The sequence below is a fragment of the Scyliorhinus canicula genome, chromosome 7 (genome assembly GCF_902713615.1).
Source record: "Scyliorhinus canicula chromosome 7, sScyCan1.1, whole genome shotgun sequence".
NCBI classification, from domain to species: Eukaryota; Metazoa; Chordata; class Chondrichthyes; order Carcharhiniformes; family Scyliorhinidae; genus Scyliorhinus; species Scyliorhinus canicula.
Genome location: NC_052152.1, coordinates 190,535,278 through 190,653,825, shown reverse-complemented (window position 1 = coordinate 190,653,825; position 118,548 = coordinate 190,535,278). Strand labels below are relative to the sequence as shown.

The 118,548-nt window shown below is 44.1% G+C and overlaps 2 protein-coding genes across 6 annotated transcripts; both read left to right on the top strand.

Moving 5' to 3' along the window:
- The first annotated feature begins 4,880 nt into the window (after positions 1-4,880).
- Positions 4,881-54,231, top strand: ift52 (intraflagellar transport 52 homolog (Chlamydomonas)). Of its 5 annotated transcripts, XM_038803549.1 has the most exons (15): positions 4,885-4,965; positions 22,995-23,056; positions 24,057-24,181; positions 28,364-28,451; positions 31,206-31,335; positions 31,432-31,507; positions 32,725-32,796; positions 36,774-36,900; positions 39,966-40,052; positions 42,646-42,714; positions 43,784-43,938; positions 46,021-46,108; positions 47,063-47,171; positions 53,511-53,650; positions 53,776-54,231. In XM_038803549.1, exons 3-15 carry the CDS (start codon positions 24,063-24,065, stop codon positions 53,827-53,829), a joined length of 1,314 nt encoding a protein of 437 aa, XP_038659477.1. In that variant the 5' UTR covers positions 4,885-4,965; positions 22,995-23,056; positions 24,057-24,062; the 3' UTR covers positions 53,830-54,231. The 5 variants fall into 5 exon arrangements, with proteins under 5 accessions (XP_038659479.1, XP_038659477.1, XP_038659478.1 ...); XM_038803550.1 differs by lacking the exons at positions 28,364-28,451; positions 31,206-31,335 and having other exon boundaries at positions 4,888-4,965; XM_038803551.1 differs by lacking the exons at positions 22,995-23,056; positions 28,364-28,451; positions 31,206-31,335 and having other exon boundaries at positions 4,881-4,965.
- An 8,179-nt stretch (positions 54,232-62,410) lies between these two features.
- On the top strand, positions 62,411-106,005 carry mybl2b (v-myb avian myeloblastosis viral oncogene homolog-like 2b). The gene is made up of 15 exons (XM_038803548.1): positions 62,411-62,682; positions 68,563-68,656; positions 71,429-71,500; positions 73,289-73,381; positions 73,864-74,084; positions 83,627-83,783; positions 88,221-88,289; positions 90,094-90,333; positions 97,309-97,668; positions 98,853-98,995; positions 100,051-100,153; positions 100,253-100,348; positions 101,204-101,308; positions 103,167-103,307; positions 104,058-106,005. Exons 1-15 carry the CDS (start codon positions 62,663-62,665, stop codon positions 104,181-104,183), a joined length of 2,040 nt encoding a protein of 679 aa, XP_038659476.1. The 5' UTR covers positions 62,411-62,662; the 3' UTR covers positions 104,184-106,005.
- Positions 106,006-118,548: the final 12,543 nt, after the last annotated feature.

Below are 118,548 nucleotides of genomic sequence, written 5' to 3'. Positions count from 1 at the left end.
TCGATCCCGACCCCCTACCCAAACTCTCCGCCATTCTGACCCAGCTCCGTACCTTCTCCACATTTGCCACCCAGTAATAATACATCAGGTTTAGAAGACCCAAACCCCCTGCCTGCCTTCCTCTCTGTAGTAGCACCTTTTTGACTCCTCAGATATTTTAATTCCCACATTTTTCTCTGCCCATATGCAGCAAGACCTGCACAACATTCAATCTTGGGCTAATTGCAAGTAACATTCACCCACAGTTCACCAGGCAATGACCACTTCCAACAAGAGAGAATCAGACCATTTATCTTTGACAGTCAATGCTGTTACCATCACTAAACACCTCCGCTGTTGAATTTCTGGGGGTGACTTCGGTGGCAGTCTTGAGGTCATCCTCGCCCACGGAGGCTCCTGCTTGAAGGCTTCAGTTTTGGCCCTTACTGCCCGGTTAATGGGCACTTTGCTTGCAAAAAGTGCAGAATAAGTGGAGGGAGTTGGTTTCTCCCCCAAAGTGGAAATCCGGCAGTCTACAACACCCGGCAAACGTTGAGTAAAGCCTTGGCTCAGGAGGTGGAGGGTCTGCATGGTTCAGTAAATGAAAGAATGGCAGAGTTGGGCACGGTCATCATCGCCTACCACACCGCCTGTGGAGGAGTTGATGGGTTTTATCAAGGGGACTTTTGGCATCATCAGAAAGAAATGCATGAGGACTGGTCCAGGGCGATTGAGGGTGCAGTAGCCCCTCTTCGTGGGACTTTGGAGCAGGTGGACAAGTGCCTGGAGTTGCAAAGTGCAATGATCCGAAAGGTGAAAAGTGCAGGGTCGGACCAGAGTGACCAGATTGTGTCGGTGGAGACGATGCTGGAAGAGACCTGCATGTGCTGAGGGCGAAGGTGGATGGCCAGGAGAATCGCTCCAGGCAGTAGAATCTACAAATCGTAGGGCTGCTGGAGGGGCGGAGGGAACGAGTGCCACAGACTATGCCGAGAAAATATTCATGAAGCTGGTCGAGGAGAGCATCTTCGATAAGGCCCCGGAGATGGATCGTGCCCACCGGTCACTATGTCATAGGCTGATAACTGGGGAGCCGACGTGCGCGGTGATCGTCCAGATGCACAAGTTTCAGGAGGAGAGCATTCTGAGGTAGCTGGGAGGGCAATCAGATCTGAATTTACCAAGACATTGGAGCCGACCTGGCCAAATGGTGGGCGGGTTTTAACAAGGCCAAGGCGGCGCCCTTTCGGAGCAAAGTCAGGTTCAGGGTGTTGCACCCGGCCAAACCCTGGGTGACTTTCAAGGGCAAAGAATGTTATTTTACGACGCCGGAGGACGCAAATGGCTTTGTCAAGGAGCATGGGTTGAGGAAGGGCTGATGGTGGGAACTTTTCTGTTTTGGTCTTGATATGCATATGCAAGTGTTATGCTGTTTTATTTTGCACTTTTGGTCTTGCTTTTGCTTTGGTCGATGAGAGGATGGTTCCAAGTTTTGAGTTTCTTTCTCCTGCTGGAGCAAGGAGGGGGGGGGGGGATCTGGTGGGGAGAGGGGGCCTGGTAAGGGTTTCCAAAGGATGGAGGTGGGGGAATCAGAGTGGGGGGGGGGGGGGGTGGGTTCTTCGTGATCTCCAGATGGCAGTTGCCATGCTAGCAGTAGATGCTAGTAAATGGAAGCAGTGTAAGGGAGGAGGCTGCAGCGTGGAACCAGACGTGGGTGGGGGGGAAGTGATTAAGTAACAGGGTGGAGGAGTGGACTTAAGGGGAGAGGGGGTGGTGTTTGCAGGGTGGGGGTAGGGCAGGGGGTTGCGGGGTGGGGAATGCGCTGGTGATGCAGGAGAGGATGGAGGGGGTGGCCATTTGCGGTGGGCCCAGACTAGAGGGAAGTTTGGTGGCAGGGAGAGATTTGAGTTAGGTGGGGGTCCCGATGAGGATAGTGACGTGGAACGTGTGGGAGCTGAATGGTCCGGTTAAATGGTCTCAGGTATTCACACATTTAATATGCTTGAGGGCAGATATGGTCTTCCTACAGGAGACATACCTGCGGGTGAAGGACCAAACGCGGCTAAGAAAGGGATAGGTGGGACAGATGTTCCACTCGGAGTTTGACTCCATGTCCAGGGGGATTGCAATCGTAAAAGGGTGATATTTGTAGTGGTCAGGGAGGTGCAGGACCAAGAGGGAGGTTCATAATGGTGAGCGGTGTCTTGTCGGGGGCGGCGGTTGTTTTAATAAGTGTATACACCCAATTGGGACAACGTGGACTTCGTTAAGAAGATGTCAGCATCCATCCCGGACTTGGATTCATAACAGCTGTTATGGGGGGGAATTTCAATTGGGTGATAGACCCCAGGTCAGATAGCTGGAGCCCCAGGTCAGTGGCCAGGTCGAGTATGGCGAAGGAACTGGGGGTATTTATGGACCAGATTTTGGGTGGATGGGGGGGGGGGAGGGGGGTAGGGTGGGTGGATTCATGGAGGTTTAGGCATCCGGTTTGGGCCAACGACTATTTCACAGGTGCGGTTGCTGTATGCCGCTCCCATGGCAAGTGTGAGGATGAATATGATGAATTTGGGATATTCATCTATTCACTGATGAATAAAGAAGGGGTAGAGCGGGTAAGAGACTTGATCATAGAGGGGAGGTTCACGATGCAGGGGAAGTTCCAACTGCAAAGGGGAATGAATTCAGGTAGATGCAGGTGTGTGACTTTGTATGGAAGGAGCTCCCCTGGTTTCCTGAGCTGCCAAAGTATATGCTATTGGATAAATTCCTAACTCAGGATGAGCTGGGGGAAGGGAATATTGCAAAAGTTTAAGGGTGGTTGTTGGAAACATAGAAGGCGCCATCAGAGGAGATAAGACGGAAATGGGAGGAGGAATGGGGATAGAACTGGAAGGGGGGGGCTGGAGTGAAATTATGCACCGGGTTAATTCAACATCACCCCGTGCCAGGATGAACCTGATAGTTTAAGGTGATGCACAGGGCCCATATGACTTGGCTTGTATGAGTAGTTTCTTCCCTGAGGTTGAGGACAAATGTGAGAGGTGCGGAAGGAAGCCTACGAATCATGTTCATATGTTTTGGTCGTGCCCAAAGTTGGAGAGATTCTGGGCATCGACCTTTGAGGCCCTGACAGAGATTGCGTGGGTGAGGATGACGCCATGCCATTTGATGGCAATTGTCAGTGTTTCAGAGCTGCTGGAGGGGAAAGGGGCCGATGTCATGGCCTTCGCGACTCTAATTGCCCGGCGGCAAATCTTACAGAGTTGGAGGTCGGCCGTGCTGCCAAAGGTATCGGCATGGTTAGAGGATATGGCTGAATTTCTACAAGTGGTGAATAATCGTGGAACTCCCTCCCTCACAACACTATGGGTGGACTGGAGCAGTTCAAGAAGGCAGCTCACCCCCACCTTTTCAAAGACAATTAGGGATGGGCAATAAATGGTGGCCTAGCCAATGATACCCATATTCCATGAAATAATAAGAAAAAAAATTACTTTAATCAAAAAATAACAACACCTCTGTGCTCTTTTTTAGAATGTTATGTACTTTTATTTATTATGATACTTTGGGTCTTTTCAGTTTTACATTATCTGCACACAACCTACACTGCTGATACTTGTTCAACTCGGCACGTAATTCATATGAATTTGGTTTCTATTAATTTTTAGAACCACTGTAGGGCTGGAGATTGTTTTTAATGTTGTAAATCCGTGTACAAAGAATTTGCATTTAGGTAGCACATTACATGTTGGTTCAAGGATAACTTTTGGCCAGGACACCAAGATAACTTTCCACAATAGTATCGTCACAGAACCACGCTGCAGAAAGAGGTTTTTTGCCCATTGTGTTTGCACAGGCACTCCAAACATGCATCAAGATTGAGGCAGCAGTGTTAACCACCGCACCACACTCCTTAAATTCAAAGATGAGAATGCTTCCATTGGGCACAGAAATATATCTGCCTGGCATCAACCTTGACATCAACTAATATTTTTAAGCAGTCTCTAAGTAAGACAATAAACCATGTAGGTAATATTTAAATTTGAGATGTATTACATAGAGTTTCACAGCACTGAACCAGACAATTCACCTCAACCAAAACAGGGTCTGATGTTCCACATGTGCCTTTTCTGAGCTTAATACATTTTTCGTTCATTCATGAGGCGAGGTCATCACTAGCAATGCCAGCATTTATTGCCCAACCCTCACTTCCCTTGAGAAGGGAGTGGTGAGCTGCCTTCTCCAACCACTGAAGTACAAATGATGCAGGTACACCCACAGTGCTGTTCGAGTTCCAGGGTATTGACCCAACGACAGTAAAGGTGCAGCAGGATGGTGTGTAACTTGAAGGACGTCCCTTTGTGACTACTGCCCTTGTTCTTCTAGGTGGCAGAGGCCACGGGTTTGGAATGAGCCTTGGTGAATTGCTGTAGTGCATCTTGCAGAGGTACACACTGCTACCACTTTGTGTCAATGGGGATACTGATGGTGGTGGCTGGGGCACTTGATCAATCATGCTTCTTTATCCTCGGCCATTCCATCCTATCAATATATCCTTCAATCCTTGTCTCCTTTATGTACTCTTCTAGCTGTCCTTCTGAATATTGGTTCTCCAGGGAATCAATTCTATTGCTCTATCAGAGACCACATATCTTTCAGGTCTCATCAATTCTGAAATATATTTACTCGTACCATATATACGGAAGAAAATTTCGCACATTTGATAATTCCCACATTTGCTCCACGTCCTCACGCAGCTCCGACCGATTCCTGTCCGGCGATGGGCTTCACCTTCTTAACAACCGGAGCAGCAGCTCCTAGTTACCAACCTAAGATGCCGCGCGGCAGCCTGGTTACCGGCCCAGAATGACGCACGGCGCCCTGGTTACCGGCCCAGGATGCCGCGCGGCGCCCTGGTTACCGGCCCAGGGTGCAGCGCGGCTCCCACCAATGAAGGGGAGGAAGATGGTGGCGAGTTTACAGGTAAGAAGCTGTAGGCGGGCTGGGATCTTGGCTTTTTAATTGCGGCGACGCAGGACCACCTTTGTTGACATGGGCTGTGGACTTATTACCTATCCAGATCCCGAGAGAGACTATCTGCTTACGAAGTCTGCATCTGCATTTGCATTGAGCATCCGTTGGTGAATAGTAACCATAGAGATTATGGTGGTTTATAAACCATTTCCAACATTACTTCATCAACTCATTCAGTTCGCTCTTAGTTACCAGAATGAGTCACTTCACACTGGGATTGCCCCCTAACGTTGACAAATTTGGAGGGGTAACATTTTCAGTGCCATGTTGTAAAGTTGTCTTGGAATGTTGATGATGCTATGTAAATTCAAGTTGTCAATCATTTTAAGAGGAATTTCACCAAGGCAGATACAGTCTTTTTATTACTGAAAGTGTGAATTGTCAAACACAGTCTCACCAATTTATGGTGCAGATTGTATTGTCTTGGGTTATATTAACATAATTCTCTGCAAACAGTTGCCTACCATTTATGCATTGATTTTTCACAGATGGGAGAAGAATTCATAATTGCTACTCACAAATGAATGAAAGTTTGTCCTCGATGTATTGTTCACAGCTGCAATATTATGTAATTCTTTTAAAGTAGCCAGCTATTTCCAATCTATATAAAGTACCTATTAATTTAGCATAACCCATCCTGCTAGAGCCCGTAAGACTAAACCCCTTCAATATCACCCACCTAGCTTTCTGTTCATAGTCTTTTACCTAATACCAAAATCTTCTTGCCATGCAATGAATTATGATTTTCACGAGCCACTGTCTGTACAAGTAGAAGAGGGACATGATTATATTCAGTTCACAACTGTTTCCAGTCTGCAGTGTTGTTTTTACAGACTATTTGATCCAAAAGAATGTCATTTTTATCTTCCCCTGTCAGTTGGTCTTATTGTAATCCCAGTTGATGTTTGAACTGGATGGGAAGATCCCAGATTCAAACTCTGACTCCCAAGACTGTTATTTAAAAAAATAAAATGTGGAGAAACAGATTAGTTTTAGCAAGAAAAAAATGATTAAACATGAAAAATTGAATTATGCTAGTGTGCTGTTACTTCTTTTTAGCTTCACAATTACACATAGATTTTAGGATTAACACTGATTACAAAGTACATCTTAAGCTACAGTGATGTCATTAACACAAAAACACCTTTAAGCACACAAGATGACTGTGACCTCATGTCTTTCTTACATTTGGAGAAGGTTAAGTACACCATCAGGGGGTCAGTAGAAGGGTTCTACCTAAGATGGCAGCCATTCATTTCCTTTTTTAAACTAGTCACTGTCAGTTAAAGGACTTAGTTACGTTCTGTGGGGTTAAGTTAATGTGTGGGGCAGCGTGGTGGCACAGTGGGTTAGCCCTGCTGTCTCACAGCGCCGAGGTCCCAGGTTCCATCCCGGCTCTGGGTCACTGTCCGTGTGGAGTTTGCACATTCTCCCCGTGTTTGTGTTGGGTTCACACTCTCCACTCTGAACCCCAAGAGTGAAATGTTTGTGTCTGTCCTCTTAGACTCTCCCCGATGATTGTTATGTCAGTATTTCTGATCTCCACTCCTGAGAACACGCTTTAAAATCTTCCCCCATAATTCTGCTTTCTCTCATCAGTTTGCATTCTGAAATCCAGACCAGTTTTTCCAAATGCCTTTTTTTTTATCCAAGCCTCTGCTCCACTTTTAACGGTGAATCCAGCCCAGAATGTTGGAACAACTACTTTAGGATTTAATTGTCTTGACTGCTGTGCAAACTGCTCACAATACTTTAACACTCAATCCCAAACTGTATTAACAATGGCAAAAGTTTAATTTCCCTCTGAAATCTGCTGTCCCATTTTATTTTTTTTAGAATGTTTTATTTCCCCAATTAAGGGGCAATTTAGCAAGACCTTACCTGCATATCGTTTTGGGTTGTGGGGGTGAGACCCACGCAGACACGGGGAGAAAGTGCAAACTCCCCACGGATAGGGATCATCGAACCCGGGTCCTCAATGGCGTGAGGCAGCAGTGCTAACCACTGCACCAATGTGCTGCCCCTTTTAAATATGTTTATTAAAATTTTTTCAGTATAAACAAAATAATATAAAACAATTAATCAAAGTTACCCGTATCTGCGTGGGTTTCCCAGGTGCTCCGGTTTCCTTCCACCGTCCAAAGAAGTGCAGGTTAGGTGGATTGGCCACCCTAAATTGCCCCTTAGTGTCCAAAAGGTTATGTGGTTACTGGGTTATGCGGTTAGGGTGGAGATGTGGACTTAAGTAGGGTGCTCTTTCAGAGGGCCGGTGCAGACTCGATGGGCCGAATCGCCTCCTTCTGCACTGTAAATTCTATGAACAATATTAAAGAACAAGACAAACAACAAAAGCACAAAGTAACTTTTTTTTTGTTTTTTTAATAAATTTAGAGTACCCAAATCATTTTTCCAATTAAGGGGCAATTTAACGTGGCCAATTCACCTAGCCTGCACATATTTTGGGTTATGGGGAAGAACCCCACACAAACACGGGGAGAATGTGCAAACTCCACACGGACAGTGACCCAGAGCCGGGATGAAACCTGGGACCTCGGCGCTGTGAGACAGCAGGGCTAACCCACTGTGCCACCACGCTGCCCCACACATTAACTTAACCCCATAGAACGTAACTAAGTCCTTTAACAACTGACAGTGGCTAGTTTAAAAAAGGAAATGAATGGCTGCCATCTTAGGTAGAACCCTTCTACTGACTCCCGAAGGTGTACTTAACCTTCTCCAAATGTAAGAAAGACATGAGGTTACCCAACCAAGCTGCGGCACTGGGCGGAGTAGAATGCCTCCACTCAAGCACACCTGGCTCCGGGCTATTAACGAGGTTCAATTCCTGTACAGGCCTCCCCGAACAGGCGGCGGAATGTGGCAACTAGGGGCTTTTCACGGTAACTTAATTGAAGCCTACTCGTGACAATAAGCGATTTTCATTTCATTTCATTTCAAATTCTGTCAAACAGAAGGCTTGAACCAACATCTTTGCCTGAGTAATATACGTTTTATTCTTATAAAAATTCTTACCTAATTAACTGCGGCTAGCTATAGGAAATTCACAAGTATATTTAGTTCGTGAAATAGAATTTGAAGCTTAGTTAAATTTAAAAAGGACATGACTGTTAATTTATGTGTCGGCGGATCAAGCGGAAGAGACCTGATGGGTTCAACAACCACAAAGGTAATTCAGCAAGGTGACTTCTACATCTCCAGGTGTTGGCTCAAGCACCAAGAAATTAATGGCTTGAAGCCCATCTTTGGGCAAATAATCACCCTATCTTGAGAACAGGCTGTTAAACGAATGGCTAGAAGAAGGACACTCACAATATAACATTTAAATCTTTGTGCGTACTGCAGATGTCTCAGCCGGCTGAGCTGCTGTAGAGAAAAACTGCGCCTGAAGAATGGGATTAGCCAGTGAGTTGATTTTCACTTTAGAAAGACTTAATGCAGATGGGAAGAAAACAGAAAATAGGAGCAGCAGGAGGTCATTGGCCCTTCAAGCGTGTTCCGCCAATGAGTATGATCATGGCTGTTCCTCTATCTCAATGCCATATTCCTGCGCTCTCCCCATGCCCATTTACACCTTTGGACCCCAGAAATCTATTTATTTATTTATTTCTTAAACTTATTCCGCGGCCTTCTGTGATAGACAATTCCATAGGTTCCCCACCCTCTAGTGAAGAAGTTTCTCCTCATCCCAATCCTAAATGGCCAACTCCATATCCTGAGACTGTGACCTCTTGTCCTAGACCCACTTCCCTAGCCAGAAGAAACATCATCCCTGCACCCAGTGTGTTCAGCCCATGTTTCAATGAGATCCCCTTAATATTCTAAACTCCAGTGAAAACAGGCCTAGTCAACCTAATCTCTCCTCATATGAGAATCCTGCCATCCCAGGATTCAGTCTGGTGAACCTCAGCACTCCCTGTATGGCAAGTATATCCTTTCTTCGGTAAGTCAACCAAAACTACACACATACTCCAGATGTGGTCTCAGACATCCTTGCTTTGGCACTCCAGTCCTCTTGCAATGAAAGCCAAAATACCATTTGCCTTCTTAACCGTTTGCTGTACCTGCATGCTTGCTTACAGTGTGCAAGGACACCCAGGTACCTTTGCACAGCAACATTCTCCAATATATCACGATTTAAATAATATTTGCCATTCTGCGTTTTCCACCAAAGTGGATAACTTCACACTCATCACATTATACTGCATCTGCCATGTATTTGCAAACTCACTTGTCTAAATCACCTTGAACCTCTTAACATCTGCCTCACCACTCACATTCCCACACTTTATGTCATCAGCACACTTGGATATATTACATTTGGTTCCCTCATCCAAATCATTGATGTATATTGTGAATAGCTGGGCCCTAAGCAGTGATCCCTGCAGGAACTTAGTAGTCACCGCCTGTCACTCCTAAAAAGACCTGTCTGCTTAACAATTCTCAATCCATGCCACTGCATTACCCCCAATTCCTTGTGCTTTAATTTTTCATAATGACCTCTTGTTTGGGATTTTATCAAAAGCTTTCTGAAAATCCAAGTGCACCGTCCACTGTTTCGCCCTTATCTATTCTACTAGTTCCATCCTCAAAGTACACCATTAGGTTTGTCAAACATGATTTCCTTTTCATACATCCAGGTTGTCTTGTCTCACCAGCAGGACATGCCCAACAGAGGTGGTGGCACACTGGAATACAATCGGGGGGTGGGGAGGGTGGTTAGGCTGGGTGTCCTTAACATCGACTCTGGGCCCCACAAGGTCTTGTGGCTTCAGGTTAAACATGGACAAGGAAACCTCCTGATCATACTATATACTGGCCACAATCAGCTGATGAACCACTACTTCTCCATGTTGAACCCCACTTGAAGGAAGCATTAAGGGTGGCAAGGATGCCAAATATACTCTGGTTGGGGGCCATCCATGTCCATCACCAAGAGTGGCCCGATAGCACCACCACAGACCGAGCTGACTGGGTCCTAAAGGACATAGCTGCTAGACTGGGTCTGCAGCAGATGTTGAGGGAACCAACAAGAAGGAAAAGCATACTTGGCCTCATCCTCACCAACCTGCCTAACCCACAGATGCATCTGCCCATAATAGTATCGGTAAAAGTGACAACCGCTCAGGCCTTGTGGAGACAAAGTCCCATATTCATATTAAGGATATCCTCCATAGATCTTAGAACTTACAATGCAGAAGGAGGCCATTCGGCCCATCGAGTCTGCACCGACCCTTGGAAAGAGCAACCCGCATCTCCACCCTATCCCCGTAACCCCACCGAACATTGTTTGGACACTAAGGGCAATTTAGCATGGCCAGTCCACCTAACCTGCACATCTTTGGACTGTGGGAGGAAACCGGAGCACCCGGAGGAAACCCACGCAGACAGGGGAGAACATACAGACTCCGCACAGACAGTGACCCAAGCTGGGAATTGAACCTTGGGCGCTGGAGCTGTGAAGCAACTGTGCTAACCACTGTGCTACCATGATGTCCATCTTGTTGTGCACTACCACTGTGCTAAATGGGATAGACTTTGAACAGGTGTAGCAACTGTGTATCTATGAGGTGCTGTGAGCCATCAGCAGCATCCGAATTGAACTCAACCACAATTTGTAACCTCATGGTACAGCATATCTCCCACTCTGCCATTACGACCAAGTCAGGGGATCAACTTTGGTTCAATGAAGACTGTAGGACAGCATGCCAGGAGCAACACCAGACATACATAAAAACGAGGTGTCAATTTGATGAAACTACAACACAGGACTATTTGTGTGCCAAACAGCATAAGTAACAAGTAATAAACAGAGCTAAGTGATTCCACAATGAACACATCAGATCTAAATACTGTTGTCCTGCTGCATACAATCGTGAATGGTGGTGGACAATTAAACAACTCACTGGAGGAGGAGGCTCCACAAATATCCCCATCCTCAATGATGGAGGAGCCCAGCACATCTGCACAAAAGACACAGCTCAAGCATTCACAACAATCCAGCCAGAAGTGCCGAGTTGATGATCCACCTCAGTCTCCTCCAGAGGTCCCTAGTATCACAGATTTCCTTTAGCCAATACCATTCACTCCATATGATATCAAGAAATGGCTGGATACTGCAAAGGTACTGGATACTGCAAAGGCTTTGGGCCTGACAATATTTTGCCAATAGTACTGAAGACTTATGCTCCAGAACTTGCCGCACCCCTAGCCAAGCTGTTCCAGTACAGCTACAACACTGACATCTACCCACCAATGTGGAAAATTGCCCAGGTGTGTCCTGTACACCAGAAGCAGGACAAATCCAATCCAGCCAATTACAGTTCTATCAGTCTATTCTCCATCATCAGCAAAGTGATGGAAGGAGTCATCAACGGAGCTATCAAGCAGCACTTACTCAGTAATAACTTGCTGACGGATGGTCAATTTGTGTTCCGCCAGGGTCACTCAGCTCCTGACCTCATTACTACCTTGGTTCAAACATGGACAAAAGAACTGAATGCCAAAGGTGAGGTGAGAGTGATGTCAAGGCAGCATTTGACTAAGTATGGTATCAAGGAGCCCTAGCAAAACTGGAGTCAATGGGAAGCGGGGCGGGGGGAACACTCCACTGCTTGGAGTCATACCAGGCTCAAAGGAAGATGGTTATGGTGGTTGGAAGTCAATCATCCTAGCTCCAGGACATCACTGAGTTCGTCAGGGTATTGTCCTAGGACCAACCATCTTCAGCTGCTTCATTAATGTCCTCCCATCATAAGGTCAGATGTTCGTAGATGACTGCAGAATGTTCGGCACCATTCGTGACTCCTCAGATAATGAAGCAGTCCATGTCCAAATGCAGCAAGATCTGGACAATATCCAGGCTTGGGCTGACAAGTGGCAAGTTTACATTTGCGCCACACAAATGCCAGGCAATGACCATCTCCCAAAAAAGGATCTAACGATCGCCCCATGAATTTAATGGCTGAATCCCCGACAATCAACATCCTGGGGGGTTACCGTTGATCAGAAAAATGAACTGGACTAGTCATCCAGGGCAAAGCAGCCCGCTTGATTGCTATCCCTTCTACAAACATTCAATCCTTCCACCACCAATGAACAGTGGCAGCTGTGTGTACCACCTACAAGATACACTGTAGTAACGCGCCAAGGTTCCGTAGGCAGCACCTTCCAGACCCACAATCACTACCATCTAGAAGGACAAGAGCAGCAGATACCTGGAACCCCACCACCTGGAGGTTCCCCTCCAAGTCACTCATCACCCTGACGAGGAAATATATCGCACTTCCTTCACTGTCACTGGGTCAAAATCCTGGCACTCCCTCCCTAACAGCACTGTGGGAGTACCTATGCCTCAGGGACTGCAGCAGTTCAAGAAGACAGCTCACCACTGCCTTCTGAAGAGCAACTAGGGATGGGCAATAAATGCTGGCGTAGCCAGCGATGCCCACATCCGTAATGATTTTTTAAAAAAGTCAGGCCTAGAAAAAGCCCAAACATTTTTTGTCTCAACTCACCGGGTTTGATTGCCACAGCCTAGTTTGTTTACCACAGCCAACAGGCATCTCACATCTCCTACGCTGCTACAAAACAACAAAGTAACAATAAAAAAAAGGAGAAGAAACATATGGAACCTAGCTAGCTGGAAGGTTCACCCAATGTCAGATTCCGATGACAGCAGATACCCTGAAAATTCTTTCTGCACTAGTAGGCAGGGAGCTCACCCGGCTTGACATACGTGAATGTCTCGGTGATGTCTTCTGTAAAAAAAGGAATTGATGACGAATTATGGAATAGGTAATACAGGGAAAGGTAAAAATGAAAAGATGCCTCTCAAATGTTGGGATTTATGATTAAGAACTCCATTGCCAACAAACTTCATCCTCCCCATTTGTCTTTTTGATTGACTCATACCCTTACAACTATTAATCCAGGATAATCCATTTTAATAATTAACAGTATATTTCTTCCAAGTCAATATTGAAGCCAAAGAAGGCTTCTACCATGACATGCCCAACCTACTACTGAAGGTTGACTCCTAGGATAAGCTCATCAGACAAGGAGATTTCAACGCAAGAGTTGGGAGTGACCAAGGGGAAGATGTCTTGGGCTGGCATAACATTGGTAACTAGTCATAATGGTTGATTTTGTTGGAATTCTGCACGGATCATGAACTCAACATGACTAACCCTCTACTCCAGGTGAAAACTACATATACGACCACCTGGAGGCATTTACGATCAAAAGCACTGGACCCTTTTGGAATGTATTCTGATGTGCTAACTTGATATAAGGGGCATGCTGCACACCAGATTTCTACCCAGTGTTACCTGTTGTACTGACCACTAGCTGGCTCAAGCTTACGCTGCATTCAGAATCAAACCATCAAAAGGAAAGGCTAACAAACAAGGAAATTATAAGAGGTCATCGATTTAATCTACCACAAGTAAAAGCAGTTTTCCAGAGCAGGCTTTAAGACAAATTCCACAGTGACCTGCAACCGGATAGTAATATTAATCCAGTACAGCAGCCGAAACGGTTGTAATTTGTTCTACAAGAAACAACCGCAGAAGCAATCAGATTCTCTACCAGAAGAAATCAAGATTAACTACAATGGCTCCTTATAGGGAAGCCTGCAGTTCTAATCTCTGAGGGATCCAAAATAACTGGTGGACAGGTGTTGCTCGTTATGCTTTCCCTTAATTTGCTCTGTTTTAATTACCTTTGCTCAAGAGTCGCCGGGTATCTTTCTGATACCACCACAGGGTTCAAAGCCACGTACTGATCAATGACTCGATACACCAGTTAGTAAGTTTGAAATCAATACACATTTATTTACACACACAGTCAATTATTACTCATGCATAAACTCTATTCGCTAAACTACAACTACTACTAGAAGCCTATACTTAGCTTCGAGTGGCCCACTCAGTCAGAGGAACAATGGCCGTTGTCCGGTTCTGATACTGCTGGCTTTGAAGTAATACGGAATAATAGCTAGGAGCGTCTATCTCGTAGCGTGCGTTGACCTTAGATTTACTTGGTTGGTGCTTGGCGGCCTCTCGTCGCTGAGAGCCAAATGCCAAGTTGAAGATGGAGAGGAGTCGGGGTAAGAGAAAAGAGCGAACTGACCTTGGGGACTCTGTTTTATAGTCCCCAGGGGTTTTGCGCCCTTCTGGGTAGACCCCGGACTTGGTCCCAATTAATTGGACCATGTCCCAATTGTTCGTATTGATTTTCTCCAATACCGGAGTTGTTCCCTGATCGTTGGGCGGGCCCTATGTGACCGTTGGCCTGCCTTTGTTTTAGCTCCCACTGGCACCGGGGAGTTTGTCCTGGTCTCGGTTGTTTCAGTGTTTCCTTTTGTCCCCGGAGATAGCTCATTAATATGCTAATGGCTATTGGTTTCAGTTTTGTCTGGGTTCTGCAAATCTTAATACACAGGAAACCTTGCACCTGCTTGTTTTCTCTAGTGTTGTCCGTTTTTCCCTGCACTCCTTGCGAGTGTCCATTTTGGAATCGGGAAGTGGCCACCCCAGGTGGCTACACTGGACTCACTGAGATAATTCAAATGTATGCAGATATGGGAGGTACAAGATCCTTCTACGAAGCCTTAAGATCTCTATACGGACCTTCCTACCAGCTACAGGCTCCAGTAAAATATTTGGATAGTACAACCCTGCATCCATCTTGCACCGATGGTCAGAACAGTTCGAGAAACTATTTGATGACCAGTGATTGGTACAAGAGATGCTCATTACAAAATCTCACAGAAGGAAGTGGCGCCTGAGCTGGCTGAACCACCAGCTCCATGAAAAGATCAAGATCGCTACAGCACAACTAAAATCACACAGCCCCTGGAACAGTAGGACTTCCTACTGTGGTCTTTCAACAGGGAAGACATATAATCCTTGTTTACACACTCCTGGCAGAAAGGGACAATTCCTCATGACCGTTGAGATTTATTGACTCCCTCTTCAAAAAAACAAGAGAGAGTGAGTCTGACTGCATCAGCTTGCTCTCCATTGCAGGCAAATTCTTGGCCATGGTCCTTTTAAAAATACATGTTCCAAAAATTGCTGAGGAAAACCTCCCTTAAAGTCGGCACAGATTCAAACCCAATATGGGAACTACAGACGTGATCTTTTTGCTGGGATAGATTCAGGAGAAGTGTAGAGAACAAACAGAGGCCTGCACACTATTTTTCTAGTTCTCATCAAGCATTTGATAGAACCCTCTGGGACAGTCTTTGGAAGATACATTTGAAATAAGGCTGCTCTCCAAGGTTTCTCACCATTCTCCATCAACTTCACAAAGAATATAAAGGTCAAGTCAAACAGAAAGCCAGCGTAACAGTTTCCCCATCTCCAGTGGTTTTCTGGCACCAACCCTTTTCTCTCTTTTCTTCACTATAATGCTTCAAGCCAAAGGCAGAGTTGACAGAGGGTATGCATGCGATGCTGAAGAATTATTTTCAACCTGCAACGACGACTGGCACATACTAAAACTAGAGAAGAGCTTATTGTGGAGCTTCTGTTTGTTGACAATTGCACCCTTCTGGCACCGCGTCTAGACAGATTCCCGGTGGACTTCTATTAAAGTTTGTGGCAGCACTGGCCCTACACTTGTGGGAGATGTTCCACAACTCGCTATCGAGAGGAACCCTGCAACCTATTCTGGCACAGGCCTCAATATTGTTGATCCCTAAAAAACACAAAGATCCAACGGAGTGCGGGTCATAGAAACCCCTCTCACTCCTAAACACTGATTCCAAAGTCCTAGCGAAGGCCCTGGTGAGGTGACTGGAGAGTTGCTTGCTAGAGGTAGTCACAGAGGATCAGACGGGCCTTGTCAAGGGCAGACAGCTAAGGGTGAACATCAGACGCCTGCTGAATGTGATCATTACCCCACCCTGGGAGGAGACACCGTGAAGTGAAGATCTCCCTGGACACAGAGAAGGCCTTAGACAGAGTCACATGGAGGTAGTGGAACGGTTTGGGTTTGGGCCAGGGTTCGCCTCGTGGGTGAAAGTACTGTACAATGCTCCTATGTCGAGCATACAGACGAACACCACCAGTTCTGAATACTTCCGGCTGCACAGAGGCATGAGGCAGGGACGCCCTTTGTCCCCGCTGCTATTAGCCCTGACAATCAAGCCACATCAGTGAAGGGAGCAGGGAGGCATCCCGAAGGGAGACCAAGAACACAAAAGTCTCACTCGATGAGGATGACCTGCTCCTCTACGTCTCAAACCCCCTGGCCAGCATGGGAGAAATAATGGAACTACTAGGGGAGATCGGAGCCTTCTCCGGTTACAAACTCAACCTGAGCAAGAGCAAAATATTCTCCGTGCACCCGCGATGTGGGGGAAACAGATCTGGTGCTGTTCAAGCTGGCCCAAATCAGATTCTGATATTTGGGGATACAAATAGACCACTACTGGACAAAGATTTTCAAAAGGAACCTGTCTAGCCTCCTGATGAAAGAGGGAACTACAGAGGTGGGACTCACTCCTGCTCTCCCTGGCAAGGAGAGTGCAGACAATTAAGATGAACGTGCTATCCAGGTTCCTCTCCTTATTCTGATCACTCCCGAACTTCATCCCCAAAGCCAATTGGCTTTGGGGGGTGGGGGCAAGGAACGTTCCCCCCAGCTACCAGAGCATCCCCTACGGACAAACTACCTACCTTGGATGAACTGGGAGATGGTAACTGCGCTGACATGTACGGGCGGCTACGAGAAGAGGGACTCCCAGTCACCTCTGGACGTGACGAGGGAGAAATGGGAGGAAGAGCTAGGCATAGAAATGGGGGAGTACTCTGGAGCGATGCATTGCAGAGGGCCAGCTCCTCATGTGTGGCTGAAAGTAGTGCACAGAACACATTTGACAAGACCACGCATGAATGGGTTCTTCCGGGATGTGGAGGACAAACGTGAACGGTGCCATGGGGGCCTGGCCGACCACACCCATATGTTCTGGCCTTGCCCCAGACTTGTCAGCTACTGAACTGCCTTTTTCACGGCCAGGTCCAAGGTTGTGGGGGTGAGAGTGGAGCCGTGCCCACTAGTGGCGGCCTTTGGGATATCGGAACAGCCAAAACTCTTTCTGAGGAGAGGGGCAGGTGCCGTAGCCTGCACCTCCTTGATCGCCCACCGGAGACTCCTGCTCGGCGGGAGATCAGCAGCATTACCCAAGGCTGGCTGTCCCACCTAGCAGAATTTCTCAAAAATGAAAAAATAAAATTCTCCATGTGGGGATTGGAGGAAAGCTTCCACAACACATGGAAGCAATTTACCAACCTGTTCCAAGACCTGTTTGTAACCAACAACCAATGAGGGGGGGAAGAGAGACCAGAACTGGAACGGATAAATGGAACAAAGGAAGGGAGGATGCGGGGAGAGTGGGGTGGGGGCAGAAGAGTTGGGGGGAGGGGGGGCACCAATCAGGATGCAGGGCGAGCGAAGCAGAAGAGACCAAGGGCAAGGGAATACATGAGCGCAACTACACCAAAAGTACACCCAGGTAGCGCCAAACACCCCCCACCCCGGTATGTTTTTAATACCAGGAGGTGACACACACAACGTAAGTCCGATACAAAAGGGGTAACCCGAAGCCAGGGCCCCCCGTGTCTGCATCTATACACACACTACCCTTTATACATACCTGTGTATGTTCCTATAGTTGTGTTTTTTTATTTTTATTTCTTTGCTCGAGTGTGTGTAAGAATATATATATATATTGCTAATGTGTAATATATATATTATATACCCATTCTGTAGATATCGCTACATTACAAATGTTCCTTACAATGTTACTATAAATGCAAACCAATCAAACAACTTTTTAAAAAAAAGATGGTCTTTTATTTATATAATTTCATTCACCATACATTCTCAGGATGTGAGCGTTGCTGGGAAGTGTGAAAAAAAATTAGCATTTGACAATTTAAAATAATTTTTTTTTAGAATACCCTTGGGGATTGACATTTTTATTTTTGGTAGCTGGAAATTTTTCTTGAATTGATAGTGTTAAATATCACCATGAGAACACATTTTTCCAAATGCAAGACATGGAGAAAAGAATTCAACAGGACAATGTAGGTACATTCGTGAATACAGGGATTGCTTATCGATATTTCCTTAATTTCATTATGCCACTTCATGAACCCCTTGTTCTTTGATGCAATCGCGCCCTTTAAGATGACACAAGTATCAATTTCGCGCCTTCCCTCTGATAATTGAGGTCAAAAATGTCTAACTTGACCAAATAAACCTTGCTGTGACCTAATTGTATTTACCCAGGCAGGCATAAAACCCTCCACATCACTGCAATTCTGTAGATTGGGCTGGGAGAGGGACCCATCTCTTTTGTTTTGGCGTCAGGAGATAAACAATATACTTAAATAGTCAAGAGATATTTCCACTAGTCAGGTCACAGCAGAAATACGTTAGCCCGTATTTGAACTAATTATACCAGAAATTCTCATTTTATGACAAATTAATGTATACCATTTTGCCAACCAGTGAGAGAACTTATTTTTGAAAACATTTTATTGGTGGCATTTTCAAATATATATAATATATATAAACAAAGGGTGGTATGGTAGCACAGTGGTTAGCATTGCTGCCTCTCAGCTCCAGGGACCCAGGTAGAATTCTGGCCTCGGGTGACTGCGTGGAATTGCACTTTCTCCCCGTGTCTGCGTGGGTTTCCTCCAGGTGCTCTGGCTTCCTCCCACAGTCCAAAGAAGCGCAGGTTAGGTGGATTAACCATGCTAAATTGCCCTTAGTGTCCAAAGCGTTAGATGGGGTTACTGAGTTATAGGGATAGGGTGTTGGGGTGGACTTAAGTGGGGTGTTCTTCCTAAGGGCGGGTGCAGACTCGATGGGCTCAATGGCTTCCTGCATTATAAATTCAATGATTCTAAGAAGAAATAACACAAAACCCAACAACAAACAACCTAAATATTCTTACATACGCCCCCAACCATCTCTTTCCCCCCCCCCCCCCCCCCACCTGCTGCCACGTTGGCCCCCCCTTTTTTAACCTTTAACCCAACCTAAACTGAAAAATTAAACCACCATCCCAGCTGATGATCTAATACTCCTTAAAGAAGTCGATGAACAGCTTCCACCTCAAGATGAACCCCTCCTCTGCCCCCCTAATGACAAATTTGATCTTCCCCTAAGTGCAGCAACTCTGCCAAATTGATCACCCACACCCCTACGCTTGGCGGCTCCGAGTTTGTCAGCCCAATAAAATCCGTCTCCGGGCTATCAGGAAGGCAAAGGCCAATAGATCGGCCTCACTCTCTGCCTGCACTCTCGGATCCTTGCACACTCCAAATATTGCACCTCTGGACTCGGAGCTACCGTGACCAGTGAGAAACCTTAATTGACTTTGGTGTTGATGCTCCATACCACTGGTTTTCCAATGGATCTAGGATGGACAAGGCAGAACAAGGTGTTGTCCGTTTGTCACTTCTCTGCAGCAGAGTTCAGATGGTCTGTTTCCCAATGTGTTGAAGCTTGTTGGATGAGGCACCACCACGAGGTACGTTGGAGGCTAGCTCTTACCATGCACCAATGTCAGTTTGTTCCTTTTTCAGTGAGGCCTTCAGAGTATCGTTTATATGTTTTCTCTGTCCTCCTTGAGGTCGGATGCTATCCTTAAGTTTTGAAGAGGACCTACTTTGGAAGCCAATTGTTTGAATTGAGAATGCTGTCCCAGACCAGCAGTGTTGAATTTGTATAATCATAGTTGTCATGCTGGAAGAATTGGCTTCAGTAAGGTTGTTCACCTGTCTTCACATACTCTGTGCAGACACTGCTGGTGAAAATTCATCAGTCTTTTTTAAGCAACGCTATATTGTTAATAGTCCACCAGCACCACACCTGTAGACAGAGACGATTGAAAAATAATGGCCAGAGGCTCCATTATCTTCCCCTCAGAACCTGGGATGCATTTCATCTGGGCCTGGCAATTTATCCACTTTTAAAGATGCAAAATCGTATCATATTTCCTCTTTTGCTATGTTTATTCCATATATTTCACACTCCTCCTCCTTAGCTATAACATCAGCATCTTGTCCTCTTTTGTCAAGACATCCACAAATTATTAATTTAAAACCATACCCTTGTCTTTCACCTCCACATACAAGTTGTCTTTTTGTTCTCTAATCAGTCCTATCCTTTTCTTAGTTATTACCTATTTATAAAACACCTATAGGTTTTTTGTGATTTTACTTTCCAATATTCTTTCCCGCCTTGTCTTTCCTTTCCTAATTTCACTCCTGCATTTTGTATACACTTCTAGGCTTCCTGCATATTGAGTTCTCAGTATCTGACCTAAGCTTCCCAGTTTTCTCATATCCTACCTTTTATGGTCTTTGGCATGAAATTAAATGAATCAAAGCTGGATAGCAAGGGATACTCCTGACTTGAAAGTCCTACTCCTCTTCCTTTCTGGAAACCTATTTGCTTTGTACCCTCCCACTTTCCTCCTGAATGATCCCCACTGGTCCATATATTTTGAAAGGGCATTTAATCTTGATTTAATTTAGTTGCATTCAGCCTAATTTCTGGAACCCCAATTACTATTTTAAACTTATTTAATTCTACAGAGTTAAAACAATCAGGCAATGATTCAAACACTGAATTAGGGAATAAGTTATTCTTTCATGGGATATGGGTGTTGTTGGCTAGGCTAGCACTTATTGCCCATCCATAATTACCCTTGAAAAGGTGGTGATGAACTGCCTTCTTGAACCGCTGCAGTCCATGTGGTGTAGGTGCACCCAATGTGCTGTCAGGAGGGAGTTCCAGGATTTTGATTGAGCGACGATATCTTTCCAAGTTACGATGGTGAGTGACTTGGAGGGAAACTTCCAGGTGGTGGTGTTTCCATGAATCTGCTGTCCTTATCCTTCTTGGCAGTAGAACGTCCTTCTTGGCAGTAGAGGTTGCACAATGTTTATTGATTATAAGCAAAATTTAAAAAAATACAATAATACAATCATAAAAGACTTATCAATCAACTAGAAATGAATTATCAATTTATTCAATGAAATAAAAGATCAACTAGCTAATAAAGGTAAAGTATACTTACCAACTAAACTCTACTGACTTCATGCTTTCAAATGGGTGATCAATCCAAAAGAAGTAGACAACAATCTCTGCTCTCTGTGCTGACAGGATATCTCTCAACTGCTTCTGAAGAGCACTGCATCTTCCTTGGGATCCACATTGGCAATATAACTCCAAATTGTCCAGTGCTATAAAGGCACACTGTTCTGAGAGGGAAACTCCACTGTCCCTGAAGTCCTGCAAACATGTTGACAAGGATTCTCACTTTTGTCCCCAAAGGTCAGATTGGTTTCCCTTACACACAAGATTTTTCCAGTACCCTTTTTTATACCTAAAAGGTGTAACGCCACCTTGGCCAATGTTGGAGATTGTTCACTGGCCAATTATGTCAAGTTTAATTTAATTGTTTCTAGCTCATTGTGCAAATTGCCGTAAACCGTAAGATAATACCTTTTTTCAACTATGTTTCTTATCTTAATGTCTTTACAAGCACCCAATTCATTCAGATCAGAATCTCGACAGCCAGTGACAGTGTGTTCCTGATAGGGTGGGTCCCAAAGCTTCAGGCTCTCGCTCTTTCCCAGACTTGACAGCACTTGAAATTCTTTTTTTTTAAATAATTTTTATTGAAAAATTTTGAATTTATACAACAACAACAAACCATAATAAAAAAACAAAAAAACAATAATATTAGCAATCATAAACATTCGCCCCACCTCCATGAACAACACAGCATTTTAACAACAACGCAAATTAACAGAATCTTAAGTTACATAATAGAAACTACAATAAGGAACACACACACCCCCCCCCGGTTGCTGCTGCTATTGACCAAGATACCTATCTTTGAGCCAGGAAGTCCAGAAAAGGCTGCCATCGTTTATAGAACCCTTGTATTAATCCTCTCAGGGCAAATTTGACCCTTTCCAATTTTATTAATCCCGCCATGTCACTGATCCAGGTCTCCACACTTGGGGGCCTCGCATCCTTCCACTGTAGCAAGATCCTTCGTCGGGCTACTAGGGACACAAAGGCCAGTACACTGGCCTCTTTCGCCTCCTGCACTCCTGGCTCTACCGCAACTCCAAAAATCGCGAGTCCCCACCCTGGTTTGACCCTGGATCCAACCACCCTCGACACCGTCCCCGCCACGCCCTTCCAGAATTCTTCCAGTGCTGGGCATGCCCAGAACATATGGGCGTGGTTTGCTGGACTCCCCGAACATCTGGTGCACCTGTCCTCACCCCCAAAGAACCTACTCATCCTAGTCCCGGACATGTGGGCCCGATGCAGCACTTTAAATTGGATGAGACTAAGCCTCGCACATGAGGAGGAAGAGTTGACTCTCCAAGGCATCAGCCCAAGTTCCGTCCTCTATCTGCTCCCCGAGTTCGTCCTCCCATTTAGCCTTCAGATGTCAGACACCTTCCCCTCTCCGACCCACACCCCCGAAAGCACTCTGTCCATCGTCCCCCATGAGGGCAGCAAAGGGAATCCCTCTACCTGTCGTCTAGCAAATGCCTTTACCTGCAAGTATCTGAACATGTTCCCTTGGGGAAGCCCAAATTTATCTTCCAGTTCCCCCAGGCCCGCAAACCTCCCGCCAATAAACAGGTCCCACAATTTACTGATGCCCACCCTTTGCCACCCCCTAAATCCCCCATCCCTGTTCCCTGGGATGAACCGATGATTGCCACCCAATGGAGCCTCCCTGTTTCCCCCCTATGCCGTCTCCACTGTCCCCAGATTCTTAGGGTCGCCGCCACCACCGAGCTACAGCACTTGAAATTCTTTCATACAGATGTTAGTCGAAAAATACAGAATTACAGATATCTAACTTAATTGATTATTAACTACTTATCCTTCAATTACAGGGTAATTGAGGTATTTGCTTCTAATACAATCATCTATTGCTTGTCGGTGAATACTACATCAGGTTAGTTTCTGAGGTATAATTGTTGGCAGTATCGACTTGGCATCTTTTTATATTCATAAAATGACGACTTGACCAAATTGGTTCTTTGCAGGTTATATGATTAAAAAAATAAGCTCATAATAATAAGTTTGAGCAAGCACACTAAATTCTACTAAAATAAAATCTAAGCCAGGTTACAACTCAGTCACACTGATTTACCTTCAAGTAAATATTTCCACTCTACTTTTGCCAAATCAGCCTGATAAAACTGGCCTTTACCCAATGTAAACCTTTCACTCTTTGTCTATCTTTGTCCTTTTCTATAACTACATGAAATGTAACTGAATTATAATCACGACCACCAGAAAACTCTCACGCTGATTCCCTTCTTCCTGCTCAACTTCATTCCGTAAAAGACAGAGCCCAGTCTGCTCTTTTCTCTTGTTGGGCTTGTTACATGCTGTTACATTTCTACTGAATGCATTTTGATAATTCTGTGCCCGCCTCATTGTTTCTGCACTTCTTAGAAATTATCCTACCTATTTGTTCTTCCAAAAGGTGGTATTGTATCAAGATCTCAACCTTGTTTGATTTTACAAAATCAGGGGCACTCTGGCCATTGTGGCATCTCAACGTAGTCTCATCTGAATGCTACAATTGCATGGTACTTCATGATAGACATGCAACCTTCCTAATCTGTACAATGCAGCTACTCTCTGGTTAAATTTATTAAAGCATGAGATGTAGAGACAGCACTTTAATACAGAACATGTACAGTACGTTGCACTTAACTATACAGTGGTAGTAATGATTGTCAGATGTGTATGTTAAATAACAGTAACAATTTTGTACAAACTGAACCATGGCCAAGTTCTCAGAAGTACTGTTGCTTGTATTTGAAAGTACACGTGTTCATCAGTTTTACCTGTCTTTGGTATGTGGTTATGTTTCATTTCAAATTCTTGCTTGCATTTTTAGCATTGTGGAAATATATCATCACAAATTAGTTGTCTTTTTTTAGGAAACCATGGAGAAGGATCAACGAAATACAATAGTATTTAATGCATCGAAGAAAGAACTCTTTACTGTCAGTAGTGGGTACAAGTCATTGCAGAAGAAACTTCGGACCAACTGGAAGATACAAAGGCAGGTGTTTATTTGCATTTCTAAATTTTGCTTGCTTTATTTGAGACCCACTTTAGATATTCAAATATTTAAGTCAAAGCACCTTCCCTGCATTTTAAATACTTTCCCAAGTTGTAGACAAAACTCAGATTGTACTATTTGACTGTATATTGGGAATACACTAGGCTCTAGATTACACCAGCTGATAACAAATGCTACATTGACAAAACATGTGACTGAAACTGAAATAGATCAAGTTTACCAAACAAAGAAAATCCAAAATAGATTTAGTTACATTGCGCTACTTAGTTTTGCTTCAAAACATTTAACACTATTAATATAACTATTTACAGCATCGGGCCATGATAATTTTTTTAAAGTCAGCGATGTCCATAGAAATTACTGACTAGCCACATTGTTTTCATCACATGCTTTACTTTTCATAAAATACCTTGCATAAATTCACAGGTAAATATGTTTCACGTAGAATTCATAGAATTTCATAGAATTTACAGTGCAGAAGGAGGCCATTCGGCCCATCGAGTCTGTACTGGCCCTTGGAAACGGCACCCTACCCAAGCCCAGACATCCACCCTATCCCCATAACCCAATAACCCCACCCAACCTTTTTTGGACATGAAGAGTAATTTAGCAAGGCCAATCCACCTAACCTGCTCATCTTTGGACATGTTCATATACCTAATAGGAAGTAAAGCCCTCAACAATTAAAAATAAAACACTTTCCCATTCATTTTCTGGTAATATCGTTTTGCCAGTGACCTTTTAAAAATTTAATCCGCACATGCTTATTTGCGAAGAATATTGAGATTGCATACCCAATGACAGTGTCTATTCATTTTATTTACAAATCAAATGCAGTTTGCTACATCTGCATTCCAAATCAATCACATGTAGCTAATGGCTAACGTATTTGACAACAATAGTTTTATCTGATATATTTATATATATATATAGCAAAACAATGAAGTAGGAACATACTGAACACTGTCATCCCCCAGAGAAAAAATGCTGGAAAATTTCAGCAGGTCGGGCAGCATCTGTAGGGAGAGAAAAGAGCTAACGTTTAGAGTCCAGGTGACCTTTTGTCAAAGTATTGAAGATTCAGAAGAGACTGAAGATCCTTTTTGATGTCAGGCTGGTACAAAAGGATAGGCAAAAATGTACTGACACGATTATTTAAAAATAGGTTTCAAAGACACCTCTACTCTACCACCGATTGACTCGATCCACTCATCTCCTATCCAATTAATGATATGACAAAGCAGGAGCAGATAAGCCAATAAGATGCCTAGCTGGCTGGCTTGCCAAATGATGCAGTTGTTCAGCATCTTGCACACAGCATGACTCCAGCATCTTGTGAATAATAGGAAAACCAAACTTCCTTTAGCATAGTTAGTTCACAGACACACAATATCTCATTTAATTACAGCTATCAGAGAACCATTATCATTTTAAAAGTTATTTTCGAGATTGAGTTAGGGAAGCTAGACAACTATTTATAAATATCTAATCCTTTCATATTTTAAGCTCTTAATAATGGAAAGCTATAAATTCCTAAAAATAATATACATACAATGTAGAATTTTTTACGATCTGAGACAAGATTGGTATGTCCATACTGATGTTCCTGAGACACCGGGCCATGACATTGAAAATAGTTAAACCTGTGACGTGTTGGTTTGGAATTCATGTATATTTCTTTTTTTTAAAAAACATTTTATTATGGCGTTTATGGTTTTATAATAACAAAAGATACAAGTACAGATAAAAACATATTTCAACATGTAACACACCCCTCCATCTCCCACAGTTCTCACCTAAGCTAGACCAACGTAGTCTCACTCCCTCCCCTTTGAATTCCTATATATTTCGATGGCCCATGTACTTCTGGGGAAATACCTATGTTTTATGTTGCGATGATGGTCCCTGTAAGAAATAGGTTTCTCTGAAAGATTTCTTGTAAGAAAAACAACTGGCTGTCAGTAATTGATCATGTGTTTAAGCAGTTTCGTTTAGTTGAAGCTGGCTAGAGAGGATGTTCCTTTCAGACAGGATTCAGTTGAAATTCAGACTGTTGGCGAAAAGAGATTTTGAAAAATCCTGGATAATGGAAGGATACTAACAATAAGTTGGATTTCTGGGATAGCCAAGCTGAGAAGAGAGAGTGTTAAGTAACTTTATAACAAGGAAATGAAAATCGCTTATTGTCACGAGTAAGCTTCAATGAAGTTCCTATGAAAAGCCCCTAGTCGCCACATTCCGGCGCCTGTCCGGGGAGGCTGGTATGGGAATCGAACCGTGCTGTTGGTCTGCTTTAAAAGCCAGCGATTTAGCCCAGTGAGCTAAACCAGCTCCTGGAGAGTTCTGACCTGAGATGGCCGTGCTTGAGAGGTTAGCAAAGCTTATGTTGAATGGAGAGTCTACATTCCTGGGATAGGTGGAACAGATTTGAAGGGTCAACCTTGCCAGAGTAAGTGGAAGGGCCATAAAATCTTAGCCCTTCTGTGAACCTTTGGAACAGTACTCCGACCAAGTGGTTGGTCTTTCAATTTTGGATAAGTATTTGACCTGACTAATTTGGAGTGCAAGTCATATGGGTGTGGAAGAAAAGTTGAGTTAAGAAGCTCAGTTTCGGTATAAGTATCTGTGTTCATTGTACTTTAATATCTTTAACGTAACTAACTATTTAATATAGTGTAGCTATTAACATTCATGTTCTATGAATTTTGTGTGTAGTAAAATTATTTTGATTTAAATTGTGAACCTCGTCACTTCATTCTTTTACTAAATACCTGGGTTTGTGAATTCATAAAAAAATTAAATAAACAAATATACCTATTGTTACGATCTGGTTAGAGACTATTAACATTTAAAGAGAAATCTGAACATTTTCTTTAACCAACAGAACTACACCAAAAGATTTCATTTTTTAAACAGAATGCAAACTTTATTGCATTTAAAAGACTTAAACAAAGGAAGTGCTGTTAACTTAGCAAAATGGCTAATAAAGACATATGCACTCGGGTTTAATTCTTACTTTTCCCCAAGAATTCTCTTATACTTTATGATATCTTAGAGTTATTTATTTCAGTTGGGGCAACCTATAAGTATGCCATAGTCCTGGAGAATTCTCCTTGTCTGCAGCTATTCTCGGACATAAAACTTTCATTTACCATCTCTTGACTGTGAATGTATCAGTCCCTTGTGCTGATTACCATCTTATTACTTCCAAATTAATCTGTTGTTGCTTTCTTTGCCATAATACTGTAGATTCGCTGTAGATTCTTCTGCCAGCTTCTGTTCCAACATTCAAACTGAGATCAAGCCTCTCACACATTCCATCGGTCTAATGATAAAGTTAGTTTTTTTCACTCCACAGGTCTATCTATCATTTACTTTAGCTTCTTCTCTCAGCGAGCTGCAAATCACACAAGGTCCTAACTGCAACTAACTCTCTCAGCAAAAATACCCAGATAAATTGAAACCAGAAACTTTCCTAAACTCCACTAATTTCCAAGGTGTTGCAGCATGCTCTGGGCTGTCCTCAAAACGAACCTTTAGTTTAATTATCCCTCATTTACAATTTATTTTCTGATATGATGAAGTAAATGGGTTTTACAACCTTTCAGGGTTTACTAAAGTTAAACCAACTTGGCTCTAATTTCAAAAACAAAATCATCTCTTTGGACTGCTATTCCTACAAGTATTGTAGACATCATGTCTCCAGTTCTTTAGCTAAAGTAAGCCCACATGCTGTTTTTAAAAAAAAAATAGACATTCAGTCTTTTAATCAATGATAACATTAGGGATATGGACCAGAGGATACCAAAGCATGGCCTCCCTCTACCGAAGCAGGGGGAGCCTCCACCACCTCCCCAGTCCAAAAATTCTAATAGCAATAATAGCTATACTGAATGTAAGACATATCGCACATGCTGTTTTATGATCTGACCTTCTCTAGCTGTTAACTGCAAGCTTGTCTTAATTTCATTTATCCCATTTTCTACAGTAAAACTTAAATTCCTAAGACAAACAAATATACAAAATTCATGACCCATGAACAAAATATACCCAACAGTATCTATGGTTAAGTTTAGTGTTACTGCTAAAGACCACCAAGCTTGTATTGGATATGTTTTTGAGAACATAATTTTCGACTTGCTTCATTTTTGTGTTTCACAGTTTTAAAGATGAAATCACAGAGGAAAAGATGATAGGTGTGAAACTGTGGATCACAGCAGGACCCAGAGAAAAATTTACTGCTGCTGAAGTAAGAAAGCACATAAATTCTGGAAATGGGTTGACTGTGTTAAATTGATTTTGCGAGTATATTTGACAGTTTATGATAGTGGAATCATAAACCAAAGTAACCAAATTTGCTGAATAACCCCCAAATGATGAAATTACCAACAAGATTCCACTTTTTGTAGCTTTTACTTTAACATAGAACCAATGCAAAATAAACATGAATTAACAGGCAAACTATATGTCAAATAAGGTATATTTCACAGTTAATAGTTGATACAACAAATATATATCTTGCACAAGCATTCGCATCACTTCTTGCACAAATGTGGCACTATGTTGATACTAAAGTTCCACAATATAGTGTTCTTTATTCATGCAGTATCGACCAGGAGTCCTACCTGACACCAGTTTTACCTCCGGGTTTCATGGTACAATTATCATCACCAAGGCACACTTCAGTGACCTCTCTCCCTCGGATCAGGACAGTTCTGATGATGTTGCTTTCCAGAGTTCCATTTCAACTGACTAAACTATATATTTTTTAATGTATTTTATGCCAAACATATTTCATCATCCCCCCCCCGGTGCTGAACAGTTCCTCGAACATGGTCATGAACAGTCCCAATCGTGTCTCGAAGCCCTCCGCTGATCTCTTCAATTCAAACGTAATCTTTTCCAGCCAGAGAAAGTCGTACAGGTCCCTCAGCCAGGCCACCACCCCTGGTGGTGTTGACGAAAGGTCTCCCTTCCTGCCAAACAGAAAACTGATCTCTGAGAGTGATATCCTTCTTCTCCTCATAAAAACTCTGTCTGTTCCTTTTTCTGATTCTATCTGCTTTCTCTTTGTGTCTGGACCTGGACATTCACCTTTCAACTCCTCTGCATCTAGCTTTCCCTTGTGTGTGACCACGCACTATGTATCTTAACTTTCTTTCTGTTAGTATTGCTTCCAGGTCATGGGGTACCAGGATACATGGACCAATATTTTTTATTATCCCTATAATCGATCCCTTTATAATGATGCAAACTCTGAAAAGTCTTTTTCAAATATTCTTAAGCATAATTGTAGGTTCCACAGGCATTTTAAAGAAATTCTAAATTTCCCTTGATTCTTGATTTATAAGGGAGTAAAAAGTTATCAGGGCAGGCAGGAATGTGGGATTGAAGTTACAGTCGGATCAGCCATGATCTTATTGAATGACAGAGGAGCTGAGTGGCCTACTCCTGCTCCTAATTGGTATGTTCATGTGACCTTAATGTACTGCTTCAGGATAAAAGGTCGTCACAAAAATAAATGACCTGTTAACTTAAGCTCCAGAATTCTATATAACATCTTAATTTAGATTTTAAAATGTTAATTTTTTTTTAATTATAGGAAACCAGCTATTTCTGATACAATTCTTGGTACATATCGCTTACAAAATAGACACTTCTTTAATTCATACAACTAAACCTCCTTGGGAACAGAAGTAGTCTATTCAGTCTCTTAAGCCTGTTCTGTCATTCATTTAGATCATTGATGATCTGTACTTCAACTCTGCTTACCCATCTTTGCTCCATATTCCTTGAAAGTCTCAACGATCAAAATCCATTAATTTCAGTCTTTCAACTGGCCCAGTATCCTCAACTTTTGGGGAGTTCCAAATTTTCACTAACTTTTGTGTGAGAAATCCTTCCTGATTTCACTCCTAAATGTCCTCGCTCTAAATTTAAGATTGTGTCATCATATTCTAAATTTTAAACGAGTCAATTTATATTTATTTTATTTGTATATATTAGGAGTTGTATCTAGCAAAATTAAATTTTGCAATGCACATCAGAAGACTATTAAACAAATGTCACCATAAGCCCCTTTAGATTTGAAAATTCCACTATCCAGCAAATTTTATGACTACGTTTTATTTCCTCTTCTGTTTGCCATGGTTTTTCCCTAATTTTTAAAATAATTAATACTTGCACAACTCAATAGTTAAATAAAATACGTTCAATTGCATAAATAATATTAGTTTGGGAACTGATGAACGTGAATGAAATATGCACGTCCGTGTGTATCTCATTGAGTACATTTCTTACAAGTCATTTCCCAATGGTTTCTGTTTAGGTGGTGCAATGGAAAGGCATATGTTTGTGTAAATTATAATGGGCATGCAATTATGCTGTGCGGACATTAATAAGTCTTTAATAATGTACAAGAAAATTTCTTCACATTTGTAGCTGATTTTGGTGGCCTAGTGCTTCAGCATTACACCAGTTAAAATAAAGAAATATGGGCTAATTTTCTGGACCCTGCCAAAAAAGCTCAAAGAACAATGTCCTCAGTTGAGCTTTCACTGCTACATTATTGATTTCAGTGCTACTGGATTCCATTAAACAGGACCATAAGATTTTTACTGATGCAGTGCATTAAGTAACAGGTCAGTGACTGAGGATGTGACTGCTCTGATAGACGAATAACGACTTTCTAGCACAAACACATCAAACATATGCAGGCTTGTTCCAAATTATTTCCTATTAAACACAAATCCTCCCTTCAATGAAAAGCTAATGATTATCTTTTTCTCGCTAACTAATGCCAATTAGAACATTTTCTAGTCAAAAATTGTACATTTCAAATTTTTCAAACTATAGGCTTATAATTTCTGTATTCTAATGTACTTGCTATGTAATTGTGAATCTTATTTTCAGACTATTATTGGGGCAAAGTTTTATTTTGAAGAATACTCTGTATTTGCAGAATATAGAATTGATCGTTGTAATTTTTTCTTCTACTTTTTAGCTTGAAATATTGAAAAAGTACCTAGAAAGTGGAGGGCGTATTCTTGTGATGCTAGGGGAAGGTGGAGAATCTAAATATGACACAAATATAAACTTTTTGTTAGAGGAGTATGGAATTATGGTAAATAATGGTGAGCATTGTAAAATTTCTTTAAGTTCTATTTTTCCATTTGTACCTTTTCTATATAAGGGTTTAAATCATAATTTTAAATATCTTTGTCTTCAAGATGCTGTTGTGAGAAATATGTACTACAAATATTTCCACCCTAAAGAAGCATTAATATCAAATGGAATTTTGAACAGGTAATCTTATGTTTCATCTACAGCTTAATCTAATCATTTTCATTCTACCTATGTGATACTACTTGTAAAGTACTTAGAGATACTTTACACAATTAGTTGATAAATTATTTTGTTTGGAGGGGGGTCGACAAATTACTATTCCAATGATTCAGTTGATGCTCCAGAAAATACATTCTGGTGTTAACACATTAATCATTCTGTGCACAGAGAATGTGTTCTGGCTGTTTTTTTTAACCATTCAGATTATTGATATGAATTTTAAGGAGGAAAGAAGGGCGGTACGGTGGTGTAGCGGTTAGCACTGCTGCCTCATGGCGCCGAGGACCCGGGTTTGATCCCGACCCCGGGTCACTGTCCATGTGGAATTTGCACATTCTCCCCGTGTCTGCATGGGTCTTAACCCCCTATAATCCAAAAATGTGCAGGGTAGGGGGATTAGCCACGCTAAATTGCCCCTGAATTAAAAAAACTAACTTGAGGAGAGAAAACCCTTTCAATTGTAGCTACTGAGCTTCTCTTGAGACCATGCTCTGTTGGCCCATCTATGTTTTCTGCCTTGGCAAATGCTCTCAAATTATAATGGAGCTTTCTTTCAAACAGAAAAGTGATAACCTGAAGAAGAGTGTGGAGGCAATAAGAATGTTGAAACAGTAAAAATGTAGTTGTTAATGATTAAAAATAGGGTTCCACTTCTCCAGTGTCTCTCGCATTTTGGAAAATTTCTTGCTTTCTCATTGGCAAGGTACTTATCTTTTCTGTTCTGTTTTAACTAGTGAATTCCCATTATTAAAATTACTGTGGACTATAGAACGGACCACAGATTGACAAATGTCCCTACTCCCAGCTGAAAAAGCTTTTTAGACAATTTTTTTAAAATCAGAAAGTGTTTCACTTTGATCAGTCTTTTCAATAACTTGCCCTTGCAAGAAGTAATATATTGTTGGGGAATTTTTAAACCATTTAATGCCACAAGTTTATAGCACTTGATGCAGAACTTCATTTAATCCTGCAATCGGAATCTGAAAGGTTAGAATTGTGTGGGACCGTGAAGAGGAGACAGAATTTTTTATGGGTGGCAAATTTTGTTTACTAAAGTGTATAATGGAATTTCATCTTCTGTATATTGATTATAAATGGAATCAGTTGCTTGAGAGTTTGCTTTGTTAAAGGTGCTTCCTCTCCAAATTATATTATGGAAAATTAATTGTCCTCCACAGAGAAATTAGTCGAGCTGCTGGGAAATCTGTACCTGGTGTAATGGACGAAGACAACAATGGCAACGACTTGCAGTAGGTTTTTTAAAAAGTCATCAAATAGAAGCATGTTTTCTGACAACAGAATTGTAATCTACTACTTGCTGTTTGTGTGGCAGTCTTGCCTGATAATTGCTTATGATTTGAATACAGAAATTGACCACTTAAAAATGGTTTTGCAGAGTGACATTTTAATAAGCAAAACTACAGTCCAACAGAATGCAGGTAGCCGCATTGAAAACAGAGGCAAAAGAATTTGTTTTAATATCCTTGATGGCCTAAGTGTATCCTAAAACAATGAATTGCTTCCAAAGTGCAGTCACTATATTGCATAAGCAAAATAATGCATTTAGTAGCAAAGAATTTAAAAGATCGATTTACCAAAATTCAAAAGATAACTCTCCCTGAGTAATGCTGTTTATTAGCGGAACATTTCTATGATAAGCCGTCATTGCTGCCTCCCAAACTGATCTTTTATTCATTCTGCCATGTGTTTATACATGTGCTGTTACAATTGCTGAATTTTTAGTGGTGAAGTAGATTACGGCTGTGTATTAGTATTGTGCCATAAAGTAATAGGTATAAGTTGGTGATTGCTAATTCCATATTAGTTCCAGTGCAAAAAAAAAGAAAATATGAAATGGGGGGGGAATGTTTTTTAAGGTGCATTTTGGAAATTGAAATGTGTCATATAAATCACACTGATTTAGATTTAAAACAAAACTATAGCGTTATGCTACCCATCAATAACAAATGAGTAGCCATTGTTTGAAATTGTAGGATTTAATATATTTCTGGAAAATGTCTTCATTACATTATGGATTTCTGAGACATTGGAACCATTTTTGAGGACAGTGGGACCTGTACAAGGCGGACGGATTGCATCTGAAGCAAAATGGAACCAGCGTCCTTGCAGGGAGGTTTGCTAGTGCTGTTGGGCAGGGCTTAAACTAAGTTGACAGGAGGGTGGGATCCTGAGAGAAGGTTCAGCAAGGAAGATGCACAGTCAAAATTAGAAGAGACAGCAAGTGAGTCAGGAAGGCATAGAAATTATAGGCCAGTTAAGTCACTAGGGAGATGGGCAAGATTGGATTATAATTATTTTAATGAAATCAGTCTGACGAACAATGCAGATGAGTTGTGGGCACAAATTAAAATTTGGCAGTGTTATGTCATTGCTGTCACTAAGAGGGGTTGAGAGAGGGCAGGATTGGCATCTCAATATTCCAGGATATAGGATCTTCAGACGTGACAGGGAAGGAGTTAAAGTGGAGGGGATGTTGCAATTTTGATCAAGGATCAATTACAGTAATAAGGAGAGATGACATCTTAGAAGACTCTTCAAATTAAGCCGTATGGGTAGGACTTAAAATCAAAAAAGGGTGGCAGCACAGTGGCGCAGTGGTTAGCATTGCTGCCTATGGCACTGAGGACCTGGGTTCGAATCCCGGCCCTGGGTCACTGTCTGTGAGGAGTTTGCACATTCTCCCCGTGTCTGCTTGGGTTAGAACATAGAACAGTACAGCACAGAACAGGCCCTTCGGCCCTCAATGTTGTGCCGAGCAATGATCACCCTACTCAAACCCACGTATCCACCCTATACCTGTAACCCAACAACCCCCCCCCCTTAACCTTACTTTTTAGGACACTACGGGCAATTTAGCATGGCCAATCCACCTAACCCGCACATCTTTGGACTGTGGGAGGAAACCGGAGCACCCGGAGGAAACCCACGCACACACAGGGAGGACGTGCAGACTCCGCACAGACAGTGACCCACCCGGGAATCGAACCTGGGACCCTGGAGCTGTGAAGCATTTATGCTAACCACCATGCTACCGTGCTGCCTCAACGTTGTGCCCCCACAACCCAAAGATGTCAGGTTAGGTGGATTGGCCACGTTAAATTGCCCCTTAATTGGAAAAAATAATTGGGTACTCTAAATTTTTTTATTTTTTTTTTAAATCAAAAAAGGAGCAAGAACATTGCTGGGAGTGTTCTGTAGGGCCCCTTACAGTCCAAGCAAAAATGAAGAGCAGACATGAATGCAACTTTCAGAGAAGTGTAAAAGTACTAGGGAGTGATAGTGGAGGATTACAACTTCCCCAACATTATCTGGGATAATCATAGTGTGAAAGTTAGAGAGAGTGGAATTCTTAAAATGCATCTGGGAGAACTTTTTAAGCCAGTACGTAGAAGCCCTAAAAGAGAGGGAGGTGGTCCTGGGTTTAATTTTAGGTAACAAAACCAGACAAGTGGCTGAAGTATCAGTGGGGGAAGCTATAAACAGCGATCATAACTCGGTTAGATTCAAGATTGATATAGAAAAGGACAAGGATGTACTTGAAATCAAAGTTCTAAATTGGAGAAGGACAATTTTAATTTTAATAGGATCAGATATGATTTGACCAGTGTGGACTGGGTGCAGACACTTTTAGGTAAAGCTGTGACAGAACAGTGGGACAGATTCAAGAAGGAAATAGAAATAGAGAGGAGGTTTTGAGTAGTCTGGCATGCTTAAAAGTAGATAAATCTCCAGGGCCGGATAAAATGTATCCCAGGCTGTCGAATGAGGCAAGGGAGGAAATAGCAAGGGTGCTGGCAATAACTTTAGATTCCTCCCTGGCCACAGGAGAGGTGCTGGAGGATAGCCAATGTGGTACCATTATTCAAGAAGGGAGGAAGAGATAAACCAGGAAACTACAGGCCAGACAGTCCAACCTCAGTCGTGACAAAACTAATGGAATTAATTCTGAGAGACAGAATTAGTTTGCATTTGGATTCACATAAATTAATCAAGAACAGTCAGCATGGTTTTGTTAAGGGGAGGTCATGTCTGACCAATTTGATCGAGTGTTATGAAGAGGTGACCAGGTGTGTAGATGAGGGTAATGCATTTGACATAGTCTTCTTGGACTTAGCAATCCTTTTTTATAAGGTCCGACATAGGAGACTGATAGTGAAGATAAGAACCCACGAGACCCAAGGAAATTTGACAAATTGAATCCAGAATTGGCTGAGTGGCAGAAAGCAGAGGATGAGCTTTAGAGGGGATGTGAGCAATGGGGGGTGGGATGCTGGAAGTCACTGCCTGGAAGGGTGGTGGAGGCAGAGACCCTCATGACAGTTGAGAAGTATTTAGATGTGCACTTCGGATGCCAAGGCATACAAGGCTATGGGCCAAGTTCGGGAAAATGGGTTTAGAATAGTTAGGTGGTTGTTTTTGACTGACACAGATATGATGGGCCGAACGGCCTTTTCTGTGCCTTATGGCGGTCAGTTGCAGCGTATAGGATGACCCCATTTTTATTGGTCTCAGCCTCCGCCTTTCACCTCACAAATGGATGTTTTAGGGTACCTTATACTGGGTGCAAGAAATAAGGGTGAAGATATGCACGGTTTAAGACATTCCCACACAAAGCAAACCTTGCATGGCAAATGACAAAGATGGAGACACACCAGTGGTTCATTTTTTTACTGACATATAAGTCTAATATGACTTCAGAATAAATCCTGGCCCAGCTGTCTCCCATTCTCTAACTCTGCCACCCTTGTCTTGACTGCTCATATGCAATGCCAATGGAGATGAAGTAGTACGTTGAAAGGTTTTGCATTTTTAACTACTCTGCCCATTTCTAGAAGAGCAGTAATTAAAGGCACAATGTTGGACGTAATTGATGCTACTCAATGAACTAGCAATATTTCAAGCATCATTTGAACCATTTTCGACCAATCCATTGCTTACTTTTTTCTCTTTGAAAATACTGGGAGTTATTTTTGTTAATGTTTTTATCATTGTTTACAGTTTATATTACATTTGTGAAACTGAGCAAATCAAGTACTTTTAGTATTTTATTTATTTTTGTAACTTGTAATGTTTTTGCGTGGATTCTTTTAGGCATCACTGATTTATATGCTAACATCTATGGTATTTGATTTTGAAAAATACATAATTTAGTGACAGGTCGACTGTTTTCTTGTACTTTTAACTTTATTGTTGTTATGTGCTGTAGAGCCCTAACGTTTGTATATCCATTTGGCGCTACACTAAGTGTAATGAAGCCAGCCGCTGCAGTGCTGTCGACAGGTTCTGTGTGCTTTCCTCTCAACAGGCCAATTTTGGCATTCTACTACTCCAAGGTACTGTTACAAATAATGTATGCGCTAAATGTTTGAAACTCTTGCAACAGTACATATTTTATTCTACAAGACCGTACTTTTGTGTCAACCCTTTTTCATTAGAAATTCCTATGTTTAGTTTATAATGGAAACTGCAGTTGAAAACATGTTGTACTCTAATGTAACTCTCTGGCCAGTCGTAGCACTTCAATTTTCCAATTCCTTAACCTTCTGCCAAGATACTCTATGCTTCAAATAACTTTACTTCTCTGTTTTCAAAATTGTGAAAGTCTTGATATTTAACTGTAATTAATTAATATAAAATTAATTTATTGTACAACAATAAGCACCATATGGCTTCAGAATGAATCCTAGTGCAGTTGTTGCCCATCCGCTAACTCAACCACTTCAACGCTATATTTTGTTTTGACTCTTCAGGAGTAACGGCATAGGATATTTTTGTAAATGTTTTTCTCATTGTTTACAATGTTTCTGAGAAAAAAGCCTTTCTATCAAAAGCCCAATTTCAAATTGTTAAAATAAAATTTTCCAGTTTTGCAATAACTAGAGGTGTTTTTCCATTCAATTGTTATGTTTGAGAAACAATTATGGCAATTTGTGTAATTGATCAAGTCACATACTTTCAGTATTTTATTTCTATTGGACTAACTGCCTTTGTGTAACTTGAACTGTTTTGCTTGGGGAACACCATAGAGATTATTGAGAACAGTAACAGCTGCCGACCTTTGGGACCTGCCCCGGCCGTCCGGTCGGCCCTTGGGACCTACGCCAGCCAGCAGACCTTTGCGACCCACTATTTTTGCTTACCTTTAATGTGACACGTAAGCCTGCTTGGCCCTGACGATCTTCCTTGTTTTGTCATTCAATGTAGCATTTCTGCTAGAGCAGAATGATTTAAGAGCTGATGATTTAAGTTCTCGCTGCATCCTTTGAAAAAAATCAAGATATTTGTGCTCGAGTCACCATGCTTAGTCTTCAAAATGCCTTTGAACTTTTGAGTGTTTTTAAACTCATTTGTCAGTACTTCCCTGCATATAACACACATGGGCTTTGCATCCTGATTTTCATTGGCACAATGAACAAAGCCATACCTCAAGAAATTATCTTCATACTTCTTTGTTACTAATTACATTTTTTTTCTTTGTTAAAAATGATCTATCTTCAGTTCTTCACAGTCCTGTTGCCTTGCTTGCTCACAGCTAGGAAATGGAAGAATCACTTTTCCATGATTTTGCACCAAAAGCATGGATGTACAGGACGAGTGATGTCAGTGTACACGCTGTGCGCGTGACCTGCTCTCTGCCGCCACTTCTGGCCAGAAGACTGCATCGTTCCATTTAAAAGCCAGTCATGGCCGACATTCTCAATTTAAAAGCCTGTCGCAGCCGTTGGGCGTTTCTCCCACGATTGGGAACGTTGCGACCGATTGCTCCGCAACCCTTCCAGCACACAGTTTGAAAAACCCTGCTGTAGTGGATCCGAAACCTTTAAAGTTGGCATGTCCCGATGTTTTAACATTTAAAGCGCTAGTTATGAATGAAAACATTACTGCTTCTTTTCAAAATAGTTTTCAAGGATAAAATATAAGACATGACTAACAATTGATAGTGTCCAGAATGTAGAAGCACTGCCATTTACTTTAAAATTTCACTTGAGGAACTGTAAAATAATTTGATTATATCTATATATTATTAAATTTCTGCACTGGACTTACCTTTCCTGTCTGTAAACTTACTTTTGTCACAATTGTTTGTACAGACTCTACACCAACACATCTTTCAATTTTGTCATGTCAGCTGTCTGGATTTTAATAACTACTCTCACCTTTATTTCCAACTAAATCGGATATCAACTTCTGGCATCTTCTAATGCGCGATTAGAAGTGGCAACCACTGAGAAGTGGCTGTCCGACTTGTCTTCCTCCAGAAACGGCACTACCCCAATACTTTGTGATGTGCTAGATTTGTCAGCAAAGTTGTGGTGTTTAGCCGCAAACACACACGTTTTTTCTGAAGTGTTTAGTGTCAGTTTTTAACAATGTGCTAAATCTTAATTATTGTGAAACAACATCTCTAATACTAAAAATAACTGGCATTTCTTGGTTTATACTCTGAGCATCTCAGTAAGAATTCTTCATTCTGACTGGTTAAGGGGATACACAATTGATTGCCCCGTTCACATATGTCCAGGTCCCCTGTTAAGGGGGTCCTGAGCTGTTTTCGAGTTCTAAGTTCCAATGTAGAAATGCACAGAAAGTCTGTGGCTAAGTGTAATAAACAGCTAGCTCTGTTAATTTGCCGCTAAATCTGAGTCATTAGTACAAGTTCGGGCAGCCAGATTGGTCTGCAGAGCCAATTTCTGAAGTCTCTCCCTACTCTGCCATCATCTTGTATTTTTTTTTAACAAAAGCTTTTATTTGTTGCATACTGTGGATAGACGATGCTGTGGAAAATTTGGTAGTTTGTAATTAACTTTTTTGAAATAAAACAGAAGACATTTCCTGGGAACAAAACCTTGCTGCCTCTCCTATTCTTGAATGTTTATTGTGTACAGGTAGTTCAATACCAAAGTACCTTACTAGCAATATCTTAATAACAATAACAGATGCACACACCCTTTCATCCAATAACAGTTGAGAACACTGTATGTACCTATTTAGGCTTCAGATAAGGTGGTAGCAACTTTCTGAAAGAACCTATGTTTTTTTTCACTAGATGTGCCTTTGCAAATAGCCTACTTTTAGGAACAGTGATAATATAATCAGATAGATCTATTTTTTTCTACTTTAATTTTTAGACAATTGTTAAGCAACTGAGAATAGGAAAGTGTCCTACAAATTTTCCTACATTTACAGCTTAGAGAAAGGTTAGGCATCTGCTGCCATATACTGTATGATGTTTTCTTATCGTCTTTCCTGCTAGGGGAAAGACATCACCACTTTTAGGGAAAATGTATGAAACATGTTCACACTTAAAGAGAAGCATTAAGAATGGAATCATAAATGCTCACCAAATATTGGAGTAATGATTGTCCTAATAACTGAAAAATGTGAAATTTGTCAACAGCTCCAGGGTGGAAAATTGGCTGTGCTGGGATCATGTCACATGATTAGTGATCAGTACCTTGACAAAGAAGAAAATGGCAAAATCATGGTATGCTGTTTTGGGACAATTTTATTAATTATTGGATTGATAAATGTTGACATTGTGCACATAATTTCTCTTCTTTGTGATTTAAAATGTTCAGTTTTACGAGTGAAGGAGTGATGTAGCAAAAAGATAAAAGTGAAACCAATTAACTCAGTAATCAGAATTGTTTAGTGAATGAAGAATGAGTGGATTTTCACCTGCTTGTATTTATTTTCAACAAAAGCTGTGTACGCAAGATGGTTGGCAATGATTGATTACATGTTTCTGTTTGAGAAATGTTTGATAGCTCTGCCATTTCTATTATTTGTTAAATACTCATACACTCAATTTTATTAAGATTTCATTTCCTAGACACCTGTAGTTTTTTCCTTTGCAGATGAAGAGTAATCTAACAAGGATCCAGCAGAGTATAATAGCTGAAATTCAGTAACTCATTTTCCTTATAAAGATAATTTAGGAATGCAATGTTCATCTAAGATACGTTTGAAGTCCTTTACTGACATCATAGTGCTGATTCTCTGCACAAATACAGCTGGTAGGGTCATTGCTGGTCTTCCTCTCACCATCTACCCAAATGTAGCCCCCCCCCAACCATCCACCCCACACTCGCACGCTCCTCCCCTTTACACACACACACTCTACCCTCTCACAACCGCATGCTCTACCCTCTCTCTTGCACTCTCTACCCCTCTCTCTCACACACTCTACCCCCTCACTCTCTCGCATGCTCTATCCCCTCTCTCTTGCACACGCTCTACCCCCTTCTCTCTCACAAGCTCTGCCCCCCCCCATCTGAAATGGATGTGTTGGTGTCCAAAGGGACCCGGGTGCCCTTGTCTATGAGTCACTAAAAGGTAGCCTGCGGGTACGGCAATAATAACAAGGAAATATAATATGTTGGCCTTTTTTGCCAGGGGATTTGAGTATAGGAACATAGAACATAGAACAGTACAGCACAGAACAGGCCCTTCGGCCCTCAATGTTGTGCCGAGCCATGATCACCCTACTCAAACCCACGTATCCACCCTATACCCGTAACCCAACAACCCCCCCCTTAACTTTACTTTTTATTAGGACACTACGGGCAATTTAGCATGGCCAATCCACCTAACCCGCACATCTTTGGACTGTGGGAGGAAACCGGAGCACCCGGAGGAAACCCACGCACACTGGGGGAGGACGTGCAGACTCCACACAGACAGTGACCCAGCCGGGAATCGAACCTGGGACCCTGGAGCTGTGAAGCATTTATGCTAACCACCATGCTACCCTGCTGCCCCCAAAGGAACAAAGGTGTCTTTTTACAATTGTACAGTGCCTTGTTGGGACTGCACTGGAGCATTGTGTACTGTTTTAGTCTCCTTATCTAATGAAGGATGTACTTGCCGTAGAGGGAGTGCAACAAAGGTTCACCAGACAAAACCCGAGGATTGTTTTACAAGGAGAAATTGAAGAAATTGGGTCTGTGGGTGTAACTAGTAGAGTTGATGAGGGGGAGCCAGTGGATGTGGTTTATTTGGACTTTCAGAAGGCTTTTCCAAAGTCCCACAAAAGAGATTGGCATTTAAAATTAAAGCACATGCGATTAGGGTTAGTGTATTGAGATAGATAGAAATCTGACTGGAAGACAGGAAACAGAGATATGGAACTATCGGGTCTTTTTACTAAAAGACAGACAGTGACTAGTGGGGTATCACAGGACAAGTGTTGGGACCCCAGCTATTTACAATATATATTAATGATTAAGATGAGGGAACAAAATGTAATATCTCCAAATTTACAGATGACGCAAAGTTGGGTGGAAGTGTGAACTGTGAGGAGGATGCAGAGATCCTTCAGTGTGATTTGGACAGGTTGAGTGAATGGGGAAATCAATGGCAGATGCAGTATAATTTGAATAAATACAAGGTTATCTACTTTGGTGGCAAAACTGGGAAGGTAGACTATTATCTGAATGCCCATAAATTAGGAGAGGGGAATGTGCAACGAGATCTGGTGTCCTCTTACATTAGTCGCTGAAGGTAAGCCTGTAAAGAAGGCAAATGGTATGTTGGCCTTCATAGTGAGAGGATTCTGGTATAGGGGTAGGGATGACTTGCTGCAGTAATACAGGGCCTTGGTGAGGCCACACCTGGAATATTCCTACAACATATGAATCATGAAGTGATTTTCACAACACTGTTTAGGATCTTGAAAACCTGAGACTGCTTTCTCCAATTCCCAACTTCTGCAGTCTCTCCTAATAAATCAGACACCAAATTCCAAATATTAAATCAGTGCACCCTCCCCTGTGCCAGGATGTCTTTGTTATAGTAGGAAGACCAGCATCGTAAAATGCTTCAAGTGGAGCTCTATGTCACCTTGTGCAAACTCATCACTTTTTGAGATGTTTCCTATATTCCTCTGGCCATCTAAATTTCTTTTATTGCTGTATAACATGCTGATAGCTTAACTGATCTTCCAGCTGTGCCTGCACGTTTTTGAAATTTCCTGATCAGATGCAGTCAGAAAAACAGTCTATGGACTCCCGACGATAATTTCAGAAAGTTTGTGCTGTGCTTTGCTGATCCTCCATCTCTTGTTCCTTTTGTCTCAGGACGTTGTTTTTCAGTGGCTGACGACAAATGAAATCCAGTTGAACCAAATTGATGCAGAAGATCCGGAGGTAAACTAGATTTAGAGTAAATAGTGGGAAAAGTTAGGGGCAGCACGGTGCGCGGTGGTTAGCATTGCTGCCTCACGGTGCTGAGGTCCCAGGTTCGATCCCGGCTCTGGCTCACTGTCTATGTGGAGTTTGCACATTCTCCCCGTGTTTGCGTGGGTTTCGCCTACACAACACAATGTGCAGGGTAGGTGGATTGAAAATGCTAAATTGCCCCTTAATTGGAAAAAATGAATTGGGCACTCTAAATTTTAAAAAAATAATGGGAAAAGCTGAAATCCTTTTTACAAATTGGTTAACTATTCACTTGACACAGTACAAAGAGAGTTGTCCTGAAAATGCACAGGCATTATTGCTATAGAAAAAATAAGAAAACTTGCATTTTTGAAGCATTTTTCACATCAGGACAGCAATGTAGCTCAGCTATATTCTACTTTAACTACATTATGGCAGAACCCAGTTGACATCAAAACAAAAATAGAAATTGAAAATACAATTGTTTTTGTTTTCTTTATTGTTTCAAGGGATTTGGGCATCACTGGCCAGCATTTGTTGCCAATCCCTAATTGCCCTTGAACTGAGTGGCTTTTTTTTTAAAGGGTCAATCGTTTTGCTGTGGATCGGAAGTCACATGTAGGCCAGTCCGGGTAAGGACAGCAGATTTCCTCCACTGAAGGTCATTAGTGAGCCAGATGGATTTCTACGACAATTGACAATGGATTTCATGGTCATCATTGGACTGCTGATTCCAGATTTTATTTATTGAATTCAAATTTCACCATCTGCAGGATTTGAACTCGGGTCGCCAGAGCATTACACTGAGTCTCTGGATTACTAGTCCAGTGACAATACCATTGCGCCACTGCTTCTCCTGGATAGAATGGGTTTAGGAGGATCTGCTTGTCACACTGAAATGTATCTGCTGCTGAAACAGAATGTACTCCCATATCAGGAACCATTTGTTATTAAACCATAAAGATTGGTGTTATTTAAGTGAATGTAAAAACATTAAATTATTTTGATTTGCATTGCTACTCTTCCTGTATTATTGACGAAAAATCTTTATTACAAGATTTCAGATTACACCATGCTTCCAGATACAGCGAAACTCTCTGACAGACTGAGAGTGTGTTTGCAAGAAGGGGATGAAAATCCAAGAGATTTTACCACTCTATTTGATATGTCGGTCTTTAAACTGGACACAATGGCTCTTCCAAAAGTTATCACGTCAGTATCAGATGAAAATTCATTGTATATGAAATAAACTGTGCGTTTTGAGATACAAATTTTAAGTAGGAGAAAAGAGGGAGTAGAATTTAAAATCGACAATTAATGTTTAAAAACTTATTGCTGAAAGAGGCATGCTGTTGAGGCTTTTTGTCTCATCAAGGTAAGAAACAACATTTTATATTGCATGAGAAAAGGTAAGTTGGCACTGATTAGTTGAGATGTTGTCATGGCAAATGCACCTGGGAGCTGTTGTCCCAATCCTTTGCTTATTCGTAAAAGGTGCAATATCCAGACATATTCCTTTTGCCTGCAGTGGCAAGATCCCTGCATATGAATATATGGAGCTTATAGCAAGCATAAGCGAGCTACATTGCGAGGCCAACTGATCATCTTAAATTGGTTGTTTGTGTAATTCTTGGCACGTTCAGGCTTGTCCAGCAATTATGACTAAGATAAAATTATTTTGCAAACCAGAAGGAGGTAAATAAACTGATGAAAATTAGCAAACGTGACACCACTGTTTAAAAAAGGAGGTAGGCAGAGAGCGGGAAATTATAGGCCAGTGAGCTTAACTTCGGTAGTAGGGAAGATGCTGGAATCTATCATCAAGGAAGAAATAATGAGGCATCTGGATAGAAATAGTCCCATTGGGCAGACGCAGCATGGGTTCATAAAGGGCAGGTCGTGCCTAACTAATTTAGTGGAATTTTTTGAGGAAATTACCAGTGCAGTAGATAACGGGGAGCCAATGGATGTGGTATATCTGGATTTCCAGAAAGCCTTTGACAAGGTGCCACACAAAAGGTTGCTGCATAAGATAAAGATGCATGGCATTAAGGGTAAAGTAGTAGCATGGATAGAGGATTGGTTAATTAATAGAAAGCAAAGAGTGGGGATTAATGGGTGCTTGTCTGGTTGGCAATCAGTAGCTAGTAGTGTCCCTCAGGAATCCGTGTTCGGCCCACAATTGTTCACAATTTACATAGATGATTTGGAGTTGGGGACCAAGGGCAATGTGTCCAAGTTTGCAGATGACACTAAGATGAGTGGTAAAGCGAAAAGTACAGAGGATACTGGAAGTCTGCAGAGGGATTTGGATAGGTTAAGTGAATGGGCTAGAGTCTGGCAGATGGAATACAATGTTGACAAATGTGAGGTTCTCCATTTTGGTAGGAATAACAGCAAACGTGATTATTATTTAAACGATAAAATATTAAGCATGCTGCTGTGCAGAGAGACCTGGGTGTGCTAGTGCATGAGTCACAGAGAGTTGGTTTACAGGTGCAACAGGTGATTAAGAAGGCAAATGGAATTTTGTCCTTCATTGCTAGAGGGATGGAGTTTAAGATGAGGGAGGTTATGCTGCAATTGTATAAGGTGTTAGTGAAGCCACGCCTGGAGTATTGTGTTCAGTTTTGGTCTCCTTACTTGAGAAAGGACATACTGGCACTGGAGGGTGTGCAGAGGAGATTCACTAGGTTAATCCCAGAGCTGAAGGGGTTGGATTACGAGGAGAGGTTGAGTAGACTGGGACTGTACTCGTTGGAATTTAGAAGGATGAGGGGGGATCTTATGGAAACATATAAAATTATGAAGGGAATAGATAGGATAGATGCGGGCAGGTTGTTTCCACTGGCGGGTGAAAGCAGAACTGGGGGCATAGCCTCAAAATAAGGGGAAGTAGATTTAGGACTGAGTTTAGGAGGAACTTTTCACCCAAAGGGTTGTGAATCTATGGAATTCCTTGCCCAGTGAAGCAGTTGAGGCTCCTTCATTAAATGTTTTTAAGGTAAAGATAGATAGTTTTTTGAAGAATAAAGGGATTAAGGGTTATGGTGTTCGGGCCGGAAAGTGGAGCTGAGTCCACAAAAGATCAACCATGATCTCATTGAATGGTGGAGCAGGCTCGAGGGGCCAGATGGCCTACTCCTGCTCCTAGTTCTTATGTTCTTATGATGAAATGTAGATAATTAAACACTTTGTGTGATAGGTAAATCACTTTATTTCATAAAATCTGCCTTGTTTGTACTGAAACCACCATTTCAATCTTATCAGATTTTAAATGTTTTATGTTTTCAGGGCATATGAACAATTGAATGTGAAACATGAATCACTCCAACTAATACAACCTCAGTTTGAAACACCGCTCCCTACACTGCAGCCAGCTGTAAGTATAAATTCTCAGCCAATGTTACAGAATATCTGAAACAGCTATAATGGCACCATCAAGTGTAATGACCTAATCTTTATTATGCTCCAATTGGAGTGTGTTCTTTATATGGTCATTTACTTATCACCTTCGGTGAGATCTTCTTAAAAATGTGCAATGTAAGAAAAACTATGCCTGGTTATCTTGTCGGCACAGAGGTGATGGTGAAAATGTAAGTACGTGAATATTATTTATTCTAAGGATGGTTGTGTTGTAACACATGTCCTGGTGCAGTATTGCCATTTTGATAGTTATCCAACCCTCTTGTGATAATTAGACTCTCATGGTGGCGGCAAGTCTACTGTTGGGTCTTTCAGTCTCAATATAATGGACTTGGATTATGATGACCATGAAGGACATGAGGGATCGTCAATAGATCTCCCCGTGGGATTCGTGGAATACGAATTGCTCTATTGAAAAATGAATGAAAATGAAAATCGCTTATTGTCACGGGTAGGCTTCAATGAAGTTACTGTGAAAAGCCCCTAGTGACCACATTCCGGCGCCTGTTCGGGGAGGCTGTTACAGGAATCGAACCGTGCTGCTGGCCTGCCTTGGTCTGCTTTCAAAGCCAGCGATTTAGTCCTGTGCTAAACAGCCCCTTGAGCAGGTGGAGGCTCACCCAATAGGGGATGCATGGCGGGAGTTTAGTAGTTCGACCCATAGTTGCATCTCCATAGGTCCCCGGGCTGGAATGCAAGTATTGTATGCCACGATAGCGGCCCTTTTCATTGCGGCAAGGGAGTTATTGTTAATAGACTGGCCTTGTCAAAGTTATTACAACCTACGTTCTATGTAAAAAACAAAGTATTGACAGTTACAAAATAAAATTGCACAATTTAAATTTTATTGGTGTGCCTATTGTAAAGAAGTATATGAATATGGAAATATACTTTAATTATTATTCAACAGGTCTTTCCTCCCTCTTTTCGAGAGTTACCAGCACCGACTTTGGACCTCTTTGATCTTGATGAAACATTTTCATCTGAGAAAGTCAGACTTGCTCAGCTGACTAACAAATGTGAGCAAATAATTTATTTAGTAATTAGAACATAGAACATTACAGCGCAGTACAGGCCCTTCGGCCCACGATGTTGCACCGTCCTGTGAAACCCTTCTAAAGTCCCTCTACACTATTCCCTTATCGTCCTTATGCCTATCCAATGACCATTTGAATGCGTTTAGTGTTGGCGAGTCCACTACTGTTGCAGGCAGGGCATTCCACGCCCTTACTACTCTCTGAGTAAAGAACCTACCTCTGACATCTGTCCTATATCTATCTCCCCTCAATTTAAAGCTATGTCCCCTCGTGCTGGACATCACCATCCGAGGAAAAAGGCTCTCGATGTCCACCTTATCTAATCCTCTGATCATCTTGTATGCCTCAATTAAGTCCCCTCTTAACCTTCTCTCTAACGAAAACAACCTCAAGTCCTTCAGCCTTTCCTCATATGATCTTCCCTCCATACCAGGCAACATTCTTGTAAATCTCCTCTGTACCCTTTCCAATGCTTCCACATCCTTCCTATAATGTGGCGACCAGAACTGCACACAATACTCCAAATGCGGCCGCACCAGAGTTTTGTACAACTGCAACATGACCTCACGGCTCCGAAACTCAATTCCTCTACCAATAAAAGCTAACACACCGTACGCCTTCTTAACAACCCTCTCAACCTGGGTGGCAACTTTCAGGGATCAATGGACATGGACACCGAGATCTCTCTGCTCGTCCACACTACCAAGAATCTTACCATTAGCCCAGTACTCTGCCTTCCTGTTATTCCTTCCAAAATGAATCACCTCACACTTTTCTGCATTAAACTCCATTTGCCACCTGTCAGCCCAGCTCTGCAGCTTATCTATGTCCCTCTGTAACTTGTAACATCCTTCTGCACTGTCCACAACTCCACCGACTTTAGTGTCATCTGCAAATTTACTCACCCATCCTTCTACGCCCTCCTCCAGGTCATTTATAAAAATGACAAACAGCAACGGCCCCAAATCAGATCCTTGTGGCACACTACTAGTAACTAGACACCAGTCAGAGCATTTTCCATCAACCACCACTCTTTGTCTTCTATCAGCTAGCCAATTTCTGATCCAAACTGCTAAATCACCCTGAATCCCATGCCTCTGTATTTTCTGCAATAGCCTACCGTGGGGAACCTTATCAAATGCTTTACTGAAATCCATATACACCACATCAACTGCTTTACCCTCATCCACCTGTTTGGTCACCTTCTCGAAGAACTCAATGAGGTTTGTGAGGCACGACCTACCCTTCACAAAACCATGTTGACTATCTCTAATCAAATTATTCCTTTCCAGATGATTATACATCCTATCTCTTATAAACCTTTCCAAGACTTTTCCCACAACAGAAGTAAGGCTCACTGGTCTATAGTTACCGGGGTTATCTCTACTCCCCTTCTTGTACAAGGGGACAACATTTGCTATCCTCCAGTCCTCTGGCACTATTCCTGTAGACAAAGATGACTTAAAGATCAAAGCCAAAGGCTCAGCAATCTCCTCCCTAACTTCCCAGAGAATCCTAGGATAAATCCCATCCGGCCCAGGGGACTTATCTATTTTCACACTTTCCAGAATCGCTAACACCTCCTCCTTATGAACCTCAAGCCCTTCTAGTCTAGTAGCCTGTATCTCAGTATTCTCCTCAACAACTTTGTCTTTTTCCTGTGTGAATACTGATGAAAAATACTCATTTAGCACCTCTCCTATCTCCTTGGACTCTACGCACAACTTTCCACTACTGTCCTTGACTGGCCCTACTCTTACCTTAGTCATTCTTTTATTCCTGACATACCTATAGAAAGCTTTAGGGTTATCCTTGATCCTACCTGCCAAAGACTTCTCATGTCCTCGCTTGGCTCTTCTTAGCTCTCTCTTTAGAGCCTTCCTAGCTAACTTGTAACTCTCAAGCGACCCAACTGAACCATCACGTCTCATCTTCACATAAGCCTCCTTCTTCCTCTTGACAAATGTTTCAACTGCTTTAGTAACCCATGGTTCCCTCACTCGACCACTTCCTCCCTGCCTAACAGGTACATACTTATCAAGGACACGCAGTAGCTGTTCCTTGAACATGCTCCACATTTCTATTGTGTCCATCCCCTGCAGTTTTCCTCTCCAGGCGATGCATCCTAAGTCTTGCCCCATCGCATCATAATTGCCTTTCCCCCCAGCAATAACTCTTGCCCTGCGGTTTATACCTATCCCTTTCCATCGCTAAAGTAAACGTAATCGAATTGTGGTCACTATCACCAAAATGCTCACCTACCTCCAAATCTAACACCTGTCCTGGTTCATTACCAAGTACCAAATCCAATACGGCCTCGCCTCTTGTTGGCCTATCTACATACTGCATCAGGAAACCCTCCTGCACACATTGGACAAAAACGGATCCATCTAAAGTACTCGAACTATAGTGTTTCCAGTCAATATTTGGAAAGTTAAAGTCCCCCATAACAACTACCCTGTTATTTTCGCTCCTATCCAGAAACATCTTTGCAATCCTTTCCTCTACATCTCTGGAACTTTTTGGAATCCTATAGAAAAGCCCTAACAGGGTGACCTCTCCTTTCCTGTTTCTTAACTCAGCCCATACTACCTCAGTATTCGAGTCCTCATCAAATGTCCTCTCAGCCACCGTAATACTGTCCTTGACTAACAATGCCACCCCTCCCCCTCTCTTACCACCTTCCCTGAACTTACTGAAATATCTAAACCCCGGCACCTGCAACAACCATTCCTTGCCCTGCTCTATCCATGTCTCCGAAATGGCCACAACATCGAAGTCCCAGGTACTAACCCATGCCGCAAGCTCATCCACCTTATTCCGGATGCTCCTGGCATTGAAGTAGATGCACTTTAGACCACCTTCCTTCCTGCCGGTACACTCCTGCAACTTTGAAACCTTACTCATGACCTCATTACTCTCAGCTTCTTGTGTACTGGAGCTACAATTCAGGTTCCCAATCCCCTGCTGAACTAGTTTAAACCATCCCGAAGAGCATTAGCAAACCTCCCCCCGAGGATATTAGTACCCCTCTGGTCCAGGTGTAGACCATCCCGTTTGTAGAGGTTCCACCTACCCCAGAATGAGCCCCAATTGTCCAGGAATCTGAAACCCTCCCTCCTGCACCATCCCTGCAGCCACGTGTTCAACTGCTCTCTCTCCCTATTCCTCGACTCGCTAGCACATGGCACGGGTAACAACCCAGAGATAATAACTCTGTTTGTTCTAGCTCTAAGTTTCCATCCTAGCTCCCTGAATTCCTGCCTTACATCCCTATCCTTTTTCCTACCTATGTCGTTGGTACCTATGTGGACCACGACTTGGGGCTGCTCCCCCTCCTCCCCTCAAGGATTCCTAATTTCTAAGTCACTGTTCTCAAGTATATGTTTTACTCTTTGAGCATTGATCATTTAAAAAAGATTTTAAGGATCGCACTGATTATTTTGCTTATGTTTATCACCTATAAGTGTCGTATGGATTGACTTCAAGCAAACATGGATTTAAAAAAAATATTGGTTTAAAAATAAAATTCTGTTTGAGTTTCATAATTTTCTCCAATAACATTTGGGTGTGCCTGCCTCTGAAATCATCAACCAGGCACAAGTTTAGTCTCAATTGTGATGTTCTACATGGTCAAGTAGCTGCCTGCAAGTGTTCCTGCATTCAGGAAGGGAGACGTATATGTTGTCTACTCTAGTGGAGTTAATGTAGTAAATAGATAATCCTGGACAAATTGAAGTATAAACTCTTGACATACAATGTGCTGTCAATTTTAAATCAGAATTGCTATGACCATAATAAACTACCCTTCCTCATCCCTCTCAACAGTCTTGCAATTGACTGCACCATCCTCCTTCCATTGTCCAGCTGTCCAGCCAACTGAGATAAACCGGCTAACTTCTCTAAGCACAATAGAATCACAGTTGGAATTGAAACCAACCCCCACACAGACAAACAACTTTGTCCAGCAGGAATCTACTCAAGGTTTTACAGAGATCTGCTGGAGTTCAGTCAGTTTTATGAAGTTACTGAAAGGTTAGAACATAGAACAGCACAGCACAGAACAGGCCCTTCAGCCCTCGTTGTTGTGCCGAGCAATGATCACCCTACTCAAACCCACGTATCCACCCTATACCCGTAACCCAACAACCCCCCCTTAACCTTACTTTTTAGGACACTACGGGCAATTTAGCATGGCCAATCCACCTAACCCGCACATCTTTGGACTGTGGGAGGAAACCGGAGCACCCGGAGGAAACCCACGCACTAACGGGGAGGACGTGCAGACTCCACACAGACAGTGACCCAGCCGGGAACCTGAACCTGGGACCCTGGAGCTGTGAAGCATTTATGCTAACCACCATGCTACCGTGCTTCCCAAATTGGGGTTGAGAGTACAAACCCAACAAGACAAGTTGTGAAATTCTGTCCAGAAATCTGATTTTTTTGTGCTGGCAGCAGCAATAATTGGCCATGCAAGCTGTTGGATTGCCATAAAACCCCAGCTAGCTAACCAATACTCTTTTTAAGGGAGAAGTCCTGGTATACTGCCTTCAAGTTTGTGTGGTTGACTCTGGAAACAAATGTGGATCTAATAATAAGTTCATAGGACTTTGGACAGTAGTAGGCCATTCAGCCTTTCAAGTGTGCGCTCCCATTTCATAAAAGCATGGATGATCTGGTTGTGGTCGCAACTCCACTCTCCTCCCCCCCGCGTAACCTTGACGCTTTTGTCTATCTCAGATTGACCCAAATCAACCTTGAATAAATTCCTTCACCTAGCCACCACCGCTTTCTGGGGAAAAGAATTCCACAGAAAAATCCACAGATTTTTCCTCATCTCTTTCGTAAAAGGAAGATACTATTAAACAGTATCCTCCTGTTAAGCCTTCTCAGGATTTTATATGTTTCAATAGGACTTCTCTCATTCTTCTAAACTTTAATGGATATAGGCCCAACCTGTTCAATCTTTCATAAGGTAAGCCTTAATCAGAGGAATGAGTCGAGTGAATCATCATGGGGGCAGCACGGTAGCACAAGTGGATAGTACTGTGGCTTCACAGCACCAGGGTTACGGGGATAGACATAGAACATACAGTGCAGAAGGAGGCCATTTAGCCCATCGAGTCTGCACTGACCCATTTAAGCCCTCACTTCCACCCTATCCCCGTAACCCAATATACCCCATCTAACCTTTTTTGGTCACTAAGGTCAATTTAACATGGCCAATCCACCTAACCTGCATGTCTTTGGACTGTGGGAGGAAAACAGAGCACCCGGAGGAAACCCACGCAGACATGGGGAGAACGTGCAACCTCCGCACAGAGTGACCCAGCGGGGAATTGAACCTGGGACCCTGGCTCTGTGAAGCAACAGTGCTATCCACTTGAGCTACCGTGCCGCCCACTAGGGTGGAAGTGAGGGCTTAAGCGAGTCGGCGCAGACTCGATGGGCCGAATGGCCTTCTGCGCTGTATGTTCTATCTCTGAACTGCTTCACACTTTTTTTATTACTCATCACTGGTTAAGCCAGGATTTATTGCCCATCCCTAGTTTCCCTTCAGAAGGTGGTGGGGAGTTGCATTTTTGAACTGCTGCAGCCCCTGAGGTGAAGGTACAGCAAAAGTGCTGTTAGGGAGGGAGTCTCAGGATTTTGACCCAGCGGCAGTGAAGGAACAGTGGCCCATTTCCAAGACCGGGTGGTGAGTGACTTGGAGGGCAACCTCCAGGTGCTGGGTTCCCAGGTATGGATGTTAGTGGTCGTGGGTTTGGAAGGTGCTGTCTAAGCAAACTTGGAGAGTTCCTGCAGTGCATCTTGTTGATGGAAAACACAGCTGCTACTGTTCGTCGGTGGTGGACGGATTGAATGTTTGTGGAAGGGGGAAGTAGTCGAGTAATCTGCTTTCTCCTAGATGGTGTTGAGCTTAGAATGTTGTTGGCGCTGCACTCATCCAGGCAATTATATCAGTTCTCAAATAAGGAAACCAAAATTGTACACACTACTCAGTTGTGGTCGCACCGAAGCTTCCTCTTCAGGAAGAAAAACTAGCAAATTCAGGATCAATCTACTTGAGGGGTTTTAGTTTAACTCTGAGCTTCCATAATGAGCCAGGTTAATTAGTTAATGAAAAATTATTTGAAGTGCATAGTGGACCTACAGTAGATTACAATAACTGTCTGAGCAGCTCTGATTTTCCAGTGCTGGGCAGAATAATTGAGTAATCCCTTCTACATATTAATTATTCCAGCTGCTGCAATAGAAATGTTGCTACATTAAAATTACACTGTTTTGATGAAATGCAACTCGTTGATTTGTTTCTAGGTACTGATGATGATCTTGAATTTTACATTCGTAAGTGTGGTGACATTCTTGGTGTATCAAATAGACAAGACAGTCGCAGTGCAAAAGACATTTTAGAGCACATCTTTTTCCAGGTGGTGGAGTTTAAAAAGCTGAATCAGGTATGTGTTTTTTTAATTTAAAACTTCAATGGCATTTTAAAATAATGATCCATAAATATATTCAGTATGTCCAAAACCCTGCCACTGCACTGCAATATTCTAATGATTACACTTTCCCTTTACAGGAGCATTACCTAGATACAGATGAAGCAGGCATAATTACTTTGCCAAATAATTGAAATCGAAGCTGTACCATCACAGATGTAACATATATCCTTGTAATGGTGATATCAGCAGGACTTGGTTCTTATAATTTGTGACTTTCCTTATTCAAAAATGTATATTTTTGTATTGAAAGGGTTAATCATTATTTGTCTGTATACAACTTAAAAGGCATTTTGTACACTTACATTGATGATGGTAAATGTATCCTATTACAAAACTTATGCTTGTAAATACCTTCAGTTACTGATTAGTACTTTAGATTTAAGTCCACTGTTCCATAGCATTTGATTTTAATAAGTGACTAGTATCTCGGTGAGAATTATCATTTTCAAATTACATTTTCTTGAACATTACTGCTTTTGTTAATTTTCTTGTTTGTACTTTAATTTGTAAATAAAAGTTTTTTATTACATTCATGTTTGATATTAATACTGGAGAAATCACTTGTATGGCAGCAAGTGAAGAGTTTGCTTAACTTCTACAATTACACAAGAGGCACTACAGAAATTCAATAATTGATTTCAGGACATTGATTCACGAAGCTTGCAAGGAATTCAATGGCTGCATTTTTACTGACAGTTAACGTATTAACATCTTAATTCTAAAGGAACCGATTCCCTCAAATCCTCATTTCAATGTGAGAATTAAGCAGTTTCATGGAAATCTTTTAGATGAGCCACAAACCCCAGCCAATTTTCCCCATCCTGTTAAATCCAGAGTTCAACAACAGTTTGCCCATTTTCTTTTCTCTACCATAATGCTGGGCGATGGAATTATGTTGCTTTAATTAGGAGCTGCTTGGGCTGAAACCCCAGGACTAACCCAAGTAATTAGCCAGTGCATTAAAGTCCACAACAAAAATGTAATTATAGCAGCCTAATCTTATTACTTAATGAATCAGTAGAAGAACCTGTGCAGTAGAATTAAGTGAATTGGGATATCTACTTAAAATTGAGGGCTATTAGAGAAAGCAGTGGTGGAGTAGATTGTATATCTGGCATAGAAGTGGTCATGTCCACTAACTAAATTATTAGGATCTAGATGTTGACAACTTGTACATTGAACAAGCAAATATCAATTGGATTGGGGGGGGGGGGGGCAGGGTGAACATTTTAAATTGTGCTGGCTGGGGATAATTTAGACTGGCTGCTGAAAGGTGTTGGTCAAGTGGCAAAGCATTTTTCAGAGATATTTCAATCCAATTGATTATTGAGCTACAACATGGTCATGTAACCATAACCACATTATCTGCATCTGGCCCCTTGGGAGTGTCGAATTTCTGCACTACATCATAGGGATCAGGCTGTACAAGGAAATAAAAGCAAGCACTAGGTTGGTCATCAGTCATTGGCGAAAGCAAAGGCAGGATGCTCGACTAAAAATTAAACAAAGCCTAGTTTGCACTCGAATACAATTTACGTATGTACCAGGAAAGTGAGCCAGGGAGAGATATTAGGACTAGCACTGGAAGTTAAGGTCAACATTAAGTCAACATTTCCTGGGACTCGGGGAACAGGAGCCACTTTGTTCTGGTACAAGTTAATCCCCATTGTAGAGGTACTAAACCCAGAGGAGTTTTCTGGGGGTGGGGGTGGAAGAGAGAGAGAGAGAAAGAGACATTTGATGAACCGCATGATAATGAGAGAAAACACTTCAACTTTTATTTATCTACACAAAATTTTGGATTACAAAGGCATACATTAAAAACAACGTACGATTATTTGATCGTTTGCATCATTCGGCTGGGGAGTGTCCCATTTGTAGGGGGTCTTGTCCGTCCCACCCGGCCTCCGATAGTAATGGAAGAGAGGCAGCTTCCAAATCCACAGGGAGTTCAACGTTGCCGCGCGATTTCACACATCCTCTAAAGCCAAGGCGACATCTATGCTGGAGAGGTCACTCGGGATTGCCGCAGCCTGCTGGAATTCTGCAAACCCCTTGCTATCTTCATCCCAGAGGGGAGTGGAAGATGCAGTGCCCAGCACATCCGCGGAGAAACTCTTCGATTCCGAAGGGGAAGGACAAGGGCGGTGTTCCTGGGCCAGGAGGCTCGATTCGGTGTTCGGCGGGGTCCCGGGTGATCGGCTCAGCAAGGTGGAGTCCGCCAGCGGTTCAGAAGGACCCTCCGGCCAGTTGGTCTTTCCCGGATTGGGTGCCGAGACTTCCTTCCTAGAGGGCGCAATGGGGGTCTGGGGTTTGCAAAAAAAGTCCTCAGCTTTCTGACAACTGGCATCATCGTCAGCTCCACCGCTCTTTGAGGGGGTTAGTCTTCGCTCAGCATGCGCGAGTTGGCTTCCATCAGTTATAGCCGAGATATTGGCTAACTGGTCAGAGATAGACAAAGTTCCAAAGCCATCAGCCATAAAACCCCTGTCAAGTGTCGAACTCATACTTGTCTCAGTCGAATGGAAAATAGCCTTTTCATTTGGAGGTGTTTTATACTGACGCTGTTGGGCACATGTCCATGCATATAACGTGCAATTAATGGAAATCCATGGATCACTTGATTTGTTTGCGTTTGGTTGTGGAAATTAAGAATATTAATCATCATCTAATTAGCTTAGGTCCCAGTCGTGTGTGATTGATTATTGAAGCAGGTCACCACTGCACATTGAGCAGGAGAGGAGATAGTAATAGTTTTTAAAAATGCTGGGATTCATAGGATTTACAGTGCAGAAGGAGGCCATTCGGCCCATCAAGTCTGCACCGACCCTTGGAAAGAGCACCCTACCCAAGCCCACAGCTCCACCCTATCCAGTAACCCCACCCCACCTTTTTGGAGACATAGGGCAATTTAGCATAGCCAGTCACCTGACCTGCACGTCTTTGGACTGTGGGAGGAAACCGGAGCACCCGGAGGAAATCCATGCGGACACAGGGAGTACATGCAGACTCCACACAGACAGTGACCCAAGCCGGGAATTAAGCCTGGGACCCTGGAGCTGTGAAGCAACTGTGCTAACTACTGTGCTGCCCCCTGAGCAATATTCATGAGCAATAGTTGTGTGTCTCAGCCTGCCTCTCACTGGTGCTACCATTCTTTCTCTCGCCTGTTTTGTCCATCCACTGGTAGTGTTTTATTGTACATCAAGTTAATAGAACAAAATTCAACTCGGACAAATTAAAAGGGTGCCGCTCCTAATAGGAGAGCAGCACCCATCCCCCCCCCCCCAAAAATAATAACAAAGAGAAACGGAAACTTAAGAAGAAACATCAAATCAAAATGTGGGAAGAGGAGTCGATAAAACAATCTAACCTCTGCGGTGCCCACCGAGCACGGAAGGCTATCCATCCATCCATCCACTGGTCATTGGTGACACCATTGCAAGGTGGCCTGGCATATAAATTATAGATCAGCCAGGCAGAAAAAGAGAGCTATGCAGGCAGTGCAGGAATCTCTGTGGCCATGGCCATTCTCTTGCAAAACAGATACATCGCTTTGGATACTGTCGAGGGGAATGACCTCTCGGGGGGAAAGCAGCAGCAGCCAAACTCATTGCGCCATAGTTCGCTCTGCTGCAGAGGGGAGGAGTAAAAAATGTGGGAATGTAATAGTTATAGACTATTCAATTGTATGGGGAATCAGTAGGCATTTCTGTGGCTGCAAATGAGACTCCAGGATGGTATGTTGCCTCTATGGTGCTAAGGTCAAAGATGTCTCCAGAGCGGTTTCAAGTCATTCTGGAGGGGGAGGGTGAACAGCCAGTAGTCATGGTACACCTCAGAACCAACGACATGGGTAAAAAAAAGGGATGAGATTCTCAAAGCAGAATACAGGGAGTTAGGAAGAAAGTTGAAAAGTCGGTACTGATCTCAGGATCACTACCTGTGCCACATGCTAGTCAGAGTAAAAATAGCAGGATACATCTGATTAATACATGGCTGAATAGGTGGTGTGAGGGGGAGGTTTTCAGATTCCTGGGGCATTGGGACCGGTTCTGGGGAGGTGGGACCAGTACAAACTGGACGGGTTACACCTGGGCACGACCAGGCCTGATGTTCTAGGGGGAGTATTTGTTAAGAGTGGTTGGGGAGGGTTTAAACTAAAATGGCAGGGAACCTAGGCAAGGAGTCAGAGGAGGAAGAAATAGGGACAAAAACAAAAAGACAGAAAGGGGAATAAGAAAAGTGATAGGCAGAGCAACCAAGGGCCCGATTCAAACAGGGCCAGAGTGAAAAATATTGGGAGTGAGACAGGTTTAATAGCAGAGTACTTGGAAAATAGTGACAGGATTGGACAGACTCAGCATGGATTTATGAAGGTATGAAAAGGAAATCATGCTTGACTAATCTACGGGAATTCTAGTAGAGTTGACGAGCAGGAGCCAGTGTATTTGGTATATTTGGACTTTCAGAAGGCTTTTGACAAAGTCCTGCGTAAGAGATTAGTGTGTCAAATGAAAGCCCATGGGATTGGGATAATGTATTGAGATGGATAGAAAAATGGTTGGCAGACAGGAAACAAAGAGTAGGAATAAACAGGTCTTTTTTCAAATTGGCAGGCGGTGATTAGTGGGGTGTCGCAGGATTCAATGCTAGGAGTCCAGCTATTCACCATATATATTAATGATATAGGGGGGGGGGAGGGGGAGAAGGGGGGGGGGAGGGAGGGGGAGAAGGGGAGGGGGAGGGAGGGGGAGAAGGGGAGGGGGAGAAGGGGAGGGGGAGGGGGAGAAGGGGAGGGGGAGAAGGGGAGGGGGGAGAAGGGGAGGGGGAGGGGGGAGAAGGGGAGGGGGAGGGGGGGAGAAGGGGAGGGGGGGAGAAGGGGAGGGGGAGGGGGGAGAAGGGGAGGGGGGGAGAAGGGGAGGGGGGGAGAAGGGGGGGGGGAGAAGGGGAGGGGGAGGTGGGGAGGGGGAGGTGGGGATGGGGAAAGGGGAGGGAGGGAGGGGAAGGGGAGGGAGGGAGGGGAAGGGGAGGGAGGGAGGGGAAGGGAGGGAGGGAGGGGAAGGGGAGGGAGGGAGGGGAAGGGGAGGGAGGGAGGGGAAGGGGAGGGAGGGAGGGGAGGGGAGGGGGAAGGGAGGGGAGGGGGAAGGGGAGGGGGGAAGGGGAAGGGGAGGGGAGGGGGGAAGGGGAGGGGGAAGGGGAAGGGGAGGGGAGGGGGGGAAGGGGAGGGGAGGGGGGAAGGGGAGGGGGAAGGGGAGGGGAGGGGGGAAGGGGAGGGGAGGGGGGGAGGGGAGGGGGGAAGGGGAGGGGAGGGGGGAAGGGGAGGGGAGGGGGGAAGGGGAGGGGGGGAAGGGGAAGGGGAGGGGGGAAGGGGAGGGGGGAAGGGGAGGGGGGAAGGGGAGGGGGAAGGGGAGGGGAGGGGGGAAGGGAAGGGGAGGGGAGGGGGGAAGGGGAGGAAGGGGAGGGGGAGGGAGGGGGAAGGGGAGGGAGGGGGAAGGGGAGGGAGGGGGAAGGGGAGGGAGGGGGGGGAGGGGAGGGGGGGGGGAGGGGGAGGGAGGGGGAGGGGGGGGAGGGGGAGGGGAGGGAGGGGGGAAGGGGAGGGAGGGGAAGGGGAGGGAGGGGAAGGGGAAGGGGGGAGGGGAAGGGGAGGGAGAGGAAGGGGAGGGGGGAAGGGGAGGGAGGGGGAAGGGGAGGGAGGGGGAAGGGGAGGGGAGGGGGAAGGGGAGGGGAGGGAGGGGGAAGGGGAGGGAGGGGGAAGGGGGAGGGAGGGGAGGGGGGGGGGAGGGGGGGGGAGGGAGGGGGGGGGAGGGGGGGGAGGGGGGGGAGGGAGGGGGGGGGAGGGAGGGGAGGGGGGGGGGAGGGAGGGGAGGGGGGGAGGGAGGGGAGGGGAGGGGGGGAGGGAGGGGAGGGGGGGAGGGAGGGGAGGGGGGGAGGGAGGGGAGGGGGGGAGGGAGGGGAGGGAGGGGAGGGGGGGAGGGAGGGGAGGGAGGGGAGGGGGGGAGGGAGGGGAGGGGGGGGAGGGGGGGAGGGAAGGGGGGGAGGGAGGGGGAAGGGGGGAGGGAGGGGGAAGGGGGGAGGGAGGGGGAAGGGGGAGGGAGGGGGAAGGGGGAGGGAGGGGGAAGGGGGAGGGAGGAAGGGGAGGGGGGAGGGGGAGGGGGGAAAGGAAGGGGGGAAGGGGAGGGGGGAAGGGGAGAGGGGAAGAAGGGGAGTGGGAAGGGGAGGAGGGGAAGGGGGGAGGGGAGGGGGAAGGGGGAGGGGAAGGGGAGGGGGGAAAGGAGGGGGTGGAGGAGTGGAGGGAGGGGGTGGGAGGAGGGGAGTGGATGGAGGGGAGTGAAGGGAGGGGAGTGGAGGGAGGGGTTGGAAGGAGGAGAGTGGAGGAGGGGAGTGGGTGGAATGAGGAGGGGAGTGGAAGGAGGAGGGGAGTGGAGGGAGGGGGTGGAAGGAGGAGAGGAGTGGAGGGAGGGGGAGGTGGAGGAGGAGGGAAGTGGTGGGGAGGAGGGATGGGGAAAGGGTAGTGGGAGGGGGGGTGTAAGGCAAGCTGGGGAGTGGAAGGATGAGGAGCGGGAGGGTAGAATGTGGGAAGAGGGTGAGGGGTGAGGAGTGGAGGGGACGAGGAGTGGAGTGGAGGGGTGTGGTTGGGAGGGGAAGGGAGCGGAGTGGTGGGGAGGGGAGTGGAGCGGAGTGGCGGGGAGGGGAGGGGCTGGGAGCGGAGTGGCAGGGTGGGGAGTGGTGGGGAGGGGCGAGGAGGGGAAGGGAGCAGAGTGGAGGGGAGGGGTGTGGTGGGGAGGGGAGGGGATGGGAGCGGAGTGGCAGGGAGGGGAGGGGTGTGGTGGGGAGGGGCGGGGAGGGGAAGGGAGCAGAGTGGCGTGGAGGGGAGGAGTGTGGTGGGGAGAGGAGGGGAGCGGTGTGGCGGGGAGGGGAGGGGATGGGAGCGGAGGGGCGAGGAGTGGAGTGGCGGGGAGGGGATGGGAGCGAAGTGGCAGGGAGGGGAGGGGTATGGTAGGGAGGGGCGTGGAGGGGATGGGAGCGGAGTGGCAGGGAGGGGATGGGAGCGGAGGGGAGGGGAGTGGAGAGGTGTGGTGGGGAGGGGCGGGGATGGGAGCAGAGTGGCGGGGAGGGGAGTGGAGAGGTGTGGTGGGGAGGGGAGGGGTAGGGAGCGGAGTGGCGGTGAGGGAGTGGAGAGGTGTGGTGGGGAGGGGAGGGGATGGGAGCGGAGTGGCGGTGAGGGGAGGGGTGTGGTTGGGAGGGCCGGTAGGGGATGGGAGCGGAGGGGAGGGGTGTGGTGGGGAGGGGCGGGGAGGGGAGTGGGGAGGTGTGGTGGGGAGGGGTTGGAGCGGAGTGGCGGTGAGGGGAGTGGAGAGGTGTGGTGGGGAGGGGCGGGGAGGGGATGGGAGCGGAGTGGCGGTGAGGGGAGGGGTGTGGTTGGGAGGGGCGGGTAGGGGATGGGAGCGGAGGGGAGGGGTGTGGTGGGGAGGGGCGGGGAGGGGAGGGGTGGGGATGGGAGCGGAGTGGAGGGGATTGGAGGGGAGGGGAGCTGATTGGAGGTGCGGTGAGGGGAGCGGAGGGGAGGGACGGGGAGCGGAGTGGAGGGGAGGGGGAGTGGAGAGGTGTGGTGGGGAGGGGCGGGGAGGGGTTGGAGTGGCGGTGAGGGGAGTGGAGAGGTGTGGTGGGGAGGGGCGGGGAGGGGATGGGAGCGGAGTGGCAGTGAGGGGAGGTGTGTGGTTGGGAGGGGCGGGTTGGGGGTGGGAAGGGAGGGGAAGGGTGTGGTGGGGAGGGGCGGGGATGGGAGCGGAGTGGAGGGGAGGGGATGGGAGCGGAGGGGAGGGGAGTGGATGGGAGCGGAGTGGCGGGGATGGGGAGTTGATGGGAGCGGAGTGGCGGGGATTGTGAGTGGATGGGGGCGGAGTGGCGGGGAGGGGAGCGGAGTGGCGGGGAGGGGATGGGAGCGGAGGGGCTGGGAGTGGTGGGGAGCGGAGGGGCTGGGAGTGGTGGGGAGCGGAGTGGCGGGGAGGGGATGGGAGCGGAGTGGCGGGGAGGGGATGGGAGCGGAGGGGCGGGGAGTGGATGGGAGCGGAGGGGCGGGGAGTGGATGGGGGCGGAGGGGCGGGGAGTGGATGGGGGCGGAATTGCGGGGAGGGGAGCGAAGTGGATGGGAGCGGAGTGGCGGGGAGGGGATGGGGCGGAGTGGATGGGAGCGGAGTGGCGGGGAGGGGATGGGGGCGGGGAGTGGCGGGGAGGGGATGGGGGCGGAGTGGCGGGGAGGGGATGGGGGCGGAGTGGCGGGGAGTGGATGGGGCGGAGTGGTGGGGAGGGGAGCGAAGTGGATGGGAGCGGAGTGGCGGGGAGGGGATGGGGCGGAGTGGATGGGAGCGGAGTGGCGGGGAGGGGATGGGAGCGGAGGGGCTGGGAGTGGTGGGGAGCGGAGGGGCGGGGAGTGGATGGGGCAGAGTGGCTGGGAGGGGAGGGGTGTGGTTGGGAGGGGCGGGGATGGGAGCGGAGTGGAGTGGCGGGGAGGGGATGGGAGTGGAGGGGCTGGGAGTGGTGGGGAGCGGAGGGGCGGGGAGTGGATGGGGCGGAGTGGCTGGGAGGGGAGGGGTGTGGTTGGGAGGGACAGGATGGGAGCGGAGTGGAGTGGCGGGGAGTGGATGGGGGCGGAGTGGCGGGGAGTGGCTGGGAGGGTTTGGGGTGAGTGACAGGGAGCGTGTGCGCAGGCGCGGTAGCCGCCAGCCAGGAGCGGCGCATTTGGCGGGTTTTTGGAAAGTGTTTCCCGGAGCTCGAGCGGGAGATAAAAGGCCAACGGCCCCGAGACACAACAGAGCAACGGATCTTCGGGGAACACCGTGCAGTGTGGCTTTGGCGGCTTCTGTCACCTTTAAATTAATCCAGGTTGATGGTGGTGATTGTTTGCCAGGCCGCAGTTACTCTGAGACAGCTGAGCTTTCACCTGGCCTCCCTCCCCTCCCTATGGCTCAGCAAAGCCTCTGGTAAGTCACTGACTGGGTTGAAGAAAACAACATAAAGCTGTTTTTCATTTCCACCATCTCTCTCGCTTTCAATCATCCTGGTAGTGGGGATGTTGGGAGGCTAAAACAAGGCTGGTTTGAGGGGATCTCAATAGGCTTTTAAAATGGGGGGGGGGGGGGGGGAAGAAATCCTCTGAGGATAAGCTGGGATGTGATTGTTTCTTGTCATTTGTGAATCAATAACATTCGTGTGTTAGATTCCGATTGATCCCGGGAGGAGAAAGGGACAAGTGGAGTCCTTAATACACAAAGGGTTATTAGGACAAGGGATGCTTTTAAGTGTGGAGTATTATTGAAATAGAGACTGTATAAGTTTTTGCAAAATTTAAAATGTATATTGAAAAGGGCAGTCATTTGGCCTTAATGTTTTATGATGTGGGGTGAGCTGGGTGTTGTGAATGTAGAAAGGAGTGTACACCTATAATCGAACCTTTTTTTCCCCCATGTCCATTTGCATTAATGAGTGGCACCTTTTTAATAGGTTTCCTTAGCCTTGCCTCAATGTATAGTCCTCTAGCCCCAAGATATAAGATTGTGGGTTCAAATCCCACTTGAGGCACTTGCCCATGTAATCACTAAGGGTGGCATGTTAGCACAGTGGTTAGCATTGTTGCTTCACAGCTCCAGTGTCCCATGTTCATTTCCCGGCTTGGGTCACTGTCTGTGCAGAGTCTGCGTGTTCTCCCTGTTTCTGCGTGGGTTTTCTCTGAGTGCTCTTTCCAAGGGTTGGTGCAGACTTGATGGGCTGAATGGCCTCCTTCTGCACTGTGGATTCTATGAGTCAAAGCTGACACTCCAGTGCAGTACTGGGGGGGGCATTCTGTTTTCCGGTGTGACGTTCCTCTGCTGGCAATGGTATTTTCCGCTCCTGCAGTCGGCCAATGGGGTTCCCCATTGTGGCTTACTCGCGCTGTCGGGAAACCCATGGGTGTGCTGCTGGTGGACCGGAGGATCCAGCCGACGGAGAATTACGCTGGCTGTGTTTCTGATGAGATGTCTTCCCTCTTGGATGGACATGAAAGTTCCTTTGTTTTCTGGCTAATTTTTAATCCCTGGACTACTAATTTAAAAAAAAGAGAAAATATCTGGTCATTATTACAATGCTCGATTCGCTGCCTGAAAGTGAGCACACTTCATGGCTGGGATTCTCCGACCCGGCACAGGGTCGGAGAATCCTCAGGGGAGCGTGAAAATTGCACCTACCTGCCCCGACTCCGGATTGCTGATTTTTGGGCACCTGCGGGATCGGCGCCGCGCAGGTCGGGGGCCATTGAAAGCGGACCCCGGCGATTCTCTGGGCCTTGACTGGCTGAGTGCCCTCTGAGTCCTGCTGGCATGGGTTGCGTATGGTCCCACCTGGTGGGACCGTGGAGTTCTGTCTGGGTGGGGAGATCTGACCCTGGGGGAGGGGGGGGGGGGAAGAGAGAGAGCGAGCCTCCACGGGGGCCTGGCCTGTGATCGGGGCCTACCGATTGGCGGTGGGCTGGTTCTGTGGGGGGCCTATGTTCCTCCGGGCCCCTGTAGGGCTCCGCCATATTCCGCGGAGACGGGAACCCATGAGCAAACTTGCGCCGGCCGTGACCTGCAGGTGCAAACCTGTGCTGGCCGTGGCGCACATGTGCAAACCCGTGGTGCGCCAGCTTTCAGGTGCTGGAGCTGCGGAAACCGTACTAGCCCCCTGGGAACGGATGGAAAGCTGCCTGGTGAGGCCCGTTGACTCCGGAGTGGCTCGCGCTATTTGTCACGACGGCGTCTGAACTTGGCCGTAGGATGGGAGAATCCCGGCCCATGTATTAGCTGTGAACTGCTTTGGAACATCCTGAAGTTGTGAAAGGCACCATACAAATTGAATATGTAGAACCAAGAACATATGCACCAATTTAAAAAGTTAGCATGGACACACGGGTGTTCTTTATTAGTATGTTTTTTGTTTGAAAACAATGGAAATGCTGGCAATGCCTAGAGAACTATTCTTTGGTTGTGAGCCTTCCATCGGCGAGGTTTCTAATTATCCCTTCAGTCCTCAAATAATTTAACATTTCAGTGTTAAACCGCTTTAATAGTTTGAAATATTTTGTGTGTTTGGTTAAATTGCCTACGGAAAAGATAATTTTGTGAAAAATGTTTTGACAAGTAGCTAGTTGTTTGGAAGGCCAAAAGCATTTTGAATTGATCGCTACTAGGCAGTTTTCTTTTCCCCAAAATATATTCGAAAAAGTAAATTTTGCCTTGAGCAAGTACTGCCCATAACAGGAGCTTGGTTTTCCTTCTGTCCATTTCTAAATATTTGAAGTTGACCTACAGCGTTCGGATAACATCACAGATAGTTTTGTTGGGCTTGCAATCTATTACCGGATTAGACACCTATTCTTGTCATAAGTGCCTATGCTTGCTTTGGGGGAGCTGCTTCTGCATCAGTATTAAGATTCCTGTTCAACAACAGCTATTGACATAGACAGTTATTTGTGAAGCCTCATTGCTGGCAGTATTTGGAAGTAGGTCCTGCAGTGCATATGCTAGTACTTGTCTCCCTTGTGCTGCACTTCCAAGTTCAGCTCAGGTGGGCAAATACCAATACACACCCACACAATAAATAACATTGGAAAGCAGAATAGCTTCAAATGTTCCACACCTGATCTTTACCATCTGTTGCGTTTTGGCCTCTGTGTAGTTTGTTTGAACCAATAGAATGGCATTGGGTCTCCCAATCATGAGTACCAATTTCTCCTTCCGCAGATTTATCCAGAATTGTTTCAAACAAACTATGCATGAGTTATAATGTAGTTTTATCCTGACTTGTCAAAATTCCATGTGAACTGTGGTGCCCACGGGAGGTTTGAAGTAAGCCAATGGACACTGATTCCTCTTTGAGGTCACGTGGGCATAGACAAAATATTGGCCGCTCTTCAAATTTATCTCTGCTGCTCTGAATGTGCCTATGGTTGCTCTTGGCAATATTCCCTGGTGATAAGAGTTCAGCGCCCTTTGTTTTCTCCCAGATTTGCATCCATCCTATTGAATCTTTATATTACAAATTTACAATTATTGTTGATCTGCTTGTTTACAGAAAATATTGTAATCTATCTATTCATTACTGACCATCATTTCCCACAGATCTGATTCTTCTTGTGACAATTGATTCATTGTCACTAGTAATCAGACCTCAGTGCTTCCGTTTCTGGCTTAACTGCCATAGAGTAGCTAATCACTGCCTTCTAGCTCTCTTTAAGCCCAAGTCCTAGCCTCTTGCTACTTTCTGTAGTATACAATTAATGTGGAACTGCGTACAGTACTGCCCACACAGTGACGTAAGAAGACACATGATCATAGATCTGGGGTTAGTGTAGTGTTGACCTATATGTGGACTATAAACATCTCTCTTGCAGACATATTCTGTAACCAACACCATCCCAATTTGGTGGCAGCTCAGGATCAAAAAAACCTCAACCTCACAGAAATGGTTTCTGAACTTAAGTAGCACCAAACTGAAGCTACAGACACAGAGAAAATGCTACAGACAGAAGAGCCTGGAAGCTGTAGGAGAGGCTTTGCTGCAACAGAAAACTTTAATCGAATCTTCTTACGACCCCAGACCAGACCCCAACACAGGCTAAGATATTGGACCGAAATCCAATATTTTAGTTTATTTCTAAGACTGTGCAGAAAGAATGATTCGCTCCAGGAGTGATTGCATGAAGAAATAGGGCTCGGATATTCTTACATCAAAACTTTATTATGGTGAAAACATTATTAAACTTCGCACCTGAAAAAAACAGCTTCCAATTACCCCTTAACCACGACTACTCAATTTCCCATTGAACAACAAGAAAATGAAAATCAGCATGGCATAGAGTAATACTTGCATCACACAAGATTTGGACTCCTCTTGGACCCCCTTTAGATTCTGGCTGAATATCTTCAAAATGTCCTCACCTAGCTTGTTTCAGCTTCTTCCTTGTCCCCAGACAAGACTGCTCTGCTTTACATATTACTGTTCTGTAATTATTGTACTGTGGAAGAATTGTGGGCTCATTGTCAGGCGGATCAGAATTCAACTCTCAAGCTTTTCAAAATGTCGCTAGCCTTCCTTGGCTCCACCCAGCAATGACCTCATCTGCCCAAGCTGAAAAACAAATCATCTCCTCAGGCTGTAAAGCACATTAGCTCCCCAGAGACTTTCCCAGTCAAACCACAGTCTATTAGTCCAGACTGAAAAACACGTTCCTTTGTCAATTCCACATTCTGGCTGCTAAAAGAACCTAGCCGCTGCGAAACAGAATTATTAAAAAAAAATAATAATGACCACTGCAGTCAAACACACTCGAATCCCAGGCTTTTAACCCTTAAATTTCCCAATACTTCGAATCCAGTATTCCTAAAGACTTCTAATTGTCACAATCTCCCGAGGCAATTTGGCTTCAGCAGGCAGAGTCTAGAGCCTACAATCCTTTGAACTTCCAATACTACTTACAATACTATATCACTGAATAAATCAAGTCAGCACACAGCCATCGTTCAAAGTTCTTCTTCCAGAGGTGCTTCCGCTATTTAGCAAAGTGCAAAATATTTTGCAGCGAATGGTGACAGTATATTAGAAGTCTGTAAGCTCTTAAAGCTGTACCCACACTTTTAAAATCTTCAACGTGATCACCATTTCAAACTACAAACTCCACCATTGGATTTGTCCAAACCTGTCACAAAATTAACACTGTATTGCTTCAGGGTCACTGTCTGTGCGGAGTCTGCACGTTCTCCCTGTATTTGCATGGGTTTCCTCCCACAGTCCAAAGATGTGCAGGTTAGGAGGATTGGTCACGCTAAATTGCCCCGGTGTCCAAAAAAGGTAAGGTGGGGTTACTGGGTTACAGGGATAGGGTAAAGGTGTGGGCTTGAGTAGGTGCTCTTTCCAGGGGCAGGTGCAGACTCTGGGGCCGAATGGCCTCCTTCTGCACTGTAAATTCTATGAAAATTGCGGTCTTTGGAGGAAAGGATTTTTTGAGACCCTGCATTGGTGCCAAAATGGGCGGCACTGTTGCATCACAGCACCAGGGTCCCAGGTTCAATTCTGGTTTGCGGAATCTGCACATTCTCCCCGTGTCTGTGTGGATTTCCTCCGGGTGCTACAGTTTTCTCCCACAAGTCCCAAAAGAAGTGCTGTTGGGTAAATTGGACATTCTGAATTCTCCCTCCGTGTACCGAAACAGATGCTGAAATGTGGCGACTAGGGGCTTTTCACAGTACCTTCATTGCATTGTCAGCCTACTTGTGACAATAAAGATTATTATATTATTATAAAGTAAACTGTGCCTGCTTGCATCATGCTGGGACAACAGACCAAGAAATAGGAGACTTCAAAATTCCAAAGTGCTGTTTCCAGGGGGGAAACAAGGATCACCATTTAAAGAACAGCCTCAATCATGAGCAACAGTGAAGGACTCTCAGTCAGTGAACTCCCTATCTATCGCAGTGTCTGGGTTTTTTTTCAGAAACCCTGTTACAACCACTGGAAGAGTGTGGAAGTCCTGGCACCCATCCTCACCTGGTTGTAACATGATATGGCCAGAATGGGGGGTTGGTTTATGCAATTCAGAATTGCTAGACAAACAAGAGGGTACTTGCAACCGTGGTCATTTATTTTTGATAAAGTTATTGACGGTAGCAGGTTGATCATGGAGGTGCCCAAAAGAGATTCAAACTTGCTTGATCCTACTTGTTACACTAATTATGTTGATCCTACCAATTGCAGTTTCAGCTCCATGTCAAATGATCTGTATGCTTGCATGAATTATCTTCTCCCTCATGGAATATGCTTTCTTTTTATATATGTGTCTGTATATATAGTGAAGAATGGGATGAACCCTTGCAGGATTTGGATTGCGATGTCCCGGACCACAAAGATGCAAAGTTTTTTAAAATCAAATGGTCTTCGGAAGAGGTACCTGCTTTAAAACCAAATTGATTTTTAAAAACAAAATACACTTTGAATTGTGCAATGGATATGATTTTAATGTTGGCAATGGTGTTATCATTATCAACTGAAACATGATATGAAAATCACTTATTGTCACGAGTAGGCTTCAATGAAGTTACTGTGAAAAGCCCCTAGTCGCCACATTCCGGCGCCTGTCCGGGGAGGCTGGTACGGGAATCGAACCGTGCTGTTGGTCTGCTTTAAAAGCCAGCGATTAGCCCTGTGAGCTAAACCAACCCCTATGATATGCCACCTTGGGGTTAGGACTTAAAATGTGAAATACAGTAGATATGCAGAGCTCCAGAGCATCATGTTAGTATCCTGCCTGTTATGAAAAAAATTTAATTCTTGTATCGTATTGGACCAATATTATTAAAAACACTCAATTAAAACATACAGTGCAGTAGGAGGTCATCCGGCCCATCGTGTCTGCACCAACCCACTTAAGTCCTCACTTCCACCCTATCCCCATAGCCCAATTACCCCTCCTAACCTTTTTGGTCACTAAGGGCAATTTATCATAGCCAATCTACCTAACCTGCGCATCTTTGGACTGTGGGAGGAAACCGGAGCACCCGGAGGAAACCCACGCAGACACCGGGAGAAAGTGCCGACTCTGCACAGACAGTGACCCAATGGGGAATCGAACCAGGGACTCTGGCGCTGTGAAGCCACAGTGCTATCCACTTGTGCTACCTTGTTCCTCTCTGAGGAACACAGAAAATAGGAGCAGGAATTTGGCCCCTCGAGCCTGCTCTGCCATTCAACTAAATCATGGCTGATCTTCTACTTCTAAGCCATTTTCCTACACTATCCCCGTATTGTTTAATATTTACCCCAACATACTTCAGTGTTCCTCATTTGGAGGGTGCAATTTTAGTTTTAACCTCCTGGAATTTCCTCTCTCCATCTTTTTGCAGTGTTACTTACTTTTTGACCATTATTTAGTCAATTCTAATTATTTTAATACTGAACATTTACATACTCCTAATGTGGTATTTAAAAATAATTCCTAGCCATTCTGGTTAGGATTAGGTATTGTTCTAATTATTTTTTAGGACATTAAACTTTTTATCCTTTCAGGACTTGCTGATTTCTGTTATGTTCTCTGGAAAGTAACAGAATGAAACATTAGAGTTGAATGAGAAAGTGGAAATCTGTTACTGAAAAAACAAATGCTTAAGGTCCTCCTTTAGTGGGTGGAGCAATAGCCAATTCTTGAGTCGAATTTGCATGGGTTCTGCAAAAGAAAATCCAGAATCTCTAAGGAACTGCTATTTCAAAGTATGAGCATTAATCTAACAAGCCGTCATATAATTTGTGCAGCATACAGTAAAAGTGGCTGGTGACCTGGAGGTCTGCTGAAGTTGAATTGTTTTTCACATGAGGTTATCACTTTTATTTGGATGCTGCTGTGTACAACCAACGTTGTTGCAGCTTTTTGTAACCTCAAGAGCCTGTTCAAGCTTTTAAGTTTATCTAAATACGTTAATAAAATTCACTCCATCTAAACAGCTATTGCAGCTGCTTGCCTCATGAGTACTGAAATGTGTGCCATAGCAATGGGTTGAAAACACAGCATTTTAGTGCTTAAATTGCAGGTAGTTTGTAACACCATCTGATGCTCCATTTCATCTGCTGCAGAACTCCAGACCAGCTGTTCAAAATCAAGTTCCTCTATTTCTAGTAGATTGGCGATAGATATGCTGGTCATTTGTATATCCATGTTTAACTGTCGGTCTTGACACAGGCAGATTAATGACAACATTTTATAGGGTCAAGTTTTCTGTTTAGGGAAACTTTGTTCATGACATCAATAGCCTGAATCATAAAATATATTAGCGAAAGCATGTAATATAGTTTTTCAAAAAAATATACACAACTGTATTAGCTGCCATTGATTCCCAGTGGTAAATGGGATTTTCATACATTCTTTATGAGGAAATTGGTATTTAGTCACTGATCAAGCATGGTATAAAACAAGTGCGCTTACCAGACCCCTTATCCAGCACCTCAAAATTCAGAAGGACCCGAAAACCTGCTTGCGTTCTAAGCTGGCACCCTGGTTAGCTATTTGAATAAAGTCCTTTAATTCTTTATTTTTCATACTTTGTCATGGAAATTATAATAAAGACAAATTCTTCGAGGTTCAATTTAAGGACATTTATTTGACACAAATATTTGCGGAGAGGGGAGTGGTCTGGCTGCATAGCCATTCCACAGCACTGAGTTATACACTTGAAACCATTATATTTATAGTGTGAAATAAACAACTTTGAAAGATAAACCGTGGGAACAAAACAAGTGGAAATATGAATGTTTTCCCCTTAGTTTAAAAACAATTCTTGAGTACGCATTTTGTTGTCCTTCAGAAGAACAACTTTCAATCCTTATATTAAGGTTGAGTCCAAAATATTAAGCAGTATTTTGTTTATGTAACCTGACCTATTTATTTTCGTTGAAAGCTATAGTCAAGATTTCCCAGCATGCTTCTAAGTGGGCAACCCCCCCACCCCCACCCCCCCGCCGTACAAGTGAATCAAATTCACTTAGTGTGGAAATCATGGTCTCTATTTCAGTTGTTTGAACCTCATTTTGTTACTTTGCTGCCGAGCTCATCATTAGATGGTCCATATAATCTTATTGAGGTTGCAAGAAGAACCGCACTGTCTACAACACAATATTAATGACATTAGTGTGAAAGGGATTTAAATGTTCTTTCTTTTGTTTGTGAAGGATGAAAAGTTGAAGAAGCTGATCAACCAATATGGCAAAAATGACTGGCGATTTATAGCAAGTAATTTCTCTGTAAGTACCTTATGTAGTTATGACTTGAAGGTGGGCATTCTTGCCAAGGCTCATCATGAGTAAGGCTGATCTTACAAAAATCTGCTTATTAATCACATGAACCCACACACACTTGTGTGCTCCCATGCTAGACCCATAATGCTATGAGGTAAGAATGAAAAACCATTGGAGGCTCAGAATGGAAGACGATATACATTTGCAATTCAAATGTGTTATTTCTCGACGAAAAATAAGATAATTTAATCTATTCTGAACTCTAATTTTTTCCTTTAGTTTTCACTTCAATCTTGTTTGTCTTGCTTAGTTCAAATTTAAATGGTGGCACAGTGGTTAGCACTGCTTCCTCACAGTGCTGGGCACCTGGGTTAATTCCAGCCTTGGATCACTGTCCGTGTGGAGTCTGTACATTCTTCCTGTATATATGTGTGGGTTTCCTCTGGGTTCTCTGGTCGTTTTCCCCCACAGTCCAAAGATGTACAGCTGAGGTGGATTGGCCTAGCTAAATTGCCCCTTTAGTGTCTAAAAGGTCGGGTGGGGTTGCGGAGATGGGGCGTGGGCCTGGGTGGGGTACTCTTTCGGAAGGTTGGTGCAGACCCGATGGGCTGAATGGCTTTCTGCACTGTTGTGATTCTATATGTGATCATTATTTTTAATTGGTGTTGGACTGTATTTGATTTTTTCTTTTTTGCTTTTAAGTTTAACATAATGCAAGTGTATCTTATTTTCAGGAAGTAAATTGTTTTCATTTTTTTTGTTTAGCAATTTATTTTGAGTATCCCAAAACGGTTCACAGAACTGAGACTGATGTTGAACAATAAGAATGGAGGTGGCTGACGGTTGAACAATAAGAATGGAGGTAGCTGACTGTTTAGTAGAAGAGTAGCTTTGAGAAAGCTTTTGTGGGTAAGGAGAAGGGATTTAAATGGAGAATTTCAGAAAATCCCGAGGATAGTTGCTGTACAGTAGAAGGAGGGTAGTACACAGGTGATCAAAGGAAATTTGTAAGACTGTAAAAGAACTGCATTCTGCTGCAGTGAAGAATTTGTAATCCAGAGTGAGGATATGCATTTATTGCATTGGTAGTTTAGCAGTTAGTATCCTCCACACAAGGATGAGTTGATGGGTTAATGCAAGAACGAATAATAGCATCAGAGTTTTGGGCAAGTTGGAATTTATGTGGAGTGGAATTTGGAGGCCAGTGAAGAAAGCTTTTCAAAAGTTAAGCCTGGAAATAATAAAAGAATGGCCAAGGGTTTTCTCATCAGTGTGGAGAGAGAATAGTAGAGGCAACTGAGCTTACGATGGAAGAAAGTAGTTTTGGCAAGAGCAGCATATGGGATTTGAAGTTCAGATCAATGTTGAACAGCTGTGATTTGTGTGCCTAGGAAAACTTTAGCAAACAGGTAGAATGGCGGAGTCAGTGGAGAGAGGTAAAGAGTATGGAGTTTCTGGTAAAGGCTGAATGGAGTGGATTTGGTCTTTATATGGCTTATCTGTAGCTTGATATGAGAGAAAAGTAATTTGACAGCATAGTGGTGGTTGTGGAGTCAGCAATGTCTTGGTGAGAGACAGAGCTGGGTGTTGTCAGTGGAAACTGGCCCTGTGCTCAACAATAATGCTGCTTGGAGGCAGAAAATAAATTGATTAGGATGAGGCCAAGAATGGAATTTTGGAGGTGGGAAGAGATTGCAAAATTAAAGTAAACAAAGCTAAACTTCCTATCTCCTGGGAAATTTATTGTGTTTTTTGTGTTGATTGTACTTTAATTTGAATTTTTAATTGCTGCAGAACCGAACTGACCTTCAGTGCCAGCATCGGTGGCTGAAGGTTCTGAACCCAGAGCTTGTGAAGGGGCCATGGACGAAGGAAGAAGATCAGAAGGTAATGGTGTACAAATAGATGAAATTATAAAGCTTCTAATATGTATTTTTGTAAGTCTTTGAGTATAAAGTTTATTTTTGTTTTTATTTCTGTAGTTAATATGTTTAAAATGTTATTGTAATTTGTTTATAATGGTTCTGTATAAAGCAGCAATTCAGTCCCACTGAAGACTTGGATTTGTAACCAATTCCTAATGGCACCAGTCTCCATTTTTCTTTCAATGAATTATGTAAACATATAAGTCATGTACTAATCAATTGGGATGTGGAGTGGGAAGGCTGGAGAGAAGTCATCTGGCTTTCCTTATTCTGCCTAACTGCACCAATGTTGGCAGAGGGCTGGGGTCAGGTTGATAACCTCCTAATTGTATTTTTTGGTAGTTGTGCAGGGCAAATTTGACAAGAAATTTACAACTTATCGAGTTAAATGGCACAGAAAGCAGGATGAATGAACTGATCTTTGATTCCTACTCTTTCATTTAGGTAATTGAATTAGTTCAGAAACATGGGCCAAAACGTTGGTCGTTGATTGCGAGGCATCTAAAAGGTAGACTTGGCAAACAGTGTCGTGAACGTTGGCACAATCATCTCAATCCTGAGGTTAAGAAGTCATCTTGGACTGAAGAGGAGGACAAGATTATTTATGAAGCACACAAGGTTCTTGGCAACCGCTGGGCGGAGATTGCAAAACTACTTCCAGGGAGGCAAGTGTTCCTTTGATCTTGTCAATAGTGTGCTAGGAATAAGCATTTCCTTTTAGTTTGTTTTCTCCTAGATTTAAAATTACCAGTAGCTGAAACAACCAGATAATGAATGCCTGGATTTCTGCAACGCTGTTAATCCACATTGCCTGATGTTTGTTTGTATGCTCTGTTCTGATATGTTGTAGCTGTTGTGCAGAAGAACACTTTTTAAAAAAAAAAAAAATAATACTGCAGAAATATTGACTACTCGTTTCCCATAGGCTTTGAAAGTATTGTTTTCAACAGAGAAAGATGACATTGGGAGGAAGTGAGTAAAGAAAGAGAATAGAAATGCAATAGAGTGGAAGGAATGTCCAGAAGCATGGATTGGGGAAGAAAGAAGAAAAAAGTAATATTATCAATATTTTATCGAACTTAATAAATTGATACTATATTTCTTAAACGCATTTTATTCAAACGTGTATCAAAGTACGTTACAGCAAATAAACACCCCGGGAAATATTCTTCCCAACAATCAACTAGACAGTTTGGACAGATTTTTCTCCTTTTTCCATCCCCCTGCGATGAACAGCTCCTCAAACACGGTCACAAACAACACCCACCTTTTCTCAAAGTCCCTTGCTGAGCCCCTTAACTCTTACTTTATCTTCTCTAACCGCAGGAAGTCATACAGGTCACCCAACCATGCTGCTACCCCCAGTGGCGATGCCGACCGCCACTTCAGCAAAATCCATTGCCGTGCAATCAGAGGCGAATGCCAAGTCATCGGCCTTCCTCCTCTCCATGAACTCCGGCTTCTCTGGAACCCCAAATATCGCCACCAAAGGGTCCGGGTCCACTCCCTCCTCCACTATCCTGGCTAAGACCGCGAACATGCCCGCCCAGAATCTTCCCAATTTTTCACAACCCAAAACATGTGTGCATGATTTGCTGGCCCCCGCCCACACCTCTCACACTCATCTGCTACCCACTGAAAGAAACCACTCATTCTTGCCCGAGTCATGTGCACCACCGTAAACTGTATCCGGCTCCTCCTTGCACAAGAGGAGGTCCCATTTACTCTTCGCAGCGTCTCACTCCATACTCCTCAATTGATCTCAATTCCCAACTCCGCTTCCCATTTCTCCTTTATCTTCACCACTCGCTCGTGTGTGTGTTGTGTGTGCCAAATGCCTCGTCAGCCGACTACTGAATACCTACTCGGAGCCGTTGGCAATGCTACCATCACCATAGCCCACAAACTAGACCCCTTACAAGATTCCTCCTCCATCCTAACCCACTCAACCCCTTCTCTTTCCCACCACCGCTGCACCTTGTCCACATTCACCGCCCAATAATAATGAAGCAAGTTTGGCTACGCCAGCATCAGGGTCCTCCCCAACCTCGGCACCTTCCCTGCCCATACAAAGTCAGAGATGATTGTGTCCACTTTCTGGAAAAAAAGCCTTTGGTATAAAGATCGGGAGAGCCTGAAAGATTAACCAGATCCTTGGCAGAATACATAGAACATAGAACGATACAGCGCAGTACAGGCCCTTCGGCCCTCGATGTTGCACCGACATGGGAAGTCCAAAAACTAAAGGCCATCTAACCTACACTATCCCATTATCATCCATATGCCTATCCAATAAACTTTTTAAATGCCCTCAATATTGGCGAGTTCACTACTGTTGCAGGTAGGGCATTCCACGGCCTCACCACTCTTTGCGTAAAAAACCCACCTCTGACCTCTGTCCTATATCTTTTACCCCTCAATTTAAGGCTATGTCCCCTCGCGCTAGCCACCTCCATCCGCGGGAGAAGGTTTTCACTGTCCACCCTATCTAACCCTCTGATCATTTTGTATGCCTCTATTAAGTCACCTCTTAACCTTCTTCTCTCTAACGAAAACAATCTCACGTCCATCAGCCTTTCCTCATATGATCTTCCCTCCATACCAGGCAACATCCTGGTAAATCTCCTCTGCACCCGCTCCAAAGCTTCCACGTCCTTCCTATAATGAGGCGACCAGAACTGTACGCAATACTCCAAATTCTGCAACCACCCCTGGGACACAATCCTCCATCCTCCCCGCCAACAACTTAGCCAATACTTTCGCATCCGTGTTCAATAGTGATATGGGTCTATACAACCCACATTCCACTGGATCCTTCCTTTATTTGGGGGATTAGTGTGATTCCTGCTTGCTTCATTCGTCCCGAGCAATTCCCCCTTCAGTGCTTTTTTAAACGCCCCCAACAGATGTGGTGCCAGGTCCGCCGCAAATTCATTTTAAAATTCTGCCGGGTACGCATCCGGACCACTGCTTTCAGTGCTTCTCAAAAAATGCCAGCCGACATCTTCCCATTCTCATTGAACCCCACATAATCCCTAATCTCCAACCGCACGTTATCACAAAAACCTCCAACAGCCCCGAGTCAAACCTCTGCTCTCGTCACGTACTGAACCGAATATCCAGCCAGTGGGGTGCATGGTCCGAGATTACTCTGCCCCCTCCACCCCAACCAAAATCTCCCGGCTCACTACAAAGTAATCAATCCTCGACTACACCTTTTTTTTATAGACGTGTGAAAAGAAGGAATACTGCCTTCCCCCTGGATTCTCTAAAGCGCCACGGATCCACCATACCTATCCTCTCCATAACTCTTTTCCCCGCCGCTCCCTTGCCATTTGTACCCTACCCATCGACCTAGGGCTCGATCTATCCACCCTCAGCTCCAGGACACAGTTAAAATCTCCCCCCCCCCCCCCCATGATCAACTGGTACGTGGCCAGATCCGGGATTGCTGCCAGCAATCCCCTCATAAAACTCACACTATCCCAATTTGGGGCACACCCATTTACCAACATTACCTGTGCCCCTTCCAATACCCCACTCACAATGTCATATCTCCCACCTTGATCCCTCGCCTCCTTCGCACTCACAAATCTCATTTTCTTTGCTCATTAAAATCGCCGCACTCCTCGATATCAAACCCCGAGTGGAAAAACCTGCCTAACCCACCCCTTCCTTAACCTAACCTGTGTCTCCTGCAAAAAGACAACCCCCGTTTTCAAGCTCCTGAAGTGCACGAACACCTGCAACCTCTTAACTGGCTCATTCAGTCCCCGGACATTCCACGTTACTGGAGGCTTGCGCCTCCAATCCCCTCTACCACCCGTCATCTTCACCACTCAACTCCTGCCCCTTTTAATTCCACTCAGTACCTAGCCCATCCCAGATGGCCCCTTTCTTCACCCGTGACCATGTCATCTCTCACCCCCTGCCGCGTCACAGAAATCCCCCCCCCCCCCCCCCCCCCCCCCCGCTTTTCCCCTTCTCCCCCACCACCTCCCTTCCGTTCACCAGCATAACTTGCTAGCGTGGCTGCCCCTGCCCAAAGGCATATCCTAATGACCTCTCCACCCCCACCACCCACTCTCCTCAACTCAAAGAAGAAGGCCTGCTGGCCTTGCCCTCCCCCACCCAAACAAGGACTTCTCCTGAACTCCAGGGCGCCTTCTACAAAAGCAAACAAACAGATGTTAAACACACAAACAGTCCCATAATACAGGAGGGGGGGGATGGAAACATCCATCCCCACAAACTTTTCACCTCTAAAACTCCTTACAAAGGTCTCCTAGGAGCCCCACCTCTGCCGCCAGAGCCACCACACGATCGCTGTGGTCTGAGATCACTCCTTCAATCTCCCGAATCTGTGACCCCTGCACCTCTCAACACCTCTCCATTTGCTCCAAAGTACTCTTCAAGGGTGCCACAGCTTCTGCAATGGCCTTTGCATGATCCTCATGCATTTCTTTCCTCTGTTTATGGAATTCCTCCATGATAAAAGTCATCAGTTCCTGTATCTGGGGCCTTGCAGCTTGCCCCTCCGTATCTGGGGTCTTGCAGCTTGCCCCTCCCCCGCCTGCATGCTGGAAGAGACTGTCTGTGAAGCACAAGACTGTTTCAACTTTCCAGCCAAACCTCACAGTTTTCTGCCTGGTCCGACGATCAGAAGACTTGCCATTCCAGGGGTAAACTACCCCTCTAACTTTCACCTATGCCTTTTCATCAAAATTCCAACCAAATCTGGGTTTAAAAAAAGAGCCCTTTTCTGTGACTTTGAACAGGAACAGCCCTTTATGTGACCAATCACTCCATGGTCATAAGTGGAAGTCCAAATTCATACTATATTACACTTCAACAGTCAAGCCTGAAGCATTTGCAACCATCTTCAGCCAGAAGTGCTGGGTAGATAATTCATCTCCGCCTCCTCTTAAGATCCCCACACCGATGCGAATCTTCAGCCAGTTCAATTCACTCCATGTGGTATAAAGAAACAGCTGAAGGCACTGGTACAGCAAAGCGCCTGAAGTGCGGAAGGATATTGTAGGTTACCGAGGGACATAGATAAACTGCAGAGCTGGGCTGAGAGGTGGCAAATGGAGTTTAATGCAGAAAAGTGTGAGGTGATTCATTTTGGAAGGAGTAACCGGAATACAGAGGCTAATGGTAAGATTCATAGTGTGGATGAGCAGAGAGATCTCTGTGTCCATGTACATAGAACCCTGAAAGTTGCCACCCAGGTTGATAGGGTTGTTAAGAAAGTGTATGGTGTGTTAGCTTTTATTGGTAGAGGGATTGAGTTTCGAAGCCATTAGGTCATGTTGCAGCTGGAAAAACTCTGGTGCGGCTGCATTTGGAGTATTGCGTGCAGTTCTGGTCGCCGCATTATAGGAAGGATGTGGAAGCATTGGAAAGGGTGCAGAGGAGATTTACCAGGATGTTGCCTGGTATGGAGGGAAGATCTTGTGACGAAAGGCTGAGGGACTTGAGGCTGTTTTTGTTAGAGAAGAAGGTTAAGAGGTGACTTAATTGAGGCATACAAGATGATCAGAGGATTAGATAGGATGGACAGTGAGAACCTTTTTTCCTCGGATGGTGAGGGCTAGCACAAGGGGACATAGCTTTACATTGAGGGGAGATTGATATAGGGCAGATGTCAGAGGTAGGTTCTTTACTCAGAGAGTAGTCCGGGCATGGAATGCCCTGCCTGCAACAGTAGTGGACTCGCCAACATTAAGGACATTTAAATGGTCATTGGATAAACATATGGATGATCAGGAAATAGTGTAGATGTTCTTTAGAGTGGTTTCACAGGTCGGCGCAACATCGAGAGCCGAAGGGCCTGTACTGCGCTATAATGTTCTATGTTAAGCTGTTCTAGTACAGCTACAACACGATGTTCTATCTTACAATGTGGAACACTGCCCACGTATGTCCTGTCCACAAATGTAGGACAGATCCAATCTGGTCAGTTGCTGCCCCATCACACCGCAAAGTGAAGGAAGGTTTTGTCGGCAGTGCTATCAAACACGACAAACTGCTCACTGATGCTCCGTTTGGGTTCAAGGACCACTAGGCTCCTGACCTCATTACAATCTAATAATAATCTTTATTGTCACAAGTAGGCTTACATTAACACTGCAATAAGTTACTGTGAAAAGTCTCTCGTGGCCACATTCCAGCGCCTATTCGGGTACACTGATGGAGAATTCAGAATGTCCAAATGACCTAACAGCACGTCTTGCGGGAGGAAACCCACGCAGACACTGGAAGAACGTGCATACTCCGCACAGACAGTGACCCAAGCCGGGAATTGAACCTGGGACCCTGGTGCTGTGAAGCCATAGAGCTAACCACTATGCTACCGTGCTGCCTCCAAACATGGACAAAAGAGTTTTACTCAAGGAAAGGTAAAGATGACTGCCTTTGACATCAAGGCAACATTTGACTGAGTATGGAATCGAGGAGTTCTGAAGTCCATAGCAATTGAGAGAAAAATTCTCCACTGGTTGGAGTCATACCTAGCACGATTATTGAGTCCAATCATCTCGCCCTCAGGACATCACTTCAGGTGTTCCTCAGGGTAGTGTCCTAGGCCCAACCATCTTCTGCTGCTTCATTAATGACCTTCTCTCCATTGTAAGGTCCGAAGTGGGGATAATCGCTGATGACTGTGACGTGCTCAGCAACATTTGCCATTCCTTAGAGACTAAACAGCCCATGTCCATATGCAGCAAGACCTGGAAATACTTGGACTGAAGTAGCAAGTAACATTTATGCCAGACAAATCTCCAATAAGGAAGAATGTAAAAATCTAACAATCTCCTTTTATATTCAGTGGAGTTGCTATGACTGAATCTCCACTACAAACATCCTGGGAGTTACCATTGACCAGAAACTGAGCTGAGTAAATACTGTGGCAACAACAGCAGTCAGAGAGTGAGAATTCTGAAATGAGTAACTCCTCTCCTGAATCCCCAAATTCCATCTTCTAGGCACAAGTCAAGAGTGTGGTGGAATATTTTCTACTTGCCTGGATGAGCTTGACTCCAGAAGCTTGACATCATCCAGGACAAAGCAGCCGATTGATCAGCACTCTGTTCACTACTTGGACACATTCACTTCTTCCACCACTGACTCACAGGGTGGGATTTTCCAGCTGTTATTGCTGGCAGGATCATCCAATCCCACCACGTGTGCCCTGCAGAGTGAGAACAACGGAAAACCCCGTTGACCGATCCCATTACTGGTCAATGGTAGGCCGCCGACACAAACATGCCTGGGCAGGGTGGGGACACGACATGGGAAATCCCGCCCACACTGACTGTAGGTAATGTGTATTATATGCAAGATACAAGGGGAATGGGGCAACTCATCGCCAGCCCAACTCATCGCCAGCCCTTCTCATCGCCAGCTGAAAATAATAATAAAAACAAAAACGCCTCTTCATACATAACAAGTAATTACCGACTAACTAGATCCACAAATAACTCAATTACCAACACACCTATTTGTCAACAAATAAATCTGTTCCTCCACATAACAAGTAATTACCGACTAACTAGATCCACAAATTACCGTTTCTAGGAACTTCAATTTTGAATTCTTCCAATTTTAAACCCTTTACAATGGAGCAAGTTTTAAGTCAGCGAGGCAAAGAGAAGTTTTCTCATAATGGACATTTGTTCATTTTTGATAAATTCAGTAAAACCGAAGGCGATTTGATGTTTTGGCGATGTGAACAGCTCAGCAGATGCAAAGCAAGAATTCACACAAGAAACTCATAAACTCAGTGAAATTCATAAATACTCACACCCATGACACTTCACCAATAAGAATAGAAGTGGCAAGGACGACTACAAAAATTAAAACCCGAGCCGAAGAGACAATGGAAAACCCAAGTGTATTGATTAATGAAGTTTTGGCGAATGTTTCCCAAGCGGAACAAGGATCACTACCGTGTGCGTCTGCTCTGAAGAAAACAATTTGACGGAAACGGAATCAAATTAGCGTCCCTCCGCCAGACCCAAATGACCTTCATCAGTTAGCAATCCCTGATTAAAATACTTCTCGTTATAATAACGACAGCAAGTTTTCGTTACAAGTCAAGATGATACTGGCTCTTGCATTTGTCCCTGTCGAACATATAGATTCCTATATTGATGCCTTAGTTGACGAATTATCTACAGAGCATATGCCAATCCTGAATTGGCTCGAAAACAATTATATAGGTCAGTTAAACAGACGCGGAAATAGCAGACGTGCCCCACTCTTCCCAATGGAAATGTGGAATTTGTATGTTCGAACTTTAAATCATGAAGACAAAACCAACAACCACGCAGAAGCAGCAAACAGAAGACTACAAATGGGATTAGGGATGGAACATCCTACAATATGGAAATTCATTAATGCACTCAGAAAAGTTCAAAAAGGATGAGACTGTTATTTGGAATTGCTTATAGCTGGCAGTGCACCACCGGCAAAATTAAAAAGATACCTAGATACTGATAACCGCCTTCTTAGGATAGTCCAAAATTTTAATGAAAGGATTCCTATTGAATATTTACGCGGTATTTCTCATAACATAAAATAAGTCTTTTCACCTCCATTAATTTTTGAGACTTTGATTTTGAATAAAGATGTTTTTAATATCCAACGAATTTTATTGAGCACTCCATGAATTTCAATTTTTAGTTGGGCTGGCGATGAGTCGGCGGCGATGAGTTGTCCTAGACCCAGATACAAGGGCTCCTTTGACAGCACTTTCCAAACCTGTGACCTCTACCTGGAGGAACACGGGCAGCAGATGTATGGGAACACTACCACCAGCAAGTTCCCCTCAAAGAAACACACCCATCTTAACTTGGAACTATATTGCAATCCTTCACTGTCACTGGATCAAAATCCTGCAACTCTCTTCCTAACAGTACGCTATGGGCACTAGATAGGCTGCAGTGGTTTCAAGAAGGTAGCTCACCACCACCACCTTAAGGGTAATCAGGGATAACTGCAAATGTGGACTTTTCCAACATCCCCACGTCATGAAAGAATTTTAAAAATCAAAGAGTTGATATATTGCAGTCTTCAGCTGGTGAAAGTAGTCTTCAGCTACTTTTTTTAAAAGGCAGTAATATTCCGTTTTGAGTGGTGCAAGTATGCATTTCAGCTTGTAAAGCTTTAATGTGTATTCTCTAGAAAAGTCTGTGCCCCAAAGAGATCACATTAAGGTTGGTTTTTGTAAATATGTTTTTAAAAACTTGTACTTTGGTTTTATTTGGAGGCGGGTAGCACAAGTGGATAGCACTGTGGCTTCACACCGCCAGAGTCCCAGGTTCGATTTCCCCGCTGGGTCACTGCCTGTGTGGAGTCTGCACATTCTCCCTGTGTCTGCGTGGGTTTCCTCTGGGCGCTCCGGTTTCCTCCCAACGTCCAAAGACATGCAGGTTAGGTGGATTGGTCATGATAAATTGCCCTTGGTGACCAAAAGGTTAGAAGGGATCATTGGGTTACGGGCATAGGTGGAAGTAAGGGCTTAAGTGAGTCGGTACTGACTCGATGGGCTGAATGGCCTCCTACACTATGTTCTTTAAAAAAAAAGTTAGACCCGAAATTTCTGCATGGTAGCACAGTGGTTAGCACTATTGCTTCACAGTGCCTGGGTCCCAGGTTCGGTTCCCGGCTTGAGTCACTGTCTGCGGAATCTGCCTGCACGTTCTCCCCGTGTCTGTGTGGGTTTCCTCCGGGTGCTCTTCTTCCCACAAGTCCTGAAAGATGTGCTTGTTAGGTAAATGGACATTCTGAATTCTCCCTCTGTGTACCCAAATAGGCCCCGGAATGTGGCAACTAGTGGATTTTCACAGTAACTTCATTGCAGTGTTGATGTAAGCCTACTTGTGCCATTATTATTCTTACATGTAGGCTGGAATGCAGGGTGAGTGTGTCGGTCCTATAGGCTGTTGTGACCAGATTTTGTGTTACACGAATGGGCCCATAGTTGCTCTGTCAAGTGGTATCACCTTGTGATTGCCACAAAAGCCAGTACTATGATTCTATTTCCATATTCATGCACTTCTATTTCCATATTCATGCATTGATTACACATCTGAAGTTCAACATCATTTGGAAGTTTTGATCGGTTTTAAAGCACTAAGCTAACTGTTCCTCCATTTAATATAACCCAATCACTGAGTAATTGCTTTTTTTTTAATGATAGAACGGACAATGCTGTAAAGAACCATTGGAACTCAACTCTGAAAAGGAAGGTGGAAATGGAAGGGTACTTGCAGGATGGCAACCAGAAGATGCCTATGTTTTTATTCACTCATTCGGAAGATGGTGAAATCCAGTGTTTCAGGACCAAAATGAGCCCGGTTTGTGTTCTTAATGTTCATTGAGGGATTCGTGCTGAATTCAAGTTTTATTGATTTTGCCAGTGCCAGCAGACATTTCAAAATCATTTTGTTATTGTACCTTTCATGATCCCAGGATGGGCCAAAGTGGTTTACATCTTTACTGTTTTAGTGATATTAGTTGATGCAGAAGTGTTAACCAGAGAGCTCCCCTGCTTTTCTTCAGATAGTGCCATAGTACCTTTCACGTTCTCATCTTAGCAAAGGGCCCAGCAACATCCTAGCTTTGGACTTGTGCTTCAAAGCAAGCCAAATTCCTAGCCAAGCTGTTCTAGTACAGCTACACTGACATTTACTTGGTGGTGTGGAAGAATGCGATGATGGTGTGGAAGAATGCTCAGGTTTTGTCCTGGCCACAAAAAACAGGACCATCTAATCCAGCCAATTATATCCGCGGTACTCTACTCCCAACCATCAGCAAAATGATCCAGAAGTGAGGAGCATTTGACTGCCTTGACATCAATCTAGCATTGACCTTGTGGTAGCAAGGAACCAGAGAAATGTTATTGGGGGTCAGGGGTGGGGATGATTACAGTGTTCTTGTCCATTCATAACAACTTGATAATGAACCATGCAACAAGATCTGGACAACATTCAGGTTTGGGCTGATAATTGGCAAGTAACGTTTACATCACAGTGTTAGTCAGTGAAATCTCTGACTGATAGAATCCACATATCTCTGCTTTAACATTCAGCTGAATCCTGTACCATCAACAAACTGGCCTTTACAATTGACCAGAAACTTGGACTAGTCATATAAATAGTGTTATTACAGTAGGTCAGACTCTGGGGAATTTTTTTCCCCTTTTAGAGAAAAAAATTAATTTTCAAGATGTAGACATTGCTGGCTATGCTGACATTTATTGCCAATTCCTAGCTGACCTTGAGATGGTGGTGGTGGGTTGTTTTCTTGAACCACTGCAGTCTGGGGTGTAGGTACGCCCACCGTGCTGTTAGGGAGGGAATTCCAAGAATTTGATCCAGCGACAGTGAAGAAATGGCGCTTGTATTCCCAAATCAGAATGGTGAGTGACTTGGAGAGGCATTTCCAGGTGTTGGTGTTCCTAAGTATCTGCTGCTCTTGTCCTTCTAGATCAGGGGTGGGCAAACTTTTCCGTGCAAGGGCCACATTCAGAAATTCACAATTCACAAAGGGCCGCATAGTATATTAAGTAAAATAATTACTTCACCCGGTTATGATTCTGGGCGCCTCATATAGAACATAGAACAGCACAGAACAGGCCCTTCGGCCCTCGACGTTGTGCCGAGCAATGATCATCCTACTCAAGTCAACGTATCCACCCTATACCAGTAAGTAACCCAACAGCCCCCCCCCCCCCCGCGGGCCGTAGTTTGCCCACCCCTGTTCTAGATGGTAGTGACCGTGCTGCTGCCAAAGAAGCCTTGGTGAGCTCCTGCACTGCAGCTTGTAGATGGTGCACACTATTGCTACTGTTTGGTGGTAGTGGAGGGAGTGAATGTTTGTGGAGGCACCAATCCAATGGGCTGCTTTGTCCTGGGTGGTGCCTAGCTTCTTGAGTGTTGTCGGGGCTACACTCATCCAGGCAAGTGGAGATTATTCCATCACTCCCACATTGTGCTTTGTAGGTGGGGAGTCAGGTTATTCATCACAGAACTCCTGACTCCTCGCTGGTCTGCTCTCGCTCTCTTTCTGCCCCCCCCCCCCCCCCCCAATATTGTTACTTGTCACTTGTTGGCCCAAGCCTTTCATGGGATGTTGGCGTAACTGACAACGGTCATCATTTGTTGAACTGAGTGGCTTGCTAGTTGATTTCAGAAGGCAGTAGAGTCCAGCTCATTACTATGGGTCTGGAGTCACATGCCAAACTCGATACGGATGAATTTCCTTCTCTAAAGGGCATTAGTTAACCAGATGAGTATTTATAACAAATCAATGGTAGTTTCACGGTCACCATTACTTTTGTATTTCAGATTTATTAACGTAATTTATATTCCACAAGCTGCTGTGGTGGGATTTGAACTTGTGTCCCTAGAGGCCTCTGAATGACTAGTCTAGTGAAGTTACCACTGCCTACTGATCCCCAAAAGTGTAAAGTCGTCAGTCACAGATTACCATAGGCTGCTTTCTCATTTTGAGGGGGAGAGCTGATTGATGGTGATTTAACCTGAGGATCACCACATCTCCGACAAGAGACAAGGTTGAGAAGGTGGGCCTTCATGAATAACCTCTCGAGTGATCCCCAAAGGCTGTCCAGCGTCTGAGTCAGGGCAAGGTCAGGACTATGATTGAATGAGTGTAGCAACAACACTCTAAGCTCAAAACCATGTAAAAGCAATTTGCTTGATCATGATCCATTCTGCCATGTTTAACATTGACTTTTTGCCATATAGAACCCATACAATGCAGAAGAAGCCATTCAGCCCATTGAAAGAGCACTCTACGTAGATCAATCTCCTGCCCTATGCCAGTAGTTCCACCTAACTGTTGGACACTAAGGGGCAATTTGGCATGGCCAATCCACTTAACCTGCATATCTTTGGATTGTGGGAGGAGACTGAAGAAAACCCATGCAGGCATCAGGATAATGTGCAAACTCGCCAGTCACCCGAGGTTGGATTCCAAGCTGGTTCCCTGGCACATTGGGGCAGCAGTGCTGACCACTGTGCCATCGGTGCACAGGATGTAGTGTGTACCGTTGAGACGATAAACTGTAGCTACTTTCTGTGGCTCTTTCAACAGCACTTTCCAAACCCATGACCTCTACTACCTAGATGGACAAGGGCAGTAAGAGTGTGGGAACATCCCCACTTGCAAGTTCCCCATCTTGAAGTCACACACCATACTGATTTAGACATGGATCACCATTCCTCCACTGTTGCTGAGCCAAGATCCTGGTGCACCCTCCCGAACTGCACTGTGAATCTACAGTGCATGGGCTAGCAGCAGGTAACCTGCCACCAGCACCTTCTCAAAGGCCTTTGGAATTGCTCAATAAATGCTGGCTGAGTCATTGATGTCCATATCCCTGAATACATTTTTTTTTTTTAAACTGAAGATGGCTAGATTCAGTCTAACCTCTCAACTGAAAGATGACATCTCTAAGTAGACACTTCCTCAGTACTGCACTGAAGTTTCGATGTATTGTGTTAAGTCTCTAGAATGGAATTGAACCCATAAATCTCTGACTCGCATGGGTATGCTATCACTGAAATGAGACTTGCATCTAAAAGAAAATAATTTTAGATTAGTATCCCAGATATTTTGGTGTTGAACAATTCCCGAATAAGCTTAGGAAAGTGATGTTACATCAGTGTGCATGTTCTATTGGAAGCAATTGGGTTTGATGGGTTGAATTGGCTTTTCCCATTCTGTACTTTAGTAAGTACATTATATATTAATGATTTGGACGAGGGAACTAAATGGGGAAAAATAGGAAGGTGTATTATAATAATATTATTATTTGCATGGGTGTAAATTGAGATAAGTGGATACATAGCGAGGCTTTGAAGTCCTAGTCCATCAGTCGCTGAAAGTAAGCACGCAGGTATAGCAGGCAGTAAAGAAGGCAAATGATATGTTGGCCTTCATAGCGAGCAAATTTAAGTATAGGAATTGGGAAACTTTACTGAAATTTTACAGGGCCTTTGTAGGCCAAACCTGGTATATTGTGTGCAGTTTTGGTGTCCTTATCTGAGGAAGGATGTTCTTGCTATGGAGGGAGTGCAGCGAAGGTTTACCAGACTGATAAATGTGGGCGGCACAATAACACAGTGGTTAGCATTGTTGCTTCACAGCGCCAGGGTCCCAGGTTCGATTTCCGGCTTGGGTCACTGTCTGTGCGGCGTTTGCACATTCTCCCTGTGTCTGCGTGGGTTTCCTCCGGGTGCTCCGGTTTCCTCTCTCGGTCACTGTCTGTGTGGAGTCTGCACATTCTCCCTGTGTCTGTGTGGGTTTGCTCCGGTTTCCTCCCACATGTCCTGAAAGACGTGATGGTAGGACATATGAATTCTCCCTCGGTGTACCCGAACAGGTGCCGGAATGTGGCGACTAGGGGCTTTTCACAGTAACTTCAATGTTAATGTAAGTCTACTGGTGACAATAAAGATTATTAAAAAATGAAAGGTGAAAAGTTTCAACAGGATGTTTCTTTCTTTTTCCAGCAAATATGGTATGTCTCTGTTCCTTCGTCCTGGCAAATATTTCTTTCCACTAAGAATGGATTTTATTTCCTTAGTCTGTCTTCCAAACTGATGGACTGAACAAAATACCATATTGCTAACCTTTTCTAGACTGTATTCAATGCAAGCCTTCAGCTTGAAAGCTTTGTTCCTATTGGACAGGAAACTGATTTTAAAAAGTATTTATCTGGATAATTTAAAACTGTAATATGATCGTGCTTTTTTTTCCCCTTTCAGCCCGCTTCAAAACATGAACCTGTTACCGTAGAAGCAGTTGCACAGCTGCCATCTGTAACTATAAAGCAGGTTAGAAAATAGTATTCGCATTTTTAAAAAAAATACACAACACACAAATTTATTGCCGTTTTAGTACCTACTAGCCGGAGAAATAAAATACAATTTTTTGGGTTTTATTTGTATACTTAAGCATTTTGGCTACAATGTTATTTGGTAAATACCGTGTGCATCTATGTTCTTATGTTTCACATGTTTAATTCTAGTTTATACTAGTGTCTGGAGTTCACTGAAAGTAAGGCTACAGTTATGTTACAGGTACCAATATTCATAAACCACAATAGGCAATCAATCTCTATTATAATGTTCAGTGATTGGGTTTCACAGGCATCCAGCTGCAGCAACAGTAGCTCTGAATATGGTTTTTGAATCATGCTAGCACCACTGTTCTCCAGCAGCTAATGCTAGGGGATCAGAGTAAGAGGGTGTGCTCATAACCTGAATCAGGAGATTCAGTAAGCCACCTGGGGTCCTTGTGAGTTTCAGCTTTAGCAGCCAGTGTGCACCTTTTGGAGAAGGTCTCACTCACAACATGTAATTTAGGACATTTAGATGTGAGGTGGCAATCCCGCATTCCACTGCTGGATTTCAAATGTATGCCTGAAACTGCTTTGCATCAATGCAAAAATGGCACTATAATAGCATTCTCAATTATGTTTTTAGTCAGTAATCAGAAATCCAGTTTTCTAAAAATCATCTGTTTATTTTTAAATCTGGCATGAATTGGCATCTTTTTTGAGTTACTAGGGCTGAATTATGGACTGAACTGGCACTATTTGTATTGCACGTTGCTTGCATTGATTGAACTCCTGTTGCATATTGTTGTCATCTGATCCCTGTCATTTTTAGTACCGAGCTCAAACACAGTTGATGATCAGTTGCTAAACCTGGGTAGTTTGAACACACTTTATTGGTAACATACTATCTCTCCTAAGGAATCCATATATAATTTTCTTAAATCATTGTGTAATCCCTATAACTGCCAGTATAATTTATCTGACACCTGACAACATTACCTACATTTGGTTTCACATCTCTGCAGTATCTAATACGTAAATCTCGTTGGGAAGAAGAGCTGAACTTCTTCAAGGGCATTCCTGGAAGAGAAATCGCAGTGAATTAAACACTGAAATAAAAGCAAAATACTGTTGATGTTGGAGATCTGAAATAAACTCAGCAGGTCTGGCTGCATTTGTGGAGAGAGAAACGGTTAACATTTCAAGTCCAATATGACACTTGTTTGGATGGCAGCATCTATGGAAAATGAAACTCTGGATTCTGAAACCTCACTCTAGATTGTTGTTTCTGCTTCCTTAACGATCTGATAAGATCTTGCAGATACTTCCTTTGTAGGTTGACAAGTCCACATTTTTCTATCTTTTCACATAACTTTGGCACTTGGATCAGCCTTGTGGCACTTCCCTGCACTACCCTAGTATATTGCAGGCATTCAAGCACAGGTGGAACAGAGAAGAGCTGTAGTCATCCTGAATATCACAGGCTTTATTGAAGGACTAGAAAAATCTGAGTTTTTTAAATCTGGAAAGGAAGCATTTGATATGTGATCTTCTGCAAATATATATGAAAATTGCAGGTTATCATGATGGAAATATAAATATTGCCATAGAATATGCTTTGGTCATTTTTCAATGGTTCTTTGGTCATTTTTCAATGGTTCCTTAAGTTTTTTTTAAAAAAATGTCTTATTTACATTTTTATATTTGGAGTTCATTGTGAACTTCACTCAATCAGTCTTTGACTTGCAAATCCTTGGTAATTTCTTTTGTGCATTAAGATTATTTTCCTATTGACACAGGAGGACAGTATTGCCAGTTGGTTAGGCAATCACCATATGGATAACACTATGCCTGGTGATCCGGGACTATCGAGTACTTCTGAAACTCAACAAGAGCAATCTATTTCTGATCAATCCCAGGAACCTGACCAATCTACAGAAGAGACTTCTGACAGCATGTTCCTGATAGTAGATTCTGGGACAAGATTTTCACCGCAGTCAGCCCCTGAATTCTCTGAGCCCCTGGAGCTAATCAAATGTGTAAGTTCTGTAACTTGCTGTGAAAGCAGCTACTCTCATATTGTGTTCGAAAATATGAAAACATGATGTGCTCCTTTACACATCTTGCACTTTTCAGCATAGGAATGTTTCCTTTCAAATTCATACCATTGTTGCAATTGCCTAAACAACAAATGCCCTTCTACGAACATATGATTTAGGACCATTTGGCCACATGAGCCCCTTCCACCACTTGATAAAACCATTGCTGATCAGATTGTGGCCTTAACTCTACCTTCCTGTCTTCCACTACACCCTTTGATTCCCTTGTTAATCAGGAATCTATCTCACTCCAGCCTTTAAAAATATTCAATGACCCTGCTTCCACTTCTCTGGGGAAGAGAATTCCACATACTGATACCACTCCGAGGGAAAAAATTACCATCACCATCTTAAATGGGCGACCCTTTATTTTCCAACTGTGTCACTGAATTTTAGTATCTTAATTTTAGGAGAAACATCCACTGTGTCGAGTCCCCTCGGGATCTTCTATGAATCAATGAGATCACCTCTCATTCTTCTCGACTCCAATGGATGCAAGCCCAACCTGTCCAACTTTTTCAACCTTCTGGATATTAAAGTGGATTCTGAAAGATGCTGTGAATTGTTTAAAGTTGTGTAGTGCATTTTTGAATTTCTAGCAGTTTTATTTTACACCATATTTAATCTTTTTATGCCACATCTACCAGTATCTGAGTACTGGGTAGTCTGCCATCCTTGCATGTGTCACCTTCTTCAGATTTGAGATTTCCACCCGAAGTGGAAGGAGGACCTAGAAAATCATTTTAATTCATAAGAACTAGGAGCAGGAGTAGGCCATCTGGCCCCTTGAGCCTGCTCCGCCATTCAATGAGATCATGGCTGATCTTTTGTGGACTCAGCTCCACTTTCCAGCCCGAACACCTTAACCCTTAATCCCTTTATTCTTCAAAAAACTATCTATCTTTATCTTAAAAACATTTAATGAAGGAGCCTCTACTGCTTCACTGGGCAAGGAATTCCATAGATTCACAACCCTTTGGGTGAAGAAGTTCCTCCTAAACTCAGTCCTAAATCTACTTCCCCTTATTTTGAGGCTATGCCCCCTAGTTCTGCTTTCACCTGCCAGTGGAAACAACCTGCCCGCATCTGTCCTATCTATTCCCTTCATAATTTTATATGTTTCCATAAGATCCCCCCTCATCCTTCTAAATTCCAACGAGTACAGTCCCAGTCTACTCAACCTCTCCTCGTAATCCAACCCCTTCAGCTCTGGGATTAACCTAGTGAATCTCCTCTGCACACCCTCCAGTGGCAGTACGTCCTTTCTCAAGTAAGGAGACCAAAACTGAACACAATACTCCAGGTGTGGCCTCACTAACACCTTATACAATTGCAGCATAACCTCCCTAGTCTTAAACTCCATCCCTCTTGCAATGAAGGGCAAAATTCCATTTGCCTTCTTAATCACCTGTTGCATCTGTAAACTAACTTTCTGTGACTCGTGCACTAGCACACCCAGGTCTCTCTGCACAGCAGCATGCTTTAATATTTTATCGTTTAAATAATAATCCCGTTTGCTGTTATTCCTACCAAAATGGATAACCTCACATTTGTCAACATTGTATTCCATCTGCCAGACCCTAGCCCATTCACTTAACCTATCCAAATCCCTCTGCAGACTTCCAGTATCCTCTGCCCACTTTTCGCTTTACCACTCATCTTAGTGTCGCCTGCAAACTTGGACACATTGCCTTTGGTCCCCAACTCCAAATCATCTATGTAAATTTTGAACAAATGAAATGAAAATCGATTATTGTCACAAGTAGGCTTCAAATGAAGTTACTGAAAAGCCCCTAGTCGCCACATTCCGGCGCGGAGGGAGGGAGGGTGGACAACTTCAAACCTTCCCGCTTGAAGACCCTTAAAATTATTTAAATTAGGATGGGGGTGTGGGGTGAAATCCACGCAGACACTGGGAAAATGTGCAAACTCCACACAGACAGTGACCCAGGGCCAGGATTCAAACCCGGGTCCCCAGGGCCGTAGTCCCAGTGCTAACCACTGCTCCACATGCCGCCCTTGTGCAGATGAGATGTTATCCATCATAACCTCCCCCCTCTCCGTCAGCCACCCCATCCCCTATCAAAACAGGTTTTGGGGCACAAGGGGGAAGGTGAAGTCAACACTATTTCCACTCCAGAATATCTCTACTCCTACTGGAAGTAAAGTGAAGTGAGACTGGCGTTCATCAATCATTAACTGAGCTGCAAGTTGCATGTAGCACCCAAAACTTTCTGATGTAGAGGCAAAACGTTGCACACATGGCAGGCTGTGATTTTTTTTTGTGCTGTAAAAATCTAAAAGAGATATTGAGCTTAATCACAGCCCGCCATATGTGCAACAAAAGTAGTTTAAGTTCTGATAGTATTTTACTTAACAATGTCTGTCTGGTGATTTAAGATGGTTAAAAAGAAATTACATCAATGGATCACACACAAATACACAAGTATTTTAAAAAATGTTTTATTAAGGCATTTAAAAACATAGAATCATAAAATCTACGGTGCAGAAGGAGGCCATTTGGCCCATCGAGTGCACTGGCCCTTGGAAAAAGCACCTGACTAGTCCACAACCCCACCCTATCCCAGTAACCCCACCTAACATTTTTGGACACTATGGGGCAATTTAGAATGGCCAATCCACCTTACCTGCTCACCTTTGGACTGTGGGAAGAAACCGGAGCACCAGGAGGAAACCCATGCAGACATTGGGAGAATGTGCAGACTCCGCACAGTCACGCGTGGCCGGAATTGAACTTGGGACCCTGGAGCTGTGAGGCAACAGTGCTAACCACTGTCATCCCCAAAATCTTCAGATTTCATTGAATCCCTACAGTGCGGAAGTAGGCCATTTGGCCCATCGAGTCTGCACCGGCCCTCTGAAGGAGCACGCTACCTAGCCCCCATCTCGGGGCAATTCAGCATGGTCAATCCACATAACCTGCACATCTTTCGTCTGTGGGAGGAAACCAGAGGAAACCCAGGCAGACACGGGAAGATGCTTCGGTGCACTACAAAAACTACCCACACCTATCCTCCAACCCCTCAAAAACCCTTCTCATTCTGGCCACTGTCATGTGCGCCCTATGGAGTACCTTAAATTGAATAAGGCTAAGCCTAGAATGCAAAGAGGATTCATTCACCCTCCTCCACCTCCCTCCGCAGCTGTTCCTTCCACTTCTTAACCTCTCCTATCGGGGCGTCCCCCCAGTCCATTAACTCCTTTATAGATCTCCGAACCCTACCTTCGCCAACCCCTGTTTTTGGCACCACCTTGTCCTGCAACCCGGGGCCGACAGATCGGAAAAGGATAGCACCTGCTTCCTCACATAATCCAGAACCTGTAAGTACCGGAATGTATTCCCGCTGGGCAGCTCATACTCCTCTACTAACCCCTCTAAGCTTAAAGCTGCCCCACCCCCACCCCACGAACAGGTCTCCAAACCGCTCCATCCCTGCCAACCGCCACCCCTGGAACCCTGCATGCAGTTCTCTCTTCTTCTTTCCCCCCCCCCCCCCCAAAAACCCGGAGCAAACTTGTGATTCCTGCAAATCGGTGCCCAAACCGAGGCACCCTCCAACCTCGGGTACTGCCGCCAATGCCCCTCCAAGCCGCCACACCACTGTGCTTGTGAAGTGCGTGGCCAACGAGAACAGCAGAGGCGGTCAACAGTGCTCCTAAGCTAGTGCCCTTACACGAGGCTGCGTCCATCTGCTCCCATACTGAACCCCTCCCCCACTACCTACTTCCTGACCATGGCTATGTTTGCTTCCCAGTAGTAATCTCCGCGAGGACAACCTGTGTACATGGGAGAAGTACAAAAATTCCTTTGCCATCTGTCTCCCAAACCTCCATCAGTCCTATTCCCCACCTCAAGCGCTACCCGCCTGCTCTCCCTCCACTTTATGCTCCCGTGAACTAGCTCGCTCAGCTAGTCTGGCAGCCACCACACACAGCGCCAAACATCCTACCCCTAACCCCCCCCCCCCCCAACCCTGCTCACACACTTCCATGGTGCAAACAACAATAACAATAAGAAAAAAAAAAGATGTACTCAACCAACACGAACCTCCAGCCTCCCAACAAAGAACCCCGCAAGAAGAAAAACCATCCCTGAGTGAAAGGAGATTCTCCCCTGACCGTCACCCAAAACAATACAATAAAAACAAACGGGCAAAATGGGACAGAGAGAACCAGCATCTCTCGCGCCTCCTCCAAAGTTCAATGTCCTCCTTCACCTGCCAGTTCATTGTCTCTCACAACTTCATCATCTCCTCGGGTGCTTAAAAAAAAAACTCAGGACCATTGTGGGTCACCCAGTGGCGGGCCGGGTACAGCATCCTGAACTTCACCCCCTTCTTTATAGAGGACAGCCTTGACTCGATTGAATTCCGCTCTCCTCTTGGCCAGTTCCACACCCAGGTCCTGGTATACCCGGAGCTTATTACCCTCCTGGGTACATCTCCTCGTCTGCTTGGCCCACCTCAAGATCTTCTCCAAATCCAGGAATCTATGTAACCTCATCACCATCGCCCTTGACGGCTGATTCGCCTGCAACTTCCTCATCAATGCCCTGTGTGCCCGATCAACCTCCAGGGGCCGCTCGAAGGCTCCCCCCACCATCAACTTCTCCAGCATTTTGGCAACAGAAGAGCCTGCGTCCGCTCCCTCAATGCCCTCTGGTATCCCCACAATTCTTAAATTTTGCCTTCGGGAGCTGTTCTCCGAATCCACCACCTTCTCCTTAAGCCACTTCTGAGTTTCTCGCATCATCCCGATCTTCGGCTGCCAATGAGACAAGCTGCTCCTCGTGCTCCTCCACCTTCTGGATCGCCTGGCTCTGAGTCTCCAGCCTCAGCAGCCTCAGTGGGGATCACGCAGTCGATCCCCACTCTCAGCGGGTCTACCACCATCGCCAGTGTCTCCAGAGCCTCCCTCCTCTGCTGACTGAACTTTTCCTTCAGAAAGTCAACTAGCTGCTCCGTCAACCATTGGGCTGGTAGGGCTGGCCCCGTACTCTCCGCCATCTTTCCCTGTGTCGCACAAGGAGTTCCTTGCTCTTGCAACGCCTTTCTTCTAAACCCATTTCTGGTCCATGAAACCATTCACCGGTGGAGTAAAATCTGCCTCTGCTACCTCTGCACCCTTTTTCTTCAAAACATCCACCCGGCAACCAGAGAAGAGGACTGAAAAATACACCTCGAGCGGGAACTGCCAAATATGCGACCACTCACTCCATGGCCGGCACTGGAAGTCAAAAATACACAAGTATTTTTAATTACAATTATTGTTTCTAGAAGTTGAAATACTTTGGGCACATGGTATGAAGCAGTGATATTAAAAGTTACGATGCTGGAAAGAATGCTAGAGGAATGTGTAGGTAGGCAAAAGACCAGGTGGAGTGATAATATCATGTAACTAATGGGCTTGGGTTTCACAAGGGTACTGAGAGAAACACGATCAATTCAGCGGGAGAAGAGTGCATGTTGTCAGAGCAACGTTGCTTTCCCCTGTTACCTGCAGCACCACATAATAGTACAAGCATGCTCTGCTGAATAAACAAGCATTTCCCCAATATATTTCATATTCATTCTGTTCAAAGTTTCATCAATGACTCACCATTTTGAATTTGAAGCTACCAAATGTTTAGGTACTGCATAACGCTCTAATGTTTAAACCTCAATTAAATCTGAATTGGGCTAGTATGGAAAAACAAATATTCACAATATAAAATACCTTCTCTTCTATCTGATATTGGGTAAACATCTACCTGATTTGGAGGTGGTGTTACTGATTTGTCTCTCATGCCATTCAGACCACTGAGTCAAGAGTCACTTTCTCTCCAACAGCCACTTTTGGTTGGTTCTGATTTATGGTATAGGCTTTTATAAGAACATAAGAAGTAAGAGCAGGAGTAAGCAGTTCAGCCCCTCGAGCCCGCTCCGCCATTCAATACAATCATTACTGATCTCTCGGTCGCAACTCCACTTTCCTGTCCGATCTGCATAACCCTTCTACCCATTACTAATTAAAAATCAGTCTATCTCCTCAAATGTCCGGCATCCACCGCGCTCTGGGGTAGTGAATTCCACAGATTCACGACTCTTTCTCATCTCTGTTTTAAATCTGCTATTCCTTACCCTAAGATTATGAAATCCCGTTATAATTTGCCCCATAAGACATAGGAGCAGAATTAGGCCACTCAGCCCATCGAGTCTGCTCCGCCGTTCAATCATGGCTGATATTTTTCTCATCCCCATTCTGCCTTCTCCCCATGACCCCTGATCTCCTTATTAATAAAGAACCTATCTAACTCTGTCTTAAAGACACTCAGTGATTCGTCCTCCACAGCCCTCTGCAGCAAAGATTTCCACTGATTCACCACCCTCTGTCTGAAGAAATTCCTCCTCATCTTAGTTTTAAAGGATCGTCTCTTTAGTCCAAGATAGTGTCCTCTGGTTCTAGTTTTTCCTACAAGTGGACCTCTCCACTTCCACTCTAACTAGCCTTGCAATATCCTGCAAGTTTCAATAAGATCCCCTCCTCATCCTTCTAAACTCCCAACGAGTACAGACCCAGAATCCTGTCTACCTTGTCAATACTGTTTATGATCTTATATGCCTCAATTAGATCTCCTCTCATTCTCCTAAACTCAAGTGTAGGCCTAAACTGCTCAATCTCTCTTCATAAGACAAACCCCATATCTTTGAAATCTCTCACTTCAGTTCTAGTTATATACACGAGGGCCTCTATGGTCTTCTATGCTGTATTTCAATGTTAATTATACTTCAAGTTCTAATATTAATGGAAGGATGAAAGAATGATTCTGGTAGCAGGGAGATTATTTAAGTATACTGGAGACTATCTAGATTCTACGAATTGTCTTATTAATTATACCTGTTCTCCATTCTTAAGGACCCAGATGCATGGTCTGACCTGTCATGCTTTGATTTACCGGAGGATCTCATCAAACAGACTCCGGATAAGATCACACAGCCAACTTTGACAGAATACCGCATTGATGCAAATACCATCTCTGACCTGAGCAAAAGTGCAAAGAAAGGTGAACTCATCCCCATGATTACCTCCCCAATTGCAGGAAGCTTCAGTACACCTCCAACAATCCTGAGGCGCAAGAGGAAAACAAAGATTACACTTTCACCGGTTAATGATAGCAGCAGTGGGAATAGTTCTGCAATCTTTGAAAGCAGTACCAGCAGCAGCATGACTCCAAAAAGTACTCCAGTAAAGACCTTGCCCTTTTCACCGTCACAGGTAATATTGCAGTACTGAATACTTTTTCAGCACTCCAGGCTGACTTTTAGCAACCAGAGAAGATCTGACTGGTTCACCTGGCCTATTCAGCTATGAACCACTGCTAAATAATGATACAATGTTGATAAAGAAAGACTACAGATTTAAATTTTTTTTTGTTTGCGAAGCACGAGATGTGTTCCTCCACTCCTTCGTCTACTATATTTTGCCCTCTATCATACTTTCTCGGTAGCTGAGAGAAAGATATCAGCTGCTGGGCCTCTACTAATACCCTCTTGAAGGTGATATTTCAAGTTGAGTGTTCTACTTTAATTCTTTCTGCAGGAAAACACTTTTCCTCCACTCAGTGCTTCCTCTTGACACCAAGTTTGAGATCAAAAACTTGGTATTTGAGATAGCAGAACATTTTTGTAGCAGGTATTTTCGATTAGAATATTGACCAGGATTCCCTAGGGAGAAACAGCTCTAACACTTTTTTTCTTGGTCATTTTCTGCATCTTTTTGCTTTTCACAAACTACTAGCTCAAATCAACATCTGCAGTGCATCTGCTTTTCTTCTAGAATGTAGTTTCAATCCAAGAGAAGTGAACAGCCATAATCTGTATCAAGAATGTATTTCAACTGGCGTTGGGGGATGGGTTTACAACCGGTTGCGGTCTGTCCAAATCATCCCCATAATTTTAATAAGAGACTCCTCTGATTTCGTCCAAATCGCTAAGTCAGCAATTACTACTTTCCTTTCAAAAATGCAACAGGTTAAAACCATGTCACGTTCCAGAGATTTTTGTAAGACGTTTTGCATTAACTAAAGTTTAAAACTGGTTATGCTCTGTTTAACTACATTTACCTATCCTAGTGCACGCCTGCTACACCACTCAAGGTTCATCTCTTTATAATTTTGTTTTTTCTGTGGGACTGTGTTTCAATGGAAGTGTCTTATTTGCTGAATAGTTCGGAATGCTGATCAACTCCGTCTGTGATAATGAATGACCAGTGCGGTTGGGTGAAGAGGAAATTTCACAGCTGGTTTTTCAATCTGAATAGATGGAGTTTAATTTTATTTTGTAATTAAATGTAACCGTACCATTTAGCACATGTACTGTGTTCATGAGTCAAGTGTATTGGCAGGTTGAAATTGTTAAAAATACAAATTTGTTATGTTTTTCTCTTTTTTCTCCCCTTAGTTTTTGAACTTCTGGACCAAACAAGATAATCTTGATCTAGAGAATCCATCTCTTACCTCTACCCCAGTTTGTAGCCAGAAAATCATAGTTACAGCCCCACTCCAGCGAGACTATACACCCAAAGTTCAAAAGGAGAATTCTGTGTAAGTAGCTGAGCTAGTAGGCAATTCCAGTACAAAACCAAAATACTGTGGATGCTGGAAATCTGAAATAAAAATGGACCATTGTGGAACTCAGCAGGTCAGGCGGCATCTGTGGAGAGGGAAGCGAGAGTTAATGTTTAGGGTCAGTGACATGCAACAAGCTAGAGATTTAATAGGTTTTGAGCAAGTAAAGAGCAGGGAGGGGTGGGGATCAAACAAAAAGATAGAGTGGAGGGCAGGAGAGATTAAATGACTAAAGAGCTGCTGGTGCAAAGCAAAAGGAGATGGCATGGGCAAGTAAAGGAACAAAAGGTGGGCCTAGAAGATGTGCAAATGAGAAAGCAGAATCATCACTGCAAGTTGCCATGCAAAGCAAAAAACAATAGGGACAGAAGAAATTCCAGTTTGCCTTTGTTCCATGAATAAAAGTTAAACTGTCTGCTATTATTTCTTTTTACAGCCCCCCCCCGCCAAAAAAATGGCTTGCTCTGCATCATGCTCAGCCAAGCAGCTGGTAACCTGTCCAGTAGCTCCATGAGAATTGCTTAATTACATTTTGGGTTGCTGCTGTTACGACTATGTGTCAAAAAGAAGAGCTATAATAAATTGAAAGCTCCAATCAAAAATAAAAATTCAATTTCATTTTTAGCTGCCTAAAGCAGGTTCAGAAAACGAGTAAGCGGAGAATATCAAGCAGTGTTTATTTGACAAATTTGACCGCCTCTCCCCGTGTCTGCATGGGTTTCCTCCGGGTGCTCTGGTTTCTTCCCACAAGTCCTGAAAGATGTGCTGTTAGGTAATTTGGACATTCTGAATTCTCCCCCTGTGTACCCGAACAGGTGCCCAAATGTGCCTACTAGGGGCTTTCACAGTAACTTCATTGCAGTGTTAATGTGTGCCTACTTGTGACAATAAAGATTATTATTAGACTGAAAGAGTTTCTTTTTATCAAATGTTTCTGTACTGTTTCAGTTGTGTATTAGATTGTGATGCTTGAAGTTGAAAGAATACAAAATTTGGTGTGAATTGGTTCTTATGTATTTTTATCTTTGCAGGTTTCGAACACCCAGAAGTCGCAGATCTCTTTTGGACAGTACACCAAGAACACCTACTCCTTTCAAAAATGGGCTGGAAAAATATGGAGTAGTGAAACCTCGGGTACGTACTGATTATTTTGTGAAAATGATTAATGTCCAGTTGCACCTATATCTGAAAATACATTGATTGTATATTTTTCTTCCTCTTGCTTAAATCTAGTATCCAATCTCTCATTTTGAGGAGGATCTAAAAGATGGTTTGAGGAGCATTTTGCAGGAAGAAGAGGCCCAGTTAGTAAAAAGAAAGCAGCACGGGGTTAGTATGTGCATGTGTTCAACGCATGTTTACTTTTTTTCTCGAGTCACTTTTTTTTTAATTCAAATTTTTGCTTGGTTCTCCAGTATAGATTCACGTTTTATGAAGCTGCTTAACATGTAAATGTGTATGTAGTATTAGTTTAGTTTATGAAGATGTTATTTCATTTTCTTTTTCTTTTACTGTCTATAGAAGAGACCATAAGACTTTGGAGCAGAAGTAGGCCACTCGGCCCATGAAGTCTGCTCCACCATTCAATGCGACTATGGCCGATCTGATATGAACCTCAACTCCACTCTCCCCATATCCCTTGATTCCCTTCCTGATTAAAAATCTGTCTATCTCAGCCTTGAATATATGTAATGACCCAGCTTCTACAACTCTCTGCTTAAAGAATTCCCACAGATTCACTACCCTTGAGAGATGAAATTCCTCTCATCTCTGTTTTAAGTGGGTGATCCCTTACTCTAAGATTATGCCCTCTTGTCCTAGTTTGTATTCAAAGCCTAATTTATCAATGCAACAGTGGTATTTGTCACAAATTTGACTTCAATCTTGTGAAAGTTATTTTGAAACCAGTTTTTAATGGTTTAACTTTGTTAAGATGATTGTAGGAAAAAGCTGAAGCTAATGTGTGCGTCGTATTGGGGTTTTCTCGGTAGAGTCTCAAATGACAAGGCTCTGGTTCCATTTCTTGATCTTGTCACGCAATACATGAAATGCAACTTTTATTTAGTCAAAAATTATTATTTATAAAAAGCATTTCAAAATTTTGCCTTGCAACATGTTAAATGTTTATAATGTGTGGAACCGTTGCAATCTGTTTAAAATTTATAATTATTCTTGTTTGTATAGCTACACAGACCTCTTATGAAGAAAGTGCGAAAGTCTCTTGCTTTGGATATTGTGGAAAAGGATGGTGGTAATACAAATCGTGCTATTCTCAGCACACACAAACAGGTAACTCGTCCACAAGTATAGTTGTCCAAGATGTTGATCTGCAATAAGAATCCTGTAAACTGTAATGTTTGACTTTTTTGAGTTTGAAGACTGTTGAAACATTTATTTGCTTTTACTGCTTGGTTTGTTATCTTATCCAGAGGCAAGTATTGTTCGTCAATAATGGGTTGAAGTATTTGTGTCAACCATGCTGTTTTTAGACATAGCAATTACATAACCGATTCCCGAAAGAAAAGGTAGCGTTTGGCTCTCCCAGATGATGTTTGACCAGTAGTTGGCTTTCCATAGAGATGGTATCATTGAACCCACTTAGCCATTGCTTTCACTTACTGTTATATCCAGATAGAAACAGGCACGTGATTTTTTTTTTTTTGAGAGTGCGATGAGAGAAAGAGGCGGTCTTCAACTCTCTTCTGAGCTCCAATATTTATCATCAACTCTCTAGATATCAATGCTTTTGGCATATCTCACCCTGATTTTTCGATCGTGTTTGGCAATCCATAAAAAGTGTTTTAACTGTTGAAATAGAATGGTTTCTAAGGATCAGTTTAATCTTTATATACAAATAGAAGAAGTTATTTTTAAAAGGGTCTGTGTCTAGTAAAAAAAATTGCATATTCTAAGAACATAATGGGAATATGCCATTTTGCCGCTTCTGGTCAGCCATTCAAAACCGATCATAGTTAATCTTCTACCTTGACTCCACCTTCCGCACTATCCCCATATCCCTTAATCCCCTAAATATCCAAAAATCTATCTCTATCTTGGATATACTTAATAGCCTATCATCCACAGCTCTCTGGTGTAGAGAATTCCAAAGATCGTTAACCCTTTGAACGAACGCATTTTTTCACACCTCAGTTCTGAATGGTTAATTCTTATTCTGAGACTGTGTATACCACCCCAATCCTTATTTCCAGACTCTTCAGTCAGGGGAAACATTCTCCTAACATCCCTATCAAGTCTCTTAAGAATTTTGTATGTTTCAATGAGATTGTTACTCGTGCAGCTAAAATTCTGGGAAATACAAGCCTAGTCTACTTCTTCCCAGAAGCCAATCTAGTGAATCTTTGCATTATCTCTGAAGCAAGAACATCCATCTTTTCTTAGTAAGGAGAGCAGAATTGTACTCCATACACAAGGGGCGCGATTCTCTGCTCCCCACGCCGGGTGGGAGAATCGCGGGAGGGCCGGGCGACTCACGACACGCCGCCCTGGCACCCTCCGCGATTCTCCCACCCCCCCGCTCGGAGAATCGCCTCTCGCCGTTTTTCACGCCGACCGGTGATTCTCCGGCCCGGATGGGCTGAGCGGCCTGACGTTCCCAACCTGTTCACACCGGTGACAACCACACCTGGTCGCTGCCATCGTGAACATGGCGCCAAAGGTTCATTTGTGGCTTGTGGGGGGGGCGGAGAGGGGAGTGAGCACCACGGCTGTGCTCGGGAGGGGACTGGCCCGCGATCGGTGCCCACCGATCGTCGGGCCGGCGTCTCCAAGAGACGCACTCTCTCCCCTCCGCCACCCCGCAAGATCAAGCCGCCACGTCTTGCGGGGCAGCGGAGGGGAAGACGGCAACCGTGCATGTGCGGGTTGGAGCCGGCCAACCTGCGCATGCGCGGCTGACGTCACTTAGGCGCCGCCATCGCATCATTCTCGGTGCGCCGCCTTGACACAAGCGTCAAGGCCCGGCGGCCGAGATTTACAGAGGGGTGAATAGGGTGCGAGGAGCGGCCTCCGAGGCCGTCGTGAAACTCGGCTGAGTTCACGACAGCCTTCCCGATGCCGCGCGGGAGCGGAGAATTCCGCCCATGGTGTAGTCTCATCAAGACCCCATATTGTTTTTATTTTCTTTTAGAAGCAGACAGAAGATGTTTTATCAAGATCTTTGAACAGCTCTTCAGCAAGTAAAAATGATACACTGAACAGAGGTTTTATTATACCTAATAATGATACTAGTTTTTCCTCCAAACACTCTAAACCAGTGGCTCCAATATGGGTAAGTAGCATTATTTATTGTAAATAGTTTTGTTTAGATAATATCTATAGAAATGCCAGACAAGTCTGTCTTACCACAATGTGTAGAATTCGCATTTTGGCATAGTCTTTTCATCCTGCAATTGCTCCTGTCCTGATTCTTCATCCCACATATGATTTCAGCTCTTTGAATGTCGGTTACCCCTCTCCATAAAACATCTTTACTTTGTAACACAGTTTAGTGGCTCAATCAAATAGACATTCAGCTTTTAATTGTGCCATGATGAGATGAACAACATTCAAAATGTTTTCTGTTATCTTGCCAATGTGAACTGCCAGTTTTGGTTTGGTGTAGGTGGTCACCATTTTGAAATGTTTAGGCATCTTAAAATTCTATGCATCTTCATTACAGGCCTGTATGGCCTGTTTGATCCCTAGCACCAACTTATAAAGTGAGTATAACTGGAACCAAATATTTCTCAGCTGACAAATGAGACCAACAAATGTGAGCATAGCCTTAATTATGCATTTATTAGCTCCGAAATGGGGAGGGGGGGTTTAACTTGTGTGCTGAACATAGGCCTAAATGTGTATTTTGGTGCCAAAAAAGGGGTTGTGTTCTATGCTGCGATCTATTGTATATTTGACCCTCCAATATTTTGAAGCTGTTTGACAAGAGTAATGTATTTGAAAACTTAATGGCATAGTTGAAACTGAAACATGTTGCATATGTGACATTAAAAAATATTTTCCCTCTGATTCCTGCTTCCAGATGAGCAGTGCTTGGGAAGCAGTAGCCTGTGGAAGAACAAAGGATCAACTTATAATGACTGAGAAAGCCAGGAAGTACTTGAATGCATTCAAAACAACTCACACCTCTCGGACTTTGATTTTATAATGTGATAGTGAACAGATTAAAACATTCTCTCTGGATGATTCTTCCAATGGAACGAATTACCTTCAGGATCTATAAAACCTTGATGCTCCAGCTATAATTTGTGTCAGGGTAATATCTCATCATTGTGGGGAGAAAGATCGTTCCAGCAACAGACAATTTCATAAAACACTGTATTGGTTGGGGAAACTTCAAATAAGAACGTGATTGGTTGTTGAGACCTTTTTTCTAAAAACAAATCTTGAATTGTTGATTAAATGTTAACCCTGTAACTCTCTTTCACTGGAAAGCTCTATTGAACAATCACTGCACAAGCAAATTTGTGCTTGATGTTGTAATGTCATTGAAAAGGATTCCCTCAACAAATATCACGTTTGTCATTGTAACCTTGTTTCGAAGAATTCTTCAAATTGAAGATGCACTATGATTACTGCTTCTATAAGTAAGTTTTCAGCACCTAAATCAGGAGTGGAAAATTCTTAATTCACATTACTTTGGAACAAATATTAAGAAGTTTTCTTCTGGCGTTTGCAAAAATTCTCATTTTTATAACTCTTTTGTGTGGCAAAGAAAGTGCATTGTTGAAAGTTGAAGAATGTTTTCACTGGGATTAAGCAGATAAATATTATAGGACTTGTTAGTATTAACAGTTATACAAGACAGTCTGCTTATTTGATCTCCTGCAAAGTTTGACAAGTTTGTCAAAGGTAATTATGATTTTTGAAATAACAAAAGTGTACAAACAAGTACAGCAATTTGGATTTTTAATTTGCCACCATTCCAGCATTACGACTGAAAATACTAACAGTGAGAGAGCATGTTGCTTGGGGATCTCTGTCCTATATCGTTGGCATGTGTTGCCATTAAAGAATTGATATCTGATCATTTTGAATCCTAAAAGTAGTAACTCCAATATGTAAAGGTAACCTGAAGAAATTTGAAATAGAAAACTTTCTTACTTCATATCTAGTTAAAATTGAAGAAAAATACTGTTGATCAGTCAGAATGGCTCATTTATCGTACATTGTCACAGTTCTCTTCCAGCTGTTTGCATCAAAAAAATGCATTAACTGCTTTGTTGAACAATGCATGATTTAAAAAAAAAAAATTATAGGCATTAAATGTTCTGGGTTCTAACTAGAAGTCTTACTTCCCCCATACCTTAACAAACCACTAGCTTGGAAATTGTGTTTGAAGTGAAAAACATCTTTGAGTCAAAGGCATGATACAGGGTTCCAAATTATGTGAAATATGTGATCATAACCTACAACTGTATGATTTTTATCCCAGTGCTACTCCTCTTCTTCTACATATCTTCCCTCCCACCTCTTTCCCCCCACATACATGTAAATGCACTCTATTTATTTTATGTTTCTTCCGTCTTTGTTTTATTGTTCTCTATCTGCTTAGTAACCACTCTCTCTGAGACCTTCCAGTTTGGTTGGAGATTTGATGCTTATTGAAGACAAGGGGCAAGACTTGCGTGGAGGTGGGAAGACTCTGCTGATTTATAAAAATAGCATGCATTTCCAACAGATCCCATTTTTGCCAGTCGGAGAAAGAGGGTGGGATGTGATTCCGCCAGGAGGGAAACTGAACTCGGGGTCATTTGAATTTGGTGCCGAGTTCAAACTAACTTATTTTGGCTGTTACAAGGCCCCTAACCTGCAATGTGGGAGTCACAAATTTGTGGAGTAGACGTTGATGGAACCATCAATTCACTAGATACATGCTTTAAGATATGGACAGTGGTTTTAATCTACTTACTACAGAGCCAGCCTGTTACCCGTTGAACTCTCGATGAACTGTAGGCTGGCTCTGGACAAGGGTATTTATACAGCAAGTCCAGGGGGAGGAGTCGTGGGCGGAGCCAAGGGTGGAGCCCTGTACAAACTCCTGAGCTTTCCCAGAGCTACTCCCCCTAGTGGTCGGATAACGCTACTGCGCTTACAATGGTATTGGTAAATACAGTGTGAATTACTAAGTTACTTTCACCACAGACGTAAAAGTCCTGGAAGGGTGAATATGGTCTGTTTAATTGTCATGATCTAAAATGTGTTTTAAAAAATGTGTTTTTTTAAAAAAAGTCTGCTTTGATTGACAGGCTAACTGGTTTAACATCTGTTTGAGAAGTTTCACTCGAGTTCTTTGACATTTCACTAAGGGCTATTCATTATGAAAACTTTTTTAAATTTAGAGTAGCCAATTTATTTATTTATTTTCAATTAAGGGGCAATTGAGTGGCCAATCTACCTAGCTTGCACATTTTTTTGGGTTGTGGGGGTGAAACCCACGCAGACACAGGGAGAATGTGCAATCTCCACATGGACAGTGACCCAGAGCCAGGATCGATCCTGGGACCTAGGCACCGTGAGGCAGCAGGGCTAACCCACTGCTCCACCGTGCTGCCCTATTCATTTTGAATACTTGACTGAATTTCAAATGCTACAATTATCTCATGGGGTTTCTGAGTTCACAGTTTAACAACTTCGAGGCTATTAAAAGATTAAGGAATGAACTGAAGTTTATTATATAAGAAATCAGCCATTTGAGTTCTAAAGTCTCCACATTACTTCTAAGGTCTGCGTATGGTGGAAATTGGGCAAGTTTGTGGGGTTGGGGGGAGCGGGGAGAGAGAGTGCCTGGGTACTGAGAGTCATGGGGTGAGGACAAATGTAGGCTAGAGGGCTAAAATTTTCTAATACAGCTAGGACCAAGTCCCAACCAAGTGAGGCGGGCCTTCAAATCAGCCCACTCGAAAGACGCCCAACACTTCCCCCTCCCCCATACTCCTAGCACCAGCTTCTGGGTCAGCGGGCCCAACTTCATCTAGCACCTGCACACCTCTCTCTGGAGAGAAAATGCAGAGCTCTTCTTTTTGAGGTGGAATCCAGCAAATCAGAAAATGTTCCCATTCATGCTACCTGCCTTGGTAGCGAAAGTCTGGACTTAAATGTTGATTCAATAGCCTAGCCCCTCAAGGTTAGGGCTTGGCCCCTAAAGGTGCGGAGAAATCCGCACCTTTGGGGCGGCCCGACGCCGGAGTGATTCATGCCACTCCATCCCGCCGGGACCCCCCCACCCCACCGGGTAGGGGAGAATCCCGGCCCATGTCTTTTTTAAAATAAAGAGACCAAAACTACTCTGTACTTGAGAAGGGATCTCACCAAATACTGTATACAAAAGTAGCAAAATATCTCTACTTTTATGTTACATTCCCTTGCCATGAGTGACAACATTCCATTTACTTTCCTAATCACTTGTTGGACCTGCATACTTTTTGTGTTTATTCAACAAACTTGTTTGCAGACTGAAAGTGGAATTACAATGTGACCAACATTGAAAAATTCATACCTAAATTAACCAGGTTAAAAGCATACAAACCTGTAACGACCAGGTAATAATAAAAACTTGTATTCAGGAGGTAATGGGGAGTGGTGGATGAAGAAACTAAAGAGGTATGTTGAATTAAGATCGCAAATCAATACACTATTCCCATATAATGGGCACTGAAATTTAGATCAATTTAATAAATACCTGAACCGTTTAACGCATGGACTATATCTGTACAATTCCATCCTGCATTTCACATGGATCAATTTAGTTGAACTTGATTTGCTCTGGGCATGATTGGGGTTACCTGTTCTGTGGGTAGATTGTATGAAAGATTTTCCTAATTGAGTTCAAATATTAACTCTTGGCAATTGTGCTGCCACATTTGTTACTGACATTGTGTAACTTTGGTTTCACCCCATTTGTAAATTACAAAAGGATCACAATTGTTCCACTCCATTTTGGTTATTCTAGGAAGATGTGTTTACTGGCAAGGCAAAGTAAGGTAATATGTCGAGGATGCCACTACCTTTAGTGAAATCTTTGTGTGTGCCTGTTTTACTTTTTTACAGTAACAAAGTTGAACCTGCTCATGTAGTTTGCCAACAAGTGAAAAGCTTTAGCCAATTATACTTTCTACGAACTTTGCTATCTTACCTTTATGTCACTATCAGCACTTTCTCTTGTCCTTAACATTGCATTAACAATTGCTTCTGTTTTGTGCGCTAAATATGCAATCTCTCCTGGTTCACACTTATCACTGACCCATTTTGCTCCTCCCCCTCTTGTACAGTATGAAATCGACACATTTCTCTCTCTTTAGATCCAAAATAGAATCGTCCAGACTCTGTTCTCTCTCCACAGACGCTGCCACACATGCTGAGTTTTTTTCAGCATTTCCAGCAAGAGAAGCATGATGGCACAGTAGTTAGCACTACTGCCTCACAGCGCCAGGGACCCAGGTTCTATTCTGGCCTCGGGTGACTGTCTGTCTGTGTGGAGTTTGCGCATTCTCCTCTGCGTGGGTTTCCTCCTATAGTCCAAAGATGTGCAGGTTAGGTGGGGTTACGAGGTTTAGGGCAAGGAAGTGGGCCTAGGTAGGTAACTCTTTCAGAGGATTGGTGCAGACATGATGGGCTGAATAGCTTCCTTCTGCACTGTAGAATTTGTATGATTTTCTGTTTTTATTTCAGATTTCCAGCAACTGCAGTATTTTGCTTTTATACTTACGGTCTTGTTTTGAGTCATGTATGTAACCGACGCTCTAAAAATGACATACCATAGAATTAATGAACCATTTTGTGGTAAAATTATTTTGGAACAAATTTAATTGTAAATATTAAGTTTATAAAGATGTTCTGCTGTTCAGCCCAGTGTAAAAAAAAATGTACAGTACGTATTGTCTTTAGTTACATCAGTTATTGCTAATAGAAGAAAGTCAATTGATTTAACTTTAGTAAATATGTAAAGTTTTAAAATCTCTAAAATTAATTTGGCCATTCTTGTTTTTCTTCCCGGAAGTTTATTGTATTCTCAATTGGTTTTTAAAAAGAAAAGTAGTGAAATTCACTTCCTGAATACATAAGGAAAGCTTTTGTTGGGCAGAGTTCTCAAATACGAGGAGTCTTACTGACAGATTGAGGTAGGAGTTTGTGCTTAAATCATCACGGGAAACACTCTCACCTATGATATTTGAACCAGCATAAACCAAAATATTGTGGGATTTGCTAAGGTGAAATTTAAATTAATCATTTTATGGATGATTTGTATGCCACACTATTTAATTTCCATCTGTGATAAATTACAATTTCAATCACCATGGCCATGATTTAGCAGCTGGGTGAGTCACGGGCACAATTCCTGTAATGGCCACTAAATCTCACAAGATATCGAAAACGCAATTCGCGATGTCTAGATTTCAGTTTGCGATCTTCCCAACACTACTCTGTTGACACGATTGGGTTCTCGCCTTAGACGTGCATGAGCCTGATTTGCATACATTACCATTAGGTTGCATGAAACACAGGAATCTGACCTTCGAGGGAGGTGAGCGTGCATGTCTCCACTATACTCAAGGGGGGCAAGAGGGCACCGGAATGCTCCAGAGGGGGACTTCAAGAAGAAGGTTGGCTGTCTGGGATATGTGATTGACATTCTGGTGATCTGTAAGGGGGTGCTTATTCTGTGCCCCTCAGCCTGGCTAGTTGGGCTAGTTGCCCTCCCCTTTGGGGGTGGGGGGGGAGCGCTCACTGTAGCAGAAAGTTTACTATCCAGAAATTTTTATTATAGAGGGATGACAGCAATGAGTTCCCCCATGGCTGCAACTTGAGTTACCAGGGTGCCTATTAGTACAGCCACGCACTGAGGGAATAACAAATCATGCCCAGTTAGTAAGCTGAGATTTATCCGGACTGGCAGACCTAGTGCCTTAGAAACAGGGCCCCCTGCTCCTGCATTAGCAGTCCCATTGGATTTCTCTCCACCAGGTGGTTAGCACTGCTACCTCACGCACTGAGGTTCCTGGTTCGATCCCGGGCCACTCCGTGTGGAGTTTTCACATTCTCCCCGTGTCTGCGTGGGTCTCACCCCCCCATCCCCCCCAAAATGTGCAGGGTAGGTGAATTGGCCACGCTAAATTGTCCCTTAATTGAAAAAAAAAAATGAATTGGGTAGTAAAAGAAAAAAAAAGGATTCCTCTCCATCCCTGCCCCAATATGCACCTCACCGTCTTAATATGAGCAACTAGGAAACATGAGTCCCTCCTGAATTAGCTTTCTTTGGTCCCATGGGCAGGAAGGCTGGAGACACCCTCATTGCGATGTAGTGCCAGGAGGTCTGGGATTAAAGAGGACACATGGGTGACCCTTCTGGACGTGGCTCCTCCTATGTGCCCGGGGGCCCATGAGGGTTAACAACTCAGGGAGTTGGTGATGGGGAGGCCCTGAATGCTAGCTACCCATTCAATGCAGGAGGGTGATGATTACTTGCAGTGAGGTAAGGGCTGTGATGCCCCTCAGAGATGTGAATGCCTGTCGTGTCTGGCTCATGGCAGCTTCTAGACTCCCTGTGGCTTGTGTGATTTCAGAGTGATAGTGTGCAGAGTCAGTCATCTCTCCTGATGCTGTCTTAGGGGGCTGGGTGTTCTGTTAAGAGGATTTCCTGTATCATTAGTGAGTCACCTCAGTGCAAGGGAAACATGCACTGAGATTACATGATCGCACAGAGGGATGAAATGAAAATTGCTTATTGTCACAAGTAGGCTTCAATGAAATTACTGTGAAAAGCCCCTCGTCGCCACATTCCGCCGCCTGTTCGGGGATCGAACTGTGCTGCTGACCTGCCTTGATCTGCTTTAAAAGCCAGCGATTTAGCCCAGTGTGCTAAACCAGCCCCTAATGGAGGTGGCACTAAGTCCGAATTCATCCCCAATGTGCCATTGCTATCACCAATCAGTGCAGGTCACGCAGCCTAAAAGTTAACAAAAGTGAATTTTAATACATGGTGAGGTCAAATATATACAAATTTCCGTGCTCTACTGCCCTAAGTGCCTAACATCACACTTGCCTAAACTGTGACTACAATTTCTTGACCTCCTTAACCCTACACTTATGTCTAGGTATCTCCCCACACCTGAGGTTGAGTCGGTACACTGCCAGCCACTTCCTGAATGCCTGAGATTACCATGGTGGCCGTTCTCTGGAGGACGGTGACCTACTTGCGGGTGGCATAGGTGGTGCCACCCTGTTCTGTCTGGAAGTGCCTCACTCTCTGGAAAGGGTCAATCAGATGGACTGAACACTCCCAGCGCCCCTGACTAGCTGCGCGTAATTGTTTGCCCTTTCCTCCTCAGCATCCAACATTCTATCAGGATACACTCCGTGAACTTTACAGCTGCCTTGCTGCCATCTTCTTGGTTGGACTATAAACAAAGTCTGTGGAGCCCCTCGTTTGAACTGCTCAGATGACCCCCATTGCGGCCGATTCAGACACATTGCACCATGGGCACGGCATTATTCCTGTGAAACTTTTAGTTTCAAGTATCTAATAATTACAGTCTAGATTGTGTCAACAGGGCTGGTAGGATCCACTCTGGTTTTCATGCCAAAAAGCACATAGACATGGGGCTGGATTCTCCCAAAATGGGACTATGTCCCCCCACTCCGGAGTAAAAACGGTGGAGTTTAACTTCAGAGATTCCTGTTAAAAGGAATTCAGTGCCCTGCAAGGGGCTAGGAGGAACCCAGAGTAAATCCCGCAGCTTTGGCTGCGGATAGGGGCCCCCACACTTCAGGTTTGGAGTCCGCACATACACACGGTGGTGGCCTCCAGCGGCCGCACCGAGCTACATGGCAGACTTGGAATGCGGAACCAGACACAGAAAGGACCACACCCCCCCCCCCCCCCCCCCCCCCGATCGGCCGCGGCCCGAGCATCCAACCGCACGGCTCTACCCCGACTGCCTATAAGGCCCCCCTGGCCTCCGAACCCCCTCCCCTGACCAAAGTGGCTGCAGACTGAGCCCACAGCATCCTGACTGGCAACAGGTGGTTAGTTCCACGCTTTCAGGAACTCTGCCGATCGTGAGCAGAGGTTTGCTGAGCGGGCCTTTGTCAATGGGCCCCCCAGCCACATGGCATACTGCACGGTCACGCCGATTTTCGGAGAAGGAAGAATCACCGGGACCGTTTATGCCGTGAAAGTGGATTATCCACCTCAGTGCCGGCCGTGATTTTGGCGTGGGGCTGCGGAGAATCCAGCCCATGAAGTTTGAAAATTAGAAATTGCAATGGAGACCTACATGTAGAAACTGCATGACTGAAAATGAAAAAAAAAATGAAAATCGCTTATTGTCACGAGTAGGCTTCAATGAAGTTACTGTGAAAAGCCCCTAGAAAAGACTGAGATACTCAATGAGTAGTTTGTATCTGCTTTAAGATGCTGCCAAAGTTATAGTGAAAAAGGTGAAGTTGAGATATTAGATGGGCTACAAATTGATACGTAGAGAGGCTGGAAAGGCTGGCTGTAGTTAAATTTGATCATTTGCAGAACCGATGGGATGCATCTATGGATACTGAGGGAAATATGAGTGGAAACTGTGAGGTCTTGACCCTAATCTTCAGATGCTGTGTAGATGCAGGGGTGGTGACTGTTGCACCCTCATCCAAAAAAGGGAGTAAGAATAAACTCAGGTTAAACTAACTGATCAACAGAAGCTGAGTGTTGAGAAAGCTTTTAGTCATTTGGATGAGTGTGGATTAATTTAGGATTTATTAACGGCAAATAGTGTTTAAATAACATGATTTGGGGCCTCACGGTAGCATGGTGGTTAGCATCAATGCTTCACAGCTCCAGGGTCCCAGGTTCGATTCCTGGCTGCGTCACTGTCTGTGTGGAGTCTGCACGTCCTCCCTGTGTGTGTGTGGGTTTCCTCCGGGTGCTCTGGTTTCCTCCCACAGTCCAAAGATGTGCGGGTTAGGTGGATTGGCCATGCTAAATTGCCCGTAGTGTAAGGTTAATGGGATTGTTGGGTTACGGGTTACGTGGGTTTAAGTAGGGTGATCATTGCTCGGCACAACATCGAGGGCCGAAGGGCCTGATCTGTGCTGTACTGTTCTATGATTGAGTTTTTAATGAGGAAATGGAAAGGGTTGAGGGTCTTCCGGTGCAATATGTAGGAGGGAGGTCACACTTCTGGTAGCTCCAGTCAGGAGTCTTTATTGGCATTTTCGGCTGTTTTTTCAGGTAATTTTCTCTAGGGGACTGTTGGAACCAACAATTCTACGGACACGTGCTTGTAGGATTAGAATAGCGGTTTTAATATACTCACAACAGAGCCAGCCTATTAGCCATTGAACTTTCGGTGAACTGGCCGGCTGACCATGTGGCACTGATCTTTATACAGCAGCTTCCGGGGGGAGGAGTCCTGGGCAGAAGCAAGGGAGAAGCCCCGTACAACTCGAGCATTCCCAGTGCTACTCCCCCTGGAGGACAGGTAGTGCAACTGCACTTACAATACAGACACATGTATATACAGATTATAATCCAGTGTGAATCACATTCACCACAGGGACCATACAAATCACTTTAATAAGGTCTCCCCACATTAAATCCATGCCTCCAAAAACCAGGAAGCCAGGAACAGACTCTCTTGGGTGCCTTGTGGAATGTCTGGGCAGCATGATAGAGCAGCGTTTAGCACTGTTGCTTCGCAGTGCCAGGGTCCCAGGTTCGATTCCCGGCTTGGATCACTGTCTGTGCGGAGTCTGTACTTTCTCCCTGTGTCTGCGTGGGTTTCCTTCGGGGGCTCTGGTTTCCTCCCACAAGTCCCTTGTTAGGTGAATTGGACATTCTGAATTCTCCCTCTGTGTACCCGAACAGGTGCTGGATTGTTGTTGTTAAGATGGCTTTGGCAGAGCTGCAGTCATTGGCAGTCCTAATCATATTCGACAAGCTTTCAGATGCCTTGGCCAAAGAATTCGACAAACAATTCACCTTATACTTCAAGAGGCAGTGGAAGCTGATCTCCGACAAAATATGTAAGTCAATTGAGGAAGCGCTGAGCCCGGTCCACGTGGAGCTGGATAAAGCGGTGGGGATGGTGAGAGAGTATGACGAGATCCTGAAAGGTATTGAGGAGGTGCTCGAGACACGAGACCAGCTTGCACCGCTGGAGGCTAAGGTGGCAATGATGGCCAATGAAAACAAAAGGTCGCCGACCTGGAAAACCGGTCAATGAGGCAGAAACTGGGTTGTGGGTTTGCCAGAGGGGGTGGATTTATCGCAAATGTTCTGGAAGATGGCCGACAGTAGTGGTCTCTCCTCCCCCCAATACTCAACAGGGCCCATTGGACGCTCAGGGCAAAGCCTCGACAGAATGAGCCACCTCTTGCGTTGATCATCAGGTTTCATCGCTTCCACGAGAAGGAAAAAGTCCTGTAGTGGGCCAAGGAGAACTGAAGTGAAATGGGAAAGAAGCACTGTACAAATGTATTTTTTAAAAATATTTTTATTAAAACTTTCAATATTTAAAAAAATTACAAAACAAAACTGCAGGAACACATATGTAATACAGAAATACAGTCCACACAACTTTAAAGTGAAGATCAACAGCCGCCATCTAAGATAGAATCCATTGATCGACCCCTCACCATGAACTTTTTTTATTATAAATTTAGAGTACCCAATTCATTTTTTTTTCCAACTAAGGGGCAATTAGTGTGGCCAATCCACCTAACCTGCACGTCTTTGTGGGGGCCAAACCCACGCAGGCATGGGGTGAATGCAAACTCCACACAGACAGTGACCCAGAGCTGGGATCGAACCCATATGCAGCGACTAACGGACAGGACTCTAAATCAACATTTAGGATTGCCGATAGGTGCCAAAAAAGGACCACCAAAAACTACCAGTTTGGTACCGGAGCAGAACATGTACGTTGTGTGCAGGACCTCTCAAGCACAGCTGACACTTATCCTCGATCCCCTCAAAAAACCAAATCACCTTGGCCCTGGTGAGGTGCACCCTAAACACCACCTTTAGCTGTATCAAGCTCAACCTCATGCAGGATGGCGTAGCATTCACCCTACGCAGGGACTCACTCCACATCTCCTCCTCTAAAATGGGTCCCAACTCCTCTTCACACCTGGCCTTCACCTCATCCACCAAAACGTGCTCTTCCCCCATGATCTGCCCATATATCCCAGATGTGCTGCCCTCCTCCAACCCCGCACACAAGAGTATCCTTTCAAGCAAGGTAGATGGCGGTGCCTCCGGAAAAGTCGGGAAAGCCGCCAAAGTCCTGCACCTGGAAATATCTGAACATGTCCGATCCCCCCTAACCCTGCTGTCTCCTTCAACTCCTCCCAACTCAGAAACCGTCCTTCTATAAACAGATCCCTCACCCTCTCCAGCCCCCGCACTGTGGGAATTTATCATAGTAAGAAGTCTTACAACACCAGGTTAAAGTCCAACAGGTTTGTTTCAAACACGAGCTTTCGGAGCACGGCTCCTTCTTCAGGTGAATTTATCATGACATGGATGCAGAGTTAGCATGGAAGCGTGTGGCCTTTAACAAGGTGAATGCTGTGCTTTACAGAAAGGGCGTTAATTTCAGAATAGTTTACCCGGCGAAGCTGCGGGTCACACGCGAGGCCACCTAGCCTTTTTTTCCCAGGCATCTGAAGAGGTGGAGGGCTTCATCGACAAACATCAACTGGGGTCCAATTAAACGAAAGCCGCTGTTTGGGGGATTTAGTTTTTGTGGTTTCTTGTTAAAGTTGCAGACTACAAAAACCCATTAAAAAAATATTTTTAAAGAAAAACAAGTTTCAGACTGAAGGGAGTGGGGTGGTGGTTTCTTTTTAATTATATAAATCTCTGAAATTTGATTTTTCTTGTTGTAGGGATAATTGGGGATTTTCTAGATTGTAGGGCGTACGGGTCCCTTAGTTTATCCTCCTGTTGGGCTACGATGTTGTCCCTTTCATTGTCCTAGTGGGGGTTACCTGGTTGGCAGGGTGTAATGCTGGTAAACGCGAGTGAGGTTGGGGGGTGGGGGGAGCTGCAGCTGCAAAGCCAGCTGAGTCTGGTTTGACCTGTTTCTTGTGGGGGTTGGGAGAGGAGGGGAGGGGAGGGGGGTGCAGGGTTGGAGCTGAAGGTCTGGTTCTAGTTCGGGGATTTAGGGGGGATTATGGAATGAGGGGTTAGCTGGCTGATGGTTGCTCTAGAACGTTCTTTTTCTGGTGGTGGGATTGGTTGCCGTCTTGGGGGACCTTTAATCAATAACTCCGCCTAATTGCGTTTCGCGATTCCAGCGTTGGCCGACGGAGAATCCTGCCCAAAGCATTTGGCCTTGTCTTTTTAACATTATTTGTCCCATTCCCACTATTTTTCACTGTGGCCTTGTTTCAATCTGGCCCTTGGTTTCTCTGCCTATCAGTTTTCTTATTCCCCTTTCTGTCTTTTGCTTTTGTCCGTCATTCCCCCTCCTCTGATCCCTTGCATAGGTTCCCAACCCCCTGCCATTTTAGTTTAAACCCTCCCCAGGGATGAGGGACTTCAGGTATGTGGATAGATTGGAGAAGCTGAAATTGTTCTCCTTAGAAAAGAGTAAGAGGGAGATTTGATAAAGGTTGAAAAGCCTGAGGGGTTTAGACAGAGAGGGCAGAGGGGAACTGCACCCATTAGTTCAAACATTGAGAAGCAATTGGGTGAAGAACCAAAATTGACATGAGGAAAAAAGTTTGTACACAGCGTTGTAATCATGGCTTTCAAAAGGGTAATTGGATAAACAACTAAAGGAGGGGGTGGAGGGGGCAATGCAGGACGATAGAGAAAGGACCAGGAAGGGGAACTAGCTACATTGTTCTTTCAAGGGCAGCACGGTGGCACAGTAGATAGCACTGCTGCCTCACGGCGTCGAGGTCCCAGGTTCAATCCCGGCTCTGGGTCACTGTCCGTGTGGAGTTTGCACATTCTCCCCATGCCTGCGTGGGTTTCACCCCCACAACCCAAAGATGTGCAAGGTAGGTGGATTGGCCACGCTAAATTTCCCGTAAAGAGAAATAAATAAATAAATAGTTCTTTCAGAGGCATGGCAGATTTGACGAGCCGAGCGATGTTATGATTTTATGAACACTAAAATTGTATGTACCTCAGCATAAACATTTGCTGAAATGCTTATGTTCAGTCTCCCAAGAAATTTATGTTTGCACTGCCAACTGAATTGGCAAGAATAGAGAAGAAATATATTACAATTGGATACATTTCATCACCCATCAATCTTAATGTTATTTTCCAATTAATTGGGTTTTGTCCAATTATCAATCCTTTACCAACAACCAATTTACATTGTGTTGATAAAGTTGACCAACTTTTAGTCTTGGATTAAACTTTTTATAGCCATATCCTAACAGTAAAAAGGAATTCAGGTAACTGGCCAAGAATGATTGTGGTATTTGTCAATTAAATGTAATATAGTGAATTTGGCTGTCAGCAAATAACCGTCTTTTGTAACTATGCTAATTGGAAGCTGAAGCTTTGCAAAAATTGCTGAACGATGCAGTTCTGTTTCAGAAAGTAGTGACTTATATAATTAAGAGTTAGGTGATCATTTAGGTTTGCAAATTCCTTGGTTACCTGAGACAACAGGGGGAACCTATTTGTGTCTTCCAATGAAGAAGTTCTATTTTGTACAAATATCAAGAATCTCTGAAAAGTATTCTATTTGCACAATGTGGGTTAACAGCTAACTCCTTGTCATGTGAGAGTACCTTTAAGAAATGGGTGTTTATAAAAAGAGCTGTAGTGGACGTGCCTTTAAGAAATGGGTGTTTATCAGTGATGTCAGAGTGTGGGTGGAGCTGGGCTGTCTGTCTGCTTTTACTTTCGCTTTAGGCTGTTTGCTACAGGGTGTGTTTCGTTTTAGATTTGAAAAAGATGCAATCACAGCAAGATGTGTATGAATCTCCGCAATCTTATGAATGTTCATTTGGTGATTTCAAAGTGATAACTGTTCTCAGTAGTGAAGTTAAACCTGATGTCTTTCTGTAAAGAGGGTTCTTTTTGTCTTATGTATGTTGCAAGGAAAGATTAATGAAATTAAATGAAAATCGCTTATTGTCACAAGTAGGCTTCAAATGAAGTTGCTGTGAAAAGCCCCTAGTCGCCACATTCTGATGCCTGTTCGGGGAGACTGGTACGGGAATTGAACCGTGCTGCTGGCCTGCCTTGGTCTGCTTTCAAAGCCAGCGATTTAGCCTAGTGTGCTAGAGAGTTACTTAGAGAGTACTGTACTCTTTGGGGATTTATTGGTATTGATAGTTGTTAAGATGTTTACTGTGGGTTTATAAAGTGTTAATTGGTTTCATAAATAAACAGTCTTTTAATTTAAAAGTACTGTAGATTTCTGTTGCATCACACCTGCAGAGTAGGGTCGTATGCTGCCTATAACCACAATCTATTAAAAGTTGTGGGTCAAGTGAACTCCATGATACACTTTGGGGCTCTCTAAACCCTGGCCCATAACACTCCAAAA

What these genes read in the sequence shown, in the direction of transcription:
- ift52 (XM_038803549.1), top strand. Translation starts at nt 24,063, where the DNA reads ATGGAGAAGGATCAACGAAATACAATAGTATTTAATGCATCGAAGAAA. An exon ending in TCAAATGGAATTTTGAACAG is followed by an intron (nt 31,508 to 32,724) that starts GTAATCTTATGT and finishes TGTCCTCCACAG; the next exon opens with AGAAATTAGTCGAGCTGCTG. An exon ending in AGTTTAAAAAGCTGAATCAG is followed by an intron (nt 53,651 to 53,775) that starts GTATGTGTTTTT and finishes TTCCCTTTACAG; the next exon opens with GAGCATTACCTAGATACAGA.
- mybl2b (XM_038803548.1), top strand. Translation starts at nt 62,663, where the DNA reads ATGGCTCAGCAAAGCCTCTG. An exon ending in TAAAAAGAAAGCAGCACGGG is followed by an intron (nt 100,349 to 101,203) that starts GTTAGTATGTGC and finishes TTGTTTGTATAG; the next exon opens with CTACACAGACCTCTTATGAA. An exon ending in AACCAGTGGCTCCAATATGG is followed by an intron (nt 103,308 to 104,057) that starts GTAAGTAGCATT and finishes TCCTGCTTCCAG; the next exon opens with ATGAGCAGTGCTTGGGAAGC.